The sequence below is a fragment of the Cryptomeria japonica genome, chromosome 3 (assembly GCF_030272615.1).
Source record: "Cryptomeria japonica chromosome 3, Sugi_1.0, whole genome shotgun sequence".
In the NCBI taxonomy this organism is placed as follows: Eukaryota; Viridiplantae; Streptophyta; class Pinopsida; order Cupressales; family Cupressaceae; genus Cryptomeria; species Cryptomeria japonica.
In genome coordinates, this window is record NC_081407.1 from 212468521 (window position 1) to 212612699 (window position 144179).

Below are 144179 nucleotides of genomic sequence, written 5' to 3' on the forward strand. Positions count from 1 at the left end.
TTCTAGTCTCCTAGGAGGCATGATTATAAAAAGATTCCAAGATACAGGAGTGGTGGAAGTTGCAAGCACAGTCTTGGAAACTGCAAAGTTCAATGTAGCAGTGGCAGAAAAGGAGGCAAAAGAAAAGGCCAATCTCCAATTAAAATTGGAAACAATCTTAAAGGCTTACAATGAGGCCAAAGAAGGAGTAGCCAACAGAGACAGTATTATTGCTAGACTTCAGAGTCAGTTGGTAGGTCAGCACCATCAAGTTGAATCTTCAACTCTTATGATAACCTCTTCTCCAGCAAGACCTCCACCTATAAGTCCTATCATAGAATATCCCCCTTCTCCTATGCCTTCTGGTTTCTAGTCAGCTAAAACTATCCAACATGAGTTGGAGAAGTTGAAACAGGCTCAAGCCCTGTTTGCAAACAAATATGAGGAAAAGGTAAAAGCTACAATTTTGAAGTTTGTTGATTCAGTTAGGCCCTCTATTGTTCACATTTCTATGAAGAGGATTTTGAATATTCTGACCGAATTAAGAGAGGATGAAACCACCTTAGAACCAATTTTTAATAAGTGGATGCCTAGAGGAAAGGAATTAGAGCTCATGTGTTCATCCCATGCAGATGCCAAGGCAAATGACAATCTTAGGTCCACTAGTGAATTCATAAGAGAGATGAATATACTCTCAGAAGAAAGGGCAGGTGTAAAAAGAAAGGCCCAACTATATAGAAAAGAATATTATGATCACTAGTATGAGATGTTTCCAGGAGGTTTTGTTGGTCCAATTCAGTTGAAAGAGGAGAAAACATGGCTAGAAGAGTTGGATCACAACTTGTCCAAAAGGGTTAATGAAATCATTAACACTGATGACACATCCTTATTTGTCAAGACAATTGAAGAGATTGAAAAGGTGAAATCACATTATAGTTTCATAGAAACAGAAATTGGGCAATTAAGGGTTACTTGGAAAAGGCTGGAAGGAATGAAGAAAAAGATTGTCAACTTCTCTTGGCCAAATGATGACGTGTTCCAGGAATGGAAGGATAAATATGCTGGACAAAAGGAAGAAGTTCCCAAATAGTTAGAAGATGTTGCAGCGGGACAACAAGTTGAAGAGGTTGTTGATACCGAAAAGGACTTGTAACTGTTTCTTGGAGAAAAAAGCAATTTGTAACAAACTTTTCTTAGGATTGTCCGAAGCTTGTATGCATCCATGATATTATAAATGGATACCAGGACTATCAAAAAAGAGATCACAAGAATTTTGTAAAGAAACTCTGGCAAAATATGTTTAGGACCTTTTTTTGGTTTTAAGGAGATTGCTCTGAGTTATGTAATGTTTTCAGGAATGAATATGAATATACAGATCAAAGTTTTAGGCCTAAAATTCCTTTGTCTTCTGGTGTTCATTCTTTAGTTTGTTGGTTTCATTTGGATAATCTAGGGTTGTTCAAATGAACATGGATTGTAAGGAAATCTTGTAGATGTTATTTCTGGCTTTTCTCTTCAGGAGAGGGATTAAATATGCATGAAATACTTCTATCAGCAAGTCTATTGTTTGTTGCTACGAATCTGATGAATTGTTTTAGTTGAATGGGAAAGGATCTATATATATGTTAGGCATGTATGGGATTCATAAAATCCAAAAATGATAAGATATATATGAGTGTTATGCTTTGAGAATTATTGTTTGATTTAGGTGACTCTGTAGCTCAGATAAGGCACTGGTATCATATTGTAGGATTTCTTTCTATCTTTTCTTGAAGATCAATACTGAAAAATGAACGCAAGTTTTTCCTTTAGTGTTTTAGTTTCATTGAGATGATGAAGGCCATAGGTTTTTTAGCACTGATTTACTGTGGATCTCAGTTTTAAAGTGTGAAGATATTCACAGAAGGTATACCCACCTAAACTTTGGATAAGTTCAAAGTGTAGAAGGTCTAAAAACCTTGTTATATGTTACTCTTGAGTTCCATTTCCCTGATCTTTTCATATGCAGATAGAGTTGATTTATTTCTTATAGGAAGGATAGAAGGGAAATCAAAATTTGAGACTAACAGATCCTGCAGTGTGCATGGCTTCGCATAGAAGAGATGCCTGTAGTTTAGCGTTCATGAAGTGGCAAAAGGGGTAAGCAGACCCGGCCAAAGGATTGTTCATCAACTAAATGGAATGCATCTTGTATTTTATCCAACGGCTCACATTGCTTTGCTAGCCCAAGATACATGCGACTTACCCTCTGCGAAATAGCGAAAGAGTTGGCAGGTCCCAGAGGTAAGCGGTTCCTTTGGTTAAAGGATGATTAGTTCAGAGAAGATCAACAGCTTGCGTAGATTCATAGCGGAAGGATGTCCGTGTTTTACCTTTCACGAAGTAGCAAAAAGGTGGAGGGCCCAGGAATGGTAATCACGAAGAGGTTAATAGGCGAGCAGTTCCCAAAGATCTAATGATTGTCATTGCTTTGCAAAGAAGAGATGCCAGAGGTTTAAAGCTAGCGAAGTCGCAAAAAGGTTGGTGGGCCCAACAGATCAGCGGGTCGTGGTTTTAAAAACTGATCAACTCGGAGTTGATCGGACGGCCCACGTGGATTCACAGCCCCAAATCAAACGAAGATTACCATTCGTGAAGTAGTGAAGTGACATAGTAGTCACATGCTGGATGACATGGCAGGACAGGTGGGTCGCTTGGTTGAGGGAAATGATGACTTGTCAGATGGACATGGCTCCAAAGGATTTCTTGGGGCCCACTTTGATTTAACCGATGATGGTGTTGAAACCCATGTGAAATAGAACACGTGGCGATCTTAGAATGGAGCCCGCTAGAGTTCTTGAGTGAATAGGAGACCGACACATAAGATTCATTCACCAATGATAAAAAAACAATTGGTTTCCAAGCTAGGGGCCCATTTTAAAGGTTTGAGTCCGTTAAATAGTATACATCTCAAGGTGGATCGAATGGCTAGCATTGTTTCGTGAAGTGACAAAGACCGCTAGCAATGATTGTGCTACGTGGTTAGAAAAAAAGACTGGCGGTCACTGTAAGCGGTAAAGATCGAGCAAGTGGAAAATGATCAGACGACTAGCATTGTTTCGCATGATCGAAGTGCACAAGGTTTAGTGTTCACGAAGTAGTGAAAAGAAGGTCAGGCCCATTACTAATGTAGAAGGACTAAAAGAGTAAAGGTAGTGCAAGTCTCCAAGGATCCAACGAATGTTGTTGCTTTGCGAAGGAAAGGTGCGAGGGTTTTAAACTCTGCAAAATGGAAAAACAATGAAACAGGGAAATACTTAGAGAATTGGTGATCCGTTGGAGCCCATTTTTTAATTCGATTTGCAAATGCAATTCTGAGTTGATGGCCAAAGCATGCAGGATTAATTTCTCAATTCAATGCCAAGTTGTCGTATTAAGGTCCGCATCAATTGAATATTGGCACCATTTCTATGAGTTTGTTGCAGAGGAGCTGGTGCAGAGCAAATTTCTTCAAGAGAATAACAATTTTTTGTGTCTTGCTTTCTAATTACAGTTTGAAAATCAGTACTTTATTGTGTGCTTGCCTTATCAGGGTTGTATTTGAATCTTAATTGATATAATTGTATTAATGGGATGGCACCAAGAAGGGAGTTCATAGGAAAGGTAAATTACCAAGATAGGAATATATGTGATGACTTCCTTGAACAATTGACCATGTCCTCAAATGTTGCGGCCAAAATCAAAGAATTGGTTCCTAAAGCCCCCCGTCTGAGGATTGGAGATGATTTATATGACAAGGGTAGATGGTTAAGGGATTCACAAATAGGGATTTTAGGGCTGGGTCTTTTTAAAGTGGGATTCAGTTAGAGACATACCAGTGCCCCAATGAACAACATTTGGGAGCTAGACGTGGGGAAGCTCGTAGTCCTTGGGGTGTTTATGGATATAGACTTGCTAACCCAGATTGCACACAATTATGATCCTGTTGCTAGATGTGTGAGGAATGTCAATGGAGGAGCCCTGATAGAAATCAATGATGATCAATTTAGGAATGTTTTTAATCTCAATGAGGCATCAAATTTATTAGAGCCTATTGATTTTGAAACATTGGCCCAGGTTTATGATGTACAGAAAGATCACCTTAGGAGTGGCCCTTTGAAGGATTTTTTTGTTAAAATAGGAGGGTTAACTATAGTGCACCCTAGCACCATGGAACCCTTCTCCCTAAATTTGTTCACTTTAAGGGCCAAAGGCATGTATTGGGCACTATGTCAAATCCTTGGGGAAGATGTTGAAACAACCATGCCAACCCATTATATGTTGATGATGACACAAATTCTGAACCCCTCTCTAGCAATGACATTTGATTATGCACCTTACCTCACTAATGCAATTCATGCATGGCTTGTAGGGATAAAAAAATGGTAAGGTGGATAGACCTTTTGGATGGTATTCTCTTCTAATGCACATATTTATGTTCAAAGGATCTAATTATTTTGCTAAGGAAATGGATTTGATCAAAGAAAACAAAGGTGAGGAGATGTTTGTGCAACTGTGGAACACAATTTTGTCTTGGGACAGAGAGGATGCCAGTTATTTGAAGTTTTATAGATGCTTTGCATCTAGGCTTAGGATTCTTCTATGCCCACAGAACCCTAGGATCCCAAAGGCTCTTTTGGAGTTTCTTAGGCCTAAGGAGTTTGTTGAAGGTATTAAGATTGTTCATAATTGGGGTGATATGTATTTGTACCCTGTTTCTATAGTTTTCAGATTTTATGGTTTCAGAGGCACTCCATATTTATTGCCTTATCAAGTCCCATTGAAAATAGGGATTGCAGAGGTCTTAAGGTAGATTGGAGGTGTGCAAGAGGCAGAGCTGACAAATAGGGGTAAAGGGACTATTCTCCCAACTATTACCATGGCCCATCAATTTGTGATCATAAAGGTGGTTGGAAATTCTTTGATGACTTTTTTCAACCGTATAGGTTGTCTACTGCAATAACCAGGTTTGCTGACCTTGAGGATTTTTTCAATGGTATGTTCAGGAGAAGAGCAGTATGCAAAGGTAGGCCACACCAATTTCATTTCCTTGAGGACCTAATTAGAAATGAATTCATTTTGGATGAACAAGAATTGAGGAAAGAAAAGTGGGCGACATACAAAAAGGGTCTAGATTTCATTCATCAATTTGATAGTAGTTATGACCCTCTGTCTAGCTTCAATCCCTTTGAGGAAAAGATCAAATTATTAATTCTTTACTTTGAAGATTTAATGCAAACTCTGAAAGAAAAGAGGGAGGCTATAATAAAACATAACCCTGACAAGGCTAAGTTAGTTCTAACTAAGCCTGTCTTTGCTAAAGCCATCCCTCCCGGTGATTATGTGATGCACAAAAGGTCAAAATATAGTGTATTGATGCCAGTAACAGGTGAGCCTTCCACTTCAAGAGGGAAGAGAATAATTGAAGATGTCATTGACATCCAAGAATCCCCTAAAAGGCAGAGGGTGGGGAAAGAAGTGCAAGCAAGTGAACCTCTATACTCTCCATCTCAATCCCCTATCCATATAGGAGATGAATAGGCAGTAGCAGAATAGTTGTTGTAGTTAGGAAGCCTTGGAGAGATTGCTTACACCTATGAAGAGACAAAAGAGGGAATGCTAGAAGAGCCACCTAGTGCCGAGATGAACTTAACTGAAGATGAGTTCAAAGGTAAAGAGTTAGACCTGGCTGTCAAGCAAGCTAGTGAAGAGTTCCTAGCTAACAACAATTTTGTCACAATAGGGGCATTCATGCAGTTTGTATGGAAACAAAATATTGAACAATTCAAGGTGAGATGTGAAAAAAGAATGAGTGAGCAGCCTCACAAAGATACAACCTTAGTAGAGGAAGAAGTTAAACAAGAAATGATGGCTGAATTCAAAGCCATCACTCCTGAAGAGGGAAGGGAAATGGTGTCAAAGGCTGGTGTTCTATTCCTCCCTGAATGGGATATAGCAGATGCCTTGGTACTTGAATCAGTCACGAAAGAGACCAAGCCTATGGAGGGAGTGACATTCAGCAAAGATAATGTTGCTCTGGTCATGTGGTACCTAAAGAGGGATGAAAATAGAAAAAGGAAGGATACTTTAGGATCTAGGTTTCTAGGAGGCATGATAGTAAGAAGAGTTCAGGATACAGGGGTGGTAGAGGTTGCTATCATAGTCTTAGAAACTGCAAAATTCAATGTAGCAGTGGTAGAAAAGGAGGCAAAGGAAAAAGCTAATCTCTAGTTGAAATTAGAAACAATCTTGAAGGCTTATAATGAGGCCAAAGAAGGAATAGCTAACCAAGATAACATCATTGCTGAATTGAAGCGTCAATTAGCAGGACAGTACCATCAAGGTAAGTCCTCTACTCTAATGATAGCTTCTTCTCCTGCACAACCTCCACCTACTAGTCCTATTATAAAATTTCCCCCTTCTCCTATGCCTTCTAGTTTTCAGCCAGCTGAAACCATTCAGCATGAGTTGGAGAAGTTAAAATAGGCTCAGGTCCTGTTTGCAAGTAAATATAAGGAAAGGGTAAAGGCCACAATTCTGAGCTTTGCTAACACAATAGGGTCTTCCATGGTGCACAATAGCATGAAGAATATTTTTGATATTTGGAATGAGTTGAATGAAGACAAGGCTATTCTGGAGCCAATTTTGGATAAGTGGATGCCAAGAGAAGTGGATTTAGAACTTATGTGTGCATCCTATGATGAACCAAGATTGGATGCTATTATTAAATCCACATGTGAGTTAGCAAAAGGTTTGACCAAGTTAGCAAAAAGAAGAACCAATGTGGAGAGGAAAGCCAACTTGTATAGGAAAGAATATTCTAAGCGTAAATTTGAATTGTTTCCTGGGGGTTTTGTTAACCAAAATCAGTTGAAGGACAAACAGGTATGGCTTGATCAGCTGGGAGCTAACTTGTCTCTAAGGGTGAATGGAATTATTAATATAGATGACACATCCCTATTTGTCAAGACAATTGAAGAAAAAGAAAAGATAATGTCACATTATGGCTTTTTGAATTCAGAGGTTAACAAAGTGATAAACTCTTGGAAAAGTTTACTCAAGTTGAAGGAGAAAATTGTTGGCTACTCATGGCCTGCTAATGATGTGTTCCAAGAGTGGACCAAGAAATATGCGGTGCAAGAAGAAGGAATCCCAAAGCAGTTAGAAGATCTTACAGAGGAGCAACAAACTGAAGAGGCCATTGATACTGAAAAGGACTTGTAATTGTTTCTTGGAGGACATTGCGGTTTGTAACAAACTTTTCTTAGGAATGTCCGAAGCTTGTATGCATCCATGATGTTATAAATGGATACCAGGACTAATAGAAAAGGGATCACAAGAATTTTTGTATAGAAACTTTGCAAAAATATATCTAGGTTTTTTCTAACTATCATAGAGAATACTTTGAATCATGTAAGATTATTTTCAAAAATGAATATAAAGATACAGACCAATACTTTTCAGGCCTAAATCTATGTTGTCTTCTAGTGTGCACTCGTTAATTTGCTGGTTTCATTTGAATAGTCTAGGGTTATTTGATTGAACATGGATTGTAAGGCAATCATATGGATGTGTTTCTAGCTTTTCTCTTCAAGGGAGAGGAATTAAATATGCATGAAATATCTCTATCAGTAAATCAATTGTTTTCTCATTTTGAATTTGATGAACAGTTTTAGTTTTAAGAGGATAAAACTCATGTATATGTTAGGCATGTATGGGGTTAATTAAGGCTGAGGTGGTGAAATGCATGTGATTCTTCAGTTTTGGAATTCTAATTGATTTGGGTGACTCTATAGCCCGAATAAGGCACTGGTATCCAATTGTGGTTTTCTTTCTATTTCTCTTGGAGATCAATACTGAAAATGAGTATAAGCTTTTCAATTAATGTTTCAGTTCTATTAAGGTGATGAAGTCCATAGGTTTCTAGCATTGGTTTACTATGGATCTCAAATTTTAAAAGTGTGAAAGTTTTCACAAAAGGTATACCCACCTAAACTTTGGATAAGTTCGAAGTGTAGAAGGTTTTGTTAAAACCTTGCTATATGTTTTTCTGGAGTTTTGTTCTTCCTTGGTGTCCTCTTCATAGACAAACAGAGTTTATTGTATTCCTAACAGGGAGGAGAGAAGAGAATCAAAATTTGAGAACAACACTCTCATTTAAATAAATCAACATTTATTTAAAAACACAAATCAAATTCCCCTTTTAAATAAATCAATATTTATTTAAAATTCCACCCCACTTACATTTTCCTACAAATGCAAGTTGCACCAATAAATAGATTTTATTTCTAAATAAAATCCTATTTTCTCTCACCCACCAAACCCACTTGGTCACTAACTTCCTTCTAAATTATTCTAACCCCCCTCTAATTAGCCTAATCCCCCTCTTTAATCATTTGCACATTCCCAAACAAAGGTCACTTCTCAAAAATGCCTCAAAGTCTTTGAAATGCATTAAAGGCTTTTATTCTTCAACAAGTTAACCCCCAAAGTCTTTTAAAGCCTTTATGGCTCTTACATAACCATTAATGGGTAACTAACTTACCCACATAGTTAGAGGCTTTCCCTCTAAGTCAACCCTCATTTAACTCATGGGTCTCTTTAAGCATTCATTTCTTTGAGCATGGTTATCCCCATTAACTCTTGCACAAGAGTTTATCCAATGGATAAAAAGCATTACCCTTGGATAAAAGCTTTATTCACTAAATCAAACCTAACCAAACCCTCCTAGGGTAACCTTTATGTCATCTAAAGCATTTAATGCTTCTTCCCTCTCCTCTCAAGCCATATCATGTTGACACTTTTCATCATGGGATTGGGTTGAAAGCCATAACATGGATCACAAACCCATCAATCATAGCCCTTCACAAGATCACTCAATCTTGGCCATTCAATCAACATTTTTCCCTATAAAAGGACCTCATTTCTCAAGAAAAGGAGGATGCATTTTACATTGTTATTATACTAAGATTCACATAGACATCAATTAGGAGCTTTCTCATAGCAAATCATTTACACTTGCATAAGCATTTGTTTTCATTTTTACAACCATCTTGAATCTTCATATGACATCCATGGATAGTGGTAAAAGCTGAAAGCTACACTCATGTGGGATTTGGAGAGGAGAGTAACAAGGAAGAGCCAACATCATCAAGCATAGGGAGAAAGTATTAGAGTTGTCTAGTTTCTTTGTTGTCTTTCCTCTTTGCTTTGTTATTTATCTTTCTTGATATGCTTTGAAATGGATTCATTTTCATGTAATGCTTGTGGTTGAAAGTTTACTAACATGATTTCTTTATTGTCAACTAATCTCTTTTTCAGAGCATCAATGATGATGATGACGATCATCATCATCATCATCATCATCATCATCATGTAAGTGGATCCGGTAATGGAAGCTCTAATAAAGATTGGGTCTTTATTTCTATTAAGGATGATTCTCCGAAACTTATCATTAATACAACTCATACTAAGGACAAGGCTCTAGCTACTAAAATTGAAGAAAAGGATGAATGGGTTATAGACAGTGATTGCCCACATCACATGATTGGTGACAAGAGGGAATTCCTGACTTTGCAATAATTTTAATGGTGGATTAGTTAGATTTGGAGACAACAAGGCATGCAGGATCAAAGGCAGAGGAACAATATCCTTGGATGGTAAGACTAATACTGACAATGTTTATTATGTTGAATGTTTGATGGTGGATAAAAGATTTCATTTACAATTCAAAGATGGAAAGTGCAAGTTTGTCAATAGATTTGGATTGGAGATTTCCTTCAAAACTCTGACCAAAGGAAATATCTTTCATTTGAACTCTATGGAGAAGGCTTGCTTGAGTTCTCAGATAGATGAAAGTTGGCTATAGCATAAGAGGATGTGTCATGTGAATTTTGATTGCATAGTGAAGATTAGTTCAACACAGGCTTTCAGAGATTTGCCCAAGATTATTAAGCCTCATAATCCGGTATGTAGAGAATGTCAAATGGGTAATCAAGTTAGAACTTCTTTTAGAAGCATACATGATAGATCTAATAAAATTCTTTATCTTATTCATAATGATCTATGTGGACCGGAAAGGACTAAAATTTTTCAAGGTGATAGATATTTTATGTTGCTTATTGATGATTATTCTAGAATGATGTGGGTTGCATTTTTTAAAGAAAAATCAGTAGCTCTTGAGACATTCAAAATTTTTAAAGCCATGGTTGAGATAGAAACAGGATTGAAGATAATGTTGGCATTTGCATGAAGATTGTATTGATGAAATAGTGTGTTGTCATTGATGTCAATTGCAACTGGTAATGGAGTTGTTATACAACTGGTAGTTGAGCTAGTGAAGGAAACCGGTATTACTTTAGAAGCAGTGAGATCAACCGGTAACCTTACTTGTTGATGTGCCAAACCCTAACCAATGGAGCTTGGTGAATTGGTTGTATTGATCTATGATCAAATGGTGATTGAAGATGATTATGCCATGTATGCATGATGCATGTGATGAGTTTTAAGTGGTTTTTGGCACATAGAGATAATTGTTTTATCTTGGGAATGAGCGAGTGCATAGCATGAAGAGGGAACTGCGTCATGAGTTACAGGATTTGATGAAGCAGTGATCAAGGAGTGGTCAAGGTTGTCGTGTACAATGTGCAATGATTGCTATATAATCGAATGATCATGTTTGAACTGATTTGTTTGTAATCTCTATGAGATATTAGGTTTTTTATGTTTTACCAACCTATTATTTTGCCTATAAGGTCGATGAGTTATTTTGTTGTAGTGTTGGCAATTTTGGTTAAGTGTCAATGTGATTGATTGTCAAACTAGAAGGAGTATCTGCAGCATGTGTGAAGGTAGATAGGAGCATGAAAAGGATCTGATCAAGCAGAGTAGTTCTATTTACCATATGAACAAAACTATGTTGTTCTCTAACAATTACAACAGTTAAATCCCTTAACCGGGTAAGATTAAATAGGCTTAGTGCTTTCTAAATCCTCTAACCAGGTGATCCATTAGCTTGGATTTTAAACCCTCTATCGAGGTTACTCCTAACAAAGTATTATTTTTAACAGGGCATTATAGTCAACCCCTTAACTGGGTGGTTCCTAAATAGGATTTGTTCCTAATAGGATATTTTTGTAAAGCTTCTAACAAGGCTTGGCTCCTAACAGGGCGAACTTCAGAAGAGTTCAAAATACTTGTGGGTATTCATCCCCATCGTGGTTTTTCCCATTTGGGTTTCCACATCAAAAATCATTGTGTCAAGTGGTGAATGATTTTTGTGGTTATGTTTTGATATGGTTAATTTGCTTAACTGATAAATCCACTTAGATGTGTTAAAACGATCAGCAATAATTTGAAATGTGCTTTTACTATTGTTAGTAAAGTGGTTTGATGTTTTAGTTTAATGGTTTGAGAGTTTCAGATATGTTAAACTATTATTTTGGTATGCTAGTCAACTGGTTAGCTTGATAGTACAATTGCAGTTTGTAGTTCAGTGTTTGAACCAGTTAGTTCAGAGATTGTTTTATGAGTTTGGTTTTTGAGTTTGGTGAAAGTATAGTTGGTTTTATTCTATCTACTGATTCACCCACCCTCCCTCTCTCAGTAGTTGTCCAGATCCTTATTGCTTCATCATATCATCAAATAAAATGTTTAAGGTCAGATCAAGGTGGTCAATTTACATTCGGTGAGTTTAACAACTTTTGTGAGAAGCATGGAATCAGAAGACAATTTTATGCACCTAGAACCCCACAACAGGATGCAATAGTGGAAAGGAAGATTAGAACTATCTTAGATGTTGCAAGGTCAATGATGATGGAAGCCAAATTGTCTGATATTTATTGGATAAAAGCTGTTGTTTATGGTAAAAATGGAATAACAATATTGAAAGACTAAATAGATTCAACCACAAAACCCTAGCCTAACAACAACAAAGATTCACCATAACATATGAAGATTACCTAAGATAATGCAAATCAAATGAAATCATAAAGATTATACCATCACATGTCCAATAGGGTTTGGATCTCCATTCTTCCTATCTCCATTGATTTTGCTTGATATATTTGCACTTAGATTTTATATGTGCACAAGATCTCAACAAAGAACGGAAATGTGGTTGCAAGTAGGCTTGATCGCATATGAAAGTTCGGAAGCGTAGTTGGTTTCAAAGATCGATTAGTAGTTGAATAGGATGATTAGGGTTGATAATGAAGGAAGCATCTCCTTATATAGAAGACACTATAAGAAATGGAGGGATAAGATTGAGAGGTGTAAAAGATAGATGGTCGGCTATGATTAGAGAGTAGGTAGAGAAAATAAGAAAATAATGAGAGGGTAGGTAGTATAGGAATTAAGAGATGAATGACATGTGTTATCAGTAGAAAAGGCTAATGAATTAATTAAATAAATAAAGATTTATTTAATTAATAGAGGAAGTGAGATCAATTAAATAAATAAAAGTATTTATTTAATTTAGGAAAAAAAGGATAATTTAAATAAATAAATGTATTTATTAAAATGAGAAATAAGGCTAGAAGAGGATAAATGAATTAATTAAATAAATAAAGATTTATTTAATTAATAGAATAATTAGGATAAAATAATTAAATAAACAAAATATTTATTTAATTAGACAAGACAATTTTAGGTGTCTACATTTTGCCCCTCTTTGAGACAATGCAGCTTGTCATGTTGTTTCAAAGAAGATAAGATAAACTGATACAAAGTTGCCCCAAGATGGGAATGATATGCCCCCTCGAGAGATTGGATGAATATGTCTGAAAAGATCGCACACAATCTCTCGATAAGAAAGAAAGGCTAGAAAGGACTGACAATATAGGATAAAGTGACAGAGTCACGGGATAAAGAAGACTGACTTGGGAAATGAGGGCTAGGGCAGTCTATAAGATAGACTATGAGGGAAAACATACTCATTGTCATCCACACATCTAAGAGATCAGAGTGTAGAGAGAGTAGAGAGTAGTTAGCAGCAATGGCATTGGTGCACAGATTTGATCACGTTCGTTGATATCAGAGGCCAATAGATGCAAGAGAGCGAGTGAGTACTATAGACGTATAAAAATGACCATATTCCTAAATGAATATTTTATGTTCATTTCTCTATTTAATTAAATGCAATTTAATTAAATTACCCACATTCCTCTATTTAATTAAGTAAATTACTCAATTTATTTAAATTAAATTCACTATACCCATTTAATGAATAAATCATTTTATTCAATTAAATTCCCCCTATCCACTTTTAATTAAATTCAAATTTAATTAAATAGCTATCCTAAATTGAATAAATCTAATTTATTTAATTTCCCCAAATTGCAACCAAATTGAATAAATCATTTAATTCAATTAAATCCTATTATCCCTCCATCCACTTGCAAAATCCTACATCTCCCACTTGCCTTCCTAAACCCCTTTCTAATACCTTCTAGACTCTTCTAATCGCTTCTAATTAGCCTAACCCATCTTCTAAACTTTGTCACATCCCTAAGCAAGGGGAGGTCACTTCTCAAACCCTCAAAGTCTTTGATAACCATTAAAGGCTTCCAACCTTCAACCACTTAATTCCTCAAAGTCTTTGATAACCATTAAAGGCTTCAAACCTTCAACCACTTAATTCCCCAAAGTCTTCATAACCATTAATGGTTAACTCAAACCCTCTTACATGGTTAAATTATTTCTTTTAACTCAACCTTTATCCAACCCAAGGGTCTCATCAGGCCTTTAATGCTTTGACCATGATTATCTTTTAATCATTTGCACAAGGGTTTATCCTTGGATTAACTCTTAAACCAATGGGTAATCTTAATTTAGACTTGACCCTTACCCTCTAGATAACCATAAGGTCTTCTCAGTCATTTAATGTCTCCAACCTTTTCTCTCAACCCAACCCTATGTTGACACTTGTCACCATTTCATTGGTGCAAATTGCAAACATGGATCCCCAACTTTCAAACTCAACCCTTGATCAACTCTTTTAATCCTGACCATCCATTGCCCTATTTTTGCTATAAATAGAGCTCTCATTCCTCCATTTTAAAATCAAGATCCCTCAAATTTGTAGTATCACACTTATGCTCAAATACATTCAAGCTTTCATATATCATTTTTATGCTCATCATTTAGCCTCTCTTTAGAATAGAAATTATTCTAGATATGCATGTTTAGAATATTTTCTTTATCATTTAGCTCAATCATAGACTAATATATCATGTTAGGATAGCATTTATACTAACCTTGTCATCTTATAATCTAGTTTATTGCATTTTAAGATCATGCCTAGCTTAGGATGCATCTCATACTAAAATCTATCAAAGCATCCCTCATTCTTGCATTTGCCATCCCTAAACCATTTTGCTCAGTGATCTAAGAGCAAAAACATTGGTTTGAGGGACATTGTAGGATAGAGAACCATGGGACCAACCTTGGGAAGCTGAGTAATACTTCATTACTCCATAGCTTTCACCAAGAAGTTTTGTGTGTGTGTGTGGACAATTATTTTGAAAAATATTTTCATATATTGAGTTCTATCGACCCGCTTTTCTCGCATACATTTCTGGCGTCCACCGTGGGGCTCTACCCCATATATCAAATCAGTTTTTTAAATTAACTCATTTTGCAGGTCCACGGGAAACAGGAATCAGCACGTGGGAAACATTCCCTAGCGCATCCAGCTAATAGTCTAGCATGTACCGCTTACTGTTTAGCACGTGGGGTCTATACTATAGCGCATGAAGTCTTCGTTAGCGCATGACTCCCACTCATCTTTTCTTGTAGGTCTCAGCGTGGAAGAAAAATAGAGTAGCGCATCTGAAAAATAGTTTGGCGCTTCAGGTCTATTAAATAGCGCATCAACTTCACTATCCAACACGTGGAGTCCATCATCCAACATGTAAAGTTCATCTTTTAGCACATCAAATCAGTACTTTTCCTGCAGGACTCAACGCGAGAGAAAAACGGAGCAGCGCTTCCAATGCATAGAATAGCGCATCCAGTAAACAGTTTAGCGCTTTTCGACATAATTTTAGCACATATAGGTTTTATTGTAGCGCGTACAGTCCTTTCTGAAGTGCATCACAGACAGTGAGTAAGAAAATTACAATTGTAACCGAAATAAAATCTAGACTTGTAGAAGTCCACCAAAATCTAGAGTTTCTAACTATTTGATTGAAATTTTGCAGGACGCTGACAATTTCTTGCAGGTGGAGCGGGAAATTTTCTTTCATCGATTTCTTTTGTTGACCACCAAGATCAAAAATTTGGCTTTGTTGACCAATTATTTTTCACAGATCAGATAATCATTGCCTTAAAAGGATAAAATAAACACCATGTTTTCATGGAGCAACATCTCCATATAGATTTTAGCCAATCATTGCCTTGAAAGATCAAAAGAACAACTTGATTGCCTTGTCTCGAAAGTGGAAGGAATATGCTCTCCCCTTAACTGGGTGATCAAAAATCCAGACCACTCTTAAAAGCTTTATGTATTTCAAGTATAAATCCTTTAGCAGGCCTGCCTTCCCGAGGAGTTGCAATCAACTCTTAAAGCCGTTTATGGCTGGTGTGAAGGGAACGACCTAAGTGGGGAATGACTTTGACACTAAGAATTCCAACCCACTATAATCAAATGTGGAAAGTGACGAAAGTCCTTTTCAACGGTTGCGCGCAGTGATTAGCCTTCCCCCTATATCCTTGAGATACGTAAAGCCTTTGTTCTAAAGGTTGGGAAGCCTCATGAGGGAGTTTATCACTGACGGTTAAACAGGAAGCCTGATTACAAACCATAGAAATAGAAGCTTTGAACCGAGTCAGTAACAAGACATTTATAATATCATAGTGCAAGGGTGGGGAAGAGTCCACCCCCAAGATTACTCACCATATATCCCCCATGATAACTACTCAACTGTGAAGAGATTCACTTTGGGTTAATTTCTGGCAAGAGGAAAAAAAACGGGCACCCTTTAGGGGGTGACACGGTTGTTTGAGCTGACGGAGTATCGAGACTAGTGGGCTATGATGTTATTTATAACCCTTGACTAAAGAGTCTTTCTGAAGTGTATTTATTCATATCAAAACCTATTACAACATTGGGGATTTGAACACATTCTCACAGAACATACACTCTTTGTTAGATTAGACAAAATGGTTGTGCTTTTTGTGTCGTGCTTGCATTTACTACTTCAAAAAATCATCCATCAAACTTTAAAATTTCACAACAAAAGTTCAAGATTTGAAAAAAATCAACCAAAGGAAAAATCAGGGCAGTTTAACGCATAAGAGCAACTTCTTAGCGCGTGCAAACTTTTTGTTAGCGCATCCAACCATCAAATTAGCGCGTATGTTCAAAACAATAGTGTTTCATCTCAAGGCAAAACAGTGTAAAATCCTTTAGTGCATCAAAGACACAGTCTAGCGCGTGGAAACATCAGCTTAGCACGTAGAGGCTAAAAAGTAGCGCATCAGGTTCATAGGTTAGCGCGTTGCAGGCCCAGTGTAGCGCATAGCTTTTTTCAAAACAAATAGAAAATATTTTTGAACATTCAAAACTTTAGCACGTATCTGGGGGCAGCCTAACGCGTGTGGTCCATATTTTAGCGCGTGGGGTAAATTTGGTAGCGCATGTAGCTTATGTTTTAGCGCGTGATCCAAAATACAAAAACAGAGGGCAAAACTGTGAGAAATTTTAAAAATTTCAAAAACATTTTCCAAAACCTTCTCCATCAAGCATCATTTTCATCAAACAAGAATAGCAAAAACAAACCGTTAAGACTATTTCTTGAGCTAATTTGTGTCAAAACAAACGTTGTAAAATCCTAAATGAATCGCATGATAAAACATGTCTATCTTATCATAATCTGGAAACCTCATCATTAGTATCAACAGAATCCTTTACCATCTTACGGATTTTATCTCACAAAAACCACTTGTTTAAAATTTTCAAATTGTCAAATCAAGTTTCCATATCGGGAAGCTTTTATCCATATCATTTGACACACTTTATCGTGAAGGGGCATCTAAACCTTCACTCTGATAAAGTAAGATTTGAAATTTTTCAAACAAGATCAACTGAATCCAAACAAATCAAAGGAAACCATTGATCACTCATGCATGACTAATCCTCATATTCTGAGAAGAAAGAACCTTTATCATAACATCACGTTGAAGAAAACAACCTAGTTTTTCCAAATTCATCAAGAGAAACAAATTCTTATACATCAATCGTCAACTATTCAAATCTCATCGGGTATTCCTTCATCACGTCAAACGTTATATCCAAAACAAATCCAGCGAATTTGACAAAGAACCCTTGAAGACAAGAGCATACTGTCAAAAGTCTGCTTTTAATCAAATCATAAACCGCGGAGGAAAAATCAATCCAGCATTCTTGCCCAACGAGTGTATCACTTATAACATATCTCGACCAGAACCACCCACCCCCGAACAACATATCAATGAGGCTTTTGTCCCTTTCATCACTGAAAGTTTCTACTAAAATCCCTGTTACTCACTCTCAAGGAAACAAACAAAGCGAGACACACGCTGAGTCTAGTATGAACCGAAGATTGTCAAATCCTTTTGAGGTTCCACCCTTAGAAGAACCTGAAATTACTAAAGCACTTCTTCGGGAATGTTAGGAAAACCCCTCGTTCCAAAAGCTTGTAGAAAAGCTCATGGAAAATGACAAAGAAAAATATCTGCTCATGCTTACAAGTAAAGGCATTAAACTTCCCAAAGATTTAGACCCAAACATCTTTAAAACTGGATCTCGACAATATGCATATCAAGAACAACAAAGGGAAGAAGAAACCCATAACTTTGAACAACACATTCCAGAACACCGCATACCAGAAATGCGTATACCTGAGCTAGAAACACCAGAGCAAAATATACCTGTAGCATAGGAAATAGGAATCATCAAAGCAATATATAAAAGGACGTATTATTCATTATTAGCTCAATCACACATTGCAATGATCTAATCCTAAGCACACTCAATAGAGATATGAAAACAAAGCATTCAAAATGAAAGATTATGCAAACCAAATGCAGAATTGAATGCTCCTTCCATGCGGCTCCATTGTTCTTCTTTCCTCTTCAATGGATTTGTGGATCTCACCTACAAGTGCACATACAATTGAAAGCAAGATTGATGAAAAGCTCAAGAGTACTAGAAGCGTAAGTTCGATAGTTTGATTAGGAATTCGGATTAAGGGTCAAGGGATTTGAGTGAAGAAATTCATCCAATTTATAGATAAATTGGAGAGATGACAAGATTAGCATGATAGTGATTCGAATGGAAATTCAAATCAAGAATAGAAAAATTATGACATGTCTATGACAAATTGCTATGCAAGGATTTATGACAATTTATGACAATTTATGACAAATTGCTATGCAAACATTTATGACAAGAATTTGAAATAGAAATAGACATTTAGGAATATAGGAGAATTTAGAAAATTAGGTTGGAAATGATGACTTGGAAATTAGAAAATTGATGAAAAATAGGTAAATTAATTAATAATTTCTCATTCATTAATTAATTTACAAAAATAGGAGGAATTAATTAGCCAATTAAATAAACATTTAATTGTGACAAGAAGACTTAGGATAAATAAATAAATTATTTAACCTAGAGGGAAAATGCCAAACAAGATTAAATGAATAAATCATAAAACCTTGGAAGATGAATTAGAAATGCGAAAATGACAATTAGGTCTTGATGATAGATAATTAATGTCGATTCGATCATGATTTTGAATTGATAAATGAACAGTGTTGATAAATGATTTGATTGAGATTGGTTGACAAAAATCAATGACAAATTTACCAAATTGACATGATTGAAAAAGGACAAGGATCGATGACGAATCGATTGCAATATGACAAGATTGACAAAAGGACAAAGATCGACCAAAATCATGATTAAAGATTGTTGTCGACAAGACCAAATTCGAAGACGAGATGAATGAAGAATATAGAAGAATGACTCGATGCTCGCAAATGATAAAGATCAAGTGCGAATCATAGAAGAATGACTCGATGCTCGCAAATGATAAACCTAAAATGAGGCAATGCGCAAATGTTAAAGTATGATTCCGCAAGCGTTGACCATTTTTAGGTGTCTACAATACCATTTACCACGCCTTTTCAGTTGAGAACAAATACAAGGGAAGAACTTTTCCCTCGACAAGACCATATACCTTTGGTAGCCCTTACTCAACAAATGCAAATGTTGCAAAGGCAAATACAGGATATGCAACAAGGGACAATAGTGCGGTACTCTTTGAATGAAATCTGTCCTTATCCATTTGATAGAAGATTGAACATGGTGCCTTTTCCTCCAAACTCAGACGTCCCCAAATTTGATAAATATGATGGGAAAAGTGATCCCCGAGATCATGTTCGAGAATTTTGCACACTGAGCCTTGAATTTGCTCATGATGACACCTATTTGATGAGGTTATTCCCCAGAAGCTTGGGAGGGAAAACCATGGAATGGTTATCCAAAATTTCACCACCTGTCAGATCATTTGATGAATTGGTTAACAAATTCATAACCCAATATTCCTACAACATTCAACATGCCATAACCATGCTAGATGTTTGCAACACCAAAAAAAAGAACAATGAAACATTCATGGTATTCCTTCAACGCTGGCGACGTATGGTATCCAGATATCCTCGAGATATTCCCGAGAAGGAGAAAATGGAAATCTTCATCAATAACTTGAATAGTGAAATGAGTTACAGACTAAAACTTCAATGCATACCATCTTTCGCTAAATTAATTGAGAATGGCATTCAAGTAGAAGAAGCATGTGTCAAAAAGGGAGCACTCAAATTTTACAAGGAGGGAACAAACTCATCAAACTACAATAACCAAAACAACACCAACCTTGACAAATCTCGATTTTGGACTTGAAACAAAAACGAAGGCAACAATGAATCATATGATCCCAAATCTAAGCAACCAGTGCTCGCATTGTCTGGAAATCCTCAAAACCTGAAAAATCCTAAAAATGCTAATCCAAATGCTAACACATATGCACCAAACACCGATCAAGGACAACTCAACACAAACAACACCAATGATACTCAAAGCAAAAACATGAATCCAGGACCTAGCAACAATTTACGCAACAACACAAACAATTTCCAAAAGCGTATCTTCACACCACTGGGGCAATCACTAGAGTCAGCATTCAGAGAACTTTTGGCACACAAGATTCTTTTCTTGCCTCCAATCAGCAACTATGAACCTCAAATCAAACCACCTTGGTGGAATGATTCACACTATTGTGATTACCATCGTAACAAGGTTCATTAGACGAATGATTGCATGAGGTTAAAACACGTGGTGCAAGATATGATTGATCGAGGTGACTTAACAATAGATGGTCTCAAAACAAATAGTGATCATGGAGCTTTTAAAAATCCTCTTCCAAATTACAAAGATGGAGCTTCAACCTAAGATAATACACGCGGAGCTCGTATCAACCATATTTACAACAACACCATAAATCACATATCAGCTGAAGATCATCAAGTAAATGTCATCACCATCAGAGATCAGCGTGATCATGAATCTGTCAATGTAACAACCTGAACTCAGAAATATGTCTTGAAAGGACATACTACACCTACAAATACCACACCAAAAATCCAATATGACTTGGTCAGCCAACTACGTAAAACTCCAGCACAGATATCTATACTAGAATTGTTGAAACTATCACCAAAGCACAAAGACATATTAGAACAAGCGCTATTGGAAACCAATGTACCTGAAAACTTGGATACGGATAGATTTCAAGCCATGGTCACCCATATGACTGGACCTCATAACCTTACCTTCTCAGAACATGATGATGCTTCATTAATCCATCCACATAATACTCCCCTCCATATCGAAGTCATTGTTTGCAAGCACCGAGTAAAAAGAGTCCTAATAGATGGAGGAGCCGGACTTAATATATGTACTTTAAAGCTTATCCATGCATTAGGCTTCTCAGAAGAATCTATTGATCCCTGCAAGAAGATTACCATAAAGGCATATGATGATGAGGAAAGACCCTCTAAAGGAACTGTGATATTACCTATTCGAGTGGGACCAATACAAAAGGATATTGTATGTCAGGTCTTGGACATAGACCTTACCTACAATATTTTATTAGGGTGACTCTGGATACATGAAATGCAAGCAGTACCTTCCACATATCACTAGTGTGTAAAATTTCCTTATGATGGACAAGAAGTATCCATATCTGCTGATCACAATCCATTTCAACATTGCAACACAATGGGGGTAGCCCAAGATAGTTTGGTTCCTCATAATAGGGAAAAGCAGCGATCTTCAACATCAGATCAACAAACAGCAAAATCTAACTCCTTATGGGGAGACTTCAAACAGAAAATGCAAATCAAAGACCAAGGTATCGGAGAATACTCTTTGGAGCCTTTATGTTTGGCCAAATTGCCAACATCACCTAGATCTCATGGATTGCCTACTACATCAACACATCTGGTCACTCAGCCCATCACCAAATTTGATGGTACCTTCATCCAATTGGGCACTCTGGTACATGAATCAGAAGACAATGATATTCTTAGCTGGTTATACAAAGATGAGAAAGAAGATAATAGAGCAGCCACTCTAGATATTGTTCTACCTACACACCTATATGGAAAAGGATACTTAATCATGCAGCAAATGGGATATGATGGTAAAGGACCTATTGGGAAACGCCAGGAAGGAGTCACTGAACCTATAAATCTTCCTTCCCAACCCAATAGAAACAAAGCAGGATTGGGTCATGAGCTCACCTTCCTATTAAAAAGGCCAGCCCACCTAGCTACAAAACCTCAATGGAAAGTAAAGACGAAGTACAAAGAAGAGTCCTGGCAGGAGGCACTCTTTGAATCAGCAGAAACAATCCGCAAGGCACAGGAACGTCAGGATTAGAAGTTACATCAGGAAAAGCTCCTAAAACACAAACGGGCCATATCTGCAGCAGTAGCTCATATTCAAACACCAATATCTCAAGAACAAATAAAATCATCACCGGATACCTTTGTTTCTCCCCGAAGAAGCATAGTCTATGAACAAATACAGAAAATAGAAGATGGCTCTGACATAGAATCAACAAAAACTATCAAAATGGTATCTATCGTCAAAGATTTGTTTTCACCATACAACATACCAGTTTACAGCACTAATAGAATCTGGGATGATGCCTCAGAGACTAATTCCAATGAATATGAATGGGGTACCTGCTCCAACGCTACTACAGATATCCCTAATGATACTGATTCTATATTTCTTTCTCAAGAAGAACATAACATAGAAGATAGACCTCTTGAATTTGGACCGTAGAATATCTATGACGCCAAGGAAAGCGAACAGAAACATTATGAATAAGTCTACATAGAAGATAATACCATCGAAGACCTCGATGAAATACTGGCCTTCTTTAAAAACAAGAACAATCATGATGAAAACTCTGTCCTAACATTCATAGTAGTTGAACTTGATCCACCTGATGATTCCTTACCGCTTGTCTTTCCTGACCTCATCGACTGGGATGAACCTAAAATCCATGATATACCAATTTTCCTAGATGATGAATCTATTATCCATTACCTATGTACCGTAAATCCGGAAACAGGCTCTACCAGTGAACAAAATAACGATGTCTACAAACCAGGGAGTGCCAAGTCTCTCAGTCGCAAAAATGAACCAAATAAAAGATCTGATGCTGAAAACCAGTCAATGATAGCTCTAGATCACAAAAAAGTAAAAATAAAGGACGCATCTGAGGGTGAAAACCTTTTTAAGGCACCTAACGATGGGAGACTTAACACTCTTCCTGAGCACTTTCATGAGCGATCACCCATATTGATTGAGCCCACTCAATCAATCAACATTAGTACCATGGCAGCAGTCAGAGGCCTACACCTTGTAGAATCTCTGACAGAGGAAGAAAGATTAGCATTCATCATTTTCTTTAAAGAAAAGCAAATTAACGTTGCTTGGTCATATGCTGATATGCCCAGAGTGGATCCACACTTAATCATGCATCACTTGTACATCTCTTTGGGAGTTAAACCATTCAAGCAAAAGCTATGAAAGATGAATCCACAGGTGGCACTCATGGTCAAAATTGAACTAAAGAAATTATTACACGTCGGATTCATCCGACCCATTGACTATGCAGAATGGATTTCCAACATCGTTCCAGTATCAAAACCAGATGGTAGTATCAGAATCTGCACTGACTTCAGAGATGTCAACAAAGCTCGTCCAAAGGATGACTTTCCTCTGCCCAGTATCGACATAATTGTCAATCTCATAGCAGGCCATGCAATGCTCTCACTAATGGATGGTTTCTCAGGCTATAATCAAATCAAGATAGCCCTGGAAGATCAAGATAAAACCGTGTTCACCTGTCCTTGGGGAACGTACTATTGGAATGTTATGCCTTTTGGCTTAAAGAATGCAAGGGCCACTTATCAAAGAGCAATGACCACAATATTCCATGACATGATGCATACATTTATGGAAGACTATGTGGATGATTTACTCGCTAAATCCTTCACCAGAGCAGAACATCTCAGCATCCTAACAAAGATCTTTGATCGATTGGAGAAATTCCAAGTCAGGCTCAACCCTAAGAAGTGTGTCTTTGGGGTTACATCAGGCAAGTTACTAGGCTACATTATCTCAGTTAAAGGTATTGAAGTAGATCCAGCAAAGGTACAAGCCATTATGGACATGCCACCACCAAAGAATATCAGTCAACTCAGATATCTACAAGGATGACTTCAATCAATCAGGCGATACATCGCTCAGCTAGCAGATAGAAGTCTACCATTTAACCATTTACTCCACAAAAATGTACCATTCAAATGAGAGACCAAGTGTGCAAAATCTTTTTACCAAATCAAACAGTACCTGATGAATCCACTAGTTCTGGTACCACCAGTCATAAGAAAGCCTCTTATCCTATATATCTCAACAACAGATATATCGCTGGGGGCACTATTGGCACAAGAAGATGAACAAGAGAAGGAATGCGCCATATATTACATCAGTAGGACATTGAATGGCTATGAACTCAACTATACATTCATTGAAAAGGCTTGCCTAATAGTGGTCTTCGCATCTCAGAAGTTCTGACATTATATGCTAGCACACACCATCAAGCTAGTCGCAAAAATTGATCCTCTCAAATATCTACTCAGCAAGGTAGCTCTTACAGGCCGATTGGCTAAATGGGTCATGATTCTCAGTGAATTTGACATCCAATACACAGAAAGAAGAGCCATCAAGGGACAAGCAATTGCAGATCAGTTGGCTGAAGCACCACTACCAGGAAAACACACCATGGAGATTGAATTTCCAGACAGGGACGTTCTTGGTCTTTCTACTAAACAATGGACCCTATACTTTGACGGATCCTATACACAACATGGTTCCGGTGCTGGCATTTTGTTCATCACTCCTGAAGGACACACTATACCAAGATCATATAGGCTTATGTTTCCATGCACAAATAATGTGGCTAAATATGAGGCACTGGTTATAGGCATCAAAATGGTCGTAGAATGGAAAATCACAGAGTTAAAAGTCTATGGAGACTCACAACTAGTAGTCCATCAAATCAACAATGACTATCAGACAAAGGATGACAAGCTACTACCCTACAAGCGAATGGTGGATGACTTCAAACAGTATTTTGTGCACATCACCTTCAAGCAAATACCAAGATAGAACAACAAAGTAGCCGATGCAATGGCTACTATCGCTTCACTATTACAAATTCCAGAGCAACAAAGTCATTACAAATTCCTGGTAGAGCAACTGTTCTCCCCCGCCTATGACCACTCTGAATCCCAGGTTATCTATGCCTTGACTAGTTCAGATTCTCCATTATATGGACTGATATACGACTACCTCAAGCACAATATCTTACCAATTGACCAATCCTGTAACCAAAAATGTAACTTTATCCAACAAGCTGCCCGTTACACCCTTACCACTGATACTTTGTATCGTCGAGGTCTGGATGGTACTCTTCTTCATTGCCTCGATCGTAATGACTCCAATTCTACTTTACACAAGCTTCACGAAGGTATTTGTGGCACACATTCAAGTGGCACTACTCTTGCTAAAAATCTTCTAAGGATGGGATACTACTGGCCTAAAATGGAGAAAGACTCATATCACTTCGCTAAGAAATGCCCTAAATGCCAGATCCATGGTAATCTGATACATGCACCAGCACAGGAACTGCAGCCATTTACAACATCCTGGCCCTTTTGTTAGTGGGGACTAGACTTAGTGGGAAAAATTCATCCTTCATCTTCAAATGGACACAAGTTCATTATAACAGCAACAGAATACTTTACCAAATGGATAGAAGCAGTTCCCATGACCACAGTGACAGGGAAACAAATTGCCTCTTTTGTCCTCAATTATCTGATCTGTAGATATGGTATTCCAAGTTCAATCATCACCGATAATGGACGGCCCTTCAAGAATCAAGATGTCCAAGAACTATGTGAAAAATTCAAAATCCAACATAGGTTCTCTACACCATACTACCCGCAGGGAAATGGTCAAGCGGAAGCATCTAACAAGACAATACTGAAAATCCTCAAGAAAATAGTGAATGATGTAGGCAAAGATTGGCACGTACAACTCAATCCAGCACTTTGGGCATACAAAACCAGCATCCGCACACCTACAGGAGCAACACCATACTCATTGGTATATGGATCAAAAGCCATTTTACCCTTGGAAGAAGAAATCCCGTCTCTTAGAGTCTCTTTAAAAGGTTTAATCCTAGATGAAGAGTATCGAGTTAACCGACTGCAAGAGCTTGAACTATTAGATGAAAGATGTCAGCATGCTTATACTCATCTCAAAGCATATCAACAATGCATGTGCAGGAGCTACAATCACAAAGTCATCCTCCACAACTTCAAGGTTGGTGACCTAGTCCTTAAAGAAAATCCAAGAAATCAACAAGATCGAGAAAATAAAGGGAAATTTGAACCTAACTGGTTGGGTCCCTATGTTATCATATCAATCTATGGATCAGGTGCCTATTAGCTAACGACTTCAGAAGGAGATGTGCTCGACGAACCAACTAACAGCATCCATCTAAAGAGATACTACACTTAAGTAGCCTAGTGCACGACAAAAGACAAAATTAAGCAAAAAAATCAAAAAATCTAGAAAAAGCAAAAACATAAAATACAATAAAAACAAATGGTGAAAACCTGGTAAACAGGCGCTCTTGTGAAAGAATGGCTCCTCTATCTATCTCCATACCATTTTATCCATACGAAACACTATCGGCCATTGCCCGACACTTAGCACATATCCATTCAGGACATACTTAGCGTAGTCACTATCCTAGCTTATCCATATATATCCTCTTACCACTAATCCACCATGGCTTGAAAATCATTTGTACATATTCATATCAAGAGACACACTCAGCTAGGGGAATTCAAATCATCTCAAATATTGCAAACATTCAAGACATCAGGGCTATTTGCAAAATTCAAAAGCATCACATCCAACAAACCAAAAACTACGTTTCATCGCAAAAACAAAACAAAACAATTCACAAAAATACCAAGGATGGATGATTTTCTGAAGTACTAAATGTTGCATTACAGCATAAATCTTGACTAGTTTAGCATTTTGAACTTTTTGAATTATTGGATTCTCTTCCTTGTCTCACTAAATGCTTCACAGCTAGAGATCATGAGGAACTTCCAATATTTTCTTAGTCTTTTGTCTGGGAGGCGATCACTTGTACTATGTGAATACTTGCCTCGAGATGTGATACATCGAATATCATTGAAGGCCTGATTCCACTTCACACATAAAAATGATCTAATCTTGTCTGTTTACGCAATATGCACTCAGGTCATCCTGGTTCAATTATACCTTGACGCTTGTGCTATCTTGCAAAATCAAATATCATGTAAATTTTTCTCAGGTCATTATGGTTCAATTATACCATTATGCTTGTAGAAATTTTCAACATATCCTAAACAAATCAATGCTCAATGATGATATCTACAAAGAAAGCAAACAAATGGCTATATCGGATGGCAAATACAGATTGAGGATGCTACCAAAAAAAAATAGTTGCATATCATTTAACATGTTTGCATATCATTTTACAATTAGTTTGCATATCATTTTAACAATTAGTTGCATATCATTTTAACATACTTGCATATCATTTTACATTTTGTTGCAAATCAAATCATACATCTCATTTTTAAGATACATCACACAACATATCAAATCATACATCTCATTTTCAAGATACATCTCACAGCATATAAAAACATACATCATGCATCATACATTATATCATATATTTAAGCATTGCATCATCATGAAGAAATAACCCACATAACATGCATCCATATAAACACACCACATGATCAAAGAAAATGGTGTCGTATATATATATATATATATATATATATATATATATATATATATATATATATATATATATCTCAAAAATGATCAAAAGGTACAAAATGTATCAACACTGTGTCTAGTACAAAGAATAACAATGATCAAAAATACAACAGAGACCACGTCTCTCAAGTATGACTATCCCCTGACGGAGATGGTCTCGCTCTAGATGCACCTGCCCCTGGATCCCCACGAGGGTCCTATCTTGGTGGTCCTGTAACACCTCGGCTCTCTGACCATGACCCATTATCTCGAGATCGACTAGATCTCGACTACGTAAAGCTCTGTACTTGCCGGTCCCTGGGTACCACAGCCTCATAGTGTCGTCGATAGTACTCTGTCTCCTGAGCTCTCAACGCTAGTTCTCTCAGGGTGTCTCTCATAGGACCACCCGTTGCTACTCTCTGGATACTAGATACCACCTCCTCCGCTCGACCCCTTCGCTCTATCTTAGTGTCCCGCTCAGTGGTCTACTGAGAAATCTGTCACTGATATGTCAAAATTTGTGCCTGCAGCTGCTGTATAGTCACCTGTAGGGTCCGGATCTGTGCATCCTCAACATGTGTAGGGATCCAAACCCATAGTGGTACCTGTGCTGGGGCAACTCCTCCTACTTGGCCTGTCCTCGGTGCTGGAGGTGGGAGCACATCTTTCCTCCTCCTCTGAGCTAGTCGCCTCGCCTCATCAACCCCCCCCCCCACTGCAGCTAGCACCTCTCCCACTCTCCCCTCTCCACCGGCTCCAATAGCCAATCCACCTCTCCCCCTATCTATCATCCCCTGTCTCACCACTCTCTACACACCCCTATCTCCTCTCCTAGCTCTACCTCCCTACCTCCCTCTGGCTCCTCTCCCTCGTCCATCTCCTCCATCCTCTCCATCATCATCATCATCTCCCTCTCCCTCCTCCTCATCAGAATCAAAAGCTGGCCGCATCTCATCAGGATCAGATATCTATCACCATCAAAATATCGAATCTGGGGCATCACGCATCAAATCAAATTTGGGGCACGACTTGCAAATCAAAAGAGCAACACAAAAATTGCATTTGATCATAAATCATGATAAGGCATCATTTTCTTTGAAATAACATGTGCACACACGTCACTTCAAAGAAGGGCAAAATGTAGATGTATAAAAATGACCATATTCCTAAATGAATATTTTATGTTCATTTCTCTATTTAATTAAATCCAGTTTAATTAAATTACCCACATTCTTCTATTTAATTAAGTAAATCACTCAATTTATTTAAATTAAATTCACTATACCCATTTAATGAATAAATCATTTTATTCAATTAAATTCCCCCTATCCACTTTTAATGAAATTCAAATTTAATTAAATAGTTATCCTAAATTGAATAAATCTAATTTATTTAATTTCCCCAAATTGCAACCAAATTGAATAAATCATTTAATTCAATTAAATCCTATTATCCCTCCATCCACTTGCAAAATCCTACATCTCCCACTTGCCTTCCTAAACCCCTTTCTAATACCTTCTAGACTCTTCTAATCGCTTCTAATTAGCCTAACCCATCTTCTAAACTTTGTCACATCCCTAAGCAAGGGGAGGTCACTTCTCAAACTCTCAAAGTCTTTGATAACCATTAAAGGCTTCCAACCTTCAACCACTTAATTCCTCAAAGTCTTTGATAACCATTAAAGGCTTCCAACCTTCAACCACTTAATTCTTCAAAGTCTTTGATAACCATTAAAGGCTTCAAACCTTCAACCACTTAATTCCCCAAAGTCTTCATAACCATTAATGGTTAACTCAAACCCTCTTACATGGTTAAATTATTTCTTTTAACTCAATCTTTATCCAACCCAAGGGTCTCATTAGGCCTTTAATGCTTTGACCATGATTATCTTTTAATCATTTGCACAAGGGTTTATCCTTGGATTAACTCTTAAACCAATGGGTAATCTTAATTTAGACTTGACCCTTACCCTCTAGATAACCATAAGGTCTTCTCAGGCATTTAATGTCTCCAACCCTTTCTCTCAACCCAACCCTATGTTGACACTTGTCACCATTTCATTGGTGCAAATTGCAAACATGGATCCCCAACTTTCAAACTCAACCCTTGATCAACTCTTTTAATCCTGACCATCCATTGCCCTGTTTTTGCTATAAATAGAGCTCTCATTCCTCCATTTTAAAATCAAGATCCCTCAAATTTGTAGTATCACACTTATGCTCAAATACATTCAAGCTTTCATATATCATTTTTATGCTCATCATTTAGCCTCTCTTTAGAATAGAAATTAGTCTAAATATGCATGTTTAGAATATTTTCTTTATCATTTAGCTCAATCATAGACTAATATATCATGTTAGGATAGTATTTATACTAACCTTTTCATCTTATAATCTAGTTTATTGCATTTTAAGATCATGCATAGCTTAGGATGCATCTCATACTAAAATCTATCAAAGCATCCCTCGTTCTTGCATTTGCCATCCCTAAACCATTTTGCGTAGTGATCTGAGAGCAAAAACATTGGTTTGAGGGACATTGTAGGATAGAGAACCATGGGACCAACCTTGGGAAGCTGAGTAATACTTCATTACTCCATAGCTTGCACCAAGAAGTCCTGTGTGTGTGTGTGGACAGGTATTTTGGAAAATATTTTCATATATTGAGTTCTATCGACCCGCTTTTTCCACATACAAGTACCACAAAAACTCCTTGTACTTTGTTGCATTAATTGTTGTCATAAATGCATGTTAGGTAGTGCAATAAATGCACTCTAGGTAGGTCTATAAAAAATGTCAAGTGGGGGGAAAATGCTAAGGCACGCCTGCATTGGTGTCAGGCGCGTCTAGGTAGGTTAGGCGTGTCTATGCAGAGCAGGCACATTTGTGAAGTATGTCAGCGCGTTTGTGTCGTGAATGTGCATTTCTATCTTCAAGGTCAAATCGACAGTTCTGTGATAAACATACATTGTTGATTTGATAAGTTGCTGAGAGGATACACTCAAACAGATCATCGACAGTTCTGTGATAAACATATGTTGTCGATTGGATAAGCTGCTGAGAGGATACACTCAAACAGATCCTCTAGGAAAGACTAGGATAACAGATAGGGCTAGGATTGACAATTTTATGATAGAACATACGTTGCCAATCAGGAAACTACTCAAGAGGATACACTCAAGCAGAGGCCCTAGGATAGGATAGATCAAGGCACTTTGTGATGAACAGAGAGTACCATAGAAATTGACAATTCTGTGATAGAACATACATTGTCAACTGAATTAGGCTGAAATTGACAATTTTGTGATAGAACATACATTGTCAATTGGATAAGTTACTCAAGAGGATACATTCAAGTAGGTACCCTAAAAGATAGGATCAAAGCAACACTTTATGATGAACAGGGAGTACTACAAAGATAGAAAGCAGCACTTTGTGATGAACAGGGAGTACCACTAGGATAGGAAGTAGAACTTTGTGATGAATAGGGAGTACCACTAGGATAAAAGAGCAGTACTTTGTGATGAACAGGGAGTACCACTAGGATAAAAGAGCAACACTTTGTGATGACCAGGGAGTACCACTAGAATAGAGTGCCATATGATAGATATAAGCACTAAGACAAAAAGCAGCACTTTGTGATGAATAGGGAATGCCACTAGGATTGACACGGTTGATTTGCTTGACTATAGGAGGACCTATCGATGTTGGAGTCATGGGAGAGATTCCCTTTGACTCAAAGTTTATAACCAAAGCTGACACCTAAGGATAGAGCAGCAGTTCAGGCTATGGGCTTGTGATATTAATAGGGAGATTGAGTGAGAAGTTGCTCAATAAGCCTAAATTGGTTTAATCAACCAAGTGGATCCAAAGGATATGCTTTTTCTTTTGTGTTCAATTAGTGTTTACACAATCAATCTTCAACACCCACACCTCTTCTCAAACAACCAACCTATTATGTTATTACACTCCCTTGCTCAAGCACCTATTCCTCAATGTTGCTCAAATCCTCCACCATAGGTTCACACCCCAAGATGATGTCTTAACTATCAAAATTGATTGGATTAGGCCCATTGTGTGTATTTCAACTATCCCTCAAGATTTTGGAAGGTTCTAACATCATTGAGGTAATCGGGTTCACTTTTTAGTAAAATAGAGCTAAAAAGGCTACTAGCCCATGGAGGCCTAATTGGGGTGAATTTTCTTTTCTAGTGTAATGATAGCCACAACCACCCTATAACCTGACTTGGAAGGTGTCAAAAAGGTCCAATCTCAGGGATTTTTATGGTTTTAGAACTTGAGAAGATGGTATAATGACTGTCCACATTTTTAGACAAGAAAGTAGGGTTTTGAGAGGGTTTTGCTCATGAAACAAAGGAAGTCACTCCTACACCACAAACCAAGCTTCCAAACTCTTGTAGAACCTCTGCCACATCATTTGGAAAAATTCTCCAACTCTTCCCTTCATGAAATTACATCAAACACTTGCTATACAAACTGAAAAAGGCAGTAAAATGACTGTTATAAGCATTGTCACTGCTAATTCACTATTTTTTTCCACTTTGCAAGGTTAGAACTTCATGGAACCTTCACAAACATTTGTAATAATCTCCAAACACTTTTTCAACACTTGTCACAAGATTCCAAATCATGAACATGTTCATTAATCAACTTTGGATTCAAAAGACATTAAATTCCCCAAAACAGGGTACTCGCTGCCAGCCACAACTTAACACTTTTTCAAGGTGAAATAAACATTGTTTGGAGCTCCAAATACATAAAAAAATCCAAGGAGACTAGTCCAAACCTCTGACTTAAGTTTTCTCGCTCAAATTGATCTTTGAGCACAAACAAGTTTGGTCTTTGTTCATATTGCTAGCTAAATCCATCACCAACTTGCCTAGCATATACTCAAAAGCACTTCTTTTTCACAACCCTGGCCAAAATATGAAATATTTACATTGTACATGTGCAATAAAACTTGTCTAAGTCCACCCAAGGGAGCCCAAACATAGATTTAGACAAGTTGATGCATTTTGGAGACCAAAACCCTTGGCAAGGCAATCAAGGAGCAAAATGAAAACAATTTTACAAAACCAACTTCCAAATGCACAACTTGCAAACTAATTACATGTAGAGAATTGAATATACAATAAATCCACTTTCCAAAAGGTACAGTATGGAAAGTAGAAGTCCCAGTACAGACTGCTATACAAATGGAGTGCAAAACATGAGAAAAGTCATAAAAATGCTTGCTCTTTCAATTGATTATGATAGAAAGTACAAAATCCAACCCTATACCAAGAAGAGGGAGGCATATAAATAGTATGGGAAGGTAGTTATCAATTCATGTATGTACATAAGGCATTTTTGTCTTATTTTTACAAAAAGTGTCCAAAATGACAACTTTTACAAGCAAGAATGACAAGTTTTGTTGCTCCAAATGGCAATTTGAGAAACCTAACTCAACCAACCTTCCAAAATCACCTAGGTATGATAAAAAACACTTTATAAACATGTTTCTATTCTTTCCAAAGAATGGCTAATCCTATAAGGCAATTCTCCACTTTTTAGCCTTATTTGGCCTAGGAGCACAAAACTGACAACTCAAACCTTAGGAAAACAAAACTTGATCTCTCAAGCACAAAATGAGATCAAACATCTATGAAATGAATCAAACAACCTATGACAAAATGTAAAAACTAAAAAGACACTTAAGCATGAAAAATACAAAAAATGGAGAGTATAAGAAAAACTAGGTGCTCATGCACCATACTGTAGTCTAGTGTAGGAGCACCTAGTTTTGCTTATACTCTCCATTTTTGGTATTTTTCATGCTTAAGTGTCTTGTTAGTTTTGAAATTTTGTCATAGGTTGTTTTGAGTCATTTCATATATTTTTGATCTCATTTTGTGCTTGAGAGATCAAGTTTTGTTTTCCTAAGGTTTGAGTTGTCAGTTTTGTGCTCCTAGGCCAAATAAGGCTAAAAAGTGGAAAATTGCCTTATAGGCTTATCCATGCTATGGAAAGCATTGAAACATGTTTAGAAAGTGTTTTTGATCATTCCTAGGTTATTTTGGAAGGTTGGTTGAGTTAGGTTTCTCAAATTGATCTATGAGCACAAACAAGTTTGGTCTTTGTTCATATTGCTAGCCAAATCCATCACCAACTTGCCTAGCATATGCTCAAAAGCACTTCTTTTTCACAACCCTGGCTAAAATATGAAATATTTACACTGTACATGTGCAATACAAATTGTCTAAGTCCACCCATGGGAGCCCAAACTTGGATTTAGACAAGTTGATGCATTTTGGAGTCCAAAACCCTTTACAGGGCAGTCAAGGAGCAAAATAAAAACAAATTTACAAAACCAACTTCCAAATGCACAACCTGCAAACTAATTACATGTCAATAATTGAATATATAATAAATCCACTTTCAAAAAGGTACAGTATGGAAAGGAGAAGTCCCAGTACGGACTGTTATACAAATGGAGTGCAAAACATGAGAAAAGTCATAAAAATGCTTGCTCTTTCAATTGATTATGATAGAAAGTACAAAATCCAACCCTATACCAAGAAGAGGGAGGAATATAAATGGTATGGGAAGGTAGTTATCAATTCATGTACATACATAAGGCATTTTTGTCTTCTTTTTACAAAAAGTGTCCAAAATGACAACTTTTACAAGCAAGAATGACAACTTTTGTTGCTCCAAATGGAAATTTGAGCAACCTAACTCAACCAACCTTCCAAAATCACCTAGGAATGATAAAAAACACTTTCTAAACATGTTTCAATTATTTCCAAAGCATGACTAGTCCTATAAGGCAATTTTCCACTTTTTAGCCTTATTTGGCCTAGGAGCACAAAACTGACAACTCAAACCTTAGGAAAACAAAACTTGATCTCTCAAGCACAAAATGAGATCAAACATCTATGAAATGACTCAAAAAAACCTATGACAACATTTCAAAACTAACAAGAAACTTAAGCATGAAAAATACCAAAAATGGAGAGTATAAGAAAAACTAGGTGCTCCTGCACCAGATATATTTTGTATGTGCCTAAGTTTCAGGCGAGCATGGGATTGCTGACTACATTAGCTAAGAGATGGCACTTAGAGACTTACACATTTTATTTTCTGATGGGTGAGATGGCATTCACCTTAGAGGATGTATATAGAATACTGAGGATATTGATCGATGGGGAGTTATTTCCTTACGATCGAGATGGAGACAGGGATGCACTTAGATGAGTGTTTTAGGATCCAGGACTGGAGATGAGGGATGGACATGTGGCTTGGGATACCATGACATAGACAAGATTGGTGCTACCAGCGGTGTTGGCATGAGTGATCAACGGGTTCTTGTGTCCGGATAGGGTGACACGAGGGCTGGCAGTGGGATGGGGGAGTACACTGGAGACATTAGTGAGTGAGCACACTAGGTTTATATGGGGACCACGTCTACTGGCACACTTGTACTATGAGCTGCATCAACTTGTGTATCATGGATCAGCAGGATTGGAATGCGGAGTGACACTATTGCAGGAGAGAGATCGGGCTATTCAGCGCTATACAGAGGATGAGACAACACTAAGAGCAGGCAAGTAGGCAGGCAACAGAGGACACAGGGGCCAGATATGCCTATGTTCTATGGGAAGGGGTGGAGATAGCCTACTGGAGGGACTTGTACTATGGAGTGGTGCCACCAGATCAATGGGCTAGGAGCTTCTGTAGACCATCACGGACTGTGACAACCACTGGAGGGAGAGAAAGGAGACAGGCATCTAGCGATGGTGTCATGGGTCCTCCACCACCACCAGATAGAGGGGGCAGGAGAGATGATCATGGGGTGGGTCCTTCCAGGGCTTAGACTCCATCGAGGCTAGCTAGCTCCGAGGGAGGGAGTTCCTCATAGCCTTAGAGGGCTCGCTATGTATCATTTTTTGTGCCATTTTGTATGATGACAGCTTCGGGTGATTGTAGCCATATGATTTTGACATCATTGTATCATGACACTTATGATTATATATATGAGATGATTCATCCTTACAGAAGCTATATGCATGTGTACCTATGTGATGTTGCTTCTATATGATTCTTATGTATCTATGTGATGCTTCTATATGTTTTATGATGCTTATGATATGGATGCAAATATGTACATGATAAAATGCAATATTTTTTTGTTCTTTTATGTTTTTTATGTTATGAGTGATGCAAATGTGAATGTATGAAATGCAAATGGATATAACGATGCAAATAACTATTTACATGATGAGAATGTAAAATATGCTAACATGTGTTGTGTGCAGGATGTGATGCAATTGTGATATTTATATGTATGTATGAAATGCTTAATATGTGGTAATACAGGTGCAACTACATGAAATGCAAATATTTTTGGTGTGTCATTATATTCAGTCATGTGATAGCAGGCTTCATGGACTCAAGAAGGACGATGGAGGTCAATCAAGAAAGGGGGATGAATGATAGAAGATATGGAAGTGAAAGAGCTTCTTGTGCATTATCATCATTGAGCTTTATTATGGCAAGTAGGTTATGAAAATCCAGACATAGGTTCGATCCAGAAAGTCATTGTACCCGTTTGCATGGAGACCAGGCTGTTGCAAACAAAGAATGCCCTAGTTCATACTAGACTCATAGTGTCCTCATATCCTTGGATAAGTCAAAGAATTACTAAGAGACAATCCACAGACAATAAAGAAAAATAGGTGACGATACCCCATCCTCGCCTTTCTAGTCAAAGACATCCTGGAGATAAAATCTATAGTTAGAGACATCTTGGAAAAGTTAAAAGACATGTCACCAGAAAGATACAATCAAATGAAAACCAAGACTCAACACCAACATCCACTGTAGTCCTCAAGTTTAGTGTCTCTTGTCACTTTTATAAGTTTTATTTGATTGTGGTCACAATGTTTACTTTCACAAAAGGATAGATAGCACTGAACCATAATGTTGTCTGAGTCTTTTGAAAGATTTTATTTGTTGAAGCCCATTGTTGTTGTTGTGTCTCATCTGAAACTGACTGAATCCATGCAACTGATACTTTATTGTGGAGAAGATGAAACTTTATTGCGGATTGGCAGATAGACTGAAGAAAATTGGAAGAAATTGTACTCCTCAGAACATGGGATGCTCTTAGTTCCACACCCATCAATAGACGTAGGATTTTCCTTAGCCACAGATAGGAGCTGATTTATTATGGATGGAAAGGGGTGAAAAGGGGGGATGATTGTGAATGGCTAACCAATCTTAGGTAGATCAATAACAAGCCATGATGGGAATGGGTAAGTTTATCATGAATGGATAGGTTGTGAGTGTGTACAAAGTGAAGGATGAAAGTGAATCCTGAAGGAGAGAGGAGCAATGTCTCTACGCATGGCACCGGTGACCCAGTTTTCACCATGGTACTTGCCTAGGGCACCATCGAAGTGGTTTTCATAGTTGAAAAAAATTATTTCTCTTTACCTTTTTTTTATTTTTAATTTTTTTTGTGTCACAAGGCGCCTGTTTGCCAGGTTTTCACCAAGTAAAGATTTTTTATTTTTATGATATTTTTTTGTATTTTTTTTAATTTTATTTTTTTTGTATTTTTGAATTAGGATACTTTGAAGAGCTATGTGTAAAATGTGTGAAGGTGCATGTTGTTTATAGGATCCTCCAAAGGTTTGCCCTCTGTGGTTGAGAGCTGATATGCATCAGATCCATAGACTATTGTGATGATGTAAGGACCAAGCCAATTTGGTTCGAACTTGCCCTTCTTCTCTCTGTCTTGCTGATTTTTAGGATTTTCTCTGAGAACTAAGTCACCTACCTCAAATGTGTGAGGCTTTACCTTATGATTGTAGCTGCATTTTTCCTTGACTAAATGATGTGTAACTCGAGTGACTGTCTTCCTTGATAAAGGAACTGAGATAGAATTACTAGCGTGTGGACTACACAGGCCTATATGCGTGTCATCTAAAGAAGTTTGGGCATCCTTGACAACAAAGTCCTTTGAGTAAGCTCCAATAAAGGTCCATGATGTATCGCCAAAAGGGAAAGGATGCATGGAACAAGTGGATTTGTGATGAAGGTTGATGATTGTGAAAAGAAGTGAAAGTAGGATAGCATAATGGAGACTTAGGATCAACAAGTATTCTTTTTGACTTAAAATATTAGAACTTTTGCCCCCAGTTATTTTGATATTAGGGGAGATCAATTCTTGTTCTTTTTTATTTATAGAAGTTTTATCCTTGACTTTGATTTTTTCAAAGTCCAATAGCTTTTGATTTTGATTTGGACTGAAGGCCTTTTCTTTATTTTTGACTTTTAGATTTTTCTTTTCAAAGCTTGATTTTTGATCCCCGATTAGTAAGGGCTTTTGAAATTCTTGTTGATCCAAGTCTGGGAGAGAAGTAGAAATGGAATGAGTGGATGAAATGGTAAGGCTATGTGAGTTCTCAAGAGGGCTGGCAATACACTCAATAGATTCTTTGTTGGAACCACTCTTAGGATTATTGATATCAAGAGTTGCTTGCACCACTAGAGGAGATTTGCATTCAGACTTAGTAGCCACAACACTAGGTGGTTCACACCCAATTCCTTGGCATTGCAAATTGTTTGTAGATTGTTCCTAAGACTAAATACCTTAGGAAATAGTGGGAGTTGATCAACATGAAAGATATACTCACCACATCCCATATCTTTAATATTTAACTTTTCTTTGATCTTTGCTTGTTTTGATGTAGAAGTTTTCAAGGATTCTGGATCAACATATGTTGAAGATGGAACAACTTCTCAATTGACTGGGATTGCTATTTCTGATCTAGGTCACAGATTGTTGCAATATGTGAATGGGTTTGGATATGCTTTGATGGTCACTTCAACTCCATTGTGTGAAACTTGATACATCGATGATATGTTGAAGGAACAACTCTCATTTCATTAATCCATGGATGTCCAAAGCATATATTGTATGTGAGATCTAAATCAAGGACTTGACAAACCACATCCTTCGTAACTGGTCCAACTCTAAGAGGTAAAGTGACTGTTCCTTTAGATGAACGCTTTTCATCATCATATGCTTTTATGGTGATTAAATGTGTAGAATTCACAGCCTTTTTAGAATATCCCAATTGTTTAAGAGTGTTCAATGTATAAATGTTTAGACCTACTCCTCCATCTATCAGGACTCATTTTATTCGATGTTTGTGTAGGAAGGCTTCAATATGTAAAGGTGCATTATATGGTTGGCTCATGGAGGTGTCGTCAGCTTCTGTGAATGTAAGGGAGTTTGGAATGGAAAGGTATCCCACCATGGCTTGAAACTGATCCACATTCAGATCAGTGGGGACGGAAGTGTCTCTCAAAGTTTTGTCAAGAATGGCTTTATGTGCAGGGGATATGTGTAAAATTTCAAGGATGAAGATAAGTGCGAGTGTCTTCCCTAACTGTTCTACAAGGTCATACTCAAGTTTGGTTGATGAGGAAGCGGTGTTTTTAGTTGCAGCACCTTGAAAAGTGAATTTACCTCAATGAGTGGTAACATTACATTCAGAGGTAGGTTCAGAAGAAGTTCCAATGCCTTTTAAGACAATTTTAGGTCTTTGGGTAGAATTTTCAGGTGTTTTATCCTTGATGATAATGGTAGAGACACAATTATCCATCGAAATGTGATTGACAGTTGAATCATAGTTATAGGATGTTCTGGTATAGTTGGTTTGGTCATCTGTGGCTTTAGCTTTTCCCTTGTCATGTTTTGGGAATGGTTCTTTAAACATTTCATGTTCTTGATTGGATGAGTGTCCTTCAATCTCAATGTCACCTCTATCAATAAGATCTTGTATGATGTTCTTCAATCGATGACAATTTCCTGTTTTTATGTCCCTTGCTCTTGTGGTATTTGCAGTATTCATCGTCATTCCACCATTTTGGTTTTACGTTTGGCTCATATGGAGGCAAATCTGGAATTGTTATTATTTTGTTTGCCACTAGATTCTTGAAAGCTGACTCAAGTGGTTCTCCCAATGGGGTGTATTTCCTTCACGGTTTTGAAGTTGTTTGAGTATTCACTTGGTTGTTTGTAGAACTTGACCCAGAAAGAATGATTTTGGGTTTTACTGTATTGGCATCAACAACACCATCATTGACTGTGTTCTTGTTTTTATTCCAAAATCTTGGCTTGTCTTTTCCTTTAAAGTCCTCTTTGTTTTCTTTGAATATCTTAATTACTCCTTGTTCAATTAAGACTATCTATGTTACTAAGCCTTTTTCAATGACATCCTTAGAGGTGGATAAACAAGCTTTTCTCAGGTCATAACCAATGTCTTTGTTAACATACTGGGTGAACATCTCTACCATTTGTTTTTGTGGAATCTCATAAGAGCATCTACTGGCTAGATTCCTCCATCTTTGTAAAAATGATGAAAAAGACTCTCCATCCTTTTGCTTGGTGTTGCATAAAGTAGTGACTGATATGTTTGTCTCTATTTTGTATGAGAAATGTTGGATAAAAGCCTCTACTAAGTCACCCCATGACTTAATTCTAGGTGGGAGTTGGGAGAACCTTTCCATAGCTTGATCACCTAAGCTCTGTGGGAATAATCTCATCAAATATATCTCTTCTGCTGCTACCTCAATGCAAGTTGTGAAAAACAGTCTTATATGTGCCTTAGGATCCCCTTTTCATCTATACTTATCAAACTTAGGTGTCATAAAGTGTGTATGAAATGGAGGAATTGGAATGCTTTTGTCAAATGGATAAGGACATATGTCTCTCATTGTGTAAGCTGGCTTCGGTGTATTTATGTCCTCCATTTTCTTTTGTAAGTCCTTGATTTGTTGTTCCAAATTGTTCTTAGGTGGAGATCAACTTCTTAGACCGTATCCCATGCCTGAGCCACCAGGTGGAGGAGGAGCATGTTGCATATATGGATGGTATTGATCATACACATGTTCATATGGAGGAGGTCTATAATGATGTTGTGTATATGGACCACTTGGTATAGAGTCATGATGAGGAATGGAATATTTGTTTTGTCCATTATACCATACTCTACAGGCGTGTCATGAATTTTTTCTAGTGTGTTGCCCCCAAATTTAATGTGGGGTTTCCTTGTGTCCACATTTTGATCATGCCTTTGGATATCCAATTTCTTTGATGGTTGGTCCTTAGCATTGGCATGTGATTGAGTATATTTTTTTGCATAAGACTTCCATAATGGTCTGCGAAGGTGAGTATCATATGCTTGACCATGTGTATGTTGGACCTCAGGTTTTTGAAACAAAGATGATGGAGACTCAGGAACGAAACATGGTCCTCTAGTACCTCCACTATTAGGTCTCCTTTGATCCATGTTGAGTTGAGTTTCTTGCATAGGTCGATTTTCCACTATCTGAGACATGTCAAAATCATGAGGTATCTTGGTTCCACTTTGTACCATCACTTGTAACAAATATTGTCTATCTCTTCTCATGATTTCCTCAACCAATCTATTAAAATGGGGATCCATAATGGAGTTTTCCACTTTTGCTGAATGTATGGAAAATTTGTCCATATTGTCATTGTGTGTATCATTGTTGTTTGTAGTGTCCATGTTCTCAACATTTTGAATGTTTCTATAAGCGTCCATGTCAGGTAACGTAGTATGATCAGAATTGAAAAAGACATCATTGGCATACTCATAGGCACTCATGTTTGCAGACTCTTGAGCCTCTTTAGCTTCTCTCCTAGATTTTTGGAAACAGGTTTCAACCATGAACTAGGTCTTAACCAAGATGTGTGAAACTAGATGAAAATGGAAAAGAGTATGGAAGACCAAGGGTTTGATGGAATGTAAAAGAATCTGAGGTGTACTTTCAATGTCCAAAGTGTAAGACCAAGTATGTATGTAGTAGAGTAGGTGTGGCTTCCAAAGAGATGATAGTTTCTCTTGATGAGGTAAGTTGACCTTGACTCTAAGTAAGATCAAATGAGACCCAAAGGTGATAGACCTTGATGAGGGACCACATAGCAAAATGTTGTTGTATGTAGTGTGTTGACAAAGTATGATGAGGACAAGAAAATGACCTTTTGACTCAAGTTTAGACAGATGTGAATGTAATGCAAGATGTAAAGAAATGATGAACTTTGTGAGACCCAAAGATAGGTTGAATGCTAGATGAAAACCTGGAGAAATAACTCACAAAACTCAAGAATTCTAAAACTGACTGCTCTTATTTGTTGGACTATAAATTTTTCCAATACTGAACAAAGACATGCCTATATACTCCACAGACGCGGTTTCTAAAATATGAGTGCAATTTTTCCAATTTGTGAAGTTGTTTGTTGTGACCAAATCTGAATTTTTGACTATTTTTTCATGACAAGAGGACACAATGTTGATGAAGACTCAATGTTTGTAAGTGTTTAGACTCAAAATGACTCAAAGAAAAGTGTGTTGTTTGATGTAAAAAATGTTTTGCATACACTTGAAGACACAAAAGACACAATGTTTTGATGTTTGATCTTGAATGTTTGAATGTTTAAGAGAAGACAAGCATAATTCTTATGGTTGGTTAGGACAATAGTTGTTGATCCCACATGGGGTTTCCCCCGAGCTATGTTATTCAAAGCGGATATTTAGATGCTTGACCCCATTGGCTCCACCCTCAGCACTCACTTCTTCGGAGAAGCCAAGCATCAGTCCCCATGCAAACTCCCTATGGCGAACTTTGTATCTCTACTAAGAACCGTATGTGTGTGGGACGCTCCAGAGGTCTGACCTCTTGCCCCAACAACTAGAAGGATTTTGGCTTTCTAAAACAAAAAGGTGCTAGTAAGGGCATTTTCTCATGTGGCCATACATGTGGCACTTTTAGCTCTGTAAATACAGAAGGCTGCCAACCGGTAGCGGTTACGCCCTATGACTGATCAACTAAATTTGATCAAATGGATTTAATGGGGAGACATAGTATTGGTATGAACTAATCAGCACACGTTACCCATGGCTTTCACCATGGATACAATTATTTATAGTGGTTTAGAAGAGGTGGGTTTTCCTTGCTACCACTTGGGTTGTTCTCTCCTCACTAATAGTCCTAATGACCACATGGGGAGATACGCCCTCTAGAGATTAAACAAAAAGAGCCTGTTGCTCAAGACACAAAAGACACTGGTTCAATTTTAGTGCACCAATTGAAGTGTTTGGTAATCTATGAAAACAAGACACAAAATAAAGATAAAAAACCCTTGCCAAAATTCTGCAACAAAGATTTTTTAGTAGTTCTGCAATAATACCCCTCTTGCAAGCACACAAATTAGGTAAATTTTATATCCAAAAGACTTTGTGAAAAATGGGTCTTCGACAATGCATTTTTTTGATAGATTCAAAGACCTAATTTTCCATGAGATATTTTGCATCATAAAAACCATACCACCTGTTAAATTTCAAGAAATTTCCATAAATGTAAGAAAATCCAAAAATTTTGCTAATTTGCTCCAAAAATTAATGTTTTATGAAAAATCATTAAAAATTCATAGAAAATGCAAACTTGCTCCAAAAAATCTGAATTTTTTACTGAAAACTCCTGTTAGAATTCCAAACCTACATTAAAAAAATTCCTGCAAAAATTCCAAGAAGTTTGTGCAATATCATCAAAATAATGCAAAACCCTAACTTTTAAAGATTTGATTTTTTAGGAATTAGTTTGCATCAAAATTAAAATCCCAAAGAACAGATCCTATGTATAATTCTGAGATATTTCCAAAAATGTAAGAAACTCAAAAAAATTTGCTCATTTTCTCTCAAAATTAATTTTTTATGAAAATGCATAAATAATTCATAGAAAATTCAAATATGCTCCGCAAAATCTGATTTTTTGACTGAGAACCTCTGATAATGTTCTTGACCTGCAAAAATAATTTGATACTAAAATGCAAAGCCTTTTGTGAGATCTAATCAAAATAATGAAAAACCCTAATTTTTAAAGATCCAATTTTTTAGGAAATATTTTGCATTAAAATTAAAATAAAAAAGAACAGATCCTATGTATAATTTTGAGAGATTTCCAAAAATGTAAGAAAATCCAAAAAATTCGCTCATTTTCTCTCAAAATTAACTTTTTATGAAAATTCATAAAATATTCATAGAAAATGCAAATGTGCTCCAAAAATTCTGAATTTTGGATTGAGATCTCTTGATATTGTCTTCAACCTACCAACAAAATTTGGTGCAAAAATTCCAATTCATTTGTGAAATCGAATCAGATCTCTTCAAGATCTTAATTTTATGTCCAAAACCCTAGCTGCACAAGGTTATTCTCCAAATTGTTTTACAAAACCGCAATATAGGGTTATAAAAATCTGCGAAAAACATAGATCTAACAAAAATCCATGTCCCACGGGGTATGCCAAAATGTTTATGGTAAAAATAGAATAACAATATTGAAAGACTAAATAGATTCAACCACAAAACCCTAGCCTAACAACAACAAAGATTCACCATAACATATGAAGATTACCTAAGACAATGCAAATCAAATGAAATCACAAAGATTATACCATTACATGTCCAATAGGATTTGGATCTCCATTCTTCCTATCTCCATTGATCTTGCTTGATATATTTTCTCTTAGATTTTATATGTGCACAAGAGCTCAACAAAAAACAGAAATATGGTTGCAAGTAGGCTTGATCGCATATGAAAGTTCAAAAGCGTAGTTGGTTTCAAAGATCGATTAGTAATTGAATAGGATGATTAGGTTTTATAATGAAGGAAGCATCTCCTTATATAGAAGACACTATAAGAAATGGAGGGATAAGATTGAGAGGTGTAAAAGATAGATGGTCGGCTATGATTAGAGGGTAGGTAGAGAAAATAAGAAAATAATGAGAGGGTAGGTAGTGTAGGAATTAAGAGATGAATGACATGTGTCATGGGTAGAAAAGGCTAATGAATTAATTAAATAAATAAAGATTTATTTAATTAATAGAGGAAGTGGGATCAATTAAATAAATAAAAGTATTTATTTAATTTAGGAAAAAAAGGATAATTTAAATAAATAAATGTATTTATTTAAATGAGAAATAAGGCTAGAAGAGGATAAATGAATTAATTAAATAAATAAAGATTTATTTGATTAATAGAAGAATTAGGATAAAATTATTAAATAAATAAAATATTTATTTAATTAGACAAGACAATTTTAGGTGTCTGCAGCTGTCAATATTGCGGTATACACTTTCAACAGAGTACACATAAAAGGTGATACCAGTAAGACTCCTTATGAATTATGGTTTGGTCATACTCCTACTATCAGATATTTTAGAATTTTTGGAAGTAAATGCTATATTAGAAGAGATGATGCACTAGGGAAATGTGATCCTAGATGTGATGAAGGAATATTTTTGGGTTATTCTACTAAGAGTAAAACATATAGATGTTATAACAAAAGATTGAATAGGATAATGGAAATCATAAATGTCAAAGTGGATGAGAAAGGTAATAATCAGATCAAATCATGTGACTGTGGACCAGAAGATGAAATTGTCAAATCAGAATTGGTTCAGATAATTGATCTAGTTGCTCTGGTAACATTGAAAAATTCCGCAGTGATTGTCAATGAACAAAAAGAGAGAAAGTCAAGATGATCCAAAGCCTCCCACGTATGTGAAGCTAAATCATTCTGAAGATCAAATCATTAGAGATAAGAGGAAAGGTGTGATGACAAGAAGAAGTTTAGTTGTTGAAGAGGTATGTTTAATTTCTCAAATTGAATTGGAATATTTTATTGAAGAAAATAAAGATGAGAGTTGGATGAGAGAAATGGAAGAGGAATTGAATCAAATAGAAAAGAATAAAGGATGGGAATTGGTTCCTATGCCTAAAGATAAAAATGTTATTCGAACTAAATGGGTTTTCAGGAATAAATTGAATGAGGAAGGTCAGGTTGTAAGAAACAAGGCTAGATTGGTTTGGAAAGGATATTCACAAGAAGGAGTTTATTATGATGAGACTTATGTTACGGTTGCAAGAATTGAAGCGGTAAGACTATTTCTTGCCTATGTTGCACACAAGAACTACAAGGTATATTAGATGGATGTTAAATGTGCATTTCTGAATGGAGATCTAGAGGAGGAATTCAATATTGAGCAGCCTGATGGATTTTCTTTATCGGAGTACAAGGACATGGTATGAAGATTGAAGAAAGATCTATATGGACTGAAACAAGCCCCTAGAGCATGGTATGCTAGATTAGACAAATATCTTGCAAAACTCAGTTTTAGCAAAGGTAATGCTGATAGTAACTTATATTATAAGATTGAGCATGATGACATACTAATCATTGAAGTCTTTGTTGATGATATCATTTTTGGAGGAGAAGAAAATTTATACATAAAATTTGATGATATGAAGACTGAATTTGAAATGTCTATGATTGGAGAGATGAAATTTTTCTTAGGTTTGTAGATCACTCAGACTGATAAAAGTATTTTCATTTGTCAAACTAAGTATGTGAAGGAATTGTTAAAGAAATTTGGTCTTGAAAATTCACAACATGTTGGTACTCCTATGATAACCAGTTGCAAATTGACTAAGGAAGATGAATCTTTGAGAGTGGATCCAAGTAGATACAAATCAATGATTGGTGGATTGTTATACTTAACTCAGACCAAACTTGATATAAAAATTTTTGTCTGCATTGCTTCTGGATCTCAGTTTGATCCAAGAGGAAGTCATGATATTGCGGTTAAAACAATATTCAGATATTTGGCAGGAACAACAGAGTATGGGTTATGGTATCCAAACGATGATGATTTCAGATTATGTGCCTATACAGACTCTGATTAGGTAGGTGATGTTGATGATAGGAAGAGAACTACACGTGGTGCATTCTTTCTTGGGAAGAATTTGGTTTCATGGCTTAGCTTGAACCAATCATGCACTTCATTATCTACTGCTGAAGCTGAATATGTAGTTGATGCAACTATCTATACTCGGATTTTATGGATGAAGCAGATGTTGAAGGATATAAGGGTAAGTTATGATAAGCCTATTTTTATTCCCTATGATAATACTGTTTCTATTGATATGTCAAAGAATCTAGTATTTCATTCCAAGTCAAAACACATTTCTATAAGGTATAATTTCTTGAAGGAAAAGGTTGAACCAAAGGAAGTCAGATTAGTTTATGTGCCTACTAAGGAACAGATTGTAGATATTTTAACAAAACCAGTGCCTAAATATACCTTTGAATATCTCAAAGATCATTTGGGGGTCACAACCCCTCCGAAAGAGACTTAGTGATGCAGGGATGCATCAATCCGGTGATCTTATCAAACATATATTATGATCCGGGTTGATGGGATGATGATGTTGCTCAAGGGCAGTAGTCAGTTGTTTGGTTCAATATTTTGGTTTGGCATCAGCCCTTTGTCATTGATGTTAAAGGGGGATATAGTACTCATGTGAAAAATTGATAATCTTAGGGGGAGAGATATTTTGTTGGTTTTATATTCTTTGGGGAGATTGTTGGCATTCCTTGGCACTTGGATGTTTTTCACATTCAGTGTTGTCATCAATGCCAAAGGGGGAGATTGTTGGAAATATTGATTATGTGTTGTCATTGATGTCAACACTATACTCTGGTTGGATTTGATTCTTTCCTGGTTGGTTGTTTCTATCCCAGTTGGTTCCTAGTCCCGGTTGGACTTGGTTATCAATTGGTTCATGATTTGGTGCTCTGAAAGCTATCGTTTATGTTCTTGGTTGATATTCTTGGTACCGGTAAGCTTTATCGATTGGTAATATTTGATTATTTGGTTAAGTGATTTATGCCTGACTTATCATATTGGTTCCTAATGTGTTGAAGGTGCTTCTTGATCATGTCCTAATTTTTAGTGGCTTTGCATTGGCTGGCGTGATGATTTGGTGGTCGTATTTGGATTCGATTGATTATTCTGTGTTATTTCACTAAGGGTTTCTACCGATTGGTGAAACGTGTTGGAGATTGGTCTTAACGTAATTTTTTACGGATATAATTGTTTGGTAATTTGAATTAGGTCCATGCTATGGAATGTAAATCATAATATTGGTCCAGTGGTATCGTGTGATTTAATTTTTGTAATTATAGGTTTATGGGTTTAGGGTTTCGATGACCTTATTATCAAGGTTGATAATCTATATTTATAGGTGACTTATTTATGTAAGTTGATATGGTATGGTTGTGTTTGCATTATCAAAGAAAGGTTTATGTGCAAACAAGGTTAGATCATTCAGCGAAGGTTGTGAAGGATTTGGTGTTGCAAGGCAGACATTGATGCTTAACCGAAATTGTATCAATCATCAGGAGATGCTACTCTCACAATTCATTTTCTCTGGATTGTAGTCCGATGTTTATGTAAGTCAGTGAGACTTATTTTTGTGATGAGAAGTGAGCTCTAGGTGGTTGACCTAATTGCAAGTGCAATCCCCATTGCAATTATTTCACATACTGTTGCAAAAGTATTATCTAATTGTGGGTAGGGTTTCCCACCATGGTTTTTCCCTTCACCGTGTTTTCCACATCAAAAATATTGGTGTTGTGTGATTTGTTCTTTCATGTCTTATCATTCTTTGTGTTGTTCTTATCTTGCTCCAGTAAAAGGTTTATAATTTTCTTTAACTGTTAAACTTGTGGAAAATTGATTCACCCCCCCTCTTAGTTTTCCTCCGGTATCATAATATTCTAACACATGATATGCCGTCATGGCATTGTATTGGTCGGATGGTTGATTTATGTATCATGTGATGTAATTTTGTAATTTGGTATTGAGGGTTGAGTCGACCTTGTATTCAAGGTTGATGATTTATATAAATAGGTGTCATTTTCATGTAATTTGGATATGGGTGTTGTGTCTCCATTATTAGAGAGTAGTGTATGTGCGAACAAGTGAATTCATATTTTGGTGAGAAGTGTAGAGAAGAGAGTGTTGCAAGGCAGACAAATGTGCTTAATCAAAATTGTCATCAGGCATTTGGAGATGTTTTTCTTTCAGTTCATCTAATCTGGATTGTTGTCCTATCTTTGTAAGGAAATAAGCCTTCCCCAGGGTTGTAGCCCTTCTTATTTTTGAGTAGTGAGCTCTAGGAAGTGTGCCTGAATGCATGTGCATTCCCCATTATAATATTTTCACATACTACTGCAAAGTATCATCTTATTGTTGATAGGTTCCCACCATGGTTTTTCCCTTAACTGGGTTTTCCACATCAAAATATTGGCATTATGTATTGGTAGTGGGCCAGCGTCCATTGCGGGGATTCGTGACATGGTTTAACAACCTCATATGGATTCTATAAGTCTATTGGTTGTATCGGGCATTGACAGGTCAATATTTTGGTGCAACGACAACCCTAGCTTGTAACATTATGTGTTGGGATCCAAGAACACTGACAGGGGGGTGAATCAGTGTTCTGCCGGTATGAATAGTTTTTATCCTTTTACACCATGCATATATAAACCAATAAACAAATAAACATATAACAAGAAGCAAATAAACCATCCACATAAATCAACACCATAACACACAGAATTTATACGTGGAAAACCTCAATGAGGAAAAACCATAATGGGATTTGTGACCCACAATATCAGTTCACTGGCCATATGAAAAGATATTACATATAATAGGGGCCTGCACATGTAGGAAGGCACACTGCCTAGAGCATACTTCTCATCACTAAAGAACCTCACTGACTACAAGCTTTCTGCTAAAGTAAATTACTAAAAATGAACTCAAGAATGTATCTGCTATGCCAAATAGAGTTTTGGTTCTGGCTCTGCTCTGTACCAGTTCATAAACCCTTTACCGATATTACTTTTCCTCCAAGAATTCTTTCCAAGCTATCTTCAGATCATTGCATGATATAACATTTGCATACAAAATGATCTTTGTACATATATTTTTGCATCATATAGTTGTGCTATATTCTCCTATATCCACACATTTCATATGTCTCATCATCATCATGTTAAAAATAACCTAGCAAACTGACGTATATACCTATTACAAATAATATGCCTTGTGTTGGTTTACAATACATTTACAAAAGATATTCAATGTTGGCCTTGAAAATAATTACAAAATGATTTATTAAGTAAATCCTCATTGATGTCGGCCTCCAATGAAGTATTGGTGCCGGTGTCAGTGTCGGTGTTGCCTTGAATGCTCCAAAGCCGGTATTTACCGGTATATGATTCCTAGTGTCAGTTTATGACTTCCGGCAGATCTTGTTGCCATCAATGACAAGAAAATGAATGTAATCAGTTTCAATTTCCAACAATATCCCCCTTTGGCATTGATGGCAACACTCATGTGAAAAATGGATTCCCTATCGATATGCTCCCCCTGAGAAATACACTCCATCTGATATCCTTCCCATGTGTTTCTCTGATATTTTTCTCTGATATTTTTCACTGATATTTTCTCTGATATTTTTCACATATGTGCATACTCTGCCTTTGACATTAATACCAAAGATCGGTGAAAGAATTGAAAGAATAAAAGAAATACTATTAGTTTCACTGGAGCTTAGTCATCTTCAAGATTTCCGGGTATGCCTTTTTCAATAACTGAAGATATGTATCCCAGCCGGATTTGAAAGTATCAGAAATAGATGCAAGTCCACTTAGTAAGTGGGCAAGTGTTTCCTTCTCTTGGATATCTGTCGGTGTGGGTTTTGCTATCATGTCCATGCACTCTTTCTTATGAACACCCAATAAATCTAGTCTAGGACTTACCAATCCTCTTAGATTTCTTGCTCTTTGCATGATTTTATCTCTCTCCTTCTCAAAAGAAAATTTTTGGTTCTCTAAGGACAAAATTTGTCCATCAATAGATGTGGTCAGTGCAGTCAATCCATCAAAAGAATTGGCAATTTTAGCCATCTTATCATATAACTCCTTCAATTTGCTATCTACATTAGCCGTAAGACTTTCTATGTTACAACACACTCTATAGATATTTGTACATTGTTTTAAACAAACCTCAATAGGAATAAGTTTGTCCTTAATTTTTTTCTTCTCTGTTTCTATAATCTTATCAAAATTTGTTCTTTTTGTTGCTGTGAAATTATCCAAATCCTGTCGGTTTGCAATCTGCCTCAAAGATTGAAAATTGTTAGAGATATGCTCTATTATATTCTTGAGCTTACCAGAAGGACTTTCTTTATCTTCAGTCTAACAGTCAAGTATTAGTCTGTGCAATACTGAGACCAATTGATCTATTAATCCTTTATCTGTAGTACCTTCCTCCAGTAATTTCTGAGTAGCCATCATCATTAATTCAGTTGGACTCAACTCAGAGACTGATTTCTTCTCAACCTGAGAAGTGTCAAATGCCAGAAACTTTGTTGGGGAATCAGTTTTACCTACCGGTATGGACTTAGTAGTTTTTACCTTGTCCATCTCAACCTCTTTTCCATCAGTGGCTTCACCACTTGGTGCAGTGTCGGTTACTACCGATGGAGTATTATCCACAATATTTCCAGTGTCTTGTACATTGCCTTGCTCAAATATGGTTTGTGTCAATTGTGTCTGAATATCTATAGTTACTATCGGTTGTGTCAAAATTGGAGTTGAACTGCCCAAAATACCCTTCCTTTTGATTTGTCAGGAATGGTGGAAGATGTTAACCTTGCAAATTCTTCTTGAGATATGAGAAAGTCTGGGTTTTTCTAAAAGAATTTGGTCCATCACCTCATTTACTCTCCCCATCATAAGTATTATCTATCAGGATTTGCTACTGAAAACTTTCCTATTTGCAGTGTCTATACATCTTTTCATTTCTTCATTATTTACAGCACCACACAATTCCAAAAGTGAAACTTCTTTGATCTCCCTATCTCTCTTGACAACGTCAAGTCTCCTAGCCTCAAGTTTATTATACAAGGATAAAGGTATCTCCTTCAAGATTTCAACTAAGGCTTTCTTATAAATGTCTATATACAACAAAATAGCCTCTTCTAATTCATTTTGCTCATTCACTTCTAAATCTTCATAATACTTTGATACATTTTTCAATATTCCATCTTTTGTAATTTCATCAATAAGCTCCGCATAGGTCATTGTGGTCTTATCAGTTCCAGTATCATCACCCTTCTTCTTTTTGCTTGTGGTTGCTGGTGTGACTGGTTTCCTCTTTTGCATAGGCTTCCTTGTTGGTGGTAGAGGTGTAGTAGGCTTAGTTGCCTTTCTAACAAGTCTCCTCCTAGGCTCTGCCTTCTTCTGCTCTATTGGTGGTTTTACCACATTCTTCCTTTGTACTCTTCTGAAAGCCAGAGGTTCATTATACTCAGAATTAGAATCAGAAGTGATAGGGGAAATGTGAACTTGTGGCTTCTTCACTTCTGTAGTACCAACCTTTGTCGGTTTAGCTCCATGTTTGGATTTAGAACCCAGTTGAGTGTCTATCTTATAAATCACATCTTGTCCATATGCAGACATCTTTTCTATTTTCTTCTCTCTTCTCTTCCTATTAAAACTGGTTTTCACTTCAAAAGCCTTCTCTCCTGTTGTACCAAAATGCTATGTTTTATCATCTAATGGGGCATCTAGCAGCATCTTTTCATAGAGTTCAAAAATGCTATCATCTACCTCATATCCAAGCTCAGTAATCCATAGTTTCCTAGGTTCAACTGCTTCCATAAGAGTTTCATCAGTTTTTACCATGAAACAGATATCAGTGGAATACTTCTCCACAATGTTCTTTGAAATTCTCTCCCTTTGCCTCGTATTTTCTTGAAATGTCTTAAAATACCCCCAAAGTTTTTCATCTCTGTCGGTACCAAGATTGGTGATTGCATCCTTGATTTTCATACCTTCCGATATGTCATGAGCCCAATGCTTCTTCCCTAGACCAGGTAGCTCATTTAGGAAGTAAAGCATTAAACAAACAACCAAGTTTCCATATCTAAAAGTGTCTTTCTTGATTCCTCTAATCTTACCAAGGTTTAACATCAACTCACTCCTCATCCATTCACATAAATCATACTTCACATTATTCCTCAGCATCTGATATGCAGCATGAATGCATGAACTAGCAATAGAATTCAATCGATTGGATTGAGTTACCTTGTAGCCTATGATCATGCTTGTAAACTTTATATCCATGTCAGTGATTGTGCTTACCCTCATTGATTTGTTATCAGGTGTAGCACCGGTGAGTTTCTCGACCTCTATGTTGGAAATTTTATTGTCAGGTTCTTGTCCAACCTTGGGTAAGGCGTTGACAGCTTGAATAGCCTCCTTCGTGATCATGTAAGGCCTATCTAGCCAAATAAATTTGTTGTGAACCCTACTCAAAACATATCTGATAACCTCATCTTTGAATTCTGGTATGTATAGAATGCAGGTTAACCCTAGATCCTCAATTGCTTTGTATTCCGGTTTGATGGTTCCGGAGTCTCCCAGTATCATGGATTGATACATTCTTTTGATGTCCTTTGTGCCCAATCCTCAAGGGTGTAGTGAATGTATTCCCTCACAGCTTCAACATACATTATACCATCAGGAACCCTAGAAAATGTTCTTGCAAAGTCTTCCTTTTTAGCAATTTTGGGAACCTCCTTAAATACTGGCCTTAACCTATCCTTGACTTTGACAATGGTGGGATTTGCAATAAAAGTAGGAACCGAAGATCCAGATGCCATTTTGAAAAATACCTAAAAGTGAATACCGGTGGAAGATTGAGTGCTTTAGATAACTGCTCGAAACCCTTTCACAATGCTTTTTCTCGCTCTTAACTCACCTTTACTTTTCTCTGAATGCTTGAATACTCGGTGAGTGAAAATGAATTCACTTACCCCCTTTTATCAGTGAATAAAACCCTAATTTTTTATAATAAATGCTTTACCAACAACCCTACAGATGTCGGTTTCACAGTCATGTGTCGGGTGAACCTTCATCGATGATGAAAACAACTTTCTAAATCTCTTTTTAGATCTCCTTAAGTCTCTTCTGGGGTACTATGCAAAATTTAGCAATGACTTTGCCAACCCCTAAGGCTTATGCGTTAGTTACCGGTGGAATTTCCTGTCGATGGCGAAATACCTTGTTCTACCGCTGGAGTTAAGGTGTAGATCCATCTCCGCTTGGTTATTCAGATTTTCTAACCCATCTCTTGGTGTAATCTTGTTGTATTTCATCTACTTTTTGTTTTCCTTTCTCATTGTCTTTAACATTATTAACCTATTGAGTCTTGCTTCTACAATACTTAGCAATATGACCTATTATGTTGCATGCATAACATGTAACATTGTTCTTCTGAATTTCTTTGACATATCCGGTATCATTTATTGACCTACAATGATTATAAAAATGTCCAAACTTTCCATATGCATGACATTTAACATTCATTCAGAAATCTTCTGATATGTGACCATATTTCTTGTAGTTTGTGCATTGACCGGGAACATAATTGTAGTTTTGATTTTCTTTATTTCTACATTGTTTAGCCATATGCCCAAATTTATTACAAACAAAACATCTACCATTGAATTTATAAGCATTAGATTGCCTTACCAATTTCCTTTGTTCTGATGAGTTCTGCATACTGGTTGTCTGATCTTCATTTGCAGTACCGGAGCTTTCACCTTGTATAAATCCAAGTCCTCTAGAATCATCAATCTGTCTTTGTCTTTTCAATAAGTCATCCAACTATGTAGCATTGATCCTAAACTTTTCTTTATACTCACTTGCAGTAGTCAGATCATCTCTCAGAGTAGTTATTTGTCTTTCAAGTTCTTGTTCATTGTTCTGGGAGTGTGCCAAATCAGTTCTCAACAAATTATTCTCATGAGTCAATCTGCCACATTCATCAAATTTGTTCTTCAGAGATATAACAAGATTATCTTCCTTCTTATTTCTATCCTCAATATCTTTTGATAACCTCATAGTCAAATCTTGCATTTCATTCTTCATGAGCATGTTTGCTTGACTTATTTTCTGATATTGTTCCTTAAGAGCATTCTTCTCTTCATCATCTAGTTTTTGCAAAAGTTCTTTTCTCTTGGCTTGAGCAGATGATAACCTTTCTTGTAGGATAGGAATGAATTCATTTGCAAAATTCAATTATTCTTACAATTTCAAGTTCTTCATCCTTTCTGCATCATAATCCTCAAGGGTCATCTCAAGTTGCTTCTCCATAGTCATGTTCAAATATTTTGGTTTCAGGATCTTCCTAAAAACTTCTCTTGAGGTACCAAGCTCTGATACCAATTGTTGGGATCCAAGAACACTGAGAGGGGGGGTGAATCAGTGTTCTGCTAGTATGAACAATTTTTATCCTTTTACACCATGCATATATAAACCAATAAATAAATAAACATATAACAAGAAGCAAATAAACCATCCACATAAATGAACACCATAACATACAAAATTTATATGTGGAAAACCTCAATGAGGAAAAACCACAATGGGATTTGTGACCCACAATATCAGTTCACTGGCCATATGAAAATATATTACATATAATAGGGGCCTGCACATGCAGGAAGGCATACTGCCTAGAGCATACTGCTCATCACTAAAGAGCCTCACTAACTACAAGCTTTCTGCTAAAGTAAATTACTGAAAAATGAACCGGTTCATAAACCCTTTACTGGTATTACTTTTCCTCCAAGAATGCTTTCCAAGCTATCTACAGATCATTGCATGATATAACATTCACATACAACATGATCTTCATACATATATTTTGCATCATATAGTTCTGCTATATTCTCCTATATCTACACATTTCATATGTCTCATCATCATCATCATGTTAAAAATAACCTAGTAGAGTGACCTATATACCTATTACAAATAATATGCCTTATGTTGGCTTACAATACATTTACAAAAGATATTCAATGTTGGCCTTGACAATAATTACAAAATGATTTATTAAGTAAATCCTCTATGATGTCAGCCTCCAATGAAGTATTGATGTCAGTGTCGGTGTATCCCTGAATGCTCCAAAGTCGGTATCTGTCGGTATATGCTTCCTAGTGCCAGTTTATGACTTCCATCAGATCTTGTTGCCATCAACAACAACAAATTGAATCAAATGAGTGTCAATTTCCAACATTATGTGTGTTGTTGTTATTATGTTTATCTTTGTTCTTATTGCAATTAATGAGATTTGAAGTTGTGCTTAAATTGTTTGATCCGATGAAAACTGATTCACCCCCCCTCTCAGATTTCCTTTATTGTTGTTATCAACATTAATATCTTTCTCCCTTCAAGATTGCTCCTTTCTCTTTCAAACAGGGTTGGCATGTCACATGTGGCCAGGCATAATTTTTTAAGCTTGGACTTAATCCTCTGTGTGTACATCATGTGGATGATGAAATATTGTTTCATCACTTCAAACCTTGACCTGAATTGTACCATGATATCATGTAGATGAGGAGGAAAAGTTCTGATTAGAGAAATCTCCAATTCTATAATTGTCTTTATCATATGAGATAGAGAGAAAGCCAATAACCTTTTCCATTTTAAATTCTCTTCAAAAAAACCTAAGATTTTTTGTGTTCATCCCATGCAGCACCTGCATGATCCAAATTTGTATTGAACTTGGACTCAAGCAATGATTAAGAAATCTTTATAATTTCCTTCTCCATCCTTGAAGCATCCATCTTCAACATATCAATCTCATTATTCATTCTTGAAATTTATAGCGTAGCCTTCAAGCTTCTTCCCTTCTCAATCATACTCATTTGTCAAATGAACATTTTGGTAGGGCAAGAGGCTTGTATTTTAGTCTTGAATACAATTTCTCTTCAAGTGATTTTACCATGTCCCTTATGATGTGGACCTCCTCATCAGCCTTTATTGTCACCTTATGGGCAAATCTTGCCACTTGCATGGTCATACATGTAGCTTCTATTGCAAAAGTATCAACTACCCTTTTAACAAGCAGACTTCCAAATAATTGATTCATTTCATGACTAAGTGGTGTCCTTCTTATGACTAGATGTAAGCACCAGATAACCAACTGATCTAGATGGTCATCAAAAATTGCACTAGAGAGAAATTTGTTCCTTTGTTCTGGATCCATGGTTTCCAGATTAATTTTATGTCTTCTTCTTAAGGCATTAAAGGAAATTGTAGAGGAGATATCCCACCCCTCAAGGAGAATCACACCACTCTTCTTCACTACTTATCTCCCCATTTTAGGAGTCATAATACCTAATTGTTCCTTAGAAACTCTCATAAGTTCATCCTTAGTACTTCATCCTCCCTTGGGCTATCAAGATTGATACCTTTTCTTCTTTCCATTTCATCCACTATGTTTCTTATCATGAACTATTGGAATTCCTTTGTTTGAATGAAATAATCATCATTCATGAATTTCTCGCACCCATTGAGCCTTATATCTTCACCGTGATCTCCTCCTAGCTTGAAGGAATCAAGGGCCCATTCCTAAGAGGGGTTATGTATTATAACACCCATCCTAGTGTCAAATTTTTTTGGAGGCAAAGGTGCCTCCCCTTGAAACTCAAAGCCTTCATAAAATTGAAATGGAATATCTCTACCTAGACATAATGTATGCAAGGGATTCATAGCTCTAGGACTTCTCTAGAATTTGGTATGATTGCCCACTTGAGGAGGAAGATGCAACCATTGGATTCTTCATTGCAGCTTCTACAAGTAATCTTGGTGGTGGAAGGGGCTCTTGAGATGGTGGCAATGATGTCTCAATAGTGATAGAAGTGGATGGTGGTTCATCAAAACCAGGTGGGGGAGATGATGGAGGGGAAGAAAGACCAATTGGGGAACCAATATATTGTAGAGAACCAGGCTCCTACTCTTCCACTTGTTGGATTTGAGGTGGCAAAGGAATCCTATCCAGATCTAGATATGCACCAAAGATAGCCCTCATTCTTACCTTCGGTATAAGAAACATATCTCATGTGGAGGAGTATGAGTTGTCTACTCTTTTCTTCTTATGCTCCTCATAGCGTATCTTTTACCACCTCTCTTCTATCTTCATAACATCATTATAATTTGCAACATTCCTAATGAGATCCTCCTCATCCTCCCATTGGTGTTATTGTTGTTTTTCCTTCCCAAGCCCTTGAATAAACCACTTAGAATCATAATACCTATATTTAGCCTAGGGAAGGTTGTACTTGTTCAACATTTAATCTAGAATATCATAAGCCTTCCTATTCATAAAGTGATATAACCCTGCAACAACTTGTGATGGGAGCAATGAGCCTTTCTTATGATCTCCCCTAACCAAGTTTTTCTCTGCTTCAACCAATTGATGCATAGCTTCTAGGGAAGAAAGCTTGTTTGGTACTATAATAGGTAGGATCCTAGGAGTAATAGGGCTACTGAAAATCCCTAATGATTGTATGGTTCTTCAATAGAACCATGACCCCCAATTATGGGTAACTCCAAACTTAGGCACAAGGTCCTTATGCCTTAGAAAAAATTTAACTTCTTTACTCAAGCACCATCTCACCTCTCCCTGGAGAATACTAAAAAATTTCCTAACAAAATGATTCTCAAAGGTGAGGTAACTAGATTCCTTTATATGCATGTCCCAGATATAAGTCCATTCCTAGACTAGGAGTGATTCGCCTCTTAAAATAGGACTAACATTAAGGTCAGGGTGCCATACCTTAAGACCTTTATACAATAAAATGTGCAATAGTAGAGAATAATACCTAAAATTTAATGAGGGTTTCACCTTGAACTCATAGAGGGCCTTGTGGAGACCATTAGGCACCAAGATAGTATAATCAAAAGGTCTATTTATGTCTCTATCTTGGGTACCCATACATATCATAAACATCCAATGTGGAATCATGCTTCAAACAACAACACCACATACTTGGCACAGAGCACAGTAAGTGTCTATGAAGTAGCTAGAAAATAGGCTAGTATTATAAGGAGAAACCTCCTTTGAAGTCAATGGTATTTCATCTCTTTTCAAGCCTATAAGCCTAAATTATGAAAGCTTCTCTCTATACAATCTTTCATTATTCTTGTATTCTATTTCCAACTCCTCTGGGTTGATTGGCTAATCCAAATTGGGACTAAGTATAAAGACTTCATCAATCACTTCCTTTGTAATGGCCATCAATCTGCCTCCCTCCTTAGCCACAACTTGCTTCACATCCAGTCTATATTTTTGAGCAATAGCCATGAGAAACTCAATATTTACATAGACATTTGGAACTACCGACCTAGCTAGATTGTAATCCTATATATTTGATACTAGGACATGTTCCTTCTTCTTATTGTAACCCCTTATTTAGAGGCTAAATCCCCATGGCATGATCAAGGTGTCCTTGAATCCACTAGAATGATCAACTATAAACTCATCTGGCCTAGAACTTGGCCCAAACCTTTTTTGAGTCTCTATAGAGCCTAAAAGTTGTGCAATTATCTCTTCGTAGAATTTCTTTCACCTAGGCTAGAAGATTTGACCATCCCTTCAAGATTAGGGTTCATGCAAATAAATATAGACATTGGTTAGGGTTTCAAAATAGAATTCAGAATGAGCTTCTCTGCAACTCTAAATAACCAAAATAGCTTATGAAATCAGATCCTACAAAGAAAGCACAAGAATTGATATGACAAATGTAACTGTAACTTGTGTGGAAAACCCTAGAGAATAAACCCTAGTAATGGCAAAATTGAATTACAAATAATGTACATAATTTTTTAGAGAATAGTAAATGCAAAATAAAATTGGAGTAAAGCATATATAACCAAAATTTTGAGTTGCAACGGGAATTTGAGCACATTTATTGTGGGCATGTATGTAGGTTGATGGTTGAAACTAGCTATTGAATTTTGTATTCGAATGTTGTGGCACCCAACAACTAAATCTTTTTCAGGTGATGACAAATAGAAAGTGAACACGTAGATACATTTATTATTTTTTAATCACCACCATTTATTAAAACTTTTTAGAATTGTGGAGTTAACCTCCTCGAGTATCTTCAGCTAACTGCACAATCACACAGAGATATGAACCATAGATCTCATAAAAGGCAATCATTTGCTATCATAGCTAGAAGGCAGGTAGACTAAACCCATGTCCTTACCATGCTACGTGGCCTCCTTTATGTTACATTTTATTTGGTCCAACTGCGCAATGTCATCTTTGGTGTGGCTCATATGCCACATCTATGGGTGGGGTTGCGGAGTTAGGCCAATTGAGTAACTTTGGCTAATCATGCAACTACGCCATGATCTGAGCCATTAGATATGAGAGATATGAACACCCTATATTATAGCTATGAGTCAAACAGACCGGGCCCACATCTCCAATATGTCACATAATTTGAAATGTGTCTAAGGCTTATTAGTCCATGTGTGTGGAGTCATATTTTAGCAAGGCTCGAGTGCCATGTGTGTGGGTGGGGTTGCGGAGTTAAGATGAACAAGCACTTTTAGTTAGCTACATAGTCATGCAATGATCATAGTTTTTGATCTTAGGGAAGATGCATGACAATAAAGGGCCTAAGGTCATGACAACCAACAGGCTAACATGTAGGGCCAGTCACCAAAATGATGGGATAGGCTTAAATTATAACTAATGTGATCACAAACCGCCCATAACAAGTCAATGGTCGATTAGAACAAAAACTAGACAAGGGTTTATAAGAAGACCTAGGGTTTAGGGTTTAATCCATGCAGGTTGTATACACCTTAAAATGGTCTGAAGATAATTAATTAAATAAGCAATTATTTAATTAATCCTCCTCCCTAATTTAATTGAATTCATTAGCAGTTTGATTAAATTCTCCCTTTCATCTACTTATTTATAAATCTAAGGATTTATCTAATAGGTTCATTTCAATGGTCCCCTTTGATTAATTAATTGAAATAAATTAATCCTCCCCCCATTTCAATCAATTCTTCTAATCCCCTAATTAATTAAAATAAATCAATTTATGAGTTGTTGAATATTAATTAGTCTTTTCCTATTATTTGAATTTTTAAATTCAAATTACCCACATGCCTCCTAACTTCTAACCGCCTAACCTAACCCATTCCACCTAACCTTGGGTTTGCCTAACCCTATCCTATCTTCCACATTCTAACCTCCTTAGCCTAACCTCCTATGGTGTGGATATTCTCCCCTTGAGACACATGGCACTTTGGCCACATGTCTCCTCCCTTGGACACTTGCCCTCTCATGAGCAAGGCCCCTTGACACTTGTCACCACAGAGATGAAAAGTGTCCCTTCCTCCAACCTCTTCTCCAACCTCCTCCAATTTCACCCTTAATATCTTCAGACTCAATCTTGATCGTTGATTCCTACCACCTCACCCCTGGCCTTGAAAATCCTATAAATATCCCCCATTTTGGAGCACAAAGGATCCCATCTCATTATCAATTTAGGCATTATTGCTATAGGCATGTCATTTGAGCATATCATTGTTGTTATAGACAATTGCATCTTAGATTTAGCTTGATTTGATCATTTTCTAGCATAATTGTTGAATCATGTAGCTTAATCAATCATTTTTTGGCTTAATTGCATCATCTTCATAGCTTAATCATGCATATCATTAGCTTAATTAGACTCTTGGATCAATCTAGCATAATCAATATCATCTAGCTTGCATATCATCATCATTTCAAATCCTTCATCTAGGTGTAGTCAAGTCACTGGGATTGCTTATCCAGATCTGAGAGAAAATCCATACTCGCATCTTAGGAGGTGATAGGTCACTTGGTCATGGTTTATCTTTCGTTTGATTTCAATTTTCTAACCATGCTTGTAATGATCTATTGAGTGTTTGTGTTGTAGTTCCAAGTATCACACTTCATAGGCATGACATTTTGGTGCCCACCGTGGGGCCAGAAATCTCATTTTTTGCCTCTTAACATCATCAAATTTTCAATATAGCAGGTTTCTAGCCGGGTCTGATTCAGAATTTCATACGAGTTCCCTTTATGTCTCATCCTTTGTGCCCTCGTATGAGTAGGTGAGAATTGTCGTACGATCAGGTGATAATTGTCATACAAATTTATGCTTCTATGTTTTCAAAATAGATTGCATTTTTGGGTTTTCATGCTTCAATTTGATTATTACTAATGCTAACCTTGGTCTGTTTGTGAGTTTTTCGACAACCTAACTAGTTTTTGCAGGACGATTGTCAAATATTACGCTTGTCAAAGCTTCATTTCATTAAAACACATCATGACTACTAACATATATGTTTTGCAAGTTGCCTAGGAGGACTCAACCAAACTTTGTGTCTTCTTTAAGTTTTCTAGGCACACTTATTTTGCTAATAGAAATGAAAAAACATGTCTTATGTGTTTTGATGATAGGCGAGTATGTTCTTACCTTTCTTAGGTGATTAGAAATCTAGACACATCTTTTCCTTTCATTAGTGTATATCTTTAGCGGGCCTGCCCTCCCAAGGAGCCTATAAGGCCAAAGCCATTAAGGTCAGTGAGAGGGGAATGACCCAAGTGGTAACGGTGAATGCCAAGTACTCTAACCCACTATAAAATAAATGTGATTTGATGAAAATCAATTTAACGGCAGTGCTCAGGAATAGATCTCCTCCATACCTTTAGGTATATCAAACCTTGGTTTTTCAAGGCTGGGAGACCTCTTAATTGAGTTTATACCCCGATGCGCCGAACGGATCCCTTACTAGTTCCGATTAAAATTAGAAGCTACCTAATTCACCTCTGAAAGGGGGATAATATTTGTGCAAGAGAGATAATAACTCTCCCAAGACACTTTCCATACCATGCCCCCATTAGTGTTTGGAGTCGGATAATACGACATTGAGAATCCATTGCGTGAGACTCAGCGTTCGTATTCTGATTAGGTATTAGGTGTGTACCTAAGTTTGCAAGCAAAGGTTTTCTCTCTCAGCCAACTTCCTTAGGATTTAGCATGTTGTGCTTGAGATCACTTATCATATCATGTGTTTGTTGTGTCTCTGTCCCTAAAATAGAAAATTAGACATCTAAAAAACTAGAAAACAGAAGCAAAACATCAAACTTCATTGATCAAAAATCTGTCCAAACAAAAATTTTGTCTATGTTCTATCCTCAGTCATACGAGTTTGTTAGTTTGTTGTATGAAGCATCTAGTTTATTGTCTGGTCCAGTGGGAATTGTCGTACGAGTCATATTAGTAGAGAATTTTATGTCATATTTTATCATCTGGTCCAGTGTGAATTGGCATACGAGTCAGTTTGGTAGAGCATTTTCTGTCATTTTTTATCGTCTAGTTCTGTGAGAAAGCTCGTACAATTTTATGCCTTTTGTTGTGCGAGATTTTTGGTTTGTCATATGAGCCTGTCTAAATTGTCATTTAGGATTGTATAAGGTGTCATACGAATTTACGTCTTTGTCTGTCCAGAGCTATCTTCTTGCATGTCTTTTCAGACCTGTCATATTTGCTTGGTCAACTTAAAGTGAGCATAAACACCTGTTATTTGTCATTTTGTGCTTATATTGTCTCCTTGGTTCGCTTGGTCAAGTTATCATCTGTCAAATCAGATTCTAGAAATAGACACCTTAAGATTTTCAAGTATTCACCTTCAACAAGTTCAAGATATAAACATCTCAAAGTGTATTATCACCCTCTTTGATAAACTGATCACTCAAAACATAGTTTCTCATTAGGATCTATCATCCTCTATCATGAAACTACAACGTTTGGTCAGGATAACCTTGTCCCACATCGTAGGATATATCATTCCTATTGGACTTGGTTTTTATCAAAATAATCATCATTGCACTCCAAAATTGAAGATCAAAAACTTGCAAACTTTTAAACACTTGAATCATCTTTTTGTGTCATATGACTCTATCATATTTACATTGATAGTTGATCACTTGTCGAAACAACTTTTAGACAATCGAATCCTTGCACAATATCTAACACATGTGTATGTCTATTTTAACTAGGGCTCGGAGAGGGAAATCAAAACATTTGAAATAACTGAAGATAATAGAACCATGGAACCCGAAAATGAAATACAAGAAGAAGGGGAAATAACATAACAATATCTCCAAGAAATCAAACAAGATCCTAAATTCGATAAATTTATGGCACAAATATTGGAGGGAGAAAAAGAAAAATACTTCCTAATGTTAGCTAAATTTGGTGCTACACTCCCCCAAGATTTTGATGTGAGCAAATTAACACAAAAGAGAAGTGACTCTTCCCCTGATAACGAACAACATGAAGATATTTTTGGTCTCAAAATTAATGACACATCAATTTCTGATAACATAAGAACTAATGAGGAAACTTCCATTCCAAAAAAGGATGTAGAAATTCTCAACCATGTTAAATCTAATGAAGACACGAGAAGGGTTCGAGATGACACAAGAAGAGATCAAGATAATACTAGAAAACACACTCATACAAGGACAAATCATGTTGATAATCCTTTCATGGATCTTAAACAACAAATACAAATGTTGCAAACACAAATTCAAGATATGCAAAGAGGAACTGTTAGAAGATACTCACTTCAAGAAATTTGTCCTTACCCCTTCAGTAGAAATATAAACATGATACCATTTCCTACAGGTTGTGAAACTCCTCGATACGATAAATATAATGGAAGAACTAATCCCTAGGATCATATACGATAATTTTGCATGCTAAGTATGGAATTTGCACATGAGGATACCTATCTGATGAGATTATTTCCAAAAAGCTTAAGTGGACTAGCTATGGAATGGTTCTCAAAACTTCCACTTGGAATTAGATCATTCATAGAATTGGTGGATAAGTTTGTTTCACAATACTCTTATAACATCCAACATGAGGAAACAATGCTTGATTTATGTAACACTAAACAAAAGAGTGGAGAACCTTTCATGACATTTCTACAGAGATGGAGACGATTAGCTTCACGATATCCTCGAATGGTGCTAGAATACGAGAAGATAGACATATTCATTGACAACCTAAATGGACAAATGAGTTATCATCTAAAAATGCAATACCATCAAAATTTTGAAAAGATGATCGATAATGGTATCAGAATGGAAGAAGTTATGGTAAAGAAGGGGGAGTTGAAGCTATACAAAAAAGGCATTAATCCTCCTAACAACAACGTTAGCAACAATAACAATGATAAGCCTAAATTTTGGAATAGAAATTGAAATGTCATCAACGATGAAATAGTGGATAATAACAATGTAAAACCAAAAAAACCAGTTTTCAATTTATCCACTCACTCAGCAGCAGCTCAACAAAACAACAATCACCAAAAATCAACTTTCAACAATTTCTTTTGAAGGAAATTTATAAACATTGGTGAACCACTTGGGTTAGCACTAATGACACTTCTCGCAAACAAATTGATTACTTTTCTAGAAAGAAGGGACTACGAACCTCAATTAAAACCCCCTTGGTGGACTGATAACCATTATTGCAATTTCCATCGAAACAAGGGACATCACACAGATAATTGTCAACGGTTGAAACATGTCATCCAAGATTTTATTGATAATGGATTAATAACTGTGGATGGACATATGATAAACAAATCTCATATAGCTTTTAAAACTCTACTTCCAAACTATGGGAAGGGTAAATCATCAGCAACAAATAATGGTAAGGGTAAAGCAAAGGTAAACTACGCTCATACATATGATAATGTGGTAAATGTGATTGTAGTTAAAGAAAAGAAAAATCAAGAACCTTCTCATGCTATCACAATAAGAAAAGCTAATTTTTTTTTGTCAGGTCCTACCACTAACATGTCATCCAAGCAAAACCATATAATCTAGTGGAGCAATTGCAGAAAATGCCCGCACAAATATCCATCTTAGAACTTTTAAAGCTTTCACCTGCACACAAAGAAATTCTTGAATGAGCATTAGTAGATACAATAGTGTCTAAAGATCTTGAAATAGATTAATTCCAAACCATGGTGGGACATCTCACAACCCCTCACTCCTTATCATTTACCGAAGAAGACCTCATGTCCTTGCAACATCCCCATAATTCTCCCTTGCATATCAAAGTCATCATTCATAAGACGCGAGTTAAATGTGTCCTAATAGATGGAGGAGTTGGCCTAAACATTTGATCTTTGAGTCTTGTTCATGCGCTAGGTTATTCAGAAGATGCAGTTGATCCCCACAAAAAGATCACCATCAAAGGATATGATGAATAAGAATGTTCCTCTAAAGGGATTGTGATGTTACCTGTCAGAGTGGGACCTTTACACAAAGACACAACATGCCAATTTCTAGACTTGGACTTATCATACAACATACTCTTGGGAAGACCTTGGATACATGATATACAAGTTGTTCTATCAACATATCATCAGTGCCTAAAGTTTCCCTATAATGGGCAGGAAATCACAATCTCGACAGATTCAAATCCATTTCAATATTGTAGTAATTTCAAAGCAGTTCAAGAGGTCATTGTTCCTCATAATAGGGAGGCATCATCTTCGAACACACAATCCAAAGAAAAATCATTTGCCTCAATTTTGTCAAGTATGGAAAAACAAATGTAGCTAAGAGATCGAGGGAATGGAGAATATTCAATATCACAATTACCACTCTCTCCTAAGTCCTATGGAAAACCATCAAACTCTAAACAACAACCAATTGTGAAACATCTTCCGATATTTGATGGAGCATTTTTTTGTGTTGGGACCTTATCAGAGGAAACAAAAGACAAATATGTGCTACAGTGGCTATACAAGGATGAAGAAGTCCAACAAAAGATCAACAATGTCCACATACCCACAAAAAAGTATGGAAAAGGATTTAACATTCTTAGAAAAATGGGATACACTAGAACGAGTCCTATACGAAAAAGAAAAGAAGGTATCTCATAACTTATCTAACCTCATACTGAGCAGGCTACAGACAAAGCAAGCTTAGGGTATGGACAAGTTACTCTACCAGAAGAATGTCTAACCAACAACAAGAGGAATATGAAAATAGACGAGAACAACTTGCAATTGAAAGGGAAGAAGCATCAGCCAAGCAACAAGCACAAGCAAACATGAAATGGTAAAAGAAGCAGGCTTCAAATCAATAGGAAAAACAAACTAAAAGCACCTCCCAAGCAGCATTAACTCTCAATCAAAGCAAGCACGAACCTAGTATTACTCAAGGAGAACTCATAGAAAGGTTGACATAACTCAATCTCAATCTAGAAGAGGTTGAATATGAAAGAAGAAAATGCATGGCAAGAAAAGCAGAAGAAACAAATCAAACACTATATGAACAAATCTATAGATTGCAAGCTGCAAGTGAGACAGATTCTAATGAATGGGAATGGGATCCTATCACTCTGAAGAATCAGCTGAAGAAAATTTCTTTGGAGAAGATGTAGGAGTCAATGTAGTTCACACGTATGCAGGGAAAACGTTAGGAACTAGCTCACTTGAATTAGAATCACATTCGGCAAGGTCATTCTGATGAGAGTATCATTCTAGACATTGACATACATATTGAAAACTTTGACACCTCTATCATGACCCTTGATACCCTCAAAACATCTCAGCCTGATGACCCCCTACCCCTAATCCACCCTTAACTTATTGATTGGGAAAATGAAAGACATACTACCATTGATACCTTTCTGAATGACCATGCCATATCCATATATCTTAATGCAATCGAACCCACAACAAATTTCAACAGGAATTTCAACAACGCATCTTCCAGTCAAGTAGATGCCAAATCTCCTAGTCGCAAAAGTAAAAATAAAGAAAACAATATCAGGTCTAATGTTGAAAATCATTTACTGGCAACATTAGATTGGGAAAAAGTAAAAAGAAAGGACACATCTAATGGTGAAAACCTCCTCGAGGTACCAGAAGATGGGAGATTTGACACTTTACCTATGCACTATCAAGAAAGGTCATCCATTTTGATCGAGCCAATAGAGGCAGTTAATATTGGGACAATAGAGCAACCAAAGATCCTACATCCAACAACTTCTCTGTCAGAGCAATAAATGCAACAATATATGGAATTCTTCAAATGACGCCAAACCAATTTTGCCTGGTCATATGCAGACATGCCAGGGTTGGATCCGGAGCTTATTATGCATCACTTAAATGTCAATCCAAGAGCCAAACCAATTAAACAGAAAGTAGGGAAAATGCATCCTTATATTGCTCTTCTAGTCAAAGTAGAACAAACAAGATTATTGGATGTCACATTCATCAAACCTGTAGCTTATCCTCAATGGGTATCCAACATCATTCTTGTTTCCAAACCAGATAGAAGTATCAGAATATGCATTGGTATTATGGATGACTTCGTCATGTGTTGCATCGGTTTTGTCATTGATGTCAACACTTATCTTCTTGGAGGTCTACATTATTGATTTGGCACTATGGTTATATTAGTTTATTATTGAACTGGCATATTGTGTTCACTGGCATGGATATTGGCTTATGCACAGTCACCAGTATATGTTCACCAGCAGGTTATGTGGTTCACCGACAGTGATGATAACTTGGAGATCATTTGGTTATGTCGAAGACATGGATTAGATGTTTGAATTTGGTGTTTTTCTTATTGGTCTAATTGGGCTGACAGATTTGCCTTTACCGGTAGATAGGTCTAGGTTATGGACCAGTACATGATATCTATTCCAGATCAGCATGACACATTTTGGAAATGGTTTATTGATTGGATAATGTGATAAATGTATTGAGCTGACATATTGTATCACATCAAGACTTATTTGTAAATTGATTTTATTGTAATATCTTTAGTGAGCCAACCTCATGTATAGGTCTTAGGTTTTGTATATATGATTGTAAGATCTTATTGAAGATCATAGGATCATATGAGTGTGTTTGAATATTGAAGAGCGAAAATAAACAGATCCTTGTGCGAATCACACTGACATTATTTGAAGGTTGAAGGAAGTTTATGAAGGTGTTTGGAACTCATGTTCAGAGCTTAAACCGGTACTGAATCCAGCATTGTAGATGCTATTTTGAGTAGTACATTATCATTGGATTTAACCATCCAACTATAGTCAGTGTGACTCCTATTTTGTGATTGAGCAGTGAGCTCTAGGCGGTTGGCCTTTCTGCATGTGCAAACCCCATTTGTATACACTTACTATATGCAGTAGTATCATCTGATTGTGGGTAAGGTTTCCCACCGTGGTTTTTCCCCTTACCAGGTTTCCATGTCAAAGTCTCTGTGTTATGTGTTGTGAATGTTGTTTCTCTTTCTGTTTCATGCATTAAGTTATACCAATACTACTATTACTGTTAATCTATTCTACTAGCACTTAAGTTTGGTTTACCAGCACTAAGTTTAAATTAGAATAATTTGCATTTAGGTTATAATTTATATACAATGGTTTACAACTGATTCACCCCCCCCCCCCTCTCAGTTGTCCATCACGGTTCCTAACAATTGGTATCAGAGCCAAGTCCTCTTTTTATAGAAGCCTAATAGCTTGAGGAGATCCTATGGCAACAAATATTTTTAGGAAGGACAGTTTGAAACTTGATGGAACTAACTATGGTATATGGAAGATCATAATGGAAACACATATGAACTACATTGGAAGAGATATATGGGATATTACTAAGAATGGCTATGTTGGTCCTACTCTGAATCAACCTCATCCATTGACATTGGCTAAGGACTTGGACAATGATTGGAAAGCAAGAGAAGCACTTCTGAGCGTATTATCAAATCAGTAAATCATGGGATTATCAGACCAATCTACTGCTAAAGCTATTTGGGATAAACTGAAAACACTGAATGAAGGAGATACCACTATCAAGATTGCAAAACTGGAATGTTACTGGGTCAGGTATGAAAATTTAAAAATGGAAGAAGATGAATGAATTTCTGCATTTATGGAAAGAGTTAATGAAATTGTTTTAGGAATACAATGTTGTGGAGGATTCTTAAGTGAAGATGAAATTGTGTCTAAATTTTTAAGAGCTTTGCCACCAGCTAACAAAATGAAAGTGAATGCTATTAATGAGTTGAGAACAATGCCTAATACATTAGTTTCTAGAGATACTTTGGTTGGAAAAATTTCAACATTTGAGCTTGAAGAGTTTGATCCTATTGCTACACTAAAGACTAATTTAGCTTTCAAAGAATCATCATCAGCATCAACGTCATCATCATCTAACAAAACTGATTGGAAAGCACTTTATGCAAAATAACTTGAAGATATGAGAAGAGGAAATGAAGAATTTGAAGAACTTGAAGCACTATTTGCAAGGAAGATGCCTAAAGGTCCAGCAGGAAGTAAGTATGAAGGTAAAGCACCTTTCAAATGTTTTAATTGCAATAAGATTAGTCATATGGCTTCTAGGTGTCTTGATAGACATGCAAGATAAATGGAGGAAGAAAAAAGAACATACAAGCCTAACCCTGAATATCAGATATACAGATTTAAGAAAAATAGATATAAGTCATGTTACTATGCAGATGAAGGTGTTACAGATGACTCAAATGAAGATCCAGTAGATAGCAGATGGGCTTTTGTTGCAATAAAAGAAGATCAATCGGCACCTACTGTCAAACCAGTAGAGCAGGCACTGGCAGCTAAAATTGAAGAAAAGGATGAATGGATAATAGATACTGGATTCTCACATCATATGACTGGTAATAAAAGCAAATTCTTATCTTTTCAAGAGATTCATGGAGGTCTAGTAAGGTTTGGAGATGATAAAGCTTGCTTAATCAAAGCAAGAGGCACTATATCTTTGGATGGTAAGCGTAATACTGACAATGTTTATTATGTAGAAGGTTTAAAGCATAATCTTTAGAATGTTGGTCAGTTAGTTGAAAAAGGATTTCAGTTACAATTCAAGAATGGAAAATGCAACATCATAAATAGAACTGGATTGGAGATTGCAACTGGTAATTAGACTAAAGGTAATATCTTTCATTTGAATACGAGTGATAAGACATGTTTGATTACACACATTGATGAAAGTTGGTTATGGCATAAAAGACTTTTTCATGTGAATTTTGATTGCATTGTAAAGATCAGTTCAACTAAGGCAGTAAGGGATTTACCTAAGATTGTGAAACCTCATAATCCGGTATGTAAGGAATGTCAAATGGGAAAGCAAGTTAGAACAAGATTTAAGAGCATTACTGAGAAATCCAATAATATTCTTGATTTAATTCATATTGATTTGTGTGGTCCAGCAAGAACAAGAAGTCTACAAGGAGATAGATACTTTATGCTAATAATTGATGATTATTCTAGAATGTGTTGGGTTACTTTTCTTAGGGAGAAATCAGAAGCTTTTGAAAGATTCAAGATATACAAGGTAATGGTAGAAAATGAAACCGGCAAGAAAATCAACTGTTTGAGATCAGATCAAGGAGGAGAATTTACATCTAGAGAATTTAATGCATTATGTGAAGTTAATGGAATCAAAAGAGAACTATCAGCACCCTGGACACCCCAACAAAATGGAGTTGTGGAAAGGAAGAACAGAACTATTCTAGATGCAACTAGAACCATGCTAATGGAAGCAAATCTACCTCGTATGTACTAGAGAGAAGCAATGAATACAGTAGTTTATACTTTCAATAGAGTTCACATCAAAAGTGAAACTGGTAAGACCCCTTATGAACTATGGTCTGGTCATACTCCTACTCTTAAGTACTTTAGAATATTTGGAAGCAAATGTTATATTAGAAGAGATGAGTATATTGGTAAATTTGATCCTAGAAGTGATGAAGGAATATTTCTTGGTTATTCTTCTAGAAGTAAGGCATATAGATGTTATAATAAAAGGTTACAGAAAATCATTAAGAGTACTAAGGTGAAGATAGATGAACATTTTAGAGGAGATTCAAGATTTGTAGAATCAGCAATTGAAATGATCATAGATCAACCAACACGGATTACACTAGTACAAAGTGAAGAACCAGTCACACCAGCATCATCAGAAAACTCAACTGTGACTGAAGAACAACAGCCTATGAATGTTAATCAGAACAAAACTAGGTATGTAAGATTGAATCATTTAGAGAATTAGATAATTGGAAATAAGAATCAAGGTGTTATGACTAGAGAAAGATTGGCAAATGAAGAGGTATGTTTAATTTCTCAATTTGAACCAGCATCTATTATTGAAGCATGCCAAGATGAACATTGGATAAAAGCAATGGAAGATAAATTAGAACAAACTGAAAAGAATAATACTTGGACTTTAGTTCCCCGGCCTAAAGACAAAAATGTAATTGGAACTAAATGGGTATATAGAAATAAACTTAATGAAGATGGAGAAGTAATCAGGAACAAAGCAAGATTAGTTTGTAAAGGTTATTCACAGACAGAAGGAATAGATTATAATGAAACCTTTGCATCAGTAGCCAGAATTGAGGCAGTTAGACTATTTCTTGCATTTGTAGCTTATAAGAACTATAAAGTTTATCAGATGGATGTAAAATGTGCATTTCTGAATGGAGATCTAGAAGAGGAAGTTTACATTGAATAGCCTGATGGATTTGTATTGACAGCTAATAAGGATATGGTTTGTAGGTTAAGGAAAGCTTTATATGGATTAAAGAAAGCTCCCAGAGCTTGGTATGCTAGATTAGGTACATATCTTTTAAAGCTTGGTTATACATGAGGTAATGCTAATAGTAATTTTTATTACAAAGTTACCAATGATCATATTTTGGTTATTGAATTTGATGCTCTGCAAAAACGATTAGAAAATCTGTTTAATGGCAACACACACAAGAGCACAAGAAACAAACGTTAGTGTTAGTAACAAAAGATTATCCTAAACAGGCATATCAAGAGAGATATTAAGCATGAAATAGAAAGCATACAAATATAGAATAGATAAACTATACTCCTCCAAATGCTAATCAAGATGCTCATAGTTGCTCCTCTCTTGTTCCTCTCCTCTCCAAGTTCCACATGAGTGTAGCTCTCAGCTTTTAGCACTAGCCATGGATGCCATATGGAGATTCAAGTTGGTTGAATATGATAAGGAAATGCTATGCAAGTGTAGATAGTGATGCTATGAAAAAGCTCTATTCTAATACCAGTATCACAACAATACTATAATGCTTCCTTCCTTTGCTTGAGGAGAAGGGTTCCATTTATAGAAGAAATGGGGAAATGAAGGGTTAAGATTGAGCAATCTTAACAAGGGTTAGGATTGAAAGATATTCAATCCATGTGAGACTTTCAACCCAATCCCATGTTGACAAGTGTCACCATGAGGAGGCTTGAGATGAGAGATAAGGAGCATTGAATGCTTGAGGGGACATGATGGTTACCCTAGGGGTTGGGTTAGCATTACATTAATGGATATTCCATTTATCCAAGGGATAAATGAATGTGCAAGGGTTAAATGGTTACCTTAGTCAAAGAAATAAATGATTTGAAGAGACCCATGAGTCAAAAGGATGGTTAAGTTAGAGGAAAGTCTCTAACCAAAGGTAAAAGGTGAGTTAACCATAAATGGCTATGTAAGAGCCTTTAATGGTTTCGAAGACTTTAGAGGTTAACCATTTGAAGACATAAAGCCTTTAATGGTTATTGAAGACTTTGGAGGTTTTTGAGAAGTGACTTCCTTTTATTTAGGAATGTGACAATGATTAGGATAGGATTAGGCTAATTAGAAGGAGTTAGAAGAATCTAGAAGTGATTTAGGCATGCAAGTGGATTTTGTAGGAGAATGCAACTGGGAGGAATTTTGGGATTTTCAATTGAAATAAAATCATTTATTTCAATTAAATGGTGTAATTTGCATTTGGATAGATATTTAAATAAATATTAATTTATTTAAATGTGAATGTGAATTTTGGATTTTATTTAAATAAATCTTAATTTATTTACATGAGAAAAAGGAAGATAAAGCATTAAATGCTTGAAGACTTTGAGGGAAACCATTAAAGGCTTGAGAAGACTCTAGAAGGAAGCCATTAAGTTTGAAGACTTTAAGGGAAACTATTAAAGGCTACAAAACACTCTAGAAGGAAGCCATTAAGTTTGAAGACTTTAAGGGAAACCATTAAAGGCTTGAGAAGACTCTAGAAGGAAGCCATTAAGTTTGAAGAGTTTAAGAGAAACCATTAAAAGCTTGAGAAGACTCTAGAAGGAAGCCATTAAGTTTGAAGACTTTAAGGGAAACCATTAAAGGTTTCAACTGGGTGAGGATAAATAGGATTTTAAATAAATTATTTATTTATTTAAAATAGTTGTGCAACTTGCATTTGTAGGAAAATGCAAGTGGGTGGAGGATAAAGGTGATTTAAATAAATGTAGATGTTAATTTATTTAAATATGAGAGATGAGATTTTGAGAGATTTAAATAAATATTAAATGTGAGAGAAGATTTAATTAAACAAATATGATTTATTTATTTAATTAATGGTTTGAATTTGATTAAGTGAATTAAATCAAATAAATTGAATAATTTATTTAATTAATGGGAGAAGAGGGTTAAGATGAACTAATTAAATATTAATTTAATTAATTATTGATTGATGGTTAAATAATCAAATATATACTAAATATTCATTTAATTAAGTGGACAGATTTATGTGACTACATTTGCCCCTCTTTGAGATGGTGCAGTTTTATCGCGTCGTTTCAAAGAAAGAAAAATAGGTGTGAAGAAATATGCCCCATAAATGTTAATTTAGCGGGTGGTATGCCCCCTCGAGAGATGGGCCGATTTTTTTGTGAAGAATCGGGTGATCTCTCGAAAAAGAACGAGAAGTGGAGGGGAGGTAGAATAAAAGAAATTAGCAATAACGGTGAAAGAATGGAAGAAAACAGAGTGAATACAGAGAAATGGCAAGCCAGTGAGTACCCGTAGGTTATGCAAGAGATACAGTGTGAATGTTGTGTTGTTCTTTTGATTGATACTGTATAATTGATCAAAATTGGTTGGACAATCTGGTGCAATCGGTTTAATTGCCCCGGTCGAGTCAAAGCATGACAGTCGATGTTAGTTGTTCGCTTGGATAGGATAAAGTTTGAGTAAGTGAATCAAAGTGACCTAATGGTGACTTAGACAATTGTTGTAATTACCCGATGAAGTCAAGGCATTTCAAGCAAAATACTCATTGAGACTTAGACAATTGATGTAATTGTCCGTTATGATTGTGTTTTATTGGTTGATCAATTGATATAGTGTGTGTGTGATGGATGGTTGTGGTGAATCATCGTAGCCCCATTGAGACTAGGTCATTATGATAAATGTCTGTTGTAGTCTAGGTTTGCCATAATCGATTACCTATTGAGACCCGAAGATACTTGATCAAAGTATGTATTGATAGTCTAGGTGTGTGTGAGTCAATGTTCTTGTGTAGACAGAGTAATTGGCTTGATTGGGTTGATGGGAGATGATGTAGGGTATGTGATGCTGATTACCAAGATGGGGAGGGTGAGGGGGGGTTTGATGTTAGATAGAAGAAATGGAGGACCTATGATGCATTCCTATGGAAGAAGAGGAAAATAGAGTATCCATTGTCATTACTATGTATGAATGATATGCAGCTATTTATGAATGTATGGATGGATGGAATGCAACGAAATGCAATATATACAGATGAGATGGAATGATGATCCATAGTGCTTTATTTTCATCATTGAGCTTTAAAATGTTGTAAATAAAATACAAGCAACTTGACATAATGATTCAAGATGACCTGAGTATTCCTTACATGGATTTTGATATAGCAAGTTAATACAAGCAACTTGATATAATGGATCAAGTTGACCTAAGTATTGCTTGCAAAATAGACAAGGATTATCTCATTTCATGCATGAATTGGAACGTCCTCCTTGATCTTTTACCGATCATATCCCGAGACAAGTTCATACCGTAGTAAGAGATAAAACCATTATCAATCTTGGATGAGGCAGTAGGAACCAAAGATGGAGTATTGTACCTGTAAGCAAACAACATATATAAAGAATAAAGAATATGGACCCTCGATAATGGTTCATGCTCATATGGTCGAGGTATACGTTGTAATCAGCAAGCCCTAGTGATCTATGATTGTATTTTGCATAAGATCACGTAGCTTAGTGAACTTCCCATGTAGACACCATTAGTACATGCCCCAGAACATCATTGGAATAATTCACAGAAGACATGCAAACAATGCTTAGGAACCATCCCGGCTACTCTAATCACTTGTGGATATCCCGAAGTAGCATAGGAACCTGATATAAATAAATAACCCATAAATCAAACCAAGTACTTGATAGCTTTAAACAGAAATTTCTTGTCAAAGAGAACGTGATCTTGTCTTTGTTTTGGTAAGGAAGGATGCATCCTTGTGAAGACAGTTTTTGCGTCGATGTTGATTGTTGGGTTGATGTGATAAGTGGTGATCGTTTTGAGTATGTCACAGTGTTTGTTTGGTATCTACTTTGAAAAATGTATGTACAAGGTGTTGCCATGTTTTTGATTGATTTTGATGGTTTTGAAATATTCTTGGATTTTGTGAGATAGTTTTCCAATGTTTTTGGATTTTTGTGATTTTGAATGTTTTTGGTATTTTGTGATTGTTTTTGAATGTTTTTGGTATTTTGTGAGATGGTTTTGAATGAAGAACCCAACGAATCACAAAAATAATGTATAATCCACTTCCATGAAACAGATTAAGGGCATTGCCCCCAGTCTAGACATGACTATGAAAAAGCGAGATGCGAGACACGTGAAGTACTATCCTTGATTGCAAATCAATAACAAGCCATGGTTTGGACGGATGGATGAGTGGATGAATGTGAATGTGATCGTAACAAGTTTGAAATACAATGGAGCCATAGCTGCTACAAGTGGTGCCTATTTGCTAGGTTTTCACCATCGCACTTACCCAAGGTGCCACCGGAGTGGTTGTTCACCGTTTGGACGCATGATTTTTCTTTACTATTTTGATGTTTTTGTATTTTCTTCAGGACATTTATCTGAATGTTTTTGGTGCTTTTCTCGATATGCATGGGATCTTGATACTCTATATAGCTTATGTATAAAATAGTTTGAGGTGCATGCTATTGATCGGATCCACTAGCGATTCTCCTTTTGAAGTAGCCAACTGATATGCCCCAGACCCAAATATAACAGTGATAACATATGGACCTAGCCAGTTTGATTCAAAATTTCCCTGATGTTCTTTGTTTGGTTGGTTACGAGGATTCTCTTTTAGAACAAGATCACCTACCTCAAATGTACGAGGTCTAACTCGGTGATTGTAGCTTCTACTCATGCGCTGCTGATAGGCCTTGAGGTGATTATATGCAGCTTGTCGTTTCTCATTAAGTAGCTCTAAGTCCTGAAGATGTAATACTCTATATGCTTCATCATCGATGAGATTGTGCAAGGAAACCCGTAGTGATGGTATCTCAACCTCAATAGGAAGGATAGCTTCTGCACCATAGACCAGTGAGTAAGGAGTTGCGCCTGTAGGGGTTCGAATGCTAGTTTGATATGACCATAGTGCTGGATTTAGTTGAACATGCCAATCATGACCAGCACCATTGACTATCTTCTTGAGGATTCTCAATATGTTCTTGTTTGATGCTTCAGCCTAACCATTTCCTTGTGGGTAATAAGGAGTGGAAAAGCGGTGTTGGATATGAAACTTCTCATAGAGCTCATGGACATCTTGATTTTTGAAAGGAAGACCATTATCTGTGATGATGGACATGGGCACACCATACTAGAAGATGATGTAATTAAGGATGAATGAGGCGATCTGCTTGCCAGTGACTTGGGTAAGTGGAACAACTTCGATCCACTTTGTGAAGTATTCAATGGTGGTAATAATGAATTTGTGGCCATTGGATGAAGATTGATGGATTTTACCCACAAGGTCAAGTCCCCATTGGAAAAAGGGCCATGGTGTTGTGATTGGTTGCAATTCCTGTGTTGGCACATGTATCAGGTCTCCATGAACTTGGCATTTCTTGCACTTTCTAACAAAATAGTAGGAGTCTTTTTCCATTGATGGCCAATAGTATTCAGTGTGCATGAGTTTCTTGGCTAGTGAAGGGCCGCTTGCATGAGTTCCACAAATTCCTTCATGTACTTCTTCCAAGGTCTTTGTTATCTCATCCTGCTCCAGACATCGAAGGAGAGTACCATCAAGACTGCATCAGTAAAGGGTTTCAGCAATAATGGTATATCGAGTGGTTTAGCGAATGAAGGTTTTACGTTGGTTATTCGATTGGTTAGGAGGAAGTGTGTCATCGCGGAGGTAGGTGTAGAACTCACCATACCATGGGGATTCAGAACCGATAAGGTGACATATCATCTTGGATTTGGGGATATCATAAGAGGGAATCCAAAGCTATTCGACCAAGAACTCATAGCGTGTTGAATTATGTGCAAGATCGAGGAGAGATGCAATAGTAGCCATAACGTCAGCAGTTCGATTATGATCTCTGGGTATCTACGCAAAAGTGATAGTAGTAAGTGATGCCTTTAATTTGTCCACCATTTGTTTGTACAACATGAGTTTGTCATCCTTGGTCTAATATTCATCTGTTGCTTGTCGAATGACTAGTTGGGAGTCACCATATACTTGGAGTTCTTGTAACTTCCATTGCATGGCTAACCTGAGTCCTATGATCAAGGCTTCATATTCAGCTATGTTGTTGGTGCATGGAAATGTGAGCCTGTAAGACTTGGGATGTTTTCACCTTGAGGTGTGATAAACAGAATGCTTGCCCCCAAGCCATGCCTAGTGTATGAACATCAAAGTATAGTTTCCATGGTTGTGTTGTTGTGATCATGAAGATCTCTTCATCTGGAAAATTGGAAATGAGGGGATGATCACCTATGAGGGGTGCATCGGCCAACTAATCTGCAATAACTTGACCTTTGATAACCTTACAGTCCACATACTCAATGTCAAATTCACTAAGAATCACCACCCACTTGGCTAAGCAACCTATCAATGTTGCTTTGCTGAGTAAATACTTTAGTGGATCAATCTTTGCAATGAGCTGTACTTTATGTGTTAATAGATAGTGCCTTAGTTTAGTGGCTGCCAAGATTACTGCTAGGCAAGCTCGCTCAATAGGGGTGTAATTGAGTTCATATCCAACCAATGTGTGAGAGATGTAGTAAATAGCACACTCTTTCCCTTCTGCATTATGTTCAGCCAATAGTACTCCTAATGTTGTATTTGTTGCTGAGATATAGAGTAATAAAGGCTTACTGGGATCTGGTGGTATCAACAATGGTGTATTCATGAGATAATCTTTAAGCATCTGGAGTTCTTGCTAGCATCTAGCATGCCACTAAAAGCGGATATTTTTGTGTAGCAGGTGTTCAAATGGGTGACATTTATCTACTAGTTGTGCAATGAATCTACGGATAGATTGAAGCCACCCTTGTAGTGTCCTTAGTTGGCTAATGTTCTTTGGAGGTGGCATGTCCATGATTGCTTTGACCTTTGTTGGGTCAACCTCAATGCCTTTTCTTGAGACAATGTACCCTAGAAGCTTCCCTAAGGTTACTCCAAAGACACATTTCTTTGGGTTGAGTCGAACATGATATTGTTCCAGTCTATCAAATATTTTCTCTAATATTTCCAGATGACCTTCTCTTGTGAGTGATTTTTCCAGTAATTCATCAACATAATCTTCCATTATGGTATGCATCATATCATGGAAGATAGTGGTCATTTCTTGTTGATAGTGGTATGCATCATATCATGGAAGATAGTGGTCATTTTTCATTGATAGGTCGCTCTTGCATTCTTTAGACCAAAAGGCATTACATTCCAGCAGTATGTGCCCCATGGGCATGTGAAGGTTGTCTTATATTGATCTTCTGGTGCAATCTTTATTTGATTGTATCCTGAAAAACCATCCATGAGTGAAAGCAAGGCATGTCTTGCTGTTAGGTCTACTATGATGTCGATATTTGGTAGGGGGAAGTCATCTTTAGGACATGCCTTGTTTAGATCTCTGAAGTCTGTACAAATACGGATGCCCCCATTTGGTTTGCCGATAGGCACAATATTGGAGATCCAATCTGCATAATCAATTGGTCGAATGAAACCAACATCTAGGAGTTTCTTAAGTTCTACTTTGACTAGTACTGCAATCTGAGGATGCATCTTGTGAAGCTTCTGCTTGACAGGCTTGGCTCCTTCTGCTATGGTGAGGTGATGCATGACTAAATCCAGATCAAGACCAGGAATGTCTGCATATGACCATGCAAAGTTAATCTGACACTTTTGGAAGAATTCGACAAACTTGGGTTGTTCCTCTGAAGTTAAAAGAAATTCCAGATGTATGTGGTGAGGAGTTTCAGGAGTCCACACATTGTATTCTTTGGTTTCTTTGATGAGAATCGTTGATCATTCCTGCTGTGTACGAGAGGGGAGGATGTCAAACCTTTCATCCTCAAGCACCTCTGAGAGGTTTTCACCATTGGATATGCTCTTTCTTTTTACTTTTGTGGGATCAAACAGTGCCACAGTGTGGTTTTCACTGGAAGATCCATGTTTTATTGTTATATTTTTGTAGCTAAGAGGTTTGGCATCTGCCCCAAAGTATGTTGCGCTATTAAGGTCAATGGAAAATCCATCTTTGTGATCCCCGCTTGGTATGTTATCCCATAGTTCCAAGAAGTCAGTGAGCACCTCATCATTTTGGAAATGGTCAAAACATGGGGGATTAGGTTGGTTCCATTCGATGAGTTCAGGATGGATAATGGGCATTACCTCATCGATTAGGTTGAGTTCATTAGATGTGTCAGTGAGGGTTAAGACGTTGTGGTGAAGGTCATTGATGGTGCTCTCCATGTCAAAATCAGGCATAGGATGTGACGTAGGGTCTGTGGAAGAAGTTTCCAGCTTAGGAACCCAAGAGGTCTTTATCTGTGCTTCTTCATAAATAGGGATGTCTTTGCGAGGTGGAGGTAGTGATGTGTCTTCCTCATCTGATGTATTAAGCTAGACGGAATCGAATTCCCACTCATGTGAGTCAGTCTCTGAGTCGCTTTCCAGTATCTGATTACTATACCATACTAGGATATCCTTTGAGTTAAACACTATAGGTGTGATCGGTTTTGTAGATGAAATGAGTGGTGTTGCAAGAAGGATTATGGGGATCAATGAATCTGATATGGGGAGTATTGGTAGTGTTGACTCTATTGCTTCTGCTAGAAGTGTTGTGGGTTATGATATAGTTGTTGCTACTAATGGTGCTATTGATGTTATTGTTGTTGTTGATGGGGTTATTGGTTTGATTGGTGGGATGATGGGTATTGTAGATGGTTTTGCTCGGATTTTTAGCCTTAATGGAGCAGTTGGTGTGGTGTGTGGTGTTGTTGATATAACCAAAGGTGACCTCTTTGTAATAGGCTAATATAGTGGTTTGTTGGGTTTCCCTTTGAATCTGAGCTTAGGAAGAATCACTTTTTGAAAGCCTAGGCCAGTGTTATCTTTGGGTTTTAATTCCGGCTGCAGCAATGCATGTCTTTGTTGCTTGCAAGGTGCCAAAGCACTCTGACCATCATAACCCATTATTTGCATAATGAGAAGGCCTTTGCCATACTGATATGTGGGAAGCTTGGCTTGTGGAATATCAGTGGTGATGGGATCTTTATAGATCCATTTTGCTAAGTCTTCATCTCTGGTCTCTTCTTCTTGACTCTTTCTGAGGATGAAAGGCGTCAAAGTACATGCTGGTTTGACCAATGGCATTTGAAGTAACCGTTGAGGTTTGCCATGTGTCCTAGGAGAAATAGGCATTTGTCCAACACAAAATAGTTGGCTCAAATTGTATTCCCCAGGACCTTCCTTTGCTATTTTCATCTTGAGCTTCTCTTGCTTGGGTATAGTGGTGTTTGAATTGGAAAGAGAGGCTGGACTTATGTATGATGTGGAGGAGATGGCTTCTCTATTGTTGGGAATGGTAATCTCTGGTTGATGACTGATATTATGACAATATGCAAAGGGGTTTGCATCGCCTAGGATTGTAATTTCTACATCATTATGCGGGAACTTGATACACTGATGGTAGGTGGATGGAATGGCTTGCATGGCATGTATCCAAGGTCTTCCTAACAATAAATTGTATGGCAGAGGAAGGTCCAAAACGTGTCAGATGATGTGTTTCACCATAGGACATACTCGAATTGGTAGCACCATAGCTCCTTTGGATGAACACTCTGCATCATCATAGGCTTTGATTGTGATCTTCTTGGGGGGATCCACTGATTCAATTGCATATCCCAAAGCTATGACTAATTTTAGTGTACAAATATTCAAGCTTGCTCCATTATCAATCAAGACTCGCTTGATCCTATGTTGGTTGATAAACCCTTCAATATGGAGTGAGGCATTATGAGGTTGCTAGAAGGATAAGTTGTCACTTTCAGAGAAAGTGAGACAAGGTGATGACCTTAGATTTCCAACCATGGCTTGGAACTGATCTGTATTTAGGTTTGTAGGGACTGATGCCTCTTGGAGAGCTTGATCCAAGATTGTTTTATGGGATGGAGATAGGTGCAATAGCTCTAAGATAGATATCAGTGCGAGTGTTTTGTTTAACTATTCCACAAGGTTATACTGCTTTGGGATAGATGGGGTGCCTTATGGAGCTTCTTTTATGGTAATCTTGTCACGACGTGTAACAACATTGCAAGTGGAGTTGGGATTTTTGATGGTAATAGTTGCAATTTGTTCACTGGCATCATATAGGTGATTCACAGTGTAATTATACGCGGCTTGCGTATAATCAATGGTATCTGTGTTTCTCCCTAAAGTGGAAGGACCCCTTTGATCTTGGGATGGAAGTGGATTTTTGAACATAAGATGATCATTGTTTGTTGTTTTTGGGTCATGTCCTTCGATTTCAATTTCACCTTGGTCAATAAGATCCTGAATAAGATCTTTCAATTTGTGACAATTGCTTGTCTTATGCCCTTTCCCTTGATGGAAATCACAATGTTCAGTATCCCTCCACCATGAAGGTTTGACTTGAGGTTCATAATTTGATGTTTTGGGTAAGGTTACCAGATTTTGAGAAACCAACTGACATAACACGGTTTTGATGGGTTCTCCTAAGGGAGTGTATGTTCGCTTTGGTTTAAAATTTTGTTGACATTGTCTGGGTTCCTCTTGAGATGTGTTCTGGGCTTGATTTGGAGGAGAAACCGTGTTATTCTTGGGTTGGGGATACTATCCTGCAAATCAAACCACAGGTTGTGCACTTTTGATAGTTCTTGCTTCCACAACCCCGTTGTTGATGACGTTTTTATTTTTGTTCCAAAAATTAGGCTTGTCACTATTGAAGCATGGGCGAGGGCCATCCTTTGGTTCATTATATATTTTGATAAGCCCTTTTTTTATGAGAGCCCGCTCACATTTTAAGCCTTTTGTGATCATGTCATTGAAAGAGTCTGTGTCTTTTATGTTTAGGTGAAACTCCATTTCGTCATTTAAGTTGGAAATAAATATTTCCACTAGTTCTTGTTCAAGTAACTGAAGAGAACATTTGCTAGACATTTGATGCCATCATTGCAGAAAGACTGAAAACAACTCACCTGGTTTTTGTTTAGTGTTACATAGATCAGCCATTGTGATATCATGTTCAATTTTGTATGAGTAATGTTCCAGGAACTTCTGGATGAGTTCTCCAAATGTCCTAATGCCACCTGGTAATCAGGAAAACCATGATGTGGTTGTTCCTCCCAAGCTTTGGGGAAAAAGTTGCATTAGGTATGTATCCTCGTATGCCACTTTGAGGCAATCTGAATGGAATTCTATAACATGATCACGAGGATCTCCTTTTCCTCTATACTTTTCAAACTTGGGTGTTTCAAACCCTCGCAAAAAAGGTGGCATGTGAAGATTCCTATCAAAGGGATAGGGACAAATGTCATTAAGTGCAAACTGATTAGTTTTCACACCACTATGAGGTTGTTGGGGGAGATTCTCAACTTGTTGCCACAACATTTCTATTTCATTTGGAGGAGGAGGAGGTGGGGGATTACCTTGATGAAGGTTGTATCTGATATGTTCTCAACCTCTTTCATCCTCATTATGACTTTGGTGTTCTGATGCTTGTCTTAGTTGTGCAACATCAAAGTCAGAGGGTAGTTTAGCCCCCTCTTGAGCAAGTCTTAAAAAGTGAGCATCGGCATTGCTCCTAATTATTTCATCAAAAAGTTTATTAAAGAGAGGGTTGTGTTGTACCCTTTCTATTGCCGCTAGAGTAGGAGTGCCTGGATTTTCATCATTTATATTTCCTCCTAGGGCTTCTTGGAACTCATTGATATTTCCTTCCTCTTCCTCTTAAATTTCTTGTTGTCTAGATCTTGATCTGGTATGAGCCATTTTGTTTATAAGTTTTTGTTGAAGTTTGATGAAAATGATGATGAGTTGGTGATGAAATGAAAGATTGATGTTTGGTGAAGTGTTTCACATATGAATCTCTAGCACTAAAGGTAGATGGTACCAAAGTTCTTTCTTGAATTGCTTGTTGTGTTTGATTGACAAATTTTGATGTGATAAGGTTTAGAGAAATCTGAGATGTATTACAGACTCAACTACATAGTAATGAGAGGATTCACTCATAGACTAGTTTTAACCTACGTAGAAAGGTCTCTTAGGATGAGGTTATCCTAGATGTAGAGACACCCTAAAAAGTGATGTATTGTGTTTGATTCAAGTAATATCGAAATAGAACCTAGGACAAAAACCTCTTGATGTTTTGAGAGTTGGAAGTGGATTTGATGAGATATGGATATGATAATGGATGAAATGTAAACTTCAATAAAAGCATTGTGTCACATATGGGACAAATTCTTCCTCTTCTCTTTCAGGAGTTGGTGGTTCTTCCTGAGCTACATTATATGTGATGCAAATGTCTGGAAAGAAGTCAGGGTTGATCTTGTCTCCTTTGTTCTTGTGATAACTCAAAGTGCGATATTGCATAAAAGCTTGACGGTTTAATGACTCTTGATCAAACTCGTTTGATTTCCCTTGAACATAGAGATGCATGTGACATAGGAAAGCTCTATTAGAGACAAAGATTTTTCTATTAAGATAGAAGAATTTCCTCCTTTTGATAAGAGCCTTTGAGCTTAATGGTATTTTCTTCAAGTTGATGTGTTCATGAAGATTCTTCTTTCTCAAGATGTGAAGAATGGTCATATAGTTTGATACTTTTGTTGTTTGATTTTGATCCTTTGTTGGTTTCTGAAAAATGTTTGTGATGGATAAATACTCATTTTTGGAACTGATTTTTTTTTTTCTTTGACAAGAAAACAAAGCAAGCACACAAACATAAGAATGTTGCCTCAAAAAAGGCACAAATAAGTGTGGGTCTAGATCAACGCAATCCTTGGACTTTTATGACCCTTTCCTTCAAATGCATTTTAGGTGTTTTCCAAAGCCTAAAGTTGGCTCAATTTGCACTGGTCTTGACTCAAAACAAAAACACTTCAAACACTCTTTATCCCTAAGGTCAAATGGCTAGTTGTGATAATTTCAGCCCACATCTTGATATATCTTCAACTTTGGTACTACATACCTTATGAATCCCGTCATGGCAGGTAAGGATGTGATATACTAAGTCTTGCGTGAGCATAACAAATAGATGATCCCTATGATGGGGGAGTCACCACTTTTATCGGGATACAAGTAACCTTTCAAAAAGCTATGTTTCTACTCAAGGAAATATGTATGGTGAGTATCTTGGGAGCAAAACCTTATATGCTCTTGCACTGAACTTCTCACAAATATCCTCAATCAATAGAATGGGTGGGATAATACTAAAAGGTGTTTAGTAATTTTCGATCTCTTTGGACATAAGTTCATTCTGCAATGACTCACTTGAGAGCCTTGTAACTTGTGGTGGGGCCCATTTGTCCTTTCGGCAAGTTACACTGTAGGAACAGCTATACCCAAGGCTACAACTTTTGCTCTCACATGATTTCTATAACGGCTCAAAGGATTTACCATGCGAGGTTGTTCCCAAGGGTGATGTGTCTCTTGGTAGGCTTCTCTTAAAAATATAAATTTTGAGTGTTACTAACACTTTTCTCTTGCACCTAGGACCACGAAAGCCAAGGGAGAAGATAGTGTGTGTTAGAAGTAGGACCACTCGACAAACTTTGCACAAGCGTGCCAAACACAAAAGATACTTGGTCTTTTTAACTCATCATTTGCAATGTGATCTAACTATTTGGAGATATTGCTCCAACAGTCATGGTGTTCTTTTTATCCTTCAATGGCAAAATGTGTTGTAATCTAGGAATTGGAAATCCTGGTCAACTGAATTAAGAGCATGTTTTGCTTGAAGTAAATCGATTTGAGAACAACTTTGACATATTGGAGATTCTTTTTAACTTGCACAAAATGAAGTGTTGATTGTGAATTTTAGCTTGATGCAAGAAATAAAATTTGCCTTATTGATTTTAAGCACCAAAATAATTTGTTCCTAACTTTGCAAAAAAATAATTTGTGTGTTTGTTTTTGTGATTCTTTTTAACTTTGAACAAGTGTGATTCTTTTTTAGAGCTCCAAATGAAAGATGTGGTTCTTTTTAAAACTCCAAATGAAAGTGTAGTTGATTTTAACCCAAAAGGAAAATGAATTTATTTTATCCTAACTTGAAAGACAAAGTTAGCAATATGAACAAATTTATTTCCTAAGCTAAAATTGTTAAAAAAAAAATCCTATTGTAGGGGTTAGTTAAAACCTGCACAAAAGATAATTAGTTAGAAAAATCCGCATGTTTTGGTGGGCTTCTATAAGCCTAAAAATTTTTGTTTTTTGGTTACAAGGAATTTTCTTACAACTCTCTGTTACAATACCTCTACTCTGTGTGAAAACAAAAGTTCTATTTAACATGAAAGAGCAACAATATAGACAATAGCGCTAAATTATCAATTTGTGAAGGCGCTAAACTGAGAACAAAAGCGCAAGAGCATGACCTGTGTGTCAATTAAAACATTCAAAAGTTAGTAGTCTTCAAAATGGTTTCTCTTTGATTCACATCGGGTTCACCAAATGATGCTCTGCAAAAAGGATTAGAAAATCTATTTGATGGAAACACACACAAGAGCACAAGAAACAAATGTTAGTGTTAGCAACAAAAGATTATCCTAAACAGACATATCAAGACAGATATTAAGCATGAAATAGAAAGCATACAAATATAGAATAGATAAACTATACTCCTCCAAATGCTAATCAAGATGCTCATAGTTGCTCCTCCCTTGTTCCTCTCCTCTGCAAGTTCCACATAAGTGTAGCTCTCAGCTTTTAGCACTAGCCATGGATATCATATGGAGATTCAAGATGGTTGAATATGATAAGCAAATGCTATGCAAGTGTAGATAGTGATGCTATGAAAAAGCTCTATGCTAATACCAGTATAACAACAATACTCTAATGCTTCCTTCCTTTGTTTGAGGAGAAGGGTTCCATTTATAGAAGAAATGGGGAAATGAAGGGTTAAGATTGAGCAATCTTAACAAGGGTTAGGATTGAAAGATATTCAATCCATGTGAGACTTTCAACCCAATCTCATGTTGACAAGTGTCACCATGAGGAGGCTTGAGATGAGAGATAAGGAGCATTGAATGCTTGAGGGGACATGATGGTTACCCTAGGGGGCTGGGTTAGGGTTAGGTTAATGGATATTCCTTTTATCCAAGGGATAAATGAATGTGCAAGGGTTAAATGGTTAACTTAGTCAAAGAAATAAATGATTTGAAGAGACCCATGAGTCAAAAGGATGGTTAAGTTAGAGGAAAGTCTCTAACCAAAGGTAAAAGGTGAGCTAACCATAAATGGTTATGTAAGAGCCTTTAATGGTTTTGAAGACTTTAGAGGTTAACTATTTGAAGACATAAAGCCTTTAATGGTTATTGAAAACTTTGGAAGTTTTTGAGAAGTGACTTCCTTTTATTTATGAATGTGACAATGATTAGGATAGGATTAGGGTAATTAGAAGGAGTTAGAAGAATCTAGAAGTGATTTAGGCATGCAAGTGGATTTTGTAGGAGAATGCAACTGGGAGGAATTTTGGGATTTTCAATTGAAATAAAATCATTTACTTCAATTAAATGGTGTAATTTGCATCTAGATAGATATTTAAATAAATATTAAATGTGAATGTGAATTTTGGATTTTATTTAAATAAATCTTAATTTATTTACATGAGAAAAAGGAAGATAAAGCATTAAATGCTTGAAGACTTTGAGGGAAACCATTAAAGGCTTGAGAAGACTCTAGAAGGAAGCCATTAAGTTTGAAGACTTTAACGGAAACCATTAAAGGATTAAGAAGACTCTAGAAGGAAGCCATTAAGTTTGAAGACTTTAAGGGAAACCATTAAAGGCTTGAGAAGACTCTAGAAGGAAGCCATTAAGTTTGAAGACTTTAAAAGAAACCATTAAAAGCTTGAGAAGACTCTAGAAGGAAGCCATTAAGTTTGAAGACTTTAAGGGAAACCATTAAAGGTTTCAAGTGGGTAAGGATAAATAGGATTTTAAATAAATAATTTATTTATTTAAAATAGTTGTGCAACTTGCATTTGTAGGAAAATGCAAGTGGGTGGAGGATAAAGGTGATTTAAATAAATGTAAATGTTAATTTATTTAAATGTGAGAGATGGGATTTTGGGGGATTTAAATAAATATTAATTTATTTAAATGTGAGAGAAGATTTAATTAAACAAATATGATTTATTTATTTAATTAATGGTTTGAATTTGGTTAAGTGAATTAAATCAAATAAATTGAGTAATTTATTTAATTAATGGGAGAAGAGGGTTAAGATGAACTAATTAAATATTGATTTAATTAATTATTGATTGATGGTTAAATAATCAAATAAATATTAAATATTCATTTAATTAAGTGGACAAATTTATGTAACTATAGAAGTATTTGTGGATGATATCATTTGTGGAGGTGAAGATGGATTATGTAAGGACTTTGCTAACAAGATGCGAGAGGAATTTGAAATGTCTATGATTGGAGAGATAAAATAAATTCTAGGTTTGCAGATTTCACAAATAGATAAAGGTATATTCATATGTCAAACAAAGTACTTGAAGGAACTTTTGAATAAATTTTTTTATGAAAAATTACAAATCGGTAAGGACTCCTATGACTACAGCTGATAAATTGACATTGAAGGATGATTCAGCTCCTATTAATCCGACAAGGTACAAATCTATGATTGGAGGATTAATGTATTTAACACAAACTAGACCTGATATAATGAATTCAGTGTGTATTGTATCTAGATTTCAAAGCAATCCTAAAGAAAATCATGAATCTGTAGTTAAAAAGATTTTTCGGTACCTACAAGGCACAACAAATCTTGGTTTCTGGTATCCTAAGGATGGAAATTTTGATTTATGTGCATACACCAATGCAAATTGGGTGGGAGATGTAAATGACAAAAAGAGTACCACTGGTGGTGCATTCTTTCTTGGCAGAAGATTGATTTCATGGATAAGCAAGAAGCAGACTTGTACATCATTGTCAACAGCAAAATCAGAATATGTTGCAGCAGCAACTAATTGTACTCAGGTATTATGGATCAAGCAAATGTTGAAGGATATAAAGGTAAAATGCAAAGAACCAATAATCATTTATTGTGATAATTTAGCAGCAATTGATATATCAAAGAATCTGGTATTTCACTCTAAGACAAAGCATGTTTCTATTAATTAAAATTTTTTGAAAGAGAATGTTGAAGCAAAAGAAGTGAGAATGGTTTATGTGAATACTAAAGAGTGAATTGTGGATATCTTTACAAAGCCTTTTCCTAAGGAAACATTTGAATATCTAACAGAGAAGCTTGGGGTAATTTCCCCACTGGAAGAGACTTGAATAATGAAGATTGGCATCAAACCAGCAAGGACTAGCATAAAAATCTTTTTCTGGCTTTGATGAAGGAGAGCTACTTCTCAGGGGGAGTAGTTGGCTGAACGTTATGTTTTAAATTTTTAAATGCTTTGGCATTTGATGTCAAAGGGGGTGAGATATCTATGGAAAAACATTATACCTTGGAGGAGGGATATACTCTTTGGAGAGATGTATTTTTGTTTTGGATCTGTATCAAACTTTGTATTGATCTATTTTATGAGGTTATTGGTTTATTTGTTTTTGGTATTCTATTTTTGGCACTTAGATGTTTTTCCATCTAGTGTTTCCATCAATGCCAAAGGGGGATATTGTTGGTATTATGTATGAATTTGTCATGTGTTGCATTGGTTTTGGAATTGATGTTAACAGTTATCTTCTTGGAGGTCTACATTGTTGATTTGGCACTATGGTTATATTGGTTTATTATTGAACCGGCATGTTGTGATCACCAGTGATAGGGACAGTCCTATTTTTTCCACCATCTAGAGTACTATGATGGTTTTGTTCTAGTCTCTCTTAGGGCCCCTAGTCTTCTCCTTTAAGACTACAAGGTACTTCCCTACCATTAGTTGCTTGTTTCACCCTTCTCAATCTCACAAGGTAACCTTTCTCACTATCTCTCCTAATTCATTCACCATGAACTTGCAGGGGTGTAGGATAGTTAAAACATGCTCTCTCATTACAAAACCGCCCATCTTGTTTACTGAAGCAATCTTTCATCTATCAGCTTCAACTTATCTAAGTTTCAGGGCTTGTAGCCTTTTGGATACTCTGTCAGTTTCTAGTGGATTCCTCTCTCCAGTCTTCCCCTGCAAGTTAAATTCTTCAATGTTTACTAGCACCTAGCCAGACTATTACCAAGCTCACCTAGGGCCAATTTGCAGGAACAGCAAATGCCATTTCCCGGTCTCCTTCTAATGAAATCCTACTGTACATGGTCGGCTCTTCTTGACAACCTCCAATGGCTGTGTGGATCCCATGGTGGAGTTTCAGGGCAGAGCCATATTACAATTGCTTGTTACAAACAAAGAATAGAAACCAAAATGGAAAACAAAACTTTATTTACAGACCCCAAACTTGCCATGGATTCAACTCAGGAACTCACACAAACAAGGAAAAGAAACATCAATACTATCTGTAGTGGCAAACTTAAAGATTTTAAGTCGTTATCTACAATTCATGAGCATAAATTAAACTTTCTAATAAAAAACCAAAAAATAGACTTTGATGTTGTTGATTAGAAAAACAAAAAAAATGATTTGTTCTTTGAGGTAAACAACCTCTTACAAATGCCCATTGGGTCTTTGATATCCTCCTTCCCCTGTCGTGAATCACTCCAAATGGAAAAGATTAATTTCAACACAAACGGTTACCAGATGCAACCGATTTTCAGTTTCCATCGAGTCATCGAGGTAGTAGCAAAACATGGCTTTCGATTGCCGATGGCAATGCACCAAATAGAAAGCAACCCCATCAGAGTTTCCATCAGGTGGCAAGAAAACATGTCTTGTCGATACTCGATAACAACACTCTAAACATTGACAACTTATCGGGTCATTGGGGTAAGTGTGAACCACTCCTGCCGATACCTGATAACTCCAGTCCACGCCTAAGCGATCTCATTGGGTCATCAGGGTAGGGTAAAACTAGGCTTGCCGTTAACTGATGGCAACACTCCAAATAATGGTGGTCTCAACAAGGAAAGACTTGCTGATGCCAACATGACAAAATGCATTCTAGGCTTCCTAAAAACAAACTACTGGACTTGAACTAGTCCTTATGTATGCACATGACCTTTGCAAGGTCTATCAAGTCAAAATTATAAGCGTATTTTCTCAACCCTCAGGTGCTCCTGCACCATACTCCCCAGAAAGGAAAGAAGCTAAGTCACCACCAGTGACAACAGATTGGGATCAATGCCACACTCCTGGAACTCACCTTCAAGAACCCAGGTGGCCTCATCTTCAGGCAGGTGTTGCCATTTGATGAGATGCTCCATATAAACACCAAGGTAGGTCTGCCTCATAACTCAAGAATCCAACACCTTCTCAGCCTGTGGTTTAGCGGACGGGGGTAAAATCAAATTAGAGACTACCTTTTCTTTTTCAGGAATGTTGTGATTATCGATGGTTGCAGGTCCTTTATACTTGACAAGATCGGCTACATTAAAAACCAGCGAAAGGGCTAGGTCATTTGGCAAGTCTAGTCTATATGCATTGTTGCCATATTTGGCCAATATTTGGCAAGGACCTATCCTTCTCATCTACAATTTGCTTGGCACACCCTTCTACAATATAGCTTTGTTCAAATGAACCATGACTAGATCTCCCACCTCAAACTGAACATCTTTCCTCTTAGTATCTACCCTATCCTTTATCTTCTGGGTGTTTTCTATCAAGTTCTTTCTTACCTGTTCATGTATTTCCTTCATGGATTGTGCAAAGTCTTCAGCATGTCCACTCCATTTAGCTTGGTCTCCTAGATCTCTGAGTTCACAAATACCTTGATGATGCATTCCATAAACAATGACAAATGGACTTTTTCCTGTGGTTCAATTAGCACTGTCATTATAAGAAAATTCTGCTTGATGGATGATCTGATCCCAAGCTTGTCCATACTCCTTTATCAAACATCTAGGAAGGTTTCCAAGTGTTCTATTGACCACCTCTGTTTGGCCATCCGTTTGGGGATGGTATGCTGAGCTGAAAGACAAGTTAGTACCCAGTCTCTGCAATAAAGTTCTCCAAAAATGTCCAATAAATTTTGCATCTCTATTTGATACTATATTAATAGGTAAACCATGAATCCTAATAACCTCCTTGAAAAACAAATGAGCAATGTGACTAGCATCATGAGTGACCTTACATGGAATAAAATGGGCCATCTTGCTGAACCTGTCTACCACAACATAGATGCTATCAAAACCTGATTTGGTCTTAGGTAAACCAACAAAATCCACACTTATATACTCCCATGGCCAGTTTGGAATAGGTAAAGACTGATAAAGACCAGCATTAGAAGATGTACCCTTAGCTCTTTGGCAAACCGCACATTGCTCCACATATCTCCCGATATCTCTTTGCATTTTAGGCCAATAATAGAACCTTTGGACAAGTTCCAAAGTCTTGTTCAAACCAAAATGTCCACTTAGGCATCCATTGTGCTTCTCTTGCATTAAATTTTCTCTCATAGACCCTTTAGGTACACATAGTTGTCCTCCTTTGAACAAAAGTCCATCTTGTAAGGTGTAATTTGCATATTCACTATGAAAATGGTTTCCAAACTCTTGACAAACCTTGTAGGCAATAGAAAAGTCTTCATCATCTTCATACAAATTCTTGAAACTATCCACTCCAATAATTTTTAGCTGCACTTCTTGCACTGTGAGTAACCTTCTACTTAATGCATCAGCTACTTTATTACATTGTTCTTTCTTGTGCTTAATGGTAAAGGTATATGACTACAAATACTCTACCCATTTAATATGCCTATGGTTCAACTTTTCTTGAGAATTGAGAAAGCTCAGAGCTTGGTTATCAATATAAACCACAAATTCTTTAGGCAGCAAATAATGCCTCCATTTCCTAAGTGATTGAACAAGTGCATATAACTCCAAATCATAAGATGAATACCTTTTCTTTGCATCATTGAGCTTCTCACTGAAAAATGCAACCAGTCTATTGTCTTGACTTAAGACTGCTCCAACTGCTATGTTGCTAGCATCACATTCTATGGTGAAGAGTTTGTCAAAGCTTGGTAGGATAAGTACTAGTTGAGTAGCCACCTTTGTCTTCAGGAGATCAAAACCTCCTTATGCTTCCTGTGTCCATACAAACTTGGTTCTCACACCTCCCTTTATTTTCTCAAGCATGGGTGCACATATTTCACTGAACCCTCTGATGAAATTTCTATAAAACTAAGCCAAGCTATGGAAACTTCTCACTTCACTTGTTGTCCTAGGTGTGGGCCAACTGATTATGGCTTCTACCTTAGAGATATCCATTTTCAAATCACCACTTGAGATTACAAACCCAAGATATACCAACTCCTATTTCATAAACTCACATTTCTCCAAATTGATAGTTGTTCATCACATAATTTTTTCAAGACAGTCTCTATATGCCTAAGATGTTCTTCTTTAGATTCACTGAAAATCAAGATATCATCTAAATAAACAACAACAGATTTACAAATGTAATCCTTGAGTACTTCATTCATGAGTCTCATGAATGTGCTAGGGGCATTTGTGAGTCCAAATGGCATAACAAGCCATTCATAAAGTCCTTATGTGGTCTTGAATGATGTCTTCCATTCATCTCCCTCCTTTATTCTGATTTGGTAGTAACTACTCTTGAGATCTATCTTGGTGAAGTATTCAGCACCCACTAAACAATCCATCAAATCTTCAATTCTTGGAATGGGAAACCTATATCGGATTGTAATCCATTTGATAGCTCTAGAATCAGTGCAGAGTCTCCAAGTACCTCCCTTCTTTGGGGCCAAAATGGTGGGAACTACACATGGGATGATGCTCTTCCTTATCAAACCATTTTCCAAGAGTTCTTGGATTTGTTTAGCTACCTCTTTCTTCTTCTCTGGTATCATTTTGTAGGTTGTTTTATTAGGCAATGAGGCTCCGGGTATGAAGTCAATTTGGTGACTTGTGGCATGTTGAGGAGGTAATGTTGCTAGTGTTTCATCACTTGTGATCACCTTAAACTGATTTAGTGTCGGCTGCACTTCATCGGGAATACATTCCTTCTTGTCCTTTTTTTCCTCTTTTGGTTTCACCACAAGTGCAAACCCCACTCCTTCTCCTTCCTTGAGAATGTTAATGAACTCCTTCTCACCAACTAGTAGCACATTAGGACCCTTTGATCTACCCTCTTCTTGGTTCCCTATGGACTTGATTTTATAGGTGATTCCATCCTTTTTAAAAGTATAGGCATTTTACTCCCCATGGTGTATTGCTTTTCTATCAAACTGCCAAGGCCTACCTAGGAGTAGGTGGAAAGCATCCATTGGCAAGATGTCACACAAGATTTTGTCCTTGTAGCCTCCTATAGTGAACTCCACCCAAGCTTGTTCATTCATAAGAACATGTTGCCCCTTGTTGAGCCATGTAACTCTATAAGGATCAGTATGTGGTATTCTTTGTAGGTTAAGCTCACTCACTGCTTCTTCTGTTACTATGTTATCAGTGGAACCTGAATCCACCACCACTCTACATACTTTTCCCATAATCTCGCATTTTATCCTAAACAAGGATCTTCTTTTGGCTAGGTTCCTCTTTAACTGGTTCCTTAATCAAGACTCTTCTTATCATAATATTCTCTCCAACCTCTAAATCTAAGCTCACTTCTGATGCCTTCATATTTTCTACTTCTTCTTGAGCATAATTCACCCCCTTCTCACCTCCTTGGGATGAAGAACTCTTCTCTAGGCATCTATAAGCTAGGTGTCCAAGTTGATGGCAGTTGTAGCACTTCATGGTGGCAAAATAGGACCCTCTTCCTGGTCCACTAGACCTTCCTCTACTAGAGTTGCTAGATCCCCTCCCTCTATAGCTTATCTTGCTATTTTAATCCCCACTTTTCTCAACCAACTTGGATTCCCCTTAGGATATTTGGTCTACACATCTTCCACCAAAACCACCTCTCTGACCTCTGCCATCTCTTCCCCTACCTCTGCCTCTGTTGCTTTGTTCTTGTTTCTTATTTCTCTTTTCCTCCACTTTTAGTGCCAACTGATAGCACTTGTGCATGGTTTGGGGGCATAACAAGCTTAATTCCTCTTGAATATTCCATCTCAAACCATTCAAATATCTAGCTACCTTGATGTTCTCATCCTCTACCACCTTGGTTCCCAGACACAACTTCTGAAATTCCTCAGTATAGTTGCTAACATCCAAGTCTCTTTGCCTTAAATTTTGTCTCCTCTTATGCAACTGGATCTCATAATCTTTAGGGATGTATGCCTCTTTCACCTTGGCTAACATGCCCTTCCAAGTAGCTACGGGGTTCTTTCCCTCTTTTTGCCTCTCTTCTTGAATAAATTTCCACCAAGTCAAAGTTGCCCCTCTCAATCTAGACTTGGCCACCTTCACCTTTTGTGCCTCACTGATTCCATCAGATTCAAAGTGATTCTCCAATCCCTCTATCCATTCCAAGACTACCTTAGGCTCTATTTTTCCACAAAAAAGTGGCACTCCTTCTATGGATTTTCCTCCTAAGGCTTTAATGGATTTTAAGGAAAGGTTCTTCAAGTAGAATAGGATCTGGTTCAGGAGTCCTATCCTCTTCTACAACTTTTTTGCCCTTCCCCTCATTGACCTTGATTGTTACTTTCTCAGTTTTATCTTCAACATCGTCTAGTTTGCTCTCCAGTTGTAGTAACCTTTCTCTGAGGAGCCTATTTTCTTCTTCTTGGTCTTCTACCTTTCTGGCTAACTCTGTATTGGTCACCATTCTGAAACTATTTTCACCCACTGACTCGGTCTCCAACATCAATTGGTTTCCACCCAACTCTTAACAAGCCCTGATACCACTTTGATAGGGACAGTCCTATTTTTTCCACCATCTGGAGTACTATGATGGTTTTTTCCTAGTCTCTCTTAGGGCCCCTAGTCTTCTCCTTTAAGACTACAAGGTACTTCCCTACCATTAGTTGCTTGTTTCACCCTTCCCAATCTCACAAGGTAAGCTTTCTCACTATCTCTCCTAATTCATTCACCATGACCTTGTAGGGGTGTAGGATAGTCAAAACATGCTCTCTCATTGCCAAACCAACCATCCTATTTAGTTAGGCAATATTTCATCTATCACCTTCAAGTTATCTGATTTACAGGGCTTGTAGCCTTTTGGATACTCTATCAGTTTCTAGTGGATTCCTCTCTCCAATCTTCCCCTGCAAGTTAACTTCTTCAATGTTTACTAACACCTAGCTGGACTATTACCAAGCTTGCCTAGGGCCAGTTTGCAGGAACAACCAATGCCATTTCCCAGTCTCCTTCTAATGAAATCCTACTGTACATGGTCGACTATTCTTAACAACCTCCAATGGTCATGTGGATCCCATGGTGGAGTTTCAAGAAAGAACCATATTACAATTGCTTGTTACAAAAAAAGAATAGAAACCAAAATGGAAAACAAAACTTTATTTACAGACCCCAAACTTGCCATGGATTCAACTTAGGAACTCACACAAACAAGGAAAATAAACATCAATACTATTTGTAGTGGAAAACTTAAAGATTTTAAGTCATTATCTACAATTCACGAGCAGAAATTAAACTTTCTAATAGAAAACCAGAAAATAGACTTTGATGTTGTTGATCAGAAAAACAACAAAAATGATTTATTCTTCGAGGTAACCAACCTCTTACAAATGCCCATTAGATCTTTTATATCCTCCTTCCTCTGTTGTGAATCACTCCAAATGGATGAGATTAATTTCGATACAAATGGTTACCAGCTGCAATTTATTTTCAGTTTCCATCAGGTCATCGAGGTAGAAGCAAAACATGCCTTTCGATTGCTGATGGCAATGCACCAAATAGAAAGCGACCCCATCGAAGTTTCCACCGGGTGGCAAGAAAACATGTCCTGCCGCTACTCGATAACAACACTCTGAACACTGACGACGTATCGGGTCATCGGGGTAAGTGTGAACTACTCCTGCCAATACCCAATAACTCCACGCCTAAGTGATCTCATCAGGTCATCAGGGTAGGGTAAAACCAGGCTTGTCGATAACCGATGGCAATGCTCCATACATTGGTGGTCTCATCGGGGAAAGACTTACCGATGCCAACATGACAAAATGCATTCTAGGCTTCCTGAAAACAAACTACTGGACTTGAACTAGTCCTTATGTATACACATTACCTTTGCAAGATCTCTCAAGCCAAAATTGTAAGGGTATTTGCTCAACCCTTAGGTGCTCCTGCACCAACTGGCATGGATATTGGCTTATGCACACTCACCAGTATATGTTCACCAACAAGTTATATGGTTCACCGATAGCGATGATAACTTGGAGATCATTTGGTTATGTCGAAGACATGGATTGGATATTTGGATTTGGTGTTTTGCTTATTGGTTTAATCGGGTTGACAGATTTGCCTTTACCGATAGATAGGTCTAGGTTATGGACCAATACATGATATCTATTCCAGATCAGCACGACACGTTTTGGAAATGGTTTATTGATTGGATAATGTGGTAAATGTATTGAGCCAACATATTGTATTGCATCAAGACTTATTTGTTAATTTATTTTATTGTAATATCTTTAGTAAGCCAACCTCATGTATATGTCTTAGGTTTTGTATATATGATTGTAAGATCTTATTGAAGATCATGGGATCATATGAGTGTGTTTGAATATTGATGAGCGAAAATAAGAAGATCCTTGTGTGAATCACACAGACATATTTAAAGGTTGAAGGAAGGTTTTGAAGGTGTTTGGTACTCATGTTCAAAGCTTAAACCAGTACTGAATCCAGCATTGCAGATGTTATTTTGAGTAGTACATTATCATTGGATTTAACCATCCAACTGTAGTCAGTGTGACTCCTATTTTGTGATTGAGCAGTGAGCTCTAGGCGGTTGGCCTTTCTACATGTGTAGACCCCATTTGTATACACTTACTATCTGCAATAGTATCATCTGAGTGTGGGTAAGGTTTCCCACCGTGGTTTTTCCCCTTACCGGGTTTCCACGTTAAAATCTTTGTGTTATGTGTTGTGGATGTTGTTTCTCTTTTTGTTTCATACATTAAGTTATACCAGTACTGCTATTAATGTTAATCTATTCTACCAGCACTTAAGCTTGGTTTACCGACACTAAGTTTAAATTGGAATAATTTGCATTTGGGTTATAATTTATATACAACTGGTTTACTACTAATTCACCCCCCCCCCTCTCGGTTGTCCTTCCTGGTTCTTAACAATATGCACAGACTTCAGAGATCTTAGTAATGCATGTCCAAAGGATGACTTTCCTTTGCCTAACATTGACATCATTATAGATTTAACTGCTAGACACTCCATGTTTTCTCTAATGGATGGTTTCTCTAGATACAATTAGATTAAAATAGCACCCGAAGATCAAGAAAAGATAGCTTTCACATGTCCATACGGTACTTTCTGCTGGAACGTCATGTCTTTTGGACTAAAGAATGTAGGTGCTACATATCAGTGAGCTATGACAATGATATTCCATGACATGATGCATATATTCATGGAAGATTATGTGGATGACATATTGGCCAAATCATACAATAGAGAAGACCATATAGGAATACTAGAAAATGTCTTTGACAAGTTAGAACATATTAAGCTATGACTCAATACCAAGAAATGTGGCTTTGGTGTTACTTCAGGCAAGCTACTGGGATACATTGTTTCAGCTAGAGGTGTCAAAGTAGATCCAACTAAGGTCAAAGCAATCATGGAAATGGCATCTCCCTGAAATATTAGTCAACTAAGATCACTTCAAGGAAGACTACAGTCAATCAAAAGATTTGTTTCTCAACTAGCAGATAAATGTCAACCATTTACTCATCTATTACACAAAAATGTTCATTTCAGGTGGGACCATTAATGTGAGAATGTGCTCAACAAGCTCAAGGCCTATCTCATGCAACCACCCATCCTAATGTCACCAATTTTAGAAAAGCCATTGTTACTCTATGTATCAACCACTGAAGTATCATTAAGAGTTCTACTTGCACAACAGGACAATGAAGGAAAGAATGACCCATCTACTACATCAGCAGAACATTAGTAGGATACGAGATCAACTATTCACCAATAGAAAAAGCATGTCTGGCAGTAGTTTTTGCTTCTCAAAAATTAAGACACTATCTACTATCTCACTCCATCAAGTTGATTGCTAAAATTGATCCATTGAAGTATTTGCTCAGGAAGGCAACATTAACAGGACGACTAGCAAAATGACTCATGATTCTAAGTGAGTTTGATATTGAGTATATTAATAGAAAAGATATCAAGGGACAAGTCATTATAGATCAACTAGCAGAGGCACAACTTCAAGATGATCATCCTTTATAGATTGAGTTTACTGATGTTGATATCCTAACAATCACCACAAAAACATGGCAATTATACTTATGGTTCATATACACAGCATGTATCAGGAGCAGGCATTCTATTCATCACACCACAAGGTCATACAATTCCAAAAGCATACAAATTAAGTTTTCCATGCACCAATAATATAGCAGAATATGAAGCTTTGGTTACAGGTATCAAAATGGCTATAGAATGGAACATTACAAAACTTCAAGTCTTTGGAGACTCTCAGCTCATCATCAATCAAATCAATGATGATTATCAAATAAAGGATGAAAATTTAATGCCTTATAAAAAGATGGTTGATGATATCAAGAAATACTTTGTAGAAATAAATTTTCAGTAGATTTCAAGGAATGACAACAAAGTAGCAGATGCCATGGCAACACTTGCTTCTCTCCTTCAAACATAGGAAAACCAATAGCATTATGAATTCCTGGTGGAAGAGTTGTTTTACCCTGCTCATAATTGTCCTGATTCCCAAACTATTTGTCTCCTTTTTGGGCATGATTCTTCTCGCTATGGCCAAACTTACACATACCTGAAAGATAATATCCTCCCTCCTGACTTATCAAAAAATCAAAAGAGAAGCTTTACTCCCCAATCCTCTCATTATACTCTCGTCGTGGATACCCTTTTTAAAAGAGGTCTGGACGGTACTCTTTTAAGATGTCTTGAACAAGAAGAATATGAGAAGGCCTTACATGAAGTCCATAATGGTATTTGTGGCACTCATTCAAGTGGTCTTACCCTTTCAAAAAAACTCATACGCTTGGGCTATTATTGGCCAACTATGGAACGGGATTCTTTTCAAATAGCTAAAACATGCAAACAATGTCAAATCCATGGAAATTTGATTCATGCACCAGCACAAGAACTTCATGCTTTGGCAACATCTTGGCCTTTCTGCCAATGGGGTCTTGATATAGTAGGAAAGATAAATCCTTCTTCCTCCAATGGTCACAAATTCATCCTTGTAGCTATAAAATATTTCACAAAATGGATTGAGGCAGTACCTCTCATCAATATCACAAGAAAACAAATTGTTGCATTTATATTGAACTACATCATCTGTCGCTATGGAATACCCATGACCATTATCATTGATAATGGGCGACCATTCAAGAATCAGGATGTCCAAGAACTATGTGAGAAATTCAAGATCCAATATAGATTTTCAACACCATACTATCCACAAGGGAATGGGCCAGCAGAAGCATCAAACAAAACCATTCTGAAAATCCTCAAAAAGACCATGAATGATGCTGTAAGAGATTGGCATATTCAATTGAACCCTTCTCTATGGGCCTACCATACCAATATCTGCACACTAACAGGTGCCACAACTTTCTCTCTTGTCTATGGATTAGAAGCAATACTACCAATAGAAGTAGAGATACCTTCTCTACAAGTATCATTAAAAGGTCTTATCCTAGATGAAGAACAACGAGTATCTAGATTGCAAGAGTTAGAATTGATCCATGAATGAAGACAAAATGTCTTCGATCATTTAAAGGTATATCAACAAAGAATGTGTTGCAGTTATAATCACAAGGTCAAACTGAGAACATTTCAAGTTGAGGAATTAGTACTCAAAGAAAATCCATGCAACCAGGCAGATCGAGAAAAGAAAGGAAAGTTTGAACCAAACTGGTTAGGTCTGTTTGTGGTCACAGCAGTATTTGGCTTAGGAGTCTATTAGATATCAACACAGGATGGGGACCAGCTCAAGGAACCCATGAATAGCATGCATTTGAAGAATTTTTATGTCTAAAAAAGCAGAAAAATCCAAAAATAGTGAAAAAATTAGAAAATACAAAAAAAAAAAAAAATCAAATATGAGAAAAAGTGCAATAAAAATAGTTGGTGAAAACCTGGCAAACAGGCGCTATCTGTTTGCTAGCTCTGACATCTATTAGTCCATGCATCCTTCCTCTTGCATTCATTTTTTGTCAACGTTGTTCATATCCATAATAAAGCCTTTCTACATACGCAGGCATCCCAGGTGGCTTCTCGTCGTGGTTTGGATCATTGGGTATATCATAATGACTTTGTTTCTAGGTTTGAGGAAAAATCCTGCACCTAGCTGGGGGCAAAATTATCGATCATTTTTTTGCTTAATCAAACAGGAAGAACAATAGTCAGGCAACTCTTATCAAGCAAAAATTGAGACACATCCAACGTTGAACATGAGATCAAATTGTCAACCATAAAACTATCACATGTCAGTCTAAGCACATCAGAACCCTTTCAATGGATGATATCTTTTGGATAATGATTTTAACATGATTGTTCAACTTTTATATCTTGATTTTCACTATCATGATTTCTGAGTGACTCTAGGATGTCTCTGACTAGAGAAACAAGGAAGGAACATCATATTTTTCTTGTTTGTTGTCTGTAAATTAATCATTAATATGTGGAAATTTGTCTGAGGATATGACCATCAGAGTATCATCGAAGATATTTCCAATTTGTGTATTGAAATGGTTAATATTGCCTGTTTTATGCAAGCAACACTCAGGTTATCTTAGTTCAGTTATACCTCGATGTTTGTGCTAACTTGCAATATCAAAATCCAGGAAAGTAGTTCTCAGGTCATCATGGTTTAATTACACCATCGATGTTTTCACTCACTTCCCACATTTTAAAAAAAGCTCAATAATGACAAAATGCAATAACCTAGTGATAGGTCTAGTCATAGCTTTGCATTTTCATTTGCATTTAGCGTACATTTCATTCTTGCATGGGATCCCGCAAGATCATTTTATCCAAGGTTAAATCTATCGTAGGAATCATCAAGGTATCATCATAAGTGTATACACAATCAAACTGATGACTCATCTCTCTCCAGATATTGTCAACCCAGCACAAATCTTATGTTACCCCCTCAACCGAACCAACATCAGCATATCTGAATCCTCCTATAACTTAATATCAACAAATGGTCAGTTCTTTAATGAATCAACCTTATCAATTATATCAATCGATCACATCTAAATTGATTCTCTCATGTCTTATACAGGATGTATCTTTCCTGGAACCAGGCATTCTGATCAAGTCTTATACAGGATATATCGTTCCTGAAACCAAACACTTTGATCATCTTTGTCTTATACAGGAGGTGTCATTCCTGAAACTAGACTAAATCTCAACCTTATCAATCTAATCAATCAAGCTTTATCAATAATCAAGAACCACATCACCGTGATCATAGAACTCGCACTTTCATCAACCACAGTTGTAGAAATCAAATCATTTCTAATTGGGATATCAATTTCACAAAAATTCACACACTCCAAAAATCAATTATCTCAATTGATCTCCCGAGGGGGCATCATCATACCGCAATTTATCAATCAATGTCTGGGGCATCCTATCGAACCAATATCATCATCAAAATGAGATTATTCTTTGAATCAACGCGTCATCACACCTCGCTTCAAAGAGGGGCAAAATGTATACACCTAAAAATGATCTGAAGATAATTAATTAAATAAGCACTTATTTAATTAATCCTCCTCCCTAATTTAATTGAATTCATTAGCAATTTGATTAAATTCTCCCTTTCATCTACTTATTAATAAATCTAAGGATTTATCTAATAGGTTCATTTCAATGGTCCCCTTTGATTAATTAATTCAAATTAATTAATCCTCCCCCCATTTCAATCAATTCTTCTAATCCCCTAATTAAATAAAACAAATCAATTTATGAGTTGTTGAAAATTAATTAGTATTTTCCTATTATTTCAATTTTTAAATTCAAATTACCCACATGCCTCCTAACTTCTAACCACCTAACCTAACCATCTCTCTAACCTAACCCATTCCACCTAACCTTGGGTTTTCCTAACCCTATCCTATGTTGCACATTCTAACCTCCTTATCCTGACCTCCTATGGTGTGGATATTCTCCCCTGGAGATACATGCAACTTTGGCCACATGTCTCCTCCCTTGGAAACTTTCCCTCTCATGAGAAAGGCTCCTTGACACTTGTCACCATAGAGATGACAAGTGTCCCTTCCTCCAACCTCTTCTCCAACCTCCTCCAATTTCACCCTTGATATCTTCAGACTCAATCTTGATCGTTGATTCCTGCCACCTCACCCCTGGCCTTGAAAATCCTATAAATATCCCCCATTTTGGAGCACAAAGGATCCCATCTCATTATCAATTTAGGCATTGTTACTATAGCCATATCATTTGAGCATATCATTGTTGTTATAGACAATTTCATCTTAGATTTAGCTTGATTTGGTCATTTTCTAGCATAATTGTTGAGTCATGTAGCTTAATCAATCATTTTCTATCTTAATTGCATTATCATAATCATAGCTTAATCATGAATATCATTAGCTTAATTATACTCTTGGATCAATCTAGCATAATCAATCTCATCTAGCTTGCATATCATCATCATTTCAAATCCTCCATCTAGGTGTAGTCAGGTCACTGGGATTTCTTATCTAGATCTGAGAGCAAATCCATACTCGCATCTCTTAGGAGCCGATAGGTCGCTTGGTTATGGTTTATCTTTCATTTGATTTCATTTTGCTAACCATGCTTGCAATGATCTATTGAGTGTTTGTGTTGTAGTTGCAGGTATCACACTTCACAAGCATGACAAGGGTATATATCAAACACTAAGCACATTTAGGGGAAAATTTTGCACATTGTAACATACACAAAAACCTTTGCCCCAATTTCTAAGGTGAATTTCATTCGCTTAACACTTTCTATTGTTGCAGCTCATGGATGGGTTGTACATTAGATGGATGTGAAGAGTGCATTTCTTCACAAGGATCTATAGGAGGATATTTTCATGGAGCAGTCATAGGGATTTATTCAAGGTTCTCTTTGGTTTGCAGATTGAGGAAGTCTATCTATGGCCTCAAGAAAGTCCTTAAGGCTTGGTATTCCAAAATGGATTTCTTTCTTCATTTAACAGGATTCTATTGGTAACAGCAAGGAAGGAAAACTGAGAGGGGTGGGTGAATCATTTTTCACTGGATTAGATAAATTAAGCACGATCTCATATCTAATCAACTGCAGCAAAAAGAATGATAACAACAATAATAGCAACACACATAACACCAAGATTTTGACATGGAAAACTCGGTTCATGTAAAAACCACAGTGGGAACCTACCCACAGTAAAATGATACTCTACAGTACTATGTGTAAATATTACAATGGGGAATGCACATGCATTCAAGCACAATGCCTAGAGCTCATTGCTAAAATTACAATGACCTAGAAGGCTCCAACCCTTAGGAAAGGTTCACTACCTTACAATAAAATTCAGACTACAATCTAGTTAAGATGAACTGCAAAGATAGCTTCTGCTAATGCCTGATGATTGTTCTAGTTAAGAAAATTTGTTTGCCCTGTGCCAATCACTGCTCAATACACCACATGAAAAGATAAATTCACTTGTTCACACATACACCACTCTCTGATAATGTAGACTCCACCCATAAATCACTGAACCACAAACTATTTATACAAATCATCAACCTTGACTACAAGGTCGACCAAGCCCTTAACACCTAATACAAAATTACATCACATGATACATAAATTATCCACCAGACCAATACAATGCCATCAAAAACATAGAATGGACCTAAATCAACTCCTCTAACATGAACCACAACCAAAAATCTCACCAAGATCAACCACAACATGTTGCACCACCAAAAATATCGCATAACACGAAGAATATCGCTGAACCTAGAATATCTTCAATAACTTGCACAAGAATCAATGCGGACCACCACAACAAATAGGACATGATTAGAAAATACCAACAAGAACGTTAGAACCATCCGCAATAGATGCACCAATACCACTTATTCAAATCTTCATCAATCAACACACTAACACTCAAGAACACTTAACAACAACAATTCAGACTAGAAAGATAGCTTGCAAAGCAACAAATCACGAACCATCTAAAATGAAGATACATGTGAACATCCAAAACACTCTCCCAAATCCACAACCAAAGATCAGATCTTACCATAGCACAACTAATCAAACACCAGAACACTGCAACACTGAATACCAAAAAACCAATCTCCATACCGGAATCCTCAATTTGATCAAATCACCATATATCATTATGGAATCAATAGAGAATGAAGTAGAGATACTAGAGATACTTCATACTTAACCACTAACTCTCATCAACAAACCAAAACAAATAAATTCTCTACAACACCAAAACACAAGAATATGTTGACATGAATGACAACAACATATCCTAGCAGCTGCAATATCCAACGATCTCCCCCTTTGGCATTGTGGCAACATATGAATGTGAAAAATAATCAATGCAAAGGAATAAATCACTATCAGTAAACTCCCCCTAAGATAAGATTTTCACATTATTCTCTCTGTAAGGAAGTTAAGTAGTGGAACAACTTCCTACACTAAACTTGAGAGGAGGGTAATGCAAAAACTTTTACAGATTGTCAAAGCTATTATAGAAAACAGAAATAGATATAATAACATCCAAACAATAACACGGTGATTTACATGGGGAAAACCCTTTCGGGAGAAAAAACCCCACACAATATATTTTCAAAGAAAGATCTTCACAGGAGTACCACTAATCAAAGATTCAGAGGTAACTCAATAGCCATAAGACTCTTACACACAACCTCTATCTTACGCACCTCATATAAAGGAGATACAATACAAGAAACCATCAAATGGTATTACAAAACCATGTGATAAAACCATCCTGTAAGGTGTAGCCAACCTTATCTCCCTTCTAGATGCCCTATGAAGTGTGTCCCTCCCTTTTATAGCTTATTTGTGTCTGATGTATTTTATATTTCCTATTTCAGGAGTACAAATTTCCAGAGGCCATAACTTGTGAACTGTGTGCCTAATTGACGAACCGTTTGAAGCACCACAAAGCTTGCAAAGTTATCTATTGCCTCGTGAATTGATATGCTATTTATGCCCACTTTTCAAGGTGTTTCAGGGCCTCTAAAATCCTCAAAATCAAATTTTAACCTTTCATTGGACCCCTCCAAAATGGAAATTTAATATCTTCAAAACTAGTTGTTATCTTGCGACGTAACTTTATCAAAATGCTTATCTAGCCAACTAGAAGCTTTGGGGATAATTTTGCACCATTTCATGCCCAAATGAAAACTTACTATAAATAGTAACCTTCTATAAATGCAAGGTTGAGACAGCATTTTCCCAACAAATCTCCCACTTGTCGAGCACCTTGCAAGAGCAAAGGGAGTATCAACACAATAAATCAATTTCTAGGGGCCATGAGGCTCATAGACTCTAAACACCATCTAAACTTCTTTGTGCTCATAGATTTAGTTAAATCATCTGCAAAATTCATCAAAGTTTCTACCTTAACCATCTTTTCCCTGTAATCATCAACTATATCTCTGACAAAATGATATTGAACATCAATGTGCTTGGTCCAAGCATGAAATGTCAAGTTCTTAGCTAGGCAGATCGCACTCTGACTATCACAATATATTGTCACTGCTCCTTGTTTTATTCCAGTGTTTTAACATAGTCTCTTAAGCCAAACAACTTCTTTTCAAGCATAATTAGTTTTCATATACTCTACTTTGAACAGTAGTGGACAAAGCAACCATAGTTTGTCGCTTACTCATCCAGCTAATTGCACCACCAAATAAATTAAACACATAAGCACTAATGAATCTATTTTTATCAATATCACATGCCCAGTTTGAATCCACATAGCCATGAATATCAAGGGAAATCATGTCTCCAACTAAATTACCATGATAACACAAATAATACTCTGAGGTAACCTTCAAATATCTGAAGACTTTTTTGACTGCATTCCAATGAACTCTACCAGGATTAGACATATATCTAGATAGAACTCCCACTGCTTGGGCAATGTTTGGTCTAGTACAGACCATAGCATACATCAAACTTCCAACTGTACTTTGGTAAGGCACTCTTCTCATATCTTCCATCTCTTATGGGGATGTAGGAAAATCTGCAGCAGATAATTTTGTTCCAACTATAAAAGGAACACACAATGGTCTATAATCCTGCATGTTGAACCTTTGTAGCACTGAATTCACATGCTTACTCTGGCCCAGCCATAAATTTATATTCACTCTATCTCTTCTAATTTCCATCCCAAGAATGTGTTTCATTGAACCAAGATCTTTCATTTCAAATTTAGCAGCGAGCTGAGACTTTAGTTCTAAAATCATACATTTCCCTTTACCAATGAATAACATATCATCAACATACAATGAAATGTATAGGAAATGATCACCATTAGATTTATAATAAATACAGTGATCTGATTTAGAATGCTCAAATCCTAAACTCAACACATATGTATCAAATTTTTGGTATCACATCCTAGGACTCTGTTTGAGACCATACAAAGATTTCTTTAATTTACAGACAAAATTACTTTTACCTTTCACCATGTAGTGCTCCAACTTTGTCATATAAATATCCTCCTCCAAATAACCATGAAGGAAAGCCGTTTTTACATCCATTTTCTCAACCTCTGAATCATAAGCAGTAGCAAAGGGAAAGAAAAAATCTAATGGATGTCATTTTTTCAACAGGAGAAAATATCTCACCATAATCAACCCCTTAACCTGAGAGTAGCCTTTTGCAACCAAATTTATTGTATACTTCTTAATGCTCCCATATGAACCAATCTTTTTCTTGAACACCCATTTACAACCAATAGGTTTCCATCATTTAGGCAATGGTACAAGGTCCCATGTGTCATTCTTTTTTAAAGTTGTCATTTCTTCTTCCATAGCAATCTTCCAAGATTCTACATCATTCATACCTAATGCCTCTTCTACAGATTTTGGTTCATTCACATTAGTATTTAAAGAAAAAATACATCTCCAATAATCGGGTGAATACCTTTCAGGTGGTTGTCTATTTCTTGTAGACCTTCAAACAAGTTGTGTTGGAGGTTCTTCTTCCTTTTCTAAAGATTCAGAGTTAGATGAGCTCTCCTCAACTTCTTGCCTATCTAGGGGTCTTGATTCAACTCTTTCAGGTGTAGAAGGAAATTGAATCGCATCTTCCCTTTTAGTCTATTCTAGCTACAATGTAACAGAAGGAGACATAATTTCTCTAAAAATAACACTTCTACTATGAATTACCTTTTGTGCAATAGGGTCCCAAATCTTGTATCCTTTCACACCATAACTATACTCGATAAAGATTCATTTCACAGCCTTGATCGCCAACTTTGTTCACAAATAATAAGAAAATAAAGTTGAACCATGACAAAGCGACCTATCACCTCCTCAGAGATGCGAGTATGGATTTGCTCTCAGATATGGATAAGCAATCCCAATGACTTGACTACACCTAAATGGAGGATTTGAAATGATGATGATATGCAAACATGAGATTGATTATGCTAAATTGATCCAAGAGACTAATTAAGTTAATGATATACATGATTAAGCTATGATGATGATGCAATTAACCTAGAAAAGAGATTGATTAAGCTACATGATTCAACAATTATGCTAGAAAATGATAAAATTAAGCTAAGTCTAAGATGCGATTGCATATAAAAATAATGCTCAAATGATATGCCTATAGTAACAATGCCTAAATTGATAATGAGATTGGATCTGCCTATAATAACAATGCATAAGATGAAATGAGATTGGATCCTTATTGCTCCAAAATGGGGGATATTTATAGGATTTCCAAGGCCCGGGGTGAGGTGGCAGGAATCAATGGTCAAGATTGAGTCTGAAGATATCAAGGGTGAAACTGGAGGAGGTTGAAGAAGAGGTTGGAGGAAGGGACACTTGTCATCTCTATGGTGACAAGTATCAAGGAGCCTTGCTCATAAAAGGGAAAGTGTCCAAGAGAGGAGACATGTGGCCAAAGTGCCAAGTGTCTCAAGAAGAAAATATCCACACCATAGGAGGTTAGGATAAGGAGGTTAGAATGTGCAAGATAGGATAGGATTAGTTAAACCCAAGGTTAGGTGGAATGGGTTATGTTAGAGGGATGGTTAGGTCAGGTGGTTAGAAGTTAGGAGGCATATGGGTAATTTGAATTTAAAAACTCAAATAATAGGAAAAGACTAATTAATTCTCAACAACTCATAAATTGATTTGTTTTAATTAATTATAGGATTAGAAGAATTGATTGAAGTGGGGGGAAGACATGATAGGATAGATTTAGATGTGATTGATTAATAGAATTGGTAAGGTTGATTGGATAAAGAACTGGCAGTTTGTTGATATCAAGTTGTAGGAATATTCAGATATGTTGATGTTGGTTTTGTTGAGAGGGGGAATATAAGATTTTCGTTGGGTCGATAATATCTGGAGAGATATGAGTCATTAGTCTAATTGCATATACACTTATGATGATAGCTTGATGATTCCTGTGATAGATTTAACCTTGGATAAAATGAGCATGTGGGATCCCATTCAAGAATGAAATGCAAGCTAAATGCAAAGCTACGACTGGACCAGTCACTAGGTTATTGCGTTTTGTCATCATTGAGATTTTTAAATGTGGGAAGTAAGTGCAAACATCAATGATATAATTAAACCATGATGACCTGAGCATGACTTTCTTGGATTTTGATATGCCAAGTTAGCACAAGCATCAAGGTATAATTGAACCGAGATGACCTGAGTGTTGCTTGCGTAAAACAGGCAATATTAACCATTTCAATACAGAAATCGGAAATGTCTTCGATGATACTCCGATGATCATGTCCCGAGACAAATTTGCACAAATTAATGATTAATTTATAGACAACATAGAAGAAAAATATCATGTTCCTTCCTTGTTCCTCTAGTCAGAGACATCCTGGAGTTACTCAGAAATCATGATAGCGAAGATCAAGATAGAAAAGTTGAACAATCATGCTAAAATCATTATCCAAAAGATATCATCCATTGAAAAGTGTGTGATGTTCTTAGACTGTCTTTGTGATAGTTTGATGGTTGATAATTTGATCTCCTATTCAACATTGCATGTGTCTCAGTGTTCGCTTGATAAGAGTTGTCTAACTGTTGTTCTACCTATTTGATTAAGCTCAAAATGATTGAAAATTTTGCCCCCGGCTAGGTGCAGGATTTTCCCCAAGCCTAGAAACAAATTCATTATGATATACCCAATGATCCAAACCATGGCGAGAAGCCACCTGAGATGCCTGCGTATGTACATGGCTTTATTATGGATATGAATAGCATTGAATGAATGCAAGTGGAAGGATGCATGAACTAATAGATGGAAGAGCTAGCGGACAGATAGCGCCTGTTTGCCAGGTTTTCACCATCTGTTTTTATTTCACTTTTTCTCATATTTGATTTTTTGGATTTTCTGCTTTTTCACTTCTTTTCGATTTTTCTGCTTTTTCACTGTTTTTTGGATTTTTCTGGTTTTTCATTGTTTTATGTATTTTCTATTTTTCACTGTTTTTTGTATTTTCTGCTTTTTCACTGTTTTTTGTATTTTTTGCTTTTTCACTATTTTTTGTATTTTCTGTTTTTTCAGACATAAAACTTCTTCAAATGCATGCTATTGATGGGTTTGTCGAGCTGATCTTTGTCCTGTGTTGATAGCTGATATGCTCCTAACCCAAATACTGATGTGAACACAAATGGACCTAACCAGTTTGGTTTGAACTTTCCTTTATTTTCTTGATCTGCGTGGTTGCGTGGATTTTCCTTGAGTACTAGTTCCCCAACTTGAAAGACTCATGGTTTGACCCTGTGATATAACTCTGACACATTCTTTGTTGATATACCTTTAAATGATCAAAGGCATTTTGTCTTCATTCATGGATCAATTCTAACTCCTACAATCTAGAGACTCGTTGTTCTTCATCTAGGATAACACCTTTTAATGATACTCGTAGACAAGGTATCTCTAGTTCGATTGGTAGTATTGCTTCTAATCCATAAACAAGAGAGAAAGGTGTGGCACCTATTGGTGTGTGGATACTAGTATGGTAGGCCCATAGAGAAGGATTTAATTGAATATTCCAATCTCTACCAGCATCATTCACTGTCTTTTTGAGGATTTTCAAAATAGTTTTGTTTGATGCTTTTGCTTGCCCATTCTCTTGTGGATAGTAGGGTGTGGAAAATCTATGTTGGATTTTGAATTTCTCACATAGCTCTTGTACATCCTGATTCTTGAATGGTTGCCCATTATCAATGATAATGGTCATGGGTATTCCATAGCGACAGATGATGCAGTTCAAGATAAATGTAGCAATTTGTTTTCCTGTGAGAGGTACTACCTCAATCCATTTTGTGAAATATTCTGCAGCGACCAAGATGAATTTGTGACCATTAGATGAAGAAGGATTTATCTTTCTTACTAAATCAAGATCCCATTGACAAAAAGGCCAAGATGTTGCCAAAGCATGAGGTTCTTGTGCTAGTGCATGAATCAAATTCCCATGGATTTGACATTGTTTGCATGTTCTAGCTATTTGAAAAGAATCTCATTCCATAGTTGGCCAATAATAGCCCAAGCATATGAGTTTTTTTGAAAGGGTAAGACCACTTGAATGAGTGCCATAAATGTCATTATGGACTTCATGTAAGGCCTTCTCAGATTCTTCTTGTTTGAGACATCTTAAAAGAGTACTGTCTAGACCTTGTTTAAATAGGGTATCTGTGACAAGAGTATAATGGGAGGATTGGCGAATAAAGTTTCTATTTTGATTTTTTGATAAGTCGGGAGGTAGGATATTATCTTTCGGGAATTTGTAAGTTTGGCCATAGCAAGAGGAATCGTGCCCAACGAGGTGACAGATAGTTTGGGAATCAGGACAATTATGAGTAGGGTAAAACAACTCTTCCACCAGGAATTCATAATGCTATTGATTTTCCTGTGTTTGAAGTAGAGAAGCAAGTGTAGCCATGACATCTGTTGCTTTGTTGTCATTCCTTGGAATCTGCTGAAAAGTTATTTCTACAAAGTATTTCTTTATATCATCAACCATCTTTTTATAAGGCATTAACTTTTCATCCTTTGTTTGATAATCATCATTGATTTGATTGATGATGAGCTGAGAGTCTCCAAAGACTTGAAGTTGTGTAATGTTCCATTCTATAGCCATTTTGATGCTTGTAACCAAAGCTTCATATTTTGTTGTATTGTTGGTGCATGGAAAGCTTAATTTGTATGCTTTTGGAATTGTATGACCTTGTGGTGTGATGAATAGAATGCCTTCTCCTAATCCATGTTGTACTCCATTATTGATGCTTGCTCCTGGACTGATATTCGGGTGATGTATTATAAGATCTAGATCCAACCTTGGAATGTTTGCATATAACCATCTTTTGATTTGCCTCCTTTTTAAGAGTTCCAAATATTTTTGCCTTGCCAGTTCTGATAGAGAAATTGTTGGATATAGATCAGTTGTGCCAATGTTAACTGCCTATGTTAGTTCTATTAGGATAGATGACCTCTCTTGATAAAATTCAGGTAAGGTGTCAAATCTCCCATCATTCGGCACCTTGAGCTGGTTTTCACCATTAGATGCATCCTTTATTTTTACTTTTTCCTAATCTAATGTTACCAATGAATGGTTTTCAGCATTAGACTTGATATTGTTTTCTTTATTTTCACTTTTGCGACTAGGAGATTTGGTACCCACTTTAATCAAAAATACTTTAGCAGAATCCCTGGTGAAAGTTGTTGCGGGTTTGATTTCATTAAGATATAAGGATATGGCATGGTCAGTAGGAAAAGTATCAATGGTGCGATGTCTTTCATTTTCCCAGTCCACAGGTTCAGGATGGATTAGAGGTAAAGGATCTTCAGGTTGAATTGTTTCAAAGATATTAGGGGTTGTGATAGAGATGTCAAAGCTTTCAATATGTATTTCCATGTCTAGAACGATACTCTTGTCAGAATGACATTGCGCAAGGAGCTCCTGATCATCCTCGATTAAGTCCAATTCAACCGTATGTGATTTTGATTCAAGTGGGATAGTTCCTAATGTTTGTCCTACATACGTGTGAACTATATCAACTCCTACATCTTCTTCTTCCCGTTCAATTTGAAGTTGATCTTGTTTGTTTTTCCATGATAGCAAATATTCTCCATTCCCTCAATCTTTTAGTTGTATTTGTTTTTCCATGTTTGACAAAATTGATGCAAATGATTATTGTTTGGATTGTGTGCTTGAAGATGCTACCTCTTTGTTATGTGGAACAATGACCTCTTGAGCTAGTTTTAGATTACTACAACACTGGAATGGATTTGAATCTATAGAGATCATGATTTCTTGCCCATTGTATGGAAATTTTAGGCACTGATGACATGTTGATGGAATAGCTTGTATGTCATGTATCCATGGTCTTCCCAAGAGTATGTTGTATGGTAAGTCCAAGTCTAGAACTTGGCATGCTACTCTTTCTGCAAAGGTCGCACTATGATGGGTAACATCACAATTCCTTTAGAGGAATGCTCTTCATCATCATAGGCTTTGAATGTGATCTTTTTCTGGGGATCAGCTGCATCTTTTTAATAACCTAGAGCATGGATAAGACTCAATGAGAAAATGTTTAAGCCAGCTCTCCCATCTATTTGGACACGTTTAACAAGCGTTCTATGAATGAGGACTTCAATTTGCAAGGGAGCATTATGGGGATGTTGTAAGGAATCAATGCTTAGATATGAAGTTGATGGGCTTTGAATAGGATCCTCTGAAATAGGTTTGATGGCCATTATGGATATCCCTTAGGGAAATTCATCTTTGGGTATATTGTTTGGTGATGATGCTATGGAAGGTTCTTGCAAGCTTTTAAGAGGTGTAGGAATAGATGCCTTTGGAGAATCAATTTTCTTATTGGGGGTGAACCATTGCTAGACATAGGTGCACGATTTTGATCTTCTTTAGCAAAATCCTTTAGGGGTCTCTTTAAGAGTTGCATAAAAGAGCCACCTTTCTTTGGAGATGCATTTGAATCCTTGTGAGGTTTTGGCACAGTTGGATTTTGATTTTGACTTTTTTTATTTGTTTGATATGTTGTCTTGTTATGTCTTCTTCTTGTATTTTTCTTTGGTATGCCATGTTTCTATGATCTTCAGCTATTCAAAATGTTTTTATTTCTATTTCTACAATATTTCGTCTCTGAGCCCTTGCTAAAATAGACATACATGTGTCTTAGATATTGTCCTAGAATTCCATTGTCCAAAATTTGTTTTGATAACTGATCAACTGTCAATGTAAATGCAATAGAGTGATATGACATGAAAAGATGATTCAAGTGTTTAAAAGTTTGCAAGTTTTTCGATCTTTGGTTTTGGACTGCAATGATGATGATTTTGATAAAAACCAAGTCCAATAGGAATGATATATCCTATGATGTGGGACAAGATTATCCTGACCAAACGTTGTAGTTTCGTGATAGAGGATGATAGATCCTGATGAGAAACTATGTTTTGAGTGATCAATTTATCAAAGAGGGTGATAATACACTTTGAGATGTTTAGATCTTAAACTTGTTGAATGTGAATACTTGAAAATATTGAGGTGTCTATTTCTAGAGTCTGATTTGATAGATGATAACTTGACCAAGCAAACAAAAGAGACAATCCAAGCACAGAATGACAGATAACAGGTGTTTATGCTCACTGTAAACTGACCAAGCAAATATGAAAAATCTGAAAAAGACATGCAAGAAGACAGTTCTGGATAGATAGAGACATAAATTTGTATGACGGATTACACAACCCCAAACGACAATTTAGATAGGCTCATACGAAAAACCAAAAATTTTGCATGATAGAAGACATAAACTCGTATGAGCTTTCTCATAGAACCAGACGACAAATGATGACACAAAATTCCCTACTAAATTGGCTCGTACGACAATTCTCACTAGACTGGATGATAAAAGATAACCCAAATTTTTCTGCTAAATTGGCTCGTACAACAATTCTCACTAGACCGGATGATAAACTAGATGCATCATACGACAAACTAACAAGCTCGTACGACAAAGGCTTTGTTTGGACAATTTTTTTATCAATGAAATTTGATGTTTTGCTTCTATTTTTTAGTTTCTTAGATGTCCGATTTTCTATTTTATTGACAAAAACACAACAAACACGTGATATGTTAAGTGACTTCAAGCACAATACGCTACCTAAGGAAGTTGGCTAAGATAGAAAACCTTTGCTTGCAAACTTAGGTACACACCCAATAGCTAATCCGACTCCAAACGCTAATGGGGGCACGATATGGCAAGTGTCTTGGTAGAGTTACTATCTCTCTTGCACAAAGATTATCCCCCTTTCGAAGGTGAATTGGGTAGCTTCGAATTTAATTGGAACTAGTAAGGGATCTATTCGGCGCATTAGGGTATAAACTCAATTAAGAGGTCTCCCAGCCTTGAAAACCAAGGTTTGATATACCCGAAGGTACGGAGGAGAGCTATTTATGAGCACTGTCATTGATTTGATTTTTAAATCACATTTATTTTATAGTGGGTTGGAGTACTTGGCATTAGCAGTTCCCACTTGGGTCGTTCCCCTCTCATCGGCCTTAATGGCTCCTCAAGAGGGTAGGCCTGCTAAAGATATGCACTAATGAAAGCAAAGGATGAGTTTGGCTTTCTGATCACCTAATAAAGGTGAGAACATACTTGCCTATCATCAAAACACATAATACATGTTCGTTCATTTCCATTAGCAAAAACAAGTGTGCCTAGAAAGTTTAAAGAAGACATAAAGTTTGGTTGAGTCCTCCTAGGCAACCTGCAAAATAGATACATTAGTAGTCATGATGTTTGGATGAAATGAAGTTTTGGCAAGCGTAATCTTCGACAATCATCCTGCAAAAATAAGTTAGACTATTAAAAAACTCACAAATAGACTAGGGTTAGCATTAGTAATAACCGAATTGAAGCATGAAAACCCTAAAATGTAATCTATTTTGAAAACACAGAAAGAGAATTTTGTATGACAATTCTCACCTGATCATACTGATGAATAATGATGAACAACAAATACCCTAACTGGTATTGAGAGGGAGGGGGTGAATCAGTATATACAAAAACTTCTCCACAACTTATCAAGTTAAAATAATGCTAACCGGTTGTCTTCATTACTAAACTTAACCATGGCAATACCGATTAAATAGAGTAAGACTTCAGACAATGTAAACCGATAAAACTGAACACTTCAAATGTCATTCAATACTTGATAACTACTTCACCCATAAACATACGCATGTAGTGTATCAGTAATACCATAACCATTAGCTTTGCATGCATAATCACCTAAACAAAGAATACTTAATCATCACATGAAAAATGCGCAACTCATGACACACAGGTTTTTCACATGGAAACCCTAATGGGAAAAACCATGGTGGGGATGAATACCCACAAGCTTATTTTGAACTCTTTTGAAGCTCGCTCTGTTAGGAGCCTAGTCCGGTTAAAGACTTTACAATAAGGTTCTGCTAGGAACCGATCCTGTTAAAGATCACCCGGTTAAGGGATGGCTATATACCCTGTTATAGGTTACCTCGCTGGAGGATTTAAAGAACTCAATGAACTTTAGTCACCTGGTTAGAGGATTTACAATAAGCCTATTAAAGCTACCCGGCAAAGGGATTTTCCTTCTGTTGAAATGGTTAGAAGACAACAAGTAAAACTCTAATCTGATAATAGCACTATATGCTAAGGCAGATCATTTTCAGTTCCTCTACTCTGCAATCACACTCTGCAGTTTTCACTCACTGGTCTGGCAAGTATCTCATCACTCGGATACACACACAACTTTTGCCAACAAAAACAATATCAAAACTTATCGACCTTATAGAGAAGAATTAGGTCGGTAACATAAACCCTAAACTTTAAGTATTTTAGATTTACAATTACAAGCGGTCCAATCCTGACCGTCCAAACACTTTACATAGAATGAAACAATCTCAAATAGATCACAAGTCATTCTCCATCATCCATTCTTCACCGCACATAGAAATCAGTAACCCATCACACTTTCTTCTCATACCACTAAGAAGAATGTTCATTCACGAGGTAGACATTTAATGCAGACAATCTTCACATGCAAGATCCTCAAGGAAATCCTTCACGTGCACAAAACTGACATGGCATCTCGATCTCATCCTTATTTCTTATCTAACTCATCACAGAATATCATCAGTTGCATCGCACAAACTAGATTGCCAAACCGGAAACCCTAGAGCTGTGACTACCAACCAATAGTCATACTTAGTGAAACCTTGACACCACTTCACTACATCTCTTCATACCAGTTGACCTATACCGCTTCCAATCTTCATATCGATTCATACCAGTGTACCTACTTGAGCACATATTGACATCAATGACAACATACTTTGTCACTGCTTCATCATATGCCAACAATCTCCCCCTTTGGCATTGATGGCAACACTCAGTGTATCATTGCAACTAAAAATATCATAGACTAGTGCATCTAAAATATCTTCATCAGATATCTTCTCCCCTATCATATATCTTCTCCCCCTTTGACAACAATGCCAAAGTGGAGGCACAAGCTATCATACTCCACTATGTTACTCCCCCTATGGAGTAGCATCCTTCAACACATCAATCTAGAAATATTTGTCACTGTAATACCTGACTGATGTGGAGCACACATCTTTAGTTTACTTCATGAAGGGGAAAAACCCCTAATTCACCTCTCAAATAGGTAAATGTAGTCTTCAGTAAGGGCTTAGTGAATATGTTTGCTAGCTGCTCCTTACTGGAAACATGTTGTAATACAACCTCTCTGTTTTGAACCTTTTCTCTCAAGAAATGATACTTAAGCTCAATGTGCTTAGTTCTAGCATGCAATACTGGATTCTTGGAAATATTGATTGCACTAGTATTATCACAAAAAATACTCACCGGTTCGGATATAGGTACTTTGAAGCCATTCAATACATGCTTCATCCAGATTGCTTGAGTGCAGTTCATAAATGCTGCCACATATTCTACTTCAATTGTAGACTGAGAAATATAGCTCTACTTCTTGCTTGTCCAGGAGACTATTCTTCCACCAAGGAAGAATGCTCCACTGGTTGTGCTCTTCCAGTCATCCACATTACCTGCCCAATCTACATCGATAAACACTTTGAGATTAAAATCACCATTGTATGGATACCACAATCCATAGTCAACAGTCCCTTTTAGGTATCTAAGAATCCTCTTGACCACTACCAAGTGGTATTCTCTTGGACTCTTCTAAAAATGAGCTACTATGCCCACTGCATGAGCAATATCTGGTCTGCAATGCACCACATAGTGCAGCTTACCGATCATTGATGGGTACTCCTTCTCATTCACCAATGCTGAATCATCTTCCTTAGTCAATTTATAGCCAATCACCATCGGTATACCAACTAGTTTTCTCTCCTCCATGCCAAAGGTCTTCAATACCTCTTTGACATACTTGGACTAGGTAATAAAGATACCCTCTTTCATTTGTTGAATCTGTAAACCAATGAAGAACTTTATCTCTCCAATCAGAGATATCTCAAACTCTTTCTTCATTTCATCTACAAATGCATGGCTCATTTCATCATCTCCTCCAAAGATTATGTCATCTACAAATACTTCACAGATCAGAATCTGATCACCTTCAGATTTTAGGTATATGTTACTATCCTCACTTGTTCTCTGAAATCCTATTTTCACAAGATGAGTGTAACCATTCATACCATGCCCTTGGTGCTTGTTTCAATCCATACAGGGCCTTATGTAATCTACACACCATGTTACTATCTTCTGATAAGGCAAACCCATCTGGTTGCTCAATTTACACTTCCTCTTATAGGATTCCATTCAAGAACGCAGACCTCACATCCATCTGGTATACCTTAAATACCTTGAATGCTGCAAATGCAAGTAGCATTCAGACACCTTCTAGTCTAGCCATAGGAGCAAAGGTTTCTCCATAGTCTTCTCCCTCTTCCTGGGAATATCCCTTGCATACAAGTCTTGCCTTGTTCCTTACAACTGTGCCTTCTTCATTTAGCTTATTCCTGAAGACCCATTTGGTACCTATGACATTCTTGTGTTTTGGTCTGGGTACCAAAGACCATGTTGCATTCTTTTCTATCTAGTCTAGCTCCTCTTCCATTGCCTTAATCTAGTCTTCATCTATAAGTGCCTCTCTAGTGGTCTTAGGCTCAAATTTATAAATCATGCAAGAGTTCTCTTTCACCTTTCTTCTTGTGAGTATCCCTGCATCTTTATCTCCTATGATCTGCTTCAAATCATGATGTAGTTTCACATATCTAGGAATGACTCTAGCTGGTTTTGCTTGCTTTTCCTCTTCTTCTTCATCTCCATCTTCTTCTTCACCTACTACAGCTTCTACCAGTATAGGAGCACTGAGTTCTTTGCTTGTTTCTTTCTTAACCAATTCCCAGAAGGCTACACCTGGTTCATCTTCCACTTTCTCGCTACAGTTTTCCTCAAGTTCCTCAGGGGATTCATCAACCCTGACATTGATACTCTCAACAATTTTTTGTGTTCTATTGTTGTATCACTTGAGAGCTTTGCTCTTAATGGAATATCCTAGAAATATTCCTTCATCACATTTAGCATCAAACTTGCTCAGATGCTCACCTCTCTTGATGTAACACTTACTGCCAAATACTTTAAAATAACTCACAGTGGGATTCTTCCCGGTCCAATACTCATAAGGGGTTTTAACTTTACCTTTCTTTATGAGTACCTAGTTCATAGTATAGACTGCAGTGCTCACCACTTCTCTCCAAAAAGTGTGAGCAACCTTTCCTTGGATCAGCATTGTTCTGGTCACTTCAACTATAGTCTTGTTATTCCTTTCTGCTATGGCATTCTGTTGTGGTGTCCTTGGGGTAAACAATTGCCTCTTGATACTGTTATCTTCATAGTACTTGTTGAATTCATCAAAAGTGAATTCACCTCCACGATTAGTTCTTAGGCATTTTATCTTTTGACCACTTTCCTTCTCTACTAATGCTCTAAAGGCTTTGAACTTTCCAAACGCCTCAGACTTGTCTTTCAAGAATGTGACCCACATCATTCTTGAGCAATCATCGGTAAGAATCATGAAATACTGATCTCCCTGAATAATTCTAGTTTTCATTGGACCACACAAATCAGTATGCACAAGATCAAGTAAGTTCTCTGATAAAAAAGACTTACCTTTGAATGTTGAGGAAGACATTTTCCCAAGTTGACATTCTCTACATAAAGCATTCTTTGGTTTGTTCAGCAAAGGCAATCCTCTTACTTCCTTGATCTTACTAGCCTTTACAATATTATCAAAGTTCATATGACAAAGTCTCCTATTCCATATCCAACTATCATCAAACTTTGCCATCAGACACCGACTAATCTTGGAATTCAATTGAAACAAGTTACCTCTGATCTTCTTACCGGTGGCAATAAGTTCACCACTCTTTCCAATTATACTGCAGACTCCACCTTTGAACTCCAAAATGATTCCTTTATCATTTAGCTGAGAAACACTCAACAGGTTATGCTTAAGACCTTCTACCCAGTAGACATCATTTGCATTTCTCTTTCCATTCAGTGAGATGGATCCTTTTCCTTTTACCAATCATGGTGCATCGTTGCCAAATCTGACAAAACCTCCATCATATTCTTCTAGAGACAGAAACTTTCCTTGGTCACCAGTCATGTGGTGAGAACAACCAATATCAATAATCCACTCATTAGAGTTGTCAATGCGAGAGACAAGTGCTTTCTTGTCAGATACTTCTTCCTTTACAACTACAAACACTATGTCCTCATTCTCTTCATCCTCAGATTCTTCATCAGTAACACCTTCGTCCACTCCAACAAGACAATTTCTTCTATTTCCTCCTTTATACTTTCTAAACCTCTCTGGTTTATCCTTATTGTCATTGTTAGGACAGTTAACAGCTATATGTCCTATCTTATTGTAGGAAAAACATTTTAAAGGAAGCTTACCTCTGTATTTTCCAATGCCTTTTGGAAGTCTCTTGGCAAGAAGAGTTTCAAACTCCATTAGAATCTCTTCATCATCCATATCTTTGCATTTCTTGGATTCATAACTGGTACTTCTTTTCCTTATTTAGTTGGTACAGTAGATGCTCTAAAGGCTAACTCAGTCTTCTGAACACTTCCATCATAGCTATTCAACTCATATGTAGTCAACTTTGCAATGATAGAGTCTAAGGATACCTTGGTTTTGTCAATAGATCTTAGTTCTTGAATAGTAGCAACTTTGATTGCATAGACCGGTAACAATGTTCTCAGAAATTTACTAACAACGATGGAATCTTCAATTGTTCCACCATTGCTCTTGATATCTCCAACCACAGTCTTGATCCTTATGCCATATTGTTGAATGGTTTCACCTTCAACCATCCTCATGTCTTCAAATTTTCCTCTAAGGCTCTCTTCCTTATCTTGCTTGATGTGCTCATCACCTCCATAAATAGTTTTCAATGTGTCCCATACATTCTTAGGAGTGTCCTTATCTTGTACATCAATGAACTCAATATCGAACAAATTGCTAATAAGGGCTTCCATGACTTGCCCATTTTCTTGAATCTCTCTTTTCTGATCATCGGTTAGAGTGCCAATGGGGATTACATAGACATTCTCAACATAACTCTGGTGTTGAGCACCCAAACTCTATTAGGAATCCCACAGATACTGAGAGGGGGGGGTGAATCAGTATCTAACCGGTATATAGAATTTCTTGACTTAAAACATGCAAAACATAATATAACAATGTACCGATATGCAAGAAATAATGCAATAAACAGAATCAAGAACATCCACATGAAAAGCACACCATAACACAAGGTTTTAATGAGGAAACCCGGTGTGGGAAAAACCTCGGTGGGATTTGTGACCCACAATATTCACTCACTGGCCAATAAGAGAATATTACTTACAATAGGGGCCTACACATGCAGGAAGGCCAACTGCCTAGAGCTCACTGCTCAATGGGAATTCTCAGTGACTTACAATGAGGATTATACAAATCCAATATCTTGTACTTCTTTACAATAGCATCTTCAATTCCTGATCCAGTACCGGTTGCTGCTCTGCTGCTTACATAAACCCCTTAACCTACATTTTTCCTAATAGGTCTGCCTAATATTTTTCCTTAATGCTTACATCTCATACCTCAAATGTCTACAATGATCTCTTTTATATATAAGAGTCATTTTACAATTTGCCAAGTCGGCTTACAAAGTTTTTCAATAATAAACAAAATATAATATAACAAAATCTTGTCGGCCTCTATGTCAGTATACTTCCTTTCTTCTATGCCGATGTCGGTGTCCTGAGTGTTGGTGTGGAGTGTGATCTGTTGATGCCGGTATAATACCTTTGCTGGTGCCATAGGATTGCAAGGTTGTCATCAATGACAAAACCTTCAATCACATACAATGTCTCATTGGAGTGTGCATATGCCAACAATCTCCCCCTTTGGCATTGATGGCAACACTCATGAGAAATTTCAAAAGATGTATCCAAAAAATGTGAAGTCCAAAAAATGTTACCAAAAATGTGTGAGCTCCCCCTAAGCATATGATTCCTGTGATTTGAATTTTCTCATCCCACTACTCCCCCTTTGGCATCAATGACAAAGGTTGTCAAGATGTCAGTAGAGTTTGTAGTTTCAACCTTGTAACTAGGTGGTTACAATTTGAAAAAGATCTCCCAAAATCAAGTTTATACTATCCATAAACTTTTTGCTATCCCTTATTGTTGTCTTTGTTCTCTTCACTGTACCGGTGAGATGTTGCAAATGCTCTGCTGGTGTTTTCTTTCCCTGTATTAGTGCCTCAAATACTTTGTTCCGTAGTGATGCTAGATAGTCCAATCTTGGACTTAGTTTTGATCTCAAATGCTTTTCCTTATTCACTATTCTTTCTTTCACTCTTTCCAATTTAAGTAATTCTTCTTCAAAATTTGTTATCTTTTCCTCAAAAACTGATTGTGTATCAAGTGAGTTGACAAAACTATCTACAAGTTTATTGATCTCATCCTGTACCTTGCTCATCTTCTTGTTTATATCTATAGTCAAAAAGTTTGTTTTACAGGTTTCTTTGTACAGATTTTTGTACTCTTTCAATAAATTACATAATTCCGGTAGAAGTGTGTCAAAATCTCTGTTACACTTCTTTATTTACTCATCAAAGAATTTTTGTTTTTCAACTTCTACTTTATCCTTCAATGACTCTTCCTTTATTTTCTCAATGTTTTATGTGATATATTTACACAGTGTATCAAGTTGTCCTAAAGAATCTTTATTGTCTATATTACAGTTAGGAGCAATTACCTTCAAAATTGGTATGGTATCATCAATTGCCTTGTAAGCTTGTGAGTTGCAGTCGGTTATCTTCTTGATTGAATCTAATAGTACCTCAGTCACATTAGTTGATTTGTAGCCTAATGATGAATCAACAATCTAAGTACCGGTGGAAGTAACCAAGCTTGTATTGACCTCTGGTAGGTCTGTTTGTGTTTGCATTTCTTTAAGCAATGGTTTTTCTACTTCACTAGTTGCCAGTGGTACTATTTCTTTATGTACCTGTTCCAGTTGTTGTTGTTCCAGTTCTAGAGCCTTTTGCTCTGTTTGTTTTATTGCCTCAGTCTGAGTCTAAGTCTCTACCTTTTTCTCTTTGTCTTCTACCAGTTTCTCTTGTGTGTTATCAGTTTCCTCAGCTACCGGAGGCTCACTAGCCATATCAATCTTATCAGTTGTATCTTTGTCTACCACAATGTTGATCTTTTGAGTATCAACATCCATAATATATAAGACTTCAGGATTAGGATTATCATCCTCTACATTCATACTCTCAGCTGTCGGTTGATCTTCTATAGCTGTTGTTTTTACCGGTGGAGTAATTAGAGGAGGTGGGGGTAAGTTGTCTCTAACCTTGATACTAGGTGGTCCACCAACTTTACCTTTACCCTTGTCTCTATCTTTCTGATAAACTTTTATGGGTTTGGGGTTCCTGTACTCTTCGTGTTTTTCTTTCTCAACTAGGAATATATCCCATCCATTTTTTGTTTCCTCAGTCACTTCATTAATTCTTCCAACCATTAAAGCAACATGCCGGTGTGTAGTAGAAAATATTGTCCTGTTGGCTTGAGCAATTAGGTCATCAATTTCTTTGGGTGAGTTTACCAAATATACAGCAAGTAGCTTTTCAATCTTTATTTTCTTGTCTAGTTCTATTACTGCTTGTCTTCTTGCTTCTAGTCTTTTAAATAGTTCATCTGGAATTTCATTGACTACTTCCATCAAAAACTTCTTATACATATCCATATGCAATATAACACTATTTCCAACTTGTTCTTTTTCATCAGCTGTTAAGGTGTCATATATTTTCTCTATGTTCTTCAATTTACCTTCCTCTATAATTTTATTCAGCAGTATATCAAGAGGGGCCAGGTCTTTGTTTGTCCTCTTCTTCTTTTTGGGTGTCAGTTTCTTCTTTTTTGGTGTAGCCTTTCTTACCGGAGATCTCACTGCTTGTTGTTTTTGTCTTGTCCTCCTAGGTGAGGGTGTGGTTGCCGGTGAGGGATCTCTTTTTCTTAGAACTCTTTTGAAAGTTGTAGGCATGTCACCCTCTGAAGAAGTATCTACCGGTGATAGGTGAGTTTCAAGTTGTGGAGCTACTAACTCATCCTCTGTTATACCGGTTTTCTTCAACACATCTTCTTTGATGGCTTTTGCTTGTCTGGAACCTTTCCTTACAACTGCCTCAACCTTTTTCACTATTTTCTTTGATTGTATTTGGCTTTCAATAGTTTCTGCACTACCAAACACTTCTTCCTTAGGTTCTCTAGAGGCTTCTAGAAGTGCCTTAGCATATGTTTCAATTATATGATCATCTATTTCATAGCCCATCTTGGTTACCCAAACTGTCCTAGGAATGACTGCTTCCATCCAGATTTCATCTTTCTTGATTACAAAGCATATTTCATCTTTGTATTTGTCGACAATCTTTTGTGATAACCTGATTCTTTTCTTCATTTTGGCCTTTAATGCTTGAAAGAAGTCATGAATATTGTTTTCCTTGTCTTCTCCCATGTTATTGAAAAGTTTTGTTAACTGTTTGCCTACCAGTATATCATATCCAAGTTCTTTGTAACCTATACCAGGAACCTGTTTTGTTATATGTAGCATCAGACATACTAACAGATTTCCAAACTTGAAAGTTCCTTTCTTGTCCTTCTTAATCTTTCCAAGGTTGTCAATTAATTCATCCTTTAACCACTCACATATATCAATCTTTGCATTATCTGTGACCATATCATAAGAACTCTTAATGCATAAACTTGAAACTGAATTGAGTCTATTTGCATGAGTAGTTTTATACCCTAATATCATGTTGATAAATCTCACATTAGTGTATGTTACATCATTAACTCTTAGGGACCTATTGTCAAATGTTGCACTAGTTAGGTTTGTAACTAGGTCATTGGATACCTTCTTGGTTTTATCTGGCCTTTTGCCGGTGATTGGTAACCCTGTGACAGCTTTCACAGCTTCCTTAGTGATTTTGTGGACTGCATCTAACCAGAACAATTCACCATGTACCCTACTTAAGACTATCCTAATCACATCCTTGGGGAATTCAGGAATGCTAAGGATCTCTGTAAATCCTAGGGTCTCAATGATCTTGTGTTCATCTTTTACATTGTTGGTTTTATCACATATCACAGTTTTAAACATGGTTTTAATCTCTTCATCTCCTAGTTCCTCAATGTTGCAATGGATGTACATTCTGGGTCTTCAGCATAAACAACTCCCTTAGGAATTTGAGAAAAAGCACCTAAGGTATCATCTTTCTTTGCTACCTCGGGAACTAACTGAAATACGGGCCTAGGTCTTTTTATCACTTCAACAATAGTAGGGTTTTCTATATATTCAATTGCAGAGGTGGATGCTATGATTAAATACCTTTTACTGCCTTTAGGATGGATGATTGCTTGGAGTGTTCTTGCTTCTTGCTCGAAATGCCTTAGCTCAGAAACTTCGTGCTCTTCGTAGGTTTGAAATCTCGGTGAAATGAAATTGAGCCAAAACCTTGATTTTATAGTGTCTTATTGCCATCTACCACATTAATTGCATGTCGGTTAAGCATTCACTTAACATTGTTTGCCGGTAATAAGTAATTTCCAACTTCTTATCTCTAACCGAGGGAATAATAGCACATGTGTCAATAGATTTCCAAACCCTCAAAGAAATTTTCTTCAATTAGATGAAGAACTTTCTGCTAATGGAGCACTGCTCTGTCCTTCTGGTGAAGCATCACTCTATTCTGTCGGTGAAGCATTGGTTTGTTCTACCAGTGGAGGAGTATTCCTAATATTTAGATCAGCTTTTCTAATCCATTGTTTTGATAATTCTTGCTTAACCTCTTCAACTTTTTCTTTACCTTTCAAGCTAGAACTTTTGTTGTCTACCGGTGTTCCTTTACTTCCATAGAATTTAGCAATATGCCCAATCTTGTTATATGCATAACAAGTTACATTATTCTTCTGAATAGCTTTCCCATAACCTATGTCAGTTTGTATTCTGAATTGATTAGATAAATGTCCAAATCTTCCACAAACATAACATCTCACATTCATCCTGCAGTTTTCAGAGTTGTGACCTACTTTGTTGCATTTAAAACATTGACCAGTGGGTGTGTTGATATTTTGATAATTTCTAGATCTACATTCATTTTCTCTATGACCATACTTATTACAGTTAAAGCATTTTCCATTGAATTTATAAGCATTAGGTTGTCTTACCGGTTTGCTGTGATCCTGAGTATTTGCAGTACTGAAGCTTTCACCAACTTCAAAGCCAATTCCAGAAGTGTCACCTTTAGGTTTTTGATTCTTCAGCAAGGTGCCAAGTTCCTCTAAGCTTTTCTTGAATTTTTCTTTATGTTGATTTGCAGTTTCTAGTTCTCTTTCTAAGACTTCTTTTTGTCTCATCGGTTCATTTGAGTCATTCTAAGTATGCATCAGATCTATCTTCAACATGTCATTTTCATAGCTAAGTCTTGTGTTCTCATTTGCTGCATCACTTAATCTTCTGGTCAATTCTTCTTCATTTTTCTTCCTATCCTAAATCTCTTGGCAAAATCTCATAGTCATATCTTGCATCTCATTCTTTGTTGTCATGTTCTCTTGTTTCAACTTGCTTATCATATCATTAAGTGATTCCTTTTCATCATTCTCATTTTGCAATTTTTCACAAAGTTCTCTTCTCTTATTTCTTGCAACAGTAAAATTTTCTTGAAGTGCCGGAATGATATCCTGAGCTGCCCTTAAATCATCTTCTAGTTTGATATTTTTCAATTTCTCTGCATCATAGTCTGAAAGAGCTCCTTCCAGTTGCTTCATCAGATTTTCCATCTTTACCGATGTCAAGATCTTCCTCAAGTTGTTAGGCTTCTGAAAATACAGGACCAGGCTCTGATACCAATTGTTAGGAATCCCACAGATACTAAGAGGGGGGGGTGAATCAGTATCTAACCAATATATAGAATTGCTTGACTTAGAACATGCAGAACATAATATAGCAGTGTACCGATATGCAAGAAATAATGCAATAAACAGAATCAAGAACATCCACATGAAAAGCACACCATAACACAAGGTTTTAATGAGGAAACCCGGTGTGGGAAAAACCTCAGTGGGATTTGTGACCCACAATATTCACTCACTATCCAATAAGAGAATATTACTTACAATAGGGGTCTGCACATGCAGGAAGGCCAACTGCCTAGAGCTCACTGCTCAATGGGAAGTCTCACTGACTTACAATGAGGATTATACAAATCCAATATCTTGTACTGCTTTACAATAGTATCTTCAATGCCTGATCTAGTACCGATTGCTGCTCTACTGCTTACATAAACCCCTTAACCTATATTTCGCATAATAGGTCTGCCTAATATTTTTCCTTAATGCTTACATCTCATATCTCAAATGTATACGATGATCTCTTTTATATATAAGAGTCATTTTACAATTTGCCAAGTCGGCTTACAAAGTTTTTCAATATTAAACAAAATTTAATATAACAAAATCCTGTCGGTCTCTGTGTCGGTATACTTCCTTTCTTCTGAGTGTCGGTGCCATAGGATTGCAAGGTTGCCATCAATGACAAAACCTTCAATCACATACAATGTCTCATTGGAGTGTGCATATGCCAACAAACTCTTGATATAGATCTTCATTATGTCCTTCCATATTTTGAAGTTATCTCTATTGAACTTAGGACCTTCCCTCTTCATCATTAAAGCATGATCTTTTACCTCAAGTGGTTAAGCTTATATCATCGAGGACCTGGAGTAGCGCTGATGCCAATTGATGAATAATGATGAAAAAATAAATACCCTAACTGGTACTAAGAGGGGGGGGTGAATTAGTACATACAAAAACTTCTCCACAACTTATCAAGTTAAGACAATTTTAACCAGTTGTCTTCATTACTAAACTTAACCATGGCAATACTGCTTAAACACAGTAAGACTTCAGACAACGTAAATTGGTAAAACTGAATACTTCAAATGTCATTCAATACTTGATAACTACTTCACCCATAAACATACGCATGTGGTGTATCAGTAATACCATAACCATTAGCTCTGCATGCATAATCACCTAAACAAAGAATACTTAATCATCACATGAAAAATGCACAACTCATGACACACAAATTTTTCACGTGGAAACCCAAATGGGAAAAACTATGGTGGGGATGAATACCCACAAGCTTGTTTTGAACTCTTTTGAAGCTCGCTCTATTAGGAGCCTAGTCCAGTTAAAGACTTTACAATAAGGTTCTACTAGGAACCAATCTTGTTAAAGATCACCTAGTTAAGGGATGGCTATATACCCTATTAAAGGTTACCTCGCTAGAGGATTTAAAGAACTCAATGAACTTGAGTCACCTGGTTAGAGGATTTACAGTAATCATGTTAAAGCTACCCGGCAAAGGGATTTTCCTTCTGTTGAAATGGTTAGAAGACAACAGGTAAAACTCTGATCTGATAATACAACTATATGCTAAGGCAGATCCTTTTCAGTTCCTCTACTCTACAATCACACTCTGTAGTTTTCACTCACTGGCCTGGCAAGTATCTCATCACTTGGATACACACACAACTTTTGCCAACAAAAACAATATCAAAACTCATCGACCTTATAGACAAGAATTAGGTCAATAACATAAACCCTAAACCCTAAGTATTTTAGGTTTACAATTACAAGCAGTCCAATCCTGACCGTCCAAACACTTTACATAGAATGAAACAATCTCAAACATATCACAAGTCATTCTGCATCGTCCAGTATTCACCACACATAGAAATCAGTAACCCATAATGCTTTCTTCTCATACCTCTAAGAAGAATGTTCATTCTCGAGGTAGACATTTAATACAGTCGATCTTCACATGCAAGATCCTCAAGGAAATCCTTCATGTGCACAAAACTAACATGGTATCTCAATCTCATCCTTATTTCTTAGCTAACTCATCACAGAATATCATTGGTTGCATCGCACAAGCTAGATTGCCAAACCGGAAACCCTAGGGTTGAGACTACCAACCGGTAGTCACACTTAGTGAAACCCTAACATCGGTTCACTACATCTCTTCATACCGGTTGACCTGTACCACTTCCAATCTTCATACTGGTTCATATCGGTGTACCTGCTTGAGCACATATTGACATCAATGACAACATACTTTGTCACCGCTTCATCATATGCCAACACGTACTACAATTCTCCCTGCTTGTACGAGGACAAAAAGGAACTCGCATGAGGCAAAAAGGGAACTCGTATGAAATACTGAATCAGACCCAGCTAGAAACCTGCTAAATTGGAAATTTGATGATGCTAAGAGGCCAAAAATGAGCTTTCGGGCCCCATGGTGGGCGCCAAAATATCGTGCCTGTGAAGTGTGATAATGCAGCTGCAACACAAAACACTCAATAGATCATTACAAGCATGGTTACAAAATAATAAGAAAATAAAGATGAACCATGACAAAGCAACCTATCGCCTCCTAAGAGATGCGAGTATGGATTTTCTCTCAGATCTGGATAAGCAATCCCAGTGACTTGACTACACCTAGATGGAGGATTTGAAATTATGATGATATGCAAATATGAGATTGATTGTGCTAAATTGATCCAAGAGAGTAATTAAGTTAATGATATGTGTAGACACCTAAAAATATCTCATTGATCATGTACTAATTATTCCTCTAATTAGTTAAATAATTCTTTAATTATTTAATTAAGTTAATTAATCTTATTCTTCTAATTTCATATTTCCTCATAATCTTACTAATTATTCTATTTCTTATTCTATCATCATTTAATCATTTTAACCATTTTCTAAATATTAATTAAATATTTATTATTTAATTAATTCTGATTAATTCCCCAAATTTAAATAATCTTTATTATTTAAATAAATTACTAATAAATTTTATTTCTATCTCTAATCATCTAATCATTCAACCCTCTTCTAAATATTAATTAAATAGTTATTATTTAATTAATTATGATTTAATCTTTTAAATTAAATAATCTTTGTTATTTAATTAAAGTCCATTTCTAAATAATTAAATTATTTCTTTAAATTATTTAATTAACTAATTAATTCTTCCATTTCCAAATCCCCCAAATCCTAATTTCATTTAATTTCTATTTCTTCTATTTCTTCCAAATTCAAATACATGTGCATGATTTTGAAAATCAAATTGAAAATCAAAGTCAAGTTCTAAATATATTCAAATGCTAAATTGAATTAAATTAAATTCAATTATTTGAATTAAAATCTCATGCAAAGATTAAATTCAAAATCTAAGTTAAAATGCAAGCACATGCTAAATTAATTAATTCAATCAATTAATTAATTCATTCATTTATCTCTCCAATCTCTATTTCCATCTTTCAGTTAGCTTTTTCTAAATTAAGCTTTCTTTGTCATCCTCTTTATTTCCTCCAATCATTCTTTTTCTTCCCTCAATCATCTTTTTCTCAATCAGTTGACTCAATTAATCTATTCAATCTATTGAGTTTCACTCCTACAATTAACAGTTCAACTATCAATTTTCATCTGAGCTCACCTGAGTTCCACCTCTTGATCAATATGTTCCACCTTTCAATCAATCTTCTCCAAAAATCTATAAATTGAGCATCCAATCTCCATTTTCAACAATCACGAACTTCAAATCTTTGTGTCACTTGCAAGTTACCAGTGCAATATCTGAGAGCCATCATACCACAGAGAAGAGAAGAGCAATGGAAGCTATATGCAATCTTGGAATAGGGAGTTTAATTTGAATTATTTTAATTCCTATTTGCTTGATTGTGTTATTTCATTGTCTTGTTTGTTAGATTCTTTGATTAGATAGAGATTCCTGATTTCCCTTTGTTTCTAATTGATTGTTGTTATTAAAATGAAATCTACATGCATACATTTTGGTGAACCCGACGTGAAACATGGCTAACTTACCTTCTATGTTCTCTGTGTAATTTTTGCAGGTCGTGCGGATTTTTGCTTTTTTTTTTACAGATTTCGCATGGATTTCAAGAACAAATATTTCATCACGCAATCGTGATTACATCATCCCGCAATCGCATAGACAACATTACGCATTCGACCCCTTGGGGTCACGCATTTGCTCTGACAGGGTTATGCAATCGCCCTGTTCAGATCACGCAATCGCCCTTTTCGGATTACGCATTCGCAGGGAAAATTGTTGTCTAATTTTTTATTTCATCTTTTATTTCATCTATCTAATTATGTCTCAAATTGGGTTAATCTAGGATCAAATTTCTTCTATTTCATGATTGGATTATAACAGTTTATGGCAAGAAAAGTACAGTTTAGGATTTCAGGTGCAAGAAGGACGAAACAACAAAGAAGAGAAGCCAAACGCTATCAAAAGGTTCTCTAGGCAAAAAAATTGATACAAGATTTGGAAGAGCAACTGGCCTTTGATAGATATAATAGCTTAGTTCTTTCTCATCAAGTTAAATATGATCTAATCAATATTGAATGGATGATATGAGATTTGGCCAAGGCTTCACAATTAGTTTTGCAGGTTCTTGATCCGGTTTAGTTTTCTTTTATTTTTTAGTTTTTAACTTTTTTTGTTTTCTACGTGTCTATCATGCAATCGACATGTTAGTGCTACACAATCGATCAGTCATCATAACACATTCAGTCTATCAAAATTATGTATTGGCTCTGTCAGGTTCACGCATTCGATCTGTAAGTATCATGCAATTTCACAGGTAGGATTACGCATTAGTTTCTGTCAAATTTTGAGTTTCTATTTTCTATTGGTTGGACTTTACTACTAATCTTTTGTTTACAGCCTGTGGCGGATTTGCAGAGAGGATTAGATTAGTATTTTTGCATGCATCACCTCACATTTCATTTTTTGGTGCTTAAAATCAACAACAATTAAAATGGACATGCATGGATAATCTCACACTTGGTCTTTTGGTGCTTAAAATCAACAAATGGTTAAAATTCACATGTATGCCTTTATATTTCAATTTGGTGTTTAAAATGGGCATGCACATGCATATCTAACACCTAAATTTGGGCTATAAAATGAACGTGAATGAGGCTGCATTAGATTAAATCATTTTTCTTTTTTTTAAGGTAAAGAATTTTTATTGTGCCTGGGGTGGACCTACTGTTGCACTAACTAACTTTCCACTCGCCTTCGGGGTCTTGGGAGAAAGGAGGAAGGTGACAACGACATTGAAATTTTTATTTTATTCTACGTAGTGGGGTATCTTTGATTGGGGATTTCATCACCCCACAGAGGTACTTTGAATTGGGATGCGTTGGGGATATCATCTCTCCCAGCGTACTCTCGAGCTGGTTTTTCGAGCCACTACATAAATATACTGGTCAGGCGGCTAGAGTGTTGAGTGAATTTGATGTATGTGGGGGCCTTCCCTGCACCAATAAGCTCAACTAAAGTCTTAAATGGCTTGCTTTTAGAATCCGTCATTGGATCAGGACCCCTCAAAACCTAATACTATGAACCAATTTAGTTGTCAAAAATCCTACATTCAGTGATTCTAGGAGTGTGAATCGTACCCCATAGATGCCCTTCATGTACCTTACACTATGATATAGAAATCCCTTGGCTATAAGATCTTCAGATCTTTGGGGTAAGAGAGACTAGAATGCCTGAGAACTGTGTGCTATGGAGTGGAGCCAATGCTGCCAAACTCTCTATCTTTTCGTTTTGTCTCGGTATTTTGTAAGGGCCTCATTGAATGGTGTCCACTTTCCAGCCTAAGATTATATTTCATGCTTTTTTATGTATAGTTGTGCTAGACCGGTATTGATTTAGTCCCTTGGGCTATTTCAGGCCCTATCCCACGTATCTTTGAATTTTCTGAGATTGTATGAAAATTGAGTCAATCAGCTATACATACCTCCCAGCAATTGTTCTCATATTTGGAAAACTACAAAACATTGTCCCACACACGGAGTTACTGAAAACAAGGTCCATTTTGAAAACAAAAAAAAACTCAAAGTTTTACATACTTGTGACCTTAGGAAGTCTTTGCATAGTCCCCATTTATGTCCTAAGTCCTTGCATAGTTTTCACTTACGTCCTCATTATCATCCTAAGTCCTTGCATAGTCCCCACTTACATCCTCATTATCGTCCTAAGTCCTTGCATAGTCCTCACTTACATCCTCATTATCATGCTAAAGTCCTTGCATAGTCCTCATTCACGTCTTCATTATCATCCATAGTCATTGCATAGTCCTAATTTTGAGTCCTCATTATCATCCTCATATATGTCCTTGTCTAGACCTCATATGCGTATGTCTTAGTCCATCGTCATTTTCATAATCATCCTAGAAAGTCATACCCAAAACATCCAAATCACAATCAGAGGATCAATCAAACTCAACCTCAACTCAAACAAGTTGGTCAAGTTCAATCAAAATCACAGAAATGGAGAAAATATCTTACATTTTGTGATGCTAGGTCCAAACCAAACAAGCAAACATCATGGATTGGAATTATACATTTCATAGGGAAGGTGGAGGATTCATCCCTTCCATTCTTATTCCATCACCATCCATAGAAATATTATCTCAACAAATCAAAACTTTGCAACAACAAGTGACAGACATGGCTAGTCCTAACAACCATAGGGGCTGGTTAGAAAACATGATGAGAGAAGTGATGGCCACAAGGGGATCAATATCAGACCAACCTTCTTCTTCTTGTGAGACCATTCAAACATGCCAACCTTCATTCTTCAACAAAATCGTTCCTACCGCAGTTCAACCAGCATTAGAGTCATGTAAACCTTCTTTTTCTGTAAACCCACTATATCAATCATACCAATCATATCAACCCAACAATCAAACCCTTTTCAACCAAAATCAAACCCTATTCAATGAAAGTCCAAATAAAAATTCATATCAACCCAACATTCAAACCTCATTCAACCAAAATCAAACCCCATTCAACCAAATTCCAAATCAAAATTCATATCAACCCAACATTCAAACCTTGGTCAACCAAAATCACACCCCTTTCAACCAAAGTACAAATCAAAATTCATTCAACTAAAATCAAACCTTTTTCAACCAAAATCAAACCTCTTTCACCCAAAATCATACTCCTTTCAACCAAAATCAAATCCCTTTCAACCAAATCCTAAATCAACCACATCCATCCACCATTTCATCATCCCCTGAAGTCACACAAGACCAATCCATTCCATCTCTATCTAATAACACAACCTCCCAAGAGCTATCCATCGTACAAATCCAATCTAATTCAAGTCATGATTCAAAGGATCTCATTCAAAATTCTTCTTCATCAGGCCAAAATGTTGAAACATTCCAACAATCTCCCATGCATTTCCAAACTCCTTCACTGTGTCAAGAGGATGATCCAAAATCAGAAGAAATGAGTCCTAAAACAAATAAAGATCAAGAACAACCACTTCCACCCTACCCAATTTTTGATCAAGATCCCACCGACCAAGAGTCTTATGATGATCCCCTCTCTCTTTTCTATTTCATTCCTAATTACACCCTTCCATCTCAAGAACATAGTGTCCTTTCAAGTCCCATCCAACATCCACCTCCTAAACAAGATCAAGACATCCCTTCCATCCTCCCTAATAATCCCTTCACAAACCAAGATCAAAGCATACCTTTACCTTCATGTCTTAAACAAGATCCCATTATTTCTCCAAATCTTGATCAAGGTCCCTCCATCCCTTCATCTCCATGTCATAGTCCTCCATGTTCCTTACAAGATTCCCTCTCAAAGAAACTTGCCATTTCTCCTAGTGATCCCAATACCTCTACACAAGTTGTTCATGAACCCCTTATTAATGAAATACCAAATCCAGATCATACTACACAGAACAACTTGTCAACAATTGTTTCATCATCTTGTTCAAGCACAATCATAACACTAGTTAATGAGATCAACACCTGGTTGACTTCATCATCCTTTTCAAGTGCATCAATAAAAACAGGCATAACACCCACTCATGTCACAACTTCAAAACTAGAATCAATTTGCCTCATACACCCACACTTGATAGACTGGGGGCAAGAGAACCTACCACGATTGGATTTCTTTGAAAACAATAAGGCTATACCTAAATTCATGGGATCTAGAGCTGGATTTCCATCTGATGATCCACAGAATCCAAAAAATAAGAAAATCAACATTGGAGATGCTGAACATATACACTTAGCTGAGTCCTTATATCCTATTGAAAAAGACATCTTTATCCGACTTTTGAAACAAAGGCCAATGAACTACCTACACAAATTTTATACCTAAGGGCTAGGTTAGTTTAGTTTTTACTTTCTGCATTGCATATCATATTATTTAAAACACTGCATTACATATAGTTTCTTTTCAAATGCATCGCATTCTCAAAGTTTCTGCATTTGCATATAGCAACACCAATAAAACAAGGCAACTGTCCAAGTTTATTGTTTGTTTGCATTTAAGAGAAACAAGCGTCATCTTCTTTCTTAAATATTCAGACATGAAGTCTATGAGGTCCTAAGGTCATTCATTTACAACATTACCCTGTGACAACACTTTACTTATGGTTGGGTAGCAATTTCACTATTTGAGACTTGTTAACCCAAAATCTATCAATTGCTATATCTCAAACATATTAAGAAAATATCTAATATATTCTAGACACCTAGTTGATCATATGACTAGTGAAAAATCTAAAATTCTACTTCAGCGCCACTGTAATTTTCACACCCAAGTAGGTTTCATTACTTACAAGTCAAGGCAATAAAATAAAAAATAGAAAAAGGCTATGCCAAATATCCATCTTAAGGCAAAAGAGAAATGATATATAACTAAAATATCTTGTATACAAATATGATAAAAAAGCTTGACTATGGGAACATGCAAGTAACTCCATTACGGCTATGAATGCCTACTGGCAATGGAGCAATATTTCAGCAACTACAATCTATAACCTCATCGAAGCTCTCAAGGCTTGCTGGCAGTGAGGCTCTATTCAGGATGCTTTTGAAGTTAGGATAATCCATGTAGCTAGTCATATAGGATGCTAAGGATCTTTAGTGAACACAAAAGCAGGAATTAACTCATCTGCACACATATGGGCAAAAGAAGATCAAAGTTTCGAGAACCAGTGGGGAAGTTTTTTGCGTCTCCATTTATAAATCCTAGTCACTAAGTGTGTTGAGTTGAATGTTCCAAAGGGCCTTAGGGATCGATTGACTGCTTATCTATGAAACATTTTGCACCTCCATTTCAATTGGTGTATTACAAATGATAAAACAAACATAATCAACCTTGTTCGAATAGGAAATGCATCTTCATCATGCATATTGCATTAACATAGGTCATGTCAAAAAAGTCATTTATCTCCACATACATTCTGCAGATCATCATGTCATATAGGTCTGCACACTAGGGGCATAACTGAAAAAATCCAAAAAATCATATAAAGTCCTCAAAAAATCCTTAAAATCATATAACGTGCTTTGAAAATATCCAAAAACATTGAAAAACTTAAAATCCAAAAACATTGAAAAACTCAAATCCAAAAAACAATGAAAAACTAAAATCCCAAAAACATTGAAAAACTCAAAATCCAAAAACAACCAAAAACATCCATTAAAAGTACTAAAAAAATCATCCAAAAAAAATCAAAAATCAAAAACAAAATCCAAAAACATCTGCAAAATGTCCTTAAAAAATCAATCAAAAACATCAAAAAAGCTCTTGGAAAAGAACTAAAAACCAGAAATCAATCAATCAAAAAACTTGCAATAAAATGTCTTGTGAGAAACAAATACCCTAGTAGATATCCAGCAAACACTTCACACAAAGTTAACAAAGGATACAACTATCTAGTCAAACATCTGCAATCAACTTATCAAAATGTCTTATCAATCTATCATATCCATATCAAAGTGATCATTATCTTGTCTTAAATAGAAGAGGATACACTCAAAATCAGACAGGTCAGTTTTAAACGGGGTCCCCAACTTTCTGAGATCAGACATTATCAACTGTCACATCAAGCAACTAAGAACGAAGGCACAAGGTCGGTATAGCTGCTGAATTTTGTCCGGGTTAGTCTTTATCTTTTATCATTTGGCGACAGATTATGTTCCTATGCTACTCAAGGATGTCCACAAGTGACTAGAGGAGCCATGATGGGCATTATCTTTTTCTTTGTTTGTTGCTTGGCTGCTATGTGTTTGTTTCTGCAATGAGATATCTTTACATCTTGGTTCCTTATACCCTGATGTGCTAAGCTTCATTATTCAATAATAAGGCTCAGTGATGAATATATATTGGCGCAATAAAATAAATGACACAAGTTCATGATTCATTCAATTTCATTCTCATTTAATCTCATTTGCTTTTGCTAGTTTGTTGATTCTTTTCTCATCATCTCTTTCTAAATCATTTTCAATCAATCATCTTCAATTGCTTCTAATTCATTATTCTATTTCATTCTAAGGTCTATTCTCTCATATTCTCTCAATATCATCTTCACATCACCTATCTCTATCTCTAATCAACTAACCATTTAACTATTCTTTCATCTCACTTCTTTTTTTTTCGAGAGAGATCATTCATACCTTTAATGCACAAACAATTTCTCGAGGGGGCATTACACCCTAAGTGTCACCGGGGCATACTGGGGTAGAAATTTTTTCGTTTTCTTTGAAACAGCATCGTTCCGACATTGTCTCAAAGAGGGACAAATGTAGACACCTAAAAATGTCTCATTGATCATGTTTTAATTAAGTTAATTAATCTTATTCTTCTAATTTCATATTTCCTCATAATCTTACTAATTATTCTATTTCTTATTTTATCATCATTTAATCATTTTAACCATTTTCTAAATATTAATTAAATATTTATTATTTAATTAATTATGATTAATTCTCCAAATTTAAATAATCTTTATTATTTAAATAAATTACTAATAAATTCTATTTCTATCTCTAATCATCTAATCATTCAACCCTCTTCTAAATATTAATTAAATAGTTATTATTTAATTAATTATGATTTACTCCTTTAAATTAAATAATCTTTGTTATTTAATTAAAGTTCATTTCTAAATAATTAAATAGTTTCTTTAAATTATTTAATTAACTAATTAATTCTTCCATTTCCAAATCCGCCAAATCCTAATTTCATTTAATTTCTATTTCTTTTATTTCTTCCAAATTCAAATACATGTGCATGATTTCAAAAATCAAATTGAAAATCAAAGTCAAGTTCTAAATATATTTAAATGCTAAATTGAATTAAATTCAATTCAATTATTTGAATTAAAATCTCATGCAAAGATTAAATTCAAAATCTAAGTTAAAATGCAAGCACGTGCTAAATTAATTAATTCAATCAATTAATTAATTAATTCATTATCTCTCCAATCTCTATTTCCATCTTTCAGTTAGCTTTTTCTAAATTAAGCTTTCTTTGTCATCCTCTTTATTTCCTCCAATCATTATTTTTCTTCCCTCAGTCAGCTTTTTCTCAATCAGTTGACTCAATTAATCTATTCAATCTATTGAGTTTCACTCCTACAATCAATAGTTCAACTATCAATTTTCATTTGAGCTCACCTAAGTTACACCTCTTGATCAATTTGTTCCACCTTTCAATCAATCTTCTCCAAAACTCTATAAATTGAGCATCCAATCTCCATTTTCAACAATTACGAACTTTGAATCTTTGTGTCACTTCCAAGTTACCAGCGCAATATTTGAGAGCCATCATACCACAGAGAAGAGAAGAGCAATGGAAGCTATATGCAATCTTGGAATAGGGAGTTTAATTTGAATTATTTTAATTCCTATTTGCTTGATTGTGTTATTTCATTGTCTTGTTTGTTAGATTCTTTGATTAGATAGGGCTTCGTGATTTCCCTTTGTTTCTAATTGATTGTTGTTATTAAGATGAATTTTACAGGCATACAATATGCATTATTAAGCTATGATGATGATGCAATTAACCTAGAAAAGAGATTGATTAAGCTACATGATTCAACAATTATTCTAGAAAATGATCAAATTAAGCTAAATCTAAGATGCAATTGCCTATAACAATAATGCTTAAATGATATGCCTATAGTAACAATGCATAAGATGAAATGAGATGGGATCCTTATTGCTCCAAAATGGGGGATATTTATAGGATTTCCAAGGCCAGGGGTGAGGTGGCAGAAGTCAATGGTTAAGATTGAGTCTGAAGATATCAAGGGTGAAATTGGAGGAGGTTGAAGAATAGGTTGGAGGAAGGGACACTTGTCATCTCTATGGTGACAAGTGTCAAGGAGCCTTGCTCATAAAAGGGCAAGTGTCCAAGAGAGGAGACATGTGGCCAAAGTGCCATGTATCTCTAGAAGAAAATATCCACACCATAGGAGGTTAGGATAAGGAGGTTAGAATGTGCAAGATAGGATAGGGTTAGTTAAACCCAAGGTTAGGTGGAATGGGTTAGGTTAGAGGGATGGTTAGGTTAGGTGGTTAGAAGTTAGGAGGCATGTGAGTAATTTGAATTTAAAAAGTCAAATAATAGGAAAAGACTAATTAATTCTCAACAACTCATAAATTGATTTGTTTTAATTAATTAGAGGATTAAAAGAATTGATTGAAGTGGGGGAAGATTAATTAATTTGAATTAATTAATCAAAGGGGACTATTGAAAAGAACCTATTAAATAGATCCTTAGATTTATTAATAACTAGATGAAAGGGATAATTTAATCAAATTGTCTAATGAATTCAATTAAATTAGGAAGGGGGATTAATTAAATAATTGCTTATTTAATTAATTATCTTCAGACCATTTTTAGGTGTATACAATTACACGCAACAATGTATGCATCTAGCTTATACAAAGTGTCCAACCTGACACCTCTAGCAATTATCATAGTACCCTTAATCATCTTACATCCTGCTTTAGAAAAGACTACCTTCACACCTGCATCTATCAGTTTGCTCATAGATAACAGATTTCATTTTAATCCAAGGATATGCAGCACACCATTAATCCTTTTTATTCTATCATCAGAAAACCTGATTCTAACTTTACCTCGACCAACAATGTATAAATGTGAATCATCACCCAAGTACACCTTACCTCCATTAAATTCTTCATATTCAAAAAACCAATCTCTATTGGCAGTCATATGAAAAGATGCACCTGAGTCAATTAACCAGGAATCATTACCTACATGAGTTACCAAAGATGCAATGAATGCATCACCATCTTCCTTCTCGGACTCAGAATCAGAATCAATCTTCTTCTTTTTGTTCTTCTTTGCAGTCCTTATGGATGTGACCTGGTTTACCACAATTCCAACAAATGACTTTGTACTTTCCAAGAGATTTCAATATCCCTCTCAATTTGGACTTATCATGCTTCTCATTCTCCTTACCTTTCTCCTTGTGTCTTCCACAAATAGTTAAGGCTTCCTTTGAACTAAGGGATACCTTCCTCTGCATCTCTTCACCAAGTAGGGCACCCACCACATCTTCAAACTTCAAAACAACAGAAGTACTACCGATAGTCATATCAAGAGAATCCCATGAATAAGTCAAAGAACAAAGCAAGATCTAGCATTTTTCCTCTTCGTTCATCTTAACACCAACAAATACTAATTGAGCCACCAACATATTGAATGCTTCCAGGTGGTTTACAATTCATCCACCTTCTTCCATCTTTAAGAAATACAACTTCTTCCTCAATAAAATCTGATTTAATAAAGATTTCTCTTGATACATTTCACCAAGCTTAGTCCATAGCTCTTTTTAGTGTTTTCTTCGTGGACATTGATTAGAACAGAATCTGTCAGATATAGTCTGATTAGACCCTTGGCGTTTTGGTCCATAATATCATATTGAGCCAATACAGTAGGATATGAGGGTCTTTCAACACTCACATCCACAACATCGCATAGATCTCGATCTATTAGCAGATCTTCCATCTTCAGCTTCCACATCTCACAATTTGTTCCATTAAATTTCTCCACCTCTATTTTCCCTAACGAACTTTCCATCTGAAAATTCCTGCAACAAGATCAAAAAGTTTCTTCTGCACAAGCTCCAACTCATAATTGGATTAGTTCAAAACACCCAACAACCCACAACTGATACCAAAGGTGATCAAGCTCTGATACCACTTTTAAGGAAGTTAAGTAGCAGAACAACTTCCTACACTAACCTTGAGAGGAGGGTAATGCAAAAACTTTTACAAATCGTCACAACTATTACAAAAAAATAGAAATAGATATAATAACATTCAAACCATAACACAATGACTTATGTGGGGAAAACCCATTCGAGAGAAAAACCCCACACTCCAAAAGTCACCCAATATATTATTCAGAAATCAAAAATAGATTACAATATACTTGCAGAGAAAGCTCTTTGTAGGAGTACAACTAATCAAATATTTAGAGGTAACTCAATAGCCATAAGACTATTACACACAACCTCTATCTCACGCACCTCATAGAAAGGAGATACAATAAAATAAATCATCAAACAATATTACAAAACCATCGGCTAAAACCACCCAATAAGGAGTAGCTAGCCTTATCTCCCTTCTAGATGCCCTATGACGTGTGTCCCTCCCTTTTACAGCTCATTTATGTGTCTGGTGTATTTTATATTTCCTATTTCAGGAGTACAAACTTCTAAAGGCCATAACTTGTGAACCATGTGTCTAATTGACAAGCCGTTTGAAGCATCAGAAAGATCACAAAGTGCTCTATTGCCTCATAAATGCTACATCATTTATGCCCACATTTTAGTGCATTTTGGGTCTTCTAAAGTCTTCAAAATTAAGTTTAAACCTTTCATTAGACTCCTCCAAAACAGAAAATTTACTATCTTCAAAACTAATTGTGATCTTGCGACGTAACTTTACCAGAATGCTTATCTAGCCAACCAAAAGCTTCAGGGATAATTTCACACCATTTTGTGCCCAAATGAAAACTTACTATAAATAGTAACCTTATGTAAATACAAGGTTGAGACACCATTTTCCCAACACTCTCCCCCTTTGACAGTAATGCCAAAGATATAAACAGATCAAGCTTCTCTCCCTCTAAGAAGGACAATCTCTCCCCCTTAGGATAAACTCACAACTCTGAACAACACATTGACTACTCTGGCTGAGTAGCAGCACCAACTCATCAACCTGGATAAGAAGATAAGATTGTGAAGTCCACCAGATTGATGCATCTCAATGCACCTAGTTCTCATTAGGAGGGGCAGAGACCCCTAACTTGTCTCTCAAATAGGCAAATGCATTTGCAGGCAAAGGCTTAGTGAAAAAATCTGCAATCTAATCCTTTGTAGATACATACTCCAGTTTTAGTTCATCACTAACCTTCTCCCTCAAGAAGTGATACTTAATTGTTAAATGCTTTGTTTTAGAATGAAATACCAGATTCTTGGAAATATTAATGGCACTTTAATTGTCACAATAAATAATTGTAGGCTCATCATACACAACTCTAATATCTTTCAACATTTTCTTCATCCAAACTACCTGAGCACAGTTGCTAGCAACAAAAATGTATTTAGCTTCTGCAGTAGATAGAGATATAGCATCTTGTTTCTTACTTGCCCATGAAACCAACTTCTTTCCCAAAAAGAAAGCTTTGTCGGTAGTGCTCTTTCGGTCATCAACATCACCAGCCCAATTAGCATCAGTATAGGCACATAGCATGAAATCATCATTCTTCATATACCATAAACCATAATTAACAGTCGCCTTCAAGTATCTAAAAATCCTATTCACAGCAATAACATGAGTCTCTTTAGGATCAGCCTAGGATCTAGCACAAACACAAACAACATACATAATATCCGATCTAGTATGAGTTAAGTACAACAATCCACAAACCACAGATCTATACAATGTCTGATTAACTTTTTGAGATTAATCATTCTTAGACAACATGCATCCAGTCACCATAGGAGTTCCAACATGCTTAGAATCATCTAACCCAAACTTGTTCACAAATTATTTCACATACTTAGATTGACAAATGAAAATACCTTTACCAATCTAAGTAATATGCAATCCTAAGAATAATTTCATCTCACCTA